This window comes from Pelobates fuscus, chromosome 3 (assembly GCF_036172605.1).
Source record: "Pelobates fuscus isolate aPelFus1 chromosome 3, aPelFus1.pri, whole genome shotgun sequence".
NCBI lineage: Eukaryota > Metazoa > Chordata > Amphibia > Anura > Pelobatidae > Pelobates > Pelobates fuscus.
This window is the reverse complement of record NC_086319.1, coordinates 294,840,110-294,984,288: the sequence shown is the minus strand read 5'-3', so window position 1 is coordinate 294,984,288 and position 144,179 is coordinate 294,840,110. Positions and strand designations below refer to the sequence as shown.

At 43.2% G+C, this 144,179-nt stretch overlaps 1 protein-coding gene across 3 annotated transcripts; it reads left to right on the top strand.

Moving 5' to 3' along the window:
- The first annotated feature begins 24,382 nt into the window (after positions 1–24,382).
- On the top strand, positions 24,383–141,996 carry MINAR1 (membrane integral NOTCH2 associated receptor 1). 3 transcript variants are annotated; one of them, XM_063448691.1, is made up of 4 exons: positions 24,383–24,651; positions 97,079–99,245; positions 136,794–137,045; positions 140,722–141,996. In XM_063448691.1, the coding sequence occupies exons 2-4, from the start codon at positions 97,101–97,103 to the stop codon at positions 140,917–140,919; spliced, it is 2,595 nt and encodes an 864-aa protein (XP_063304761.1). In that variant the 5' UTR covers positions 24,383–24,651; positions 97,079–97,100; the 3' UTR covers positions 140,920–141,996. The 3 variants fall into 3 exon arrangements, with proteins under 3 accessions (XP_063304761.1, XP_063304763.1, XP_063304762.1); XM_063448693.1 differs by having other exon boundaries at positions 140,593–140,801; XM_063448692.1 differs by lacking the exon at positions 24,383–24,651 and adding an exon at positions 25,286–25,339.
- Positions 141,997–144,179: the final 2,183 nt, after the last annotated feature.

Sequence of the window (144,179 nt, the reverse complement as noted above, 5' to 3'; positions counted from 1 at the left end):
ATTCTGTTGAGATGGTATACCACACCAGTTAAACTTTTCAGAATGGGAAAAATCTCCACAACCGTTGTTGGTAGGGTATGTGGACATGAAGATACTTGTGATTGACTTGTCCAGTGGTGTCTAACTTTTGCAAACAAATTCATAATCTACTGAGACAGATCTTGCTGCAACCTTTTTGGTCCATTCTTGCTGTCCAGTACACAGATAGGTTCCCCTGACAATTACAGAGAATTGTTTTACAAAATCACTCTTCCTCCGAGACACACTGTGGCTGCACATTAGCTTAAACCACTTGTTCGGTTTATGATTTACATGAAGATTGTAGATAATTGTCTCATGGACCAGCTTACTATTTCAGTCTGTGATATGATGTCCAACTTCCACAAAATGTAGTCTACATGGGATGATGTGACCACTCACGTTTAGTTAAGTTTTTTGCTGGTTGGTTTCTTTTGAACCATTATTTGGTATATATATATATGTATATATATAAACCACAATATCCTTGCACACATAGGCTCTATATTGTATTATCTGGGTGCTTGTAGTCCGGGGGAAATCTTATACATAAAATTACGACCAGCACTCACGGTTTAGTGAAAGTTAAAAGTTGTGGGCTTTAATGAAGATTCATAGTTAAAAGTAGATCGACGTTTCTGTCCACATCTGGAACTTTTCATGATGAAAGTCCCAGACGTGGACAGAAACGTCGATCTACTTTTAACTATGAGTCTTAATTAAAGCTTACAACTTTTAACTTTCACTAAACCGTGAGTGCTGATCATCTCTACAATTTGTGTGTATATATATATTTCTCCACCCCCTTCTTTTCTCCCTTCCCTCAGAGAAAAAGGAACATTTAATTTGAATACACTGCGACATAACATACAGTTTAGCTGTAGTCAGTAAAGAATGTATTAACAAAATACAGTGCAAGGTAACAGCAATAATATCCAAGAGGCAAAAGTGGGACTCAGGCATTATCACATTATCTGATTGCTGGCATTCGAAAGCTATCTAAACAGAGATGAATCTTCTTTCTCAATGTCTCTTAATAGAACACTGTCATCAAATGTTCTTAAGGGGCTCTGTCACTGTCTGGGGTCTTTGCATAATTTGACTGCGGGTTCCTCCACAGACAGAGCCTTTTTTCCTCTCAGCTGTCACTAGTGACATCTGGGGAGTTGACAAGGCTTGACAAAAGGTAGCAAAAATACTAAGACAAAGTACTTCCTACTTTGTCATAGCAAGTCAATGAAATGCCAACACAGGCTGTGTAATTATTTCATAAAGAATTTATCTTATGAAATACTTATTTCGGAGGAAAGGTTGAGTGTGGGAGGGGGGAAAGGGGGTTACAGTGCCGCTTTAATATTTAATTTTAATATTATAATATACCATCTCATTATTTTTAAATTCATGTATATTGAATTTTTTTCTGAAGGTCTGTTAGTATTATGACAGAAAATGCTGCAGGTAGAAAGAAAACATTTGAAAAGCAACAGAGGTTTCCAAAGCCAGAATAGTGAGCAGTGAGTCGGTTAAGTAACAATATATCTAAAACTGTATGCTGATTATTAGCATGCTGTTAGGAAGAATGAGTGAGAAAGGTAAGTGATTTTTTTGAAACTTCAATACATGAATTAAGATTATATTAAGATATTAACAAAATTGATGTGTCCTTTAATTAAGGTGTAAAGAATATAAAAGCTGTTGGCATTAATATAATAATGTATGTGAATGGAAGTATGAAGTAATACATGTATACACTTGTCATGTCATTCATAAATAACTCTGGAAGAATCCTGTGAAGTCACAGGTAAAATAACAGCTAGGTTGTCCAGGTAGCTAGAGTACCCACAGATATCGTGAAACTAAGTACACCAAATGCTCAAAAGGAAAATGGTGACTGTATGCAGAATAACAGCATCAGGGTCAGTAAATGAACCAAAGGGAGGGATAATCTAATTTATTTTTCCAATAAATGCTCTATGAAGTTATCTGGAAGCTCTTATATAAAGAAATAAAGGGTCAGGGAGGCAAAACATTATAAAATGATTCCTTGTAGGAAAGTACCCTAAAATTGGTTCTGGTTTTGAAAACTCTGAACTCAAGCAAAAATAGCTCTCAGGAAGAATGCTCAATATGTTCAGGGTTAGGATAATGTGAGAAAAAGTAGATCACTTTATCTTGGCAAGAATGCTGTAATGAGAGCACTTCTATGAAGAGTAAGGTACTTTAAAATTGGAATCTTCACACAGATTCAGAAATGGAGGGATGGCACAAGATATTTTGAAGCATTTCTCTTTCTAGGCAGCTTTATAAAAATTAGGCCTGAAGACAAAAGGAGTAATCCAAATATGTGGGTAGATCTGTGCTGGCAGTGTTCAAGAATAGTCCATGTAAACAATGTCATCTAAAAAATATACCAAAATCAGAATTAAGGCCATATACAGAGTGAAAGACCAATGCAAGAGCCTTGGGTTCTGAACCATGATGATATTTATCATGAAGGGAGTGCAATGTTTGGCTGGTTCCTGATTAAAAATAAGAATTATTTTCAGTTGTGACTCCTTAAACCATGGGTCCTCCAACTCCGCCCCCCCCCCCCCCCCCCCCAGATGTTGCTGAACTACAACTCCCATGATTCTCTGGCTATCTATGTAATTTAAAGAATAATGGGAGTTTTAGTTCAGCAACATCTGGGGGGCCAGAGTTTGAGGACCCATGCCCTAAACTCTAGTAACAGCCCACTATGGACCATATTGGAAATGGGATAGAGAGAATTTGGATATGTTGCACTGAAACCGTTATGTGTATTCTCCACAGATTTGCTCAATCAATATTATTTTTGAACTGGCCCTTTTTCTGACTTCCATTTGTTTGCCTGGGAACCCTGACCATGGACTGAAACTGGCAATTTTGAAATCTGGCATTCGACTTTCACTCTGTCTTAGTTTACGCTGTGTGTATGATGTGTGATGTGTCCTTGAAAAACTGCCAAGCGTTCTATTTGTTAAGGCAAAAAAAAAAAGCATAGGATGCGTCTCTGAGGTAAAATGGTTGCTATACGCAGAGATTTGTCCTAGTACCTACCTATGCATCTGGACACTACATGAATTCTCTTTCTTTTGTTTTAAAAACTGTTAGCATAATAATTACAGGATGCATTGTACAATAAAAAAGCAATTGTGTGCATGGATTGCAACTCGGCTATACACAGAGTTTTAATCATGTAAATTTACATTTAATTTAATATTTAATTTTATTTTCAATTGTTACAGAATGGAAACATTGAGGGGTTAAAATGTTAGCCACAATGCCATACCCAACAATTTTCAGTATGACTGCCAAGGACTATAGCCTTTCCACCACCAAGCAATACCATAGCCAAATAAAAAACAGACGCTCTAAGTGTGGGCCGAAGGCTTTGCCCACAGCTTTTTGGAGAACCAACCCAACATAACATAGAATAAACAGAATAAAACTACCAGCTGCTGTACAGTACGGGCATGGACAGGCCTTTATCTTTTTTTTTTTTTTTTAAATCTGTAAGGATGGTGCCTCTCTGAATGAGCACAGTAAAGAGTTCCAGAAAGTTGGGGCAGCATTTCGGAATGTCCAGGAACCTGACTTTGTCTTTATTCTGGGCACCGACAGAAGGGATTTGTTAGACGACCGAAGTGAGCAGGATTAATATACGGTGTCAGGAGATCTCAGGTATTGTGGGTCTTAATTGTTTAAGATTTCGACAGTCAGAAGGCCAATTTTAAAATATGTTTGCCATTTAATTGGAAGCCAATGCAATCAGTGGAGAACTGGTGTTATGTGACATGATCGAGTTTGGTTGGTCAGTAGTCTGGCTGCTGCATTTTGTACTGTCTGTAGGTGAGGGGGTTCTTTTCCTGGGAATCCAAGTAGAGTACATTACAGTAATCTAGACGAGAGGGCACAAATGCATGATCATCCTGTGGGATTGGCATATCATCCGGTGGGATAACGTGTTAAATCCAGGCTTCTTAGATCTGTTAATGCAGGGCAGCACCGGCCCAAAAAGGTCTCTCCATTCATTGGCTAATCATAGCATTGCTGTGGATTACCATGTTTGCAAGCAGAGGCATAACTAGAAACCACAGGGCCCCCGGTGCGAAAATTACCCTGGCGCACTCGCTCCTGCATGTGTATAATATAACACATACAGATACATACACGGACACACATGCTGATACACAGACACACAGAATGACACATTCAGATGCACAGAATGACACTTCTACAGATATAAACACTGACACACATACAGATACACTGACACACACTAACACACATGCAGATACACAGAAACACATACAGATAGATACACATATAGCGTGAGGTCCCCACACCCCAGATTATTATTATTATTATTATTACTGGTATTTATATAGCGCCAGCATATTCCGTAGCGCTTTCCAATATTATCAAAAGGGGAGATTTAACAATAAATGAGACAATTACAAAAACTTACAGGAACAATAGGCTGATGAGGGCCCTGTTCAAACGAGCTTACAGTCTATAGGAGGTGGGGTGTAAAACCCAACAAGACAGGAGGTAGCAATCAAACAAGGTGGAGTGAAGCAGAGCTGGAGGAGAGAAGAGAGTGCTGCCCTTTAGGAGAGAGCAAGGGACAAGTATGTGAGGCAGAGGTTACTCTGGGAGGCCATAAGCTTTCCTAAAGAGGCACTTTTTAAATGATTGAAGACTAGGGGGAAGCTTGATGGTCATAAGCAGGCCACGAGAAGTCCTGCAAGTGTGAGTTGGCTGTACAGGTGCGAGCAGCAGACAGGAGAAGATCACGGGCAGAGCGGAGAGACCGAGAAGGGGCATACCTGCGTATCAGTGAAAAAATATAGAAGGGGATAGAATTGGTCAGTGCTTTATAGGTGTGGATTAGTACCTTGAATTGACTCCTATAGGATACAGGAAGCCAATGTAAGGACTGACAGAGGGGAGAGGTGTGAGAGGAGCGACAGGAGAGGAAAATCAGTCTAGCTGCAGCATTCATTACAGACTGTAGCAGGGCAATACGACTTGTGGGAAGACCTATTAGGAGAGAGTTACAATAATCAATGCTAGAGATTACTAGAGCATGGACAAGCTTCTTAGTAGCATCTTGTGTAAGAAAGGGGCAGATTCGGTCTATGTTTTTAAGGTGGAATCTACAGGATTTGGTAACAGACTGGATGTGAGGTTGAAATGTGAGGCTAGAATCAAGTATAATGCCAAGACAGTTCGCTGGCTAGGATTGACTGATGTGGGTATCACTCACGTGAAGGGAGATCGAAAGAGGGGATCAGTATTGGGAGGAGGAAAGACAAGGAGTTCAGTTTTAGAGAGATGTAGTTTCATAAAGCGGGAGGACATCCAATCAGAGATGGAAGAAAGGCAACAGTGACACGTTGCAGGACAGCAGGGGAGCAGTTGAAGATGTGTGTTAAGGGATGCACAAGAGAAGAGGAGAGAGATCTGATAAAGTGAGATGGGACAGGATCAAGTGGGCAAGTTGTGGGTCGAGAGGAAAGGAGAAGCACAGCCACCTCTTGTTTAGTAGCCGGGGAGAAAGTCTGAAGGGTGGGAAAGGCATGACCTATATGTAGTTGAGAAAAAGAAGGGCAAGGTGGGGAGAATTATTTCCTTAGCTGTTCAATCTTGTCGGTAAAGTGTAAAGTAGCATGCAAAGCAATCGCGCCGCGTCTTCTTCCTCCACGGAGACACCGCACTGAAACGTGACTCACTGTGCAGGGTGGCCTGCCTGACCACCCACGCCAGCCTCTTACCATCCTCCAGACACTACCGCCTCCCGAACACAGCTACACTGAATCCGGAGCTTTGTGGGACTCCTATGTCTCACGTACGTCGAAGCAAAGTCTCTTAAAGAGACAGGAGGCAGGAACCAAAGAAAGGTGGTTGGAATGAAGTAGGAGCTATATTAAATGGCCCCTCTCCTTATTTAAACTCCACTAACCCTTGACTCTTTGCTCAGTTATACTGTGCTCCTGTTGCATTAATACCTTCAGTGCTTGTCCTGTTTGATTCCCTGATATTTGATTCCTGTTTGACTCCTGACTACAATCCTGTGCCACCTATCCTGATCTTTGGCTTTCCTGACCATTCTTCGTTTTGACCATTTTGTACTGCTTTCCTGATCGACTTACGCCCTTTTCTGCATCTTGGACTTCGTCCCCTTAACAGTGTCCTGAGCTGAAGCTCACAGAAGTAGCCGAGACGCTCAACTCGTTGACGAGATTAGTCACCAACTTGACTTAAGCAGCACAAGAACTACAAGCCCAGGCTATGCCTGCTGTACCCCAACCACGATGGCTGCCCATTTGATTCATCTTCCTTGGGCACCTGAACCACAGATTACTTTGCCGGATAAATTTACTGGTGATATATCAAAATACAGGTCTTTCATTATGGCCTGTGGATTGATGTTCGACCTGAAGCCACGTACGTTCTAATCTGATTCTGTCAAAGTTCGTACAGTCATTATGCTCCTTTCTGGTCCTCCTTCAGGAGTGGGAACACAAACTACTCCATGCCAATGATCCCTGCATTCAACATTATGATTCCTTTGTGGCCATTATATCTTCCATTTATGATGACCCACACAGACAGGAGACTGCTCAAACCACCATACGTGCTTTGCGCCAAGGATGCAGACCTGTCTAGGACTATATCACTGATTTCAAGTGGTATGCCACTGAAACCCGATGGAATGAGATAGGACTGATTAATCAATTCCATTTGGGCTTATCAAAGTCTCTCAAGGATGACTTTGCACACTTTGGCATCCCATAAACACTGGAGGCCTTCATGCAACAGTCGATTCAACTGGACAGATGTCTACGAGAGAGATGTCAAGAGAAGGCTTCTTCCCTATACTTTTCTGCAAGAACGTCAATGCCTCTTCCTGGTTATCAGGCTTCTTCCTACACTGCTCAACCTGAGGAACCTATGCAGGTGGGACTGGTCCAAGGTTGATTACCCCCTGATTAGCAGATTACCCCCTGATTATTAACAGCCATGTGAAATTCGCGGCCCACATGCAGCCCACAACTAATATTTATGCGGCCCGCGGCGAGGTAGCGCTGAGTGTAAGCTCTCCCTGCTCAGCTCCCCGCACTGATGCCGGGAGCCGGAATATGACATCACTCTGGCTCCCGGTATCACTGCAGCGTGCGAGGGAGCTGAGCAGGGAGAGCTAACACTCAGCGCTCCCTCACTGCCTGTCTGCCCCCCTGCCTGCCTGCCTCCCCAGCAGCCCCATTAGACCCCAGGTAAGAAACCAACCCAGTATGTGTGTGTGTGTTTCTGTTTGTGTATATGGCTGTTTGTGTGTATAGGTGTATGGCTGTCTGTATGTATGGCTGTCTGTGTGTATAGGTGTATGGCTGTCTGTGTGTATAGCTGTCTGTGTGTGTGGGTGTATGGCTGTCTGTATGTATGGCTGTCTGTGTGTATAGGTGTATGGCTGTTTGCATGTCTGGCTGGCTGTATGTATGGTTGTCTGTATGTATGGCTGTCTGTGTGTATAGGTGTATGGCTGTCTGTGTGTATGACTGTCTGTGTGCATGTCTGTCTGTCTGTGTGTGTGTGTGTGTGTGTGTCTGTGAGGGAGCCTGTGTATTTGTCAGTGAATGTGTGTGTCTGTGAGTGTATTTGTGTGTCAGAGTGATTCTGTGTGTGTGTGTCTGTCAGTGTGTGTGTATGTCTGTCAGTGAGTATGTCTCAATGAGTGTGTGTGAGGGTTTCAGGGAGTAACGAGAGGAACTGCTTTTTTAAGGTACGGTGGGGCCATTGGGGGTATGCTAGAGGCTGGACTCTGGACACTGCTTGTTGGGCATGGGTTTAGTAGACGGGGGGGACTGGGAGTTTGTATCTGTATGTATGTGTGTGTCTGTATGTATGTTAGTATGTGTCTGTATGTGTGTGTATGTCTGTTACAGTATGTGTGCCTGTTAGTATGTATGTGTGTGTGTGCCAGTATGTGTGTATCTGTGTGTCAGTGTGTGTGTGTGTGTGTCAGGAATGTCTGTATATCTGTGTGTCAGTGTATGTGTGTGTCAGGAATCTCTATGTGTATCTCTGTGTCAGTGTATGTCTGTGTCAGGAATGTCTGTGTGTATCTGTGTGCCAGTGTGTGTGTATCTCTGTGTCCCTTTGTGTCAGTGTGTGTATTTGTGTCTGTGTGTCTATTCTGTGTCAATGTTCGAGTGTCTGTGTGTGTTTGTGTGTGTGTCAGTGTGGGTATATGTGTGTCTGTGTATTTTCATGTGTGTCAGTGTGTGTGTCTGAGCATCAGTGTGTGTGGAAGTGTATACACTACATACAAATGTACACCTGCATTTAAACGCCAACATTCACACACATACACCATACAAAACATGCTTACATTCAAACACAATTTGTGTGTGTGTATATATATAAATATATGTATATATATTTATATATATACACACACACACACACACTGCATCCACTACACATGCACTAACACACACCGTGTCCACTTTACACACCCTGCAGCCAATACACAAACACTCACTGCATCTGCAAAACACACACCTTGTATGCACTGCACAAACACTGCTTCCTTGTGGGCAGATTTAGAGGCAGGTGTTGTGGGCGGGATTTGGATGTGGGCCCTGAGGGTGGGCTTAGAGGCGGATCCCCGGAAGGCCAAGACCTTCATCTGTGGTAGGGGCCCCAAAATTCTGATGGCCACCCTGCCATACCTATCCAGGTCTCAATAGGAAGACATGTAGAAATAGAAATGATCACATTTGATCTGGTTCCCTAGCCCCTGTTTCCTGTAATTCTCGATATCCCTTGGTTACGCACCCATGGCCCAGTCATTAACTCGGCTACAGGAGGTGTATCCTTCTCATCTTCTCACTGCTCCTCTCAATGCCTTATGAATAGTTCCCAAAAATGATGTTTACATTCCATCCTGGATGTTAATATGAACAAAAGCCATGAAGTATGTTCATACTTTCTCCGTATCACGCATACATGGATGTTTTCTACAAGAAAACCTTACCTCCACACAGGTATTATGATTGTTCTATTGACTTATTACCTGGGGCTCCTATACCCCATGGTAGAATCTACCCTCTAGCAGAGAAGGAGTTAAGTATCCTAAACGAATACATACATGAGAACTTTTATACAGCCTTCCACTTCCCCCGCAGGAGCCAGTATCTTCTTTGTGGGAAAAAAGGATGGTGGTCTACGACACTGTGGGGACTACAGGGAATTAAACCAGATCACCATACAGAACAAATATCTGCTTCCCCTTGTTTCTGAATTAATAGAAAGACTACAGACAGCAACCATATACACCATGTTGGACTTAAGAGGTGCCTACAACCTCCTCAGTGTCAGACAAGGCAATGAATGGAAAACAGCCTTTCAGTCCCGTTACGGACATTTTGAATACACAGTTATGCCATATGGACTCTATAATGCTTCTGCCTCTTTCCAACACTTCCTCAATGACATCTTCAGAGACCTCATTGATCGATATGTGGTTATATAATGGATGATATCCTGGTCTTTTCCCCCGACCTGCAGATGCAATGTCACTACATGTTGGAGGTCCGGAAACGTCTTCAGCAATGCAGGTTATATGCAGACAGGGAGAAATGTATCTTTGAGACAACCTGTGTTGAGTTCCTTGGGTTTATCATTCGACCTGGCAAAGTGGGAATGGATTCAAGTAAAGTGAAAGAACTGTTTCTGTGGAACTCGCTTCCCTCCTCCGTTAGATGCTCACCCAGTCTCCACTCCTTCAAAAAATCGTTAAAAACCCACTTCTTTATAAAAGCATATCACTTAAACTGTTAATAGCTCCCGACTGATTCCTCTTCTGTAACTGTCACTCGTCTAATACTATCCGTACCTTTTGTGTTATTTTACCCCACTCCCTCTAGCATATAAGCTCAATGAGCAGGGCCCTCAACCCCTCTGTTCCTGTGTGTCCAACTAGTCTGGTTACAACTACATGTGTGTTTGTCCACCCATTGTAAAGCGCTGCGGAATTTGATGGTGCTATATACATAACATAATAATAATAAAAATAATAACGCAATGGCCAGAACCTCAGACAAAGAAACAAGTACAGAGATTTGTGGGTTTCGCTAATTTCTATAGATGCTTTATAAGAAACATTTTCAAAGTTATCCAAACTCTTACCCATCTCACAAAGAAAGATGTGAAGTGGTGCTGGGATCACCAGACACAAACAGCCTTTGACAAACTCAAGCTGATGTTCACCACAGCACCTATACTTCACATACCGGAATTACACAAGCCGTTCTTCCTTGAGGTCGACGCCTCCGATACAGCTACTAGTGTAATCCTGTCACAAAGAAAAAATGACACAGATTCACAGAATTACAGGTCAAAAAGATCTTTTGAAGAATGGCATCTTCTGGAGGGAACATTTCATCCCATAACTGTCTACACTGATCAGAAAAATCTGGAATATCTCCACACCGCCAAACGGCTCAATCCACGTCAAGCTCGTTGGGCCTTATTCTTTTCCCGATTCCTGTTTCACATTACATATCGTCCTGGATCAAGAAATCAAAAAGTTGATGCATTATCCAGAATATTCACCACAGATGAAACCATACCCAAAAGAGAAGAAACCATACTCAACATTTCCTGGGTGTCATGGCACTTGAATATCCTCATAACCACACTCTCCTGCAAACCCAAACGACTATTTCACACATTTAACTCTCTTCTTCGCCCTATTGTTCCTCATCCACCTACTAACTTGAGCGCCTCATACTTTGCAACTCAATTCACTGACAAGATCTCTACAATCAGGGAAGAGATCTCTCATCTTTCTTCTTCCCCTTACAATACTTCCCCTAACCTCACTCCTTCTGCTGTTCTATGTTCATTCGCACCCGCTACAGCGGTAGAGGTTTCTGCTCTGCTCCAGTCCTCCCGCCCCACCACCTGCTCCCTAAATCCAATTCCCTCGCATCTCATCTGCACTCTGTCTTCTTCTCCTTCTCTACCTCTCACTAAAATTCTCAATCTCTCTCTCTCCTCTGGCATATTTCCATCGCCCTTCAAACATGCAACTATAACCCCAATTCTAAAGAAGTCCAATCTTGACCCTAACTCCCCGTCCAACTACCGTCCTATCTCGCTACTGCCTTTTGCGTCCAAGAACCTTGAAAGAGTTGTGTATGCGAGATTGACAGACTTGCTTGAGTCCAACTCTCTGCTAGACCCACTTCAGTCTGGTTTCCGCGCTTAGCACTCTGTGGAAACGGCACTGACCAAAGTATCCAATGATCTACTCGCTGCAAAATCTCGTGGTCACTACTCTATCCTAATTCTCCTTGACCTTTCTGCGGCTTTTGACACTGTTGATCATCAACAGCTTCTTCTCATCCTCCGCAATATCGGTCTACAAGATATTGCTCTCTCCTGGTGCTCCTTCCACCTCTCCCAGCTTTCAGTGTTTCTTTCTCTGGCTCAGCATCTCTGACTGCCTCTCTGCTTTTTCTAGCTTAAACTCAACTTGACCAAAATGAAATTCTGGTCTTTCCTCCTTCAAGTGTTGCTACTCCTGTGTCTGTCTCCCTCCATGTCAACGGTGCTAACATCAGCTCCACCACGCAGGCTCGCTGCCTAGGTGTTCTTTTTTACTCCGACCTCTCCTTCACCCCTCATGTTCAGTCTATTGCCAAATCCTGCCACTTCCTCTCAAAAACATTGCGCGCATCCAACCCTACTTAACGCCAGATGCGACTAAGGTGCTGTTCCATTCCACTGTCCTTTCTCGCCTTGACTACTGTAATCCGCCTCTCAGTGGTCTTACGTGCTCCCAACTTGCGCCGTTACCGTCCATAATAAATGAGACGAGGCTCATCTTCCTGTCTGCCCACACCTCCCACACCTCACCCTTCTGTCAGTCCCTACACTGGCTTCCTGTAAGATATAGAGCTCAATTTAAAATTCTGGTTCTTGCTTTCAAATCTCTACATAATGCTGCTCCCACCTATCTATCCTCCCTAATACACAAGTATGTCCCGTCTAGGCCCTTGCACTCTGCTGCAGACTTACGTCTGTCTTTTGTCCGTACATGGGCATCCACAGGGGGGGGTAAGGGGGATTTTTCAGCTTGTTCTACTATTTTTCGTGTGAAATTGAAAATACACTGAAATACCGGCGCCGGCCAATAGTGTGTGTGGAGAGAGACAGGGATAGGAAGCTACATATTATCCCAGCTTCTCTCTACTGACTGAATCCACAGAAGAGCAGCAAATGCAGCCAGAGACAAGTGAGGCATGGGGGGGGGAGTTTGGGGGGGGCAGAGAGAGCCTATAGATCAGGGAAGTGAGGCATGAGGGGGGCAGAGAGAGCCTACAGATCAGGGAAGTGAGGCAGGAGGGGTAGAGAGAGCCTACAGATCAGGTAAGTGGGGCATGGGGGGGAGCCATGGGGGGGCAGAGAGAGCCTACAGATCAGGGAAGTGAGGCATGGGGGGGGGGGGCAGAGAGAGCCTATAGATCAGGGAAGTGCTTTCAGCTTGTTCTACAATTTTTTGTGTGAAATTGAAAATACACTGCAATACCGGTGCCGGCCAGTAGTGTGTGTGGAGAGAGACAGGGATAGGAAGCTACATATTATCCCAGCTTCTCTCTACTGACTGAATCCGCAGAGGAGCAGCACATGCAGCCAGAGACAGCCTACAGATCACGTAAGTGAGGCATGGGGGGGCAGAGAGAGTCTATAGATCAGGGAAGTGAGGCATGAGGTTGGCAGAGAGAGCCTACAGATCAGGGAAGTGAGGCAGGGGGGGCAGAGAGAGCCTATAGATCAGGGAAGTGAGGCGGGGGGGCAGAGAGAGCCTATAGATCCGGGAAGTGGGATATGGGGGGATCCACCTACATATCAGGTAAGTGAGAGAGAGCTGCCCTTTCCAGCAAGGAGCTGGAAAGGGCAGCACAAACGGTAAAGTAGGAGAAGGAGCACAAAGGAACAGAAATGAGCAGCAAGGAGCAGGAAGGGACAGAAAGGGTCAGCAAGGAGCAGGAAGGGTCAGCAAGGAGCAGGAAGGGTCAGCAAGAAGCCGGAAGGGGCAGAAAGGGGCAGCAAGGAGCTGGAAAGGGCAGCACAAAAGGTAAAGTAGGAGAAGGAGCACAAAGGAACAGAAATGAGCAGCAAGGAGCAGGAAGGGTAAGCAAGGAGCAGGAAGGGTCATCAAGGAGCTGGAAATGGCAGCAAGGAGCAGGAAGGGACAGAAGGAGCACAAACATAAAGTAGAAGAAGGAACAGAAATGAGCAGGAAGGGTCAGCAATGAGCTGGAAGGGGCAGCAAGGAGCAGGAAGGGTCTGCAAGGAGAAGATAGGGTCAGCAAAGAGGAGAAAGGAACATAAGGAGCACAAAGGTAAAGGAGCAGAAATAATCAGAAGGAGCACAAAGGTGAAGTAGGAGAAGGAGCAGAAAAGGGTAGCAAGGAGCAGAAATGGTCTGCAAGGAGCAGAAATGGTCTGCAAGGAGCAGAAAGGGATCAGAAAGAGAAAGGAGCAGAAGGGGGAGCACAATAAGCAGAAAGTCGCAGAAAGGTAAAGGAGCAAAAGGAGCCAAGGAGGAGAGAAGACAGTGTCAGAAGAAAAAGAAGACTGTGTCAAATGAAGGAGAAGAAAAGGAGATTGGAGCAGGAAGGACAAGTGAAGTGAACCCTCCACTTTATTCTGGACACCATATAATAAGGCTTTGGTACCTGGGCCTGGCAGGGAAACTTTGGACCTTCTCATCTCCCCAGGTAAAAAAAAAAACATCAGTGTTAATGTGTTGACTTTTATTTACTGAGTGTCAGGAAGCACAGAGTGCCGCTGGGTAGTGTTGTCACTGATTGGCTAGAGCAGTCAGCTGGCACTCTAAGTCAATCAATAGCTCCCCATTCATAAAAAAGCAAAGCATTTTTATGAACCGGGAACTAGCGATTGGCTATGAGCCGAATACCACTGAGCGACCTGGAGATCTGGAGCTGGAGGAAGCCTTTGGGGTTAAACCATCTGAGAGCGGTTTAACCCCTTAAAGTAAAGAGAGCACCCAGGGGCTTCCTGGCATCATAGCATTTTCATTTAGATGAAGTTGTTATGGTGACCAGAATGTTCCTTTAATTTGCTTAAAAGAACACTATAGTGTCAGGAATACAAACATGTATTCCTGACACCATAGTTGTGAAAACAATATTCACCCTGGCTTTATGTGATAATGACTACGCCCCTTCCCTTTCATGACACTGTCAAAAAGGGACCAAGCATGGATGTCATTACAATTATGCCCCCCTCCCCCCCCCTCCCCCACTCTGGAAAAATTACTGCAGACGCCCATGCCCCTACACACATACACTCCACTCCCTGTGAGTGAACTCAGGTGTAGGCCATGTAGGTGGACATATGGGTGGGCCTTGCCGCATACTCACAGTCAGGCCCTGGGGGCCCAGACCTTGAGCTGTGAATCAAAAAATGGAGCTGCTTCCTGTTCATTCATTTTTGTGAGCAGAGTTACAAACAGCCTCCAGAGAGCCTGTTCTACACCTGACCAGTGGAGCCAGATTGCAGCCTGAGCCCAACATCAACCTCTTGTCCTCATCTGGAGGTAAGTAGTCTCACTAATCTCTCATTTACATTAAAGGGACACTATAGTCACCAGAACCACTACAGCTTGATGTAAGTAGGGAGCTATCTACGTAGGAAAAATACATAAGACAAAATAGTCCCTAATTTGTCTTATATTTTAAAGAAAACTAGAACAGAGCGGAAGAAATGAAGAACAGATCCTTAGAGAGGGAGAGAAAAGGAAGCGATAAGGGAAAAGGAAGTTCGGCATGACAGTGCCGCTTTAAACGAAAGAACTGAAACGAAAAGGTAATGCAGTCGGTATTTGCCCTTTTGTTTCGTATATAATTCGTATGTAGGACTTTTGTTTATGTTATAGTAAACGAATACGAAAAAGTCTGAAAATTTGGACGAAATTATATTCGTCCGATAACGAATGCACATGTCTAGCAGCAACCTATATTGAATCCTGATATAAAAATTTCCAGAAACAAGTAAATCTAATATATAGGTGCGCAATCAAAATTTAAACCCAACAATGAGAGTGTAGATTAAAAGTCAATACTTATAAGTGACTAAATGTTTCCAACTAAAAAGGAAACAATCTTACTATGAGTGTCACAGTATGAAATATACTTGCACAGAAATTGTTATGATGATCTTAATGATCTAGAATACATAAAAAAAGAGAAATCTAGTGCAGCATTGTAGTACACAAAAATTATATATAAAACTCTGTTGAAAGTAAACTCACAAATGTTGAGTGGTTGAAGTACCACTCCAAACTACTGAGCATAGGGGTGATCAAACCCTCGTGTGCGCTGGATTCAAATGATGAAATTAGATGGACTCACCACCAGCTGAACGATAATACGATACTTTATTCCAATTGTATAAAAAAGGGCATGGAAGTTAGGCTCACTGTACTGTGGTGTATACAGTCTCTGGCTCTGTATGATGCCATCCGAGTGCGCTCTCTCGTCACTGCATCAGCAAGGATATCTGCGACTCCACCATGATGTGTCTCCAAGTGTACTTCCGTATTCAGGATGCTGAACCCGGAACACGGAACACGGAAGTAAACTTGGAGACACATTTATGTCCCATTTTTGGAGAGCATTTTGACAGTCTCTGAAAATATATCAGCGGATCTCTCCACTGCCTTTCATCCCTATACCAATGGGCAAACTGAGAGAATGAACCAGACTTATCTTTGTTGCTACACCACCCACTTACAATCCAACTGGAAAAACCTGCTTACCACCGCTACATTTGCCTACAACTCATGAATCCATGACTCAACTCACTCTTCACCTTTCCTTCTGAATTACGGATTTCAACCCACTTCACTCCCAGGACTGCCTACCTTCACCACTGTACCTGACGCATCTGCTCTTGTTACACACCTGTCACAAGGATTTTTCCTGCCCAGAAAACATTGCAAGAGAGTCAAGCTCTCTACAAATCCTATGCCGATCGCCACAGAAAACCTCCTTTCTACCAGATAGACCACGTGTCACGGCTTACCTTAGTGGGAGTCTGGTATGCAGAGATATGTGCTCACCCTTGCAATTAAACACAGGCCAAGGTGGTCAGGTAAGAACTCACCTGGCCTGTGAGTCTGTGCACGGGGGCTGTGCAAAATAATGCTCCAAGTCGCAGTACAGGTACGGAAAAGAGCAGGAGAATCATCATGGGTAACAAGGTCAGAGGTTGCCAGAAGTCAGGATAAACCGAAGTCAGGGTAAGCCGAAGTCAGAGGATGCCAGAAGTCAGGATACACGAATAACAAGCCAAGGTTCAGGAGCCAACTGGAGAACACTGGAACACAAACACCAATACAGGAACCAGAGTCAATAAACTGACACTGCCCTCAGGGAGAGGCAGTGTCTTATACCTGGCTAATCAGTGATCAGCTACAGGTGAACCCAGGGCCGGTGCAAGGATTTTTGACTACACAGGCGAAGATGAATTTTGCCACCCCCCTCCCCGTCGAAAAAAAGTATCTTCACCTGTGTGTCTTTTACCCCCCTTTTGACTAACTTACCCGCTTTAGTGTTTTATATCCCATTTTGTATGTCTTGCCCCCCCTTTATCCTTTGTGTATTTTATCTCTCCTGTGTCTCTTACAACCCTCCTTGTGTATTTTTTTACTTCCCCCAGCCCCTTTGCCTTTCTCTTTCTTCCCCCCAGCCCTTTTGTGTGTCTTTCGTCCCGCTGCCCTTTTGTGTGGCTCTTTCTCCCCAACATATTTGTGCATCTTTTTATCCCAGTACCTTTGTGCATCTCTTTCTCCCCCAGCCCCTTTGTGCTTCGTTCTCCCCCACAGCCCCTCTGTGCTTCATTCTCCCCCACAGCCCCTCTGTGCTTCATTCTCCCCCACAGCCCCTCTGTGCTTCATTCTCCCCCACAGCCCCTCTGTGCTTCATTCTCCCCCACAGCCCCTCTGTGCATCTTTCCCCCCAGCCCCTCACCCTTCTGTGCGACTCTTTCTCCCCCCAGCCCCTTTGTATTTGTCCCCCCTCAACCCCACTGTATGTTTCTTTGTGCCCCCCAGCCCTCCTGTGTCTTTTAATATTCTCCCGTACCTTTTATTGCCCCCCCTCCGCTCCTGTAACTTTTATTGTCCCTCCTGTACCTTTTATTGTCTCACCTCCTCCCCTCCTGAACCTTTCATAGTTGACCTTTCCCTCCTGTGTCTTTCAATGCTCTCGTACCTTTTAATGTCCCCCCTCCCGTCCTATTTATTGTCCCCCCTTCTTCTTCTGTACCTTTCATTGTCGCCCCTCCTGTATCTTTCATAATCCTCCTAATGTTACTTTTACTGTCTCCCCTCCTGAACCTTTCATAGTCCCCCCTCCCTACCTGTGCCTTTTCTTGTCCCCCCATCCTGTACCTTTTATTGTACCCCTACCCTCCTATACCCTTTCTCCCCTCCTGTTCTGTATCTTTTATTGTCCCCCTCCCCTCTTGTACATTTTATTGTTGTCCCCTGTATCTTTTATTGTCCCCCACTCCCATATTCTACCTTTTATTATTGTTCCCCCTCCTGTCCCTTTTATTGTCTTCCCTCTTGAACCTTTCATAGTCCCCCCCTTCCTGTACCTTTTATTGTCCCCTTACACTCCTGTTCCTTTTATTGTCCCCCCTCCTCTCATGTCTCTTTTATTGCCCCCCCTTCCTGTACCTTTTACTATTGTTCTCCCTTCTGTATCTTTTATTGCCCCCCTCCCAACTGTACCTATCCCCTCGTACCTTTCACTGACCCCTCCGCACCTCCATCCATGTGACTGAGCTTGAGGTCCGCGGCGAAGGATCCGGTTTCCTGTTCTGGTCTGACAGGAAGCATTTCCTGTCAGACTGGGTAAGTAGCGTTCCGCCCGCTCAGCCACGCACCACGTGACCATGTGACAGACAGGAGGGGAGCGATGCGAATGGCGCTCTCCTCCTTCTGTTCACCGGAGATTGCGCCCCCTGGACCCGCGCGCCCTAAGGCGGCCGCCTTGGCCGCCTTACAGTAGCGCCGGCCCTGGGTGAACCATGAGTGACAGGAGCAGTCTCAGGTAAATCCAGCCCCCGGTGCTGGAGACATGGCAAGGATAAGTTTCAGGCCAAGCCAAGAACTGAAGTGGCTCAGAGGCAGGAAGGAGAACCATAAAGCGCCCAGGTTAAAATCCCTTGTTGGGCATCGTCTGGCAGTCTGGATGTCACGGCGAGAAGCGTGACACCACCAGGTTTGGCTATCCACTAAACATTTGAAACTCCTTTGCCCTTCCAAGAAATTGGGTCTTAAATACATCTGTGTCATGAACATCATCTCTCCTGTAGTTGTTCAACTGGATCTGCCTTCTCACTAGAGCTTCCATCCTTCCTTCCATGTGTCGCTCCTCAAGCCTTTTAATGACAATACTTTCCCTGACCGTATTATTCCTCCTCCTGCTCCTGTGGTTGTCGCTGGGGAACCTGAGAATGAAGTACAAGACATCCTGGACTCCCATATTCAAAGAGATATTGTTGAATACCTGATACATTGGAAAGGTTATGGCCCAGAGGACAGGTCCTGGGAACAAGTGAGGAACATCAATGCTCCACGTCTTCTCAGAAGATTCCGTTTCCAACACCCTTCTCATCCTGACCCTAGTAGTCTCCGGTGGCAACTCCATAGAGGGGGGGTACTGTTAGGTCCCAACTCCCCGGCTTACCTACCTTGCGCTCTCGTGCCGCGTCTCTTTCTCCCTCCATGGAGACGCCACGACTCACTGTGCAGCGCGGCCGGCCTGACCACCCATGCCGGCTGCTTACCATCCTCCAGACACTACCGCCTTCCGAACACAGCTACACTGAATCCAGAGCTTCAGGGGAATACTATGGTGCACGCGCCGAAGAAAGGTCTCTTAAAGAGACAGAAGGCGGAAACCAGAGTAGGGGGTGTGAATGAAGATGGAGCTACGGTAACTAAACTCAGGCACCCCTAATCTAATTTAATCTAATCTAATGTACCCCACCCCTTCCTGTCAAGGACACACCTCTTCCTGTTTAAGACCAACACACACTTTAACTAAGATACACACCCTCACTCATACATGCACTGATATACATACACACACGCACCAACAGAAACACACTGACAGACACACATTCATTGATAGACAAATACTCACTGACTTACACACAAACACTCACTGACAGACACACACATTCACTGACACACTCACTGACAGACAACAAATACTTAATGACAGACACACACACTCACTGATAGTGACACACGCACATTATTTCACACACTCACAAATTCTTTTTTTAAATTTATGTCTACCCAGCCACTCTACCTAACTCTCATGTACACATACACTGACATACACTCATTGACAGACACACACTAACATACAACCACACTCACTGATTTGACACTCGCTGACAGGCACATATTCAGTCACTCTTAAATCCTTACAGGCACACACATTCACTAACACACACACTCGCAGACACACACATTCACTGACACACACACTCACTGACAGGCACATATTCTCTGACAATGACTCACTTACAGAAACACACTCACTGACTTAACTCACAAATTCACTGACAGACACACACACACTCACTGACAGACAGACAGACACACACACACATTCACTGGCAGACACACACACGCGCACACACTGATACTGACACACTCACACATATCTCACACACTCACAAATGATATATTTATTAGTTGTTTTTTTTTAAATTCAAATTTATGTCCCCTCAGCCTCCCTACCTTTGGGAGAGCTAAAGTGGATTCTTTCCCTGGGGTCCAGGTTGGCTGCTGTCCCTGGGGTCCAGTGTGGCTGCTGGGCGGGCTGCTTGGCTGTTGGCAGGCAGGCGGGCGCACAATAGAGAGGGCGACGGAGCTGTAATCTTATTGTTCTGCTCCCTTGCATGCCATTTAGTGATGCAAAAAGCAAATATGAACACTAACTTAGCCCAGGGTTTGTGACTAAGTGGCTACTAAAAAGACTGGACATACCCCATTTTGAATTCCCTGGGTTGTCTACTTTTGCAAATGGTATGCCATGAGGGGGGTAATTCGCATTCCTGGGCTGCTATACGGTCTCAAAGGCAACATAGGCCCACCAAACAAATCTGGTAAATTTCAATGTGCATAAACTGAAAAAAGGAAAGCCCTATATTTGACCTTTTAACTTTCCAAAACCGCATAAAACCTGTTCATAGGGGTACTGTTGGACTTGTGAGATATCATTGAACACAAATATGTGTATATTATTGCAGTAAAAGCTAACAATTTTATGGCATTCGGAGTTAAAATGCCATGTAGAACAAAATATCTTAATTTTTCAATTGTTGATGTGACACAAAGGTCCTGTTTCTCCTGAACAAAACTATATTTAACCCCTTAACGCCGTTACGACGTGCTATGCCATCACGGGTTAAGTGGGCTTTAAAGCCGTTATGACGGCATAGCACGCCGTAACGGCTTCCAGCCCCTGGAGGTAAGATGTACTTACCTCCGCCGCGATCCGCTTCGGGAGGACTGCCTCACAGCCCAGGCAGCCCTCCCACGGCAAATCAGGCCCCCCGGGGCCATGTGATCGCTCTCAAAGAGCGATCACATGGCCCTCTATAGCTGGCTGTGGATCTGCCAGCAGGGGGACTGTTTGAAATATCAGACAGTCCCCCTGCTGGTGGGAAGTATAAAAAAATAAATAAAAGACAAGTGTAAAAATAAATTAAATATATTTTTATATATATATAATATGTATATATATTATATATATATAATATATATACATATTATATATATGTAACGTCATACAAAGTGTATTTTAATATTAATATAAGTATATATATTAATATTAAAATACACTTAGAATGACGTTACATATATATAATATGTATATATATTATATATATAATAGATGTACATATATATATTATATATAAATACGTATAATTAAAATAATAAATAAATAAAATAATAAAATAAATAAATAAAATATTGAAACAAAATTTAATATAAATTATATATGCATATGTAATTTCATTCTAACTGTATTTTGTTATTAATATATATATATATCAGTAACAAAATACACTTAGAATGACATTCTATATATATCTATCTATATATAAAATACAAATAACCGCAAATATATATATATATATAGATAAATACATATAATTACATAAAAGATTACATTAGTATACACGTAGAATTTAAATACCTATAAATGCATATATATTAAAATTCTACATGTATATTTAAATAATCTTTTAACGTAATTATGTGATTTGATTAATATAGACCATAAAAGTGCAGTTCGCTTGTAAAAAATGCAAAAAACGTCACTTTTACTTAAAATATCATCGTTGTAATACAATTTACCAGTTTGAAACACGAATATTTGAGTTCAGCGAAGTCTCCCGAGAATAACAGTACCCCCCATGTACAGGTTTTATGGTGTTTTGGAAAGTTAGAGAGTCACATATAAGGCTTGCATTTCATTTTTTTCACATTGAAATTTGCCAGATTGGTTATGTTGCCTTTGAGAGCGTATGGTAGCCCAGGAATGAGAATTACCCCCATGATGGCATACCATTTGCAAAAGTAGACAACCCGAGGTATTGCAAGTGGGGTATGTCCAGTCTTTCTTAGTAGCCACTTAGTCACAAACACTGGGCAAATATTAGTTTTTTGCTTTTTTCACACAAAAACAAATATGAACGCTAACTTTGGCCAGTGTTTGTGACTAAGTGGCTACTAAAAAAGACTAAACATACCCCACTTTCAATACCTTGGCTTGTCTACTTTTTCAAATGGTATGCCATTATGGGGGTAATTCTCATTCCTGGGCTACCACACCGTCTCAAAGGTAACATTACCAATCTGGCAAATTTCAATTTGAAAATGGAATGTTCTATATTTGACCCTGTAACTTTCCAAAACAACATAAAACCTGTTAATGGGGGGTACTGTTGTACTCGTGAGACATCGCTGATTACAAATATGTGCATTTTTTTGCAGTAAAACCTAACAGTATTATGACATTCACAGTTAAAATGTCAGATGGACTTTTTGCTGCTCAATAAAACTTGATTAACAAAAAAAAAATGTCAGATGGAAATGCAAATTTAAAAAAAAATCTTATTTTCTCACTTTTTTTTAACTTTTATTCATAATAAATGATGTTCCATATATGAATAGTTAATGATAGATTAAAGCCCTGTTTCTTCTGAACAAAATGATATATAATAAGTGTGGGTGCATATAATTTGAAAGAGGGGAACTACGGGTGAACATACATATAGCGCAAATTCCAGTTTTTGTTTACGTTTTGTTTTGATCAGAACGTGCACTATTGACTCCGTCCTGAAGGGGTTAATAAGTGCAAGTGCACATAATATGAAAGAGGTAAATTATGGTTGAACAGACATAGCTCAAAATCCAGGTTTTGTTTTGATCAGAACTTGTACAATTGCCTCCATCTTCCCTAACTAGTCCAGGGGTTCTCTTTACTGTCCCATACAGTACATTTAGCAAAAATAGATCTAGAGATTACTTTGATTGCTAATATATTTTTTCCAAGCCAGACTGCATTATGAGCATGGTGACAAAAAAAAAAAAAGCATTTACCATATCCACTCTGATAATATGGGCATCCAGTGGACTGCTGACACTTTTAAGATATTTTTAATTTGGTGTTCTGGGTTTTAGTGTAGAGAACTTCAATATGTTGCTTTGGAATGCTGCACTTAAAAAAAAAAGTAATTCAAGGTCAGCTGGTACATAGTGATAGAGCTATAAGTTTCACCAAAGGTAGGCATTATATATGAGCCAAGTTACATTTTGTATTATTATTTGAGCCAAGTTACATTTTGTGTGGCTGTGTTAAATTACAACGTTAAGTTTCTATGAATAGGGAGAAATACGGTGAAATAATTAGTCAATGAATACAGTTGTTTGGGGCTGTGTTTTGCTCTACTGCATACACTGAAGACTTAGCTTCTGGATTTTTCTGGTAATTTCACAGTTTGCATTTGTCCCTAGACGAGAATGCGTCATGTTTAGTGTTAGAACATCTATCTCTGTTAATTAAATTCTGTACATGATTCTGTGCATCCGAGTGTGTTATAAAAAAATATTTCCTGTGCTGATTGTGAGTATCTGGCCAAGGCTGATTTCTTATACCTTAAATGTAATATTCCCAATTACGAAGACCAGGTTTCAGTAAAGAAGGTTAAAGCAAATATGAAGCCTCCTGTGTTGCCATAAATTGGATCTATCAGGTGCAAACAATAGTTTTAGAATTTTCACCTCAGTGTGTTTACAACGGGTTAAGCAGTTCCTGTGTATTTAAGGGTTAACATCAGTTTGGGAGCAGTGAGTCACAGGCTCTGCAATTGAGGACAAGAGCTGCTTTAAGTTGACATCAGTTCTTGTACTGGGCATGGGGGACAGTAGTCCACAGGGGCTGCTGGGCTGCCACTGGTTGCCTCTTTCAGCCTAAGGAAGGGTTTTCATCCCAGTAATTGATACAGGACCAATTAGCTACAATAGCTTTTTGGTTATTAACCTTTATTTCACAGCTCACCCCCCTCCATAGCGAATAATGATCAGACTATAGAGCTTCCCTGTAAACCTGACCTGCAAGCTAACTAGCAAATCCCAGTGTGTCCTGCCAATCCCAGCTCGTGTTACTGTGCAATTCTCCAAAGCCAAGTAGCAAAGCAGAGCGCTACAAGCACAGGGGTGTCCGTGTTTTAGTTTTTAGGGCGGGAGCTGCATGGCTACAATTCTATCTCCCGCATCTTTATGGAACGTTGTGTAATTCATCACATACTGTGCGAGCTTGAAATGGATGACTGGCTCTACTCCACCGTCACATAGCAAGTGCAGGTGCATGGCCTCAGCAATACATCTCATGGGAATTAGGATAAGCTCCACCATTTAACATTACCACAGAAAAAAGGGCTGGACCACCAGGCAGACCCCCCATTCCAGGGTGGTTTATAATATTATTTTTTGTAATGCTGTTGAAATAAATAAATAACAAAAAGTGGTATATAATATCGCTGAAGGAGATGGTTGGGAAGTTACACAAACATAAATCCCCCCAACAAATCACAGTGCAGGAGAGTAAGACAGAGACTAATGCAAGCATTGAAAAAAGGGGGGATGGTAATGTGTACCAGGGAGAATGAGCAGGAAGCTGCTCTGCAGAGGTGACTAGTGCAGAGCTGGACTGGAGATGTGCAGAGCTGGGCTTGGGGTGTGCAGAGCTGAGCTAGGGGTGTGCAGAGCTGGGCAGGGGATGTGCAGAGCTGGGCTTGGGGTGTGCAGAGCTGAGCTAGGGATGTGCAGAGCTGGGCTGAGTATTGTGTCTGCTTCTGGTGACTGGACCCTTCATTGCTGCTGCTGAGGACATGACAGCAGACACTGCAACCAAGACTGAAGAGATCTGTCACTAAAAGGGGGACCAAAGACAAGTGCCAAGAGCAAGGGTATGGCATCAGCATGAACACATTACACAGTAACACAGACACACACAACTAGACTGTAGGAAATGGCAAAACAGCAAGCCACAGGGCTAACCGACCACAAGAGAATCTGCATATCACATGAAATATTCAATATAAAAATGCACAATTGTCAGAGCATCACAGCCAGAGACAGCAGATCTTCAATCCCACCACAAGTAGCTCCATGAACACTGGCACACGAACTGTAGGGAAATATACACGAATCCGTTCATTAACTGCACATAGAGTCATTATGGTTACTTGTATTTATTATGTCTCTGTCAGTAGTTATTTACCCAGGAATTTATATCAGTGAACACATAGCCAGCCAGCACAACCAAGATCTACTGCAGAAAAACACATATATTAGACTACTAAAGATCGGTTAATTTATATGGGTACTGTGTACAGGACCAGCATTCCAACATATCCACTCTAGAATTCTAACGATAACCTGCATTAGGTGAATGCTAACACCTGCATTCACTTCAAACAGTTATTCCCTTACTAATGACCATATAAGCTTCATATCAGTCACAGTACAGATATCATATATTGGATTCGGTAGACACATTGCAGAATATGCCACATAAACAATAGACACAAAACCCCCCTGCTTTGTCCATCCAGTTACTTGTTCCTGTTATCTGTGTCCGGTTGTAAGCTACAGGTAAGTGATGAGAGGGGAGTCCAACTGACTGAAGCTGTATGTCCTGGGAGGGGTGGCATTAGTGATAAAAGACACACGTACAGTGAACACATTTACATGATGCCAATAATGTTTTGCATGTTACCTACATCCCCTCAGCGGTGTTTCTGATCCATTGTATATGTGTTCATACCAGTACAGGTTTCTGCATGGGTAATAGGTAATTCCACTGATAATATTTGCAGATTTGTGTGTGAATCTGTTTCTAACTACCAACCAAAAAAAGTATATGTTGTGTATGTGTGTGTGTTTCTAATGTGTGCTTGTGTACAGAAGTGTTTGCCGTGTGGTGTGTATATGTATTTAGAGATGTACATGGCAAAAAACATTTCTCTAATGTTATATGCCCATTTGTTGTTGCCTAAAATTGGCTATTTTCTTGTCCATTTGTGATGATCCCAGTGTGGCTAACAGCCCTGTATATGTATACAATATTGTATAAATGACACACATGCATATACATGTAGTATTGTTGTATGTATTTGCAGGCTAATTCCATTAGGTGTTTTTTTGATATGTTTACCACTAATAAAAAGTGTGTCTGATTGTGTCTGTAAATGTGAATGTCTCTGTAAGTGTTTGCAATTATTTATTTATTAATATTTAATTTTTATGTGTATAATCAGGGGTGTTGCACACAGGCAGTAGATGAGTTTCATATTTAAATTATGTGTCATTACTATTGCAGCTGTATACAATGTTTAAGTTTTGTCAAAATATTAGTACTATTGGCCACGCATGCATTCATTACTTTAATTACAGTACCTTGCTTTACCCATACTTCTATTTATACAGTTATTTTATATTACAAGTGGAACTCTCTCTTTTTAAATATATGGAACTGAATTATTTTAGTAGAGTAAGTTTTTTTTTGTTTGTTTGTTTATTGAAGAGCAATTCCTTTTTTGAAGTCTATGGGGAAATTGATGTAAGTGGAGTAAATCCTTACTCTGCTATGAGAATTTAGCTCACAGTCTGTGTATGTTTGACTTAAAATGCATTTTATTTATTAAAGGACCACTATAGGCACCCAGACCACTTCAGCTCAATTAAGTGGTCTGGGTGCCAGGTCCATCTAGGATTAACTCTGCCTGCTGTAAACATAGCAGTTTTTAGAGAAACTGCTATGTTTACTTTAGGGTTAATCCAGCCTCTAGTGGCTCTCTCATTGACAGCCGCTAGAGGCGCTTCTCACAGTGATTTTCACAGTGAGAAGACGCCAGCGCCATAGGAAAGCATTGAGAATGCTTTCCTATGGACTGGCTGAAGTGCGCGCGGCTCTTGCCACGCATGCGCATTCAGCCGATGACATCAGAAGAGGGAGGAGAGTCCCCAGCGCCAAGGGAGCCCGGCGCTGGAGAAAGGTGAGTGCTTAACCCCCTTCCTCCCCCTTCAGCCCGGCGGGAGTGGGACCCTGACGGTGGGGGCACCCTCAGGGCACTATAGTGCCAGGAAAACAAGTTTGTTTTCCTGGCACTATAGTGGTCCTTTAACCCCTTAAGGACACATGACATGTGTGACATGTCATGATTACCTTTTATTCCAGAAGTTTGGTCCTTAAGGGGTTAAAGGAATACCTAACCCTTTCTAAGTAATCTTTTTTTTTTCTTATGTATAATGCACTATAGTGAATTACTATTAGGTCTCTCCTCCTCCCTGTAAAATAAAGCATCTGATTGGAGGGAATGGAGTAAACAGAAAGAGGAGATATTAAAAAAAACGTTAAGGATATAGGGAGGTGAGGGATGAGTGCACTGACGACAGATGTAATTTTTGCACAGAATTAATATTAGGAATCGCAGAACATAGTTCTGGGGTGCCAAAGTCACATGTGCCACTGGTGCAAGTAGCCCCCCACCACAAAAGTGAATATATCTTTGTATGTACAGTATTTCAAGCAGAAATGCTCCACATACAGATTCCTACCATCATGACCACTTCTAAAAGTAGAATTGGTCATGGTGGCTGGATTATGTCTTTAACATTCCTTTACAGCGTTACTCAGTATGTATGGGGTACAGGAACAAAGTACTCAATAATTAGACATACTGATACAAAAGGAATTGTGGGCCCATGGCACAAGATACTGCCATTCTGGGGTAAAGAATAATTTTTTCCTAGTTTGTGCAAAATTGGAAGTGCTTCAAACTGGGTTTTTTGCCTTCTTTTGGATCAACAGCAAAAATCAGATGTGAGAAAGGCTGAATCTGATCATTTCAGCCTATGTAACTATATACTAAAACTGTGCATTATTAGTCTTTGATGGAGCTAACCCAGCTTCTTCTACTGATAGTTATCATGTTCCTCTTTTCTCCATAAAAAACAATTTCCTCCCTTCTTCACACTCCCTGCCCACAATTCTGGCAGCATTTTCTCTTTCCATATCCAGAATTATCATCCCCTTCTCATTCGTCTTGCCCAGAATGTATTTTGTTTCCTCTTGCTCCACACAGATTTTGGAATTTTTTTCAAGATTCTTTCTCATATGTATTTGGACAAGATGGGGTTGGTCAATCTCCCTTAAAGGAACACTATAGCGTTAGGAATACCAATATGTATTCCTAATGCTATAGAGCCCTAGTCACTGTTTAGGTGACTAGGGCTCCGTTCCGCGGCAAATATATAGTTTATTAACCATTTATTTGCTTACCTTAATCCAGCGCCGTGCTCCCTTGGCACTGGTGACCTCTCCTCCTCCATCAACGTCAGCTTCCAAGTGGAGCCGAATGCGCATGAGCGGCCAGAGGCGTGCGCACATTCAAACCCGCCCATAGGACAGCATTACTCAATGCTTTCCTATAGGGATCTTTTTTGATGCTGGACTCCGTGAGGATGTCCAGCGTCAAATAAGTGCGAGTTACTCTGTGTAAATCACAGAAGGGGCCTCTAGTGGCTGTCGGGCAAACAGCCACTAGAGGCTGGATTAACACTGCAGTGGAAACTGCTATGTTTTCAGCTGCAAGGTTAAAACTAGGGGGACCTGGCACCCAGACCACTTTATTGAGCTGAAGTGGTCTGACTGGGTGCCTATAGTGGTCCTTTAAGTGCTGTTTTCACTTTTAATTGGGCCCCTAACTAATTAAATAGAAGTAAAATCATGATTAATGATGTAATATGTGGATCAGAGCCATTTAAACGTTCAGTATTCTTATACATCTTTCTCACCTTTATGTTGAAAAATGACACAATAGGACAGAGACATCTAAGGGTAAGGGATTTAGGATTTAAATAATTTAATAAAATAGAAAAATAAATAACATTTAAAAATACCATTACATAAAGGAGCTCACCGTACGAACTGTAGTGATTATGGTGCCAGGAATGTCCTGGTGCCCCAAGCATTGTAAAGAGTCAAACAATTTTGGAATGGTTTGACCTTATTATTTGGGGTCCATTGTTGCCAAAAAATGACATCTCCCTGTGGCACAACCAATCAGTGTCCTCTCCGCCAGAAGTTTCACAGCAACAGTGTAAGGACGTTATCACAACAAATTCCATCCAATCAGGACCCTAGTTGTAGCTGCGTAGAGAACGCACAGCTTCAGAAAAAAATGGCCAGAAAGTTCGGCCACCAATTATTAAAGTGCGAAAGCTTTGCTCTAAAAATATGAACTTTCACTGTTCACATACTGCTTTGTGCTCATCGGCACGCTGCAGTACAATCAAATTACAACAATCATAGATAAAGAACTTTGGCTTAGAATCCTTTGTCTGCATTATATCCAAATGCTGCTGTTCTCTCTTGCAATCTTTCCATTGTGATAAAGGAAAAAAGGAATAGCTACAAATCATGTTACCAATGCCAGCATGCATACAATGGGTTTCCCCTTGTTGCCCCAAACACTGGGCTATTTAGCCCTTCACATAAAAAAGGACAAAGAAATAAATTGGCAATCTTCTATTACTATTTTTTTTTTTCAAGTACCTAGTGTAACATTTCTGACTTATAGTGAAGTGCCATTCAGACACAAAATGTGTCATGTTTCTGGTTTTTCCCTCACTTTCAATATATTGCTGTGATTGTTGAAATTCTATACTGAACACTTGAATAAAAATACAGAGAGTAGATTGAAGTCCTGATACAGCCCCAAAACAGCCTGGTCTTTTACAGTACCGTGTGCACAAGATGGTTTATTTCTTTATATAATATTATCTTTTTGCAGGGACATGGAAATATGACAGACCTATTTCGTCACCTGGTTGGACTGGGTTTTTATAATTACAGCTATTTACAAAACCATTAAGGAGGGCCATCACACTCTGAATGTGGATATGGACTTTAGCTCCTTAAGGGTGGAGGCAATTGTCCGAATGCTGAACCAAAAAAAAACGTAGAATCTGTGCTAAGTGTTTGTCCTGCCATAATTTGAGGGTTAATCTTAAAGTGCACCTGTACACAGGGTCGGCCCAATACACTGTGCTGCCTGGGTCCAAAGATAAAAGGCTGCTCCCCCCCACCACCAAAACCACACTCACCAAAACACGCCCACATCCATTATGTCAAATCAGGAGTTCCACGAGACCCAGATTATATTGCCCCAACCAAGATGAGAAGATCGCAAGCAAAAAATCAAATCCTGGAATAAACTGGCCAGGTTGTTTGATTACAGAAGGGTCCACAAATAAGTCTTGGTGGTGTCTATTGAATGTCTATTATTAAGGGGCTTGGAAGGTTATATATTCATAGATACATTCCAAAACTCATTATATCCAACATGTACAGATAAGATTATTTCAGAACCTTATTTTATGCTTATGGAATATCTTCATTGGTATTAAAATATTAGCTAAGGGGCCTGGGAGCGAAGCTGAACAGACGCCATCTCATTCGGCTCCCAATCTGCAAATATCCCGAACATCATACACCTCTCAGCTAAACTAAGCCCACTAAGTGACTGAGGGAGCCGAGCAGAACTGACCGATGCCTTTCTTTCAACCACCAAAGACAGGGTAGGCGAAAAGGAAAAACCGGGCCTACCTCAAGACTCTCCTAGACGGCATCGGGGCATACTACCACCCAGATTCGGAGGAGATAGAACCCCCAACACCTAGCGACACCTCCGCAACCATGAGGCGCCGCATGCAGAAGCTGCAGCCGGTCTCGGCCGCTGACCAGCCAGATATCAGGGTGATGTTGCAGCGACAAGCACCATCCAAGATGGCCGCCACCGAGGCCTCCCCTGCTTCATCACCGAAAGCCGACTCACCGGAGCTGGGAGCAGAGGGCACGCAAAACAACACACTCCCAGCCCGCAAAACAAGACCTGCAGCAATACATTGGAGGAAATACAGGCTTTGCTGGCCGGCCGCGGATATCGGAGCCCTCAAGGCAGATGTGCCCCAAACTACTGAGCGGGTGAGTGCTATGGAAGGGGACATTCAAACACTTCAGTGGGGTGACGAATCTTACGGATGCCCTACATTCCCTGCAAACAGCCCATCAAGCACAAGCGATACAGGTGGCCTCCCAAGAGGACCGCCTGTGCCGCAATTATATCAAGCTCAGAGAAGTGCAGACAGGGATCACCCCAGAGGAGTTGCCTCATTTCATAAGAAGACTTATGGCAACTATCCTGCCCCCATCAACTGCCCGGAAAATTACACTGGAGGGCATATATCGCTTACTGGCAGGGCACAACTCACCTTCCACATAGGCAAGAGACGTCATCTTGCGATCTGCTACCTCTCAAGATAAACAATAATGTCAGCGGTGAGAGGCAAGACCCCCTTACCTTTTGAAAGCTCCCATCTACTTTTCTTCCAGGACTTAACTAGGGCAACGCTACACTTGTGGAGATCATTGCAACACCTAACAGGCCGCCTGAGGACTGCAGGCATACAGTACAGATTGGGAATGGCGAGGGTCCTCCTGATCACCCATAACATACTCTCAATCTCCACCCTCCTGGGACTCCCGGAGACATCCAAGACCAATTCTACGACGGGACTATCCCAGATAGGAAACCCAGCCACTGCAAGGCCATTTACCCCTCGAACCCCATGCACAGACTCGGAGACCTGACTACGGTCAGGACAGAACCAACCACTCCTGCATACTGTTTTGTTAAAGCTTTCGTTCTAACTTTTGTTTATCAGTGCCTTAGTATGTATACAGACACACTCTGCATGGTCCTGATTAACACCATGACCAGACCCAGGGATAACCACGCAGAACCACATGAACATGAAGGTGCCCCAAATTAACTCCCCCCCCCCCCCCCCCCACTGTTTAGAGGCACTCATAACCCTAGCAGCGGCCGAGACATAGAATACATACTCTACCCCCTCTTTCAGAGTGAATAAGACGGCCGGCTAGTGCACAGCGGAATACATTATACCTCGAACAAAACCACTGACACCACTAATCCCAAACACTCATGATAAACACAATCTAGTGCAATTGCCCATAGCAGCCCACAGTCTTAAAAGCGCATGAGGCGGCCCATAAGGCACCAAATGCCCACACAGCACCACCCAGAGCGGCCCAGACACACCACACATACACAGAGGTGACTTGTGCCCATGAGGGCGATCACCGGAGGCAAAAGGGAAGTCTCAAATCGCACACCTCCCATTACTACACCCGACATGTATCTTACCTTACATTACTTCAAAATGGTGCAGCTGTTTCAACATGAGACCTCAACTTAAATGTGTGTAAATATTGGCTGGTACTACTCCACGAGGGGCCATAAGCCCAGGAGCAAGCGATTGCACTACTGTTGATACTTGTCACGTGACATGGATAAAAATGTAAAAATTGTGTGCTGTTTAACTTGACAAATACTGAGATTTGATACCTCTCTTATATGTCAATATCAACCGAGAAGTTTCATAATGCACCTTCAAAATAAAGAATTTTAAAAAATATATATATGTATTAGCTAAGTACAATACTCAATCACTAACAATAACCAAAAAGTTAAATTGTCATGTGGGATGTATGCCATTAGATAAGGATGTTTTTCTGTACCAAGTCCATCTATATTATTTTATATGGGTTGTCTTTTATAGGGAAGCTCATGGACATTGTATAATGCAGAGCTGTATAGGATTCGATGCTTCTCTGCATAAGGCATATTGTAATATTGCTGTGTGAAGTAATGCAGTGTGTCTGTGTGTGACTGTGGATGAAGTGTGTCTGTGTGTGTGTGTGCTGGGGATGACGTGTGTCCTGGGTATGAAGTGTGTGTCTTTGTGTGTGCTGGAAACGCGGTGTGTGTGTACTGGGGATGGAGTGTGTGTGCGTACTGTGGATGGAGTATGTCTGTGTACTGGAGTTCAGTGTGTGTCTGTGTGTGTGTGTGCGCTGAAGATGAAGTGTGTGTGTGGGCTGGGGATGCAGTGAGTGTCTGTGTGTGTACTTGGGATGGAGTGTGTGTATCTGTGTGTGCTGGGGATGAAGTGTGTGTCTGCTTGTGTGCTGGGAATGAAATGTGTGTCTATGTGTGTACTGGAGATGCAGTGTGTCTGTGTGTGTGCTGGGGATGAAGTGTGTCATTGTGTGGATGCTGGGGATGCAGTTTTTCTGCGTGTGCTGGGGATGAAGTGTGTCTATGTGTGGATGCTGGGGATGCAGTTTTTTTTTTTTTTTTTGTAAATCTTTCTTTTATTAAGGCATATGCGTCATGGGGTACAGAAGAGAAAGAGGAGGCATTGTGGGGTTACATGAGTTAATAATATCAAAATGGTGTACAATGCACCTCAAAGAAAGATTGCCATGGGTTTTTTTTTTTTTTTTTTTGAGAAACAATCATGTAAACAGAATGATACAAGCTTTGTTGAAAAACACAAGTAATAAAAGTAGTAAAGACAGGCATCATATACAGGTCTGGTGTTCATAGCTAAACAAGATATGATAAATTGGTCTAAAGTGTGATAATGCTTATGCCTATGCTTTAAATTAAAGACTAGGTAGACAAGGCTATGGCATAGTATTCGATCTATACGTAGATACCGTCAGCAATAATGTAAAAGTAACCAGGGTAAAACTAATAAGCAGCATCTGACGTACAATTTAAGCTTAACTTGGCATGAAAATAACATAGAAATAAACCGGCTATGAGACATGCAACCTGGTCAACAGTTATTCTGAGCTAGTGTCAGGCTAAACAGGCTTAGGACGTTGCTACATAATTTGCATACATTATCGCTGTAATAAACGAGGCCTAGACCTTCTAGCTGGGCAAGTAGAGAGAGATTACCCAGAGTTGTTTAAACCAAGGTAAGGGAGAAAACTAAACAAGTTTTGCAGAGATACTCAGGGTGCACAGTGCTAACGGTAAATAGAGCTTGGATGCCAGACCTGCCACGCCGTTGCGTCTTAATTACCAAGAGGCGCACATCAATGGGAGTTAGACCTAATAGGTACGATTGAAATTACTAAGGCAGGCTGGCAACATAGTATGTATCTATCTGCTAGCTGGCAATCATAAAGTATTAACTGTAAACTTACTAGGTTGCCATAGGCCAATAGATGGGGGTAGCCCTTGGGGCCGTGTTCCTACATTTATATCTGTGTTGTCCATGGAATGGAAAGACACTATCACGTTAAATCCTGGGTATGGTCATTTTGGGAGTATAAAGCCAAAAGTACCTAAGCATTAAGACTCTGAGTTAAGAGAATAAAGGTGTACTGGCTGATGCTTATGGGTGTCTGCTTGTTGATTACTAGGCCATTTCTAGCATTTATTCAAATGATGTTGCTTGCAGGTAGTATGGTGTGCTCAGGTGTAGACATCGTTTAGGTGTACTCATCGCAGTGAGCCTAGTGTGTTGCGTTTGCATATAAAAATTTTCAGCAGTGCAGATATCTGATGCGGAATACAAGGCCTTTACACAGTATAACAACATTTAGCAGGAATAAACTATTTACAAATTAAAGCATAGGGTAATACTCTCATAGCTATTGGTATAGCAATTTTTTGACTAATCGCCAGTGCATACTGTAGGTTATAATGTTAAGAACGTAAAGCCAGAAGTACCTAAGCATTAAGACTCTGAGTTAAGAGAATAAAGGTGCACTGGTTGATGCTTATGGGTGTCTGCTTGTTGATTACTAAGCCTTTTCTAGCATTTATTCACATTATGTTGTTTGCGGGTAATATGGTGTACTCAGGTGTAGACATCGTTTAGGTGTACTCATCGCAGTGAGCCCAGTGTGTGGCGTTTGCTTATAAAAATTTTCAGCAGTGCAGATACCTGATGCGGAATACTAGGCCTTTACACAGTATAACAACATTTAGCAGGAATAAACTATTTACAAATTAAAGCATAGAGTAATACTCTCATAGCTATTGGTATAGCAAGTTTTTTTTTTTTTGACTAATTGCCAGTACAAACTGTAGATTATAATGTTAAGAACATAAAGCCAAAAGTACCTACGCAGTAAGACTCTGAGTTAAGAGAATAAAGGTGTACTGGCTGATGCTTATGGGTGTCTGCTTGTTGATTACTAAGCCATTTCTAGCATTTATTCAAATTATGTTGCTTGCAGGTGATATGGTGTGCTCAGGTGTAGACCTCGTTTAGGTGTACTCATCGCAGTGAGCCCAGTGTGTGGCGTTTGCATATACAATTTTCAGCAGTGCAGATACCTGATGCGGAATACAAGGCCTTTACACAGTATAACAACATTTAGCAGGAATAAACTATTTACAAGTTAAAGCATAGGGTAATACTCTCGTAGCTATTGGTAGAGCAATTATTTTTGTTTTGACTAATCGCCAGGGCATACTGTAGGTTATAATGTTAAGAGGGATAAATAGTGAAAAGTTTAGGCATGTTAGAAGGGACAGGATCATCTTACAGTCTGTTGTCATCTGTAGCCAGCGCTTAGGAGCCTGTGGAGGCTGTTAGGGAGCGGTGGAGATCCACCTGTCTAATATCTACTGGAATCAAAAGTTTGTCTGTAAGCGTTGGTTACTAGGGTAGGGTCCCCCTCCGGTTGTCGCTGAGCTCAGGTATTGTCCCCTGAGCCGGAGGCCCATTGTTGTCCCCTGGGTGCAAATGGTTTTGCTGTAGAGGGGTTCCATCTATGGTGTATTCGTTCTGCCCTGCTCTGTCCATTGGTGGCCAGCGAGTCCTGCGGCAAACCCAGTGTGGCTAGCAGTCCTGCAGCTTCCGTAATGTCTTTAACGTCTCGTGTGACATTATCCTTCAGGACCTGTAGGCTGTGTGCCCTTCTCCAGCGGTACATTATCTTGTGTTGTCGAAGTATGGTAGTAAACGGTGCCATGGATTTTCTCCACGCTAGAGTGTATCCTGATAAATCCGCAAAGAAGGTGAGGTGCATGCCTTCGAAAGCATATGGCGTGCGGTCTCTGACCGCGGACATCACTGCAGCTCTGTCTTTCCCGGTTAGGAAGCGGGCCACCAGGTCCCTGGGGGTCCCGTTTGGCGCTTTGGGGGACTTGGGGATTCGGAAGGATTCGTCGAGGCCTACTGTTCGGCCTTGTCTCGTGGGTAGCAGCTCTGTAAATAGTCGCCGCAAGAGGTGAGGTAACTCATCGTTCGGTATGTCTTCCTTGATTCCCCTTATTTTCACATTGTTTTGGCGCCTCGTGTCTTCCATTGTGGCCAGGCGTCGGTCGTATGTTTCGTGCTGCTGATGAAGTTGGGCTATCTCCTGTTGTAGGGAGGAGATTTGTTTGGTGTGTTCCCCGGAGGTTCCTTCTAGGGTGCCCAGCCTGCCCGACAGGCCCCTTATGTCCTCGCGGATCTTAGCTGTGTCCGCCAGTATAGTATTCTGGAGGGTCGCTAATAGCGTTGTGAGGACCTCGGTGGTGACCGGTGAGGAGTCAGATTCTTTGGGGACCGTTTTGGTGGGTTGCTGTATGGACATTTCGTCTTCCTCACCCTCCAGGTAGAAATCATCCGATGCATCCGAGAAGGTCTCGGGGTAGTCAGCCATCTTGGGCATAGCCATGCTGTTAGCCCGGCGCAGAAGGTCGCCGATATTCTGGCTCGGATGCGGTTTGTCAGACTTTAATTTTTTCATTTTACGTCCCATCCCTGTTTCCGATGGTTAGGGGACTCCACTGAGGTAAGTATTGGGGTTTTTTCGACCCAGATGGGGTGTAATATTCTTCGATTGCAGGGAGCTCTCATGAAGTATGTCTGCACGGTTCAGTGGCTTGGCTCCGCCTCTGGGATGCAGTTTTTCTGCGTGTGCTGGGGATTCAGTGTGTGTCTGTGTGTACTGGGGATGCAGGGTGTGTGCTTGGGATGAAGTGTGGGTGCTGGGGATGCAGTGTGTGTCTGTGTGTGTGCTAGGGATGCAGTGTGTGTCTGTGTGTGTACTGTGGATGAAGTATGTGTATCTGTGTGAGCTGGGGATGTAGTGTGTGTGTGTCTGTGTGTGCTTGGGATGAAGTGTGGGTGCTGGGGATGCAGTGTGTGTATGTGTGTGTGCTGGGGATGTAGTGTGTGTGTCTGTGTGTGCTTGGGATGAAGTGTGTGTGTGTGTAGGTGCTGGGGGTGCAGTGTGTTTGTGTGCATGCTAGGGATTGGCTTCCTATGGGCAGCACACTGTGTGTGCACTGCAGCCAATCATGACACTTACCCTTGCTGCATCTGCAGTGTTGTCTCTTCTGGATGGAGTGGGGTCTGACCTGTCTTCTAGTGGCTCCAGCTCCGCTCCTTAAGACCCCACTGCTGCTGGCCTGCTTGTGACTCCTCTTGCCCTGTGAGTCCTGGCTGCCAACCGCCTTTGCTACTCTGTAGGTTTTCTAATATGGAGGGCAATCTGACACTGTGGCCTGTTCGATAGCCTAGCCAATCCATGACAACAACCACAGCATTGTTGCAAAATATTTCAAGTAAATCACTGAAGTTCTGGCAGCACAGCAAGAGATGTCAAAGCGCCGGAACTTCATTGAGCATAACCCTGAGAGCCCTGCCCGTACATATATATTGGTTTTTAAAGGACAACAAGAGCTTTCTTTTAATAATATCCTATAAGTATACCTAACACAATACTAAGTGTGAATAGAATGTAAAAATGGAAGAAAATGCATTTTTTTTTTACAATTTTGTTTTTAATTATTTCTACACATTCAGTGCAACTAAATAAAAGTAACTCAAAATAGATTCACGTATAAGTCCTGATTGTTAAATGTCTAACATGTCCTGGATCTATATACATTTTGTATGTTAATCCTATACCAGGCCCCCACGCATGTGCTCTGTCCCTAACTAAAGATGGCCCCAGCTGACAGAGGAGATACTCAGGTATCGACTACTACATGGGACTCTCAGGTGTGAGCAGGGATTTAACCATCTCCACTAAGTAATTCTTAAGCATCTAGGACCTCTATATACCACCAGCCTTTGTAAATTCTTATGTCACACCAATTCCTTTTTAAACCTTCAACAACTGTGACTGTCATGAGACAGAACTATACTTTGTACTTCTCTTCCCATAATATTATTAGATTTTTTTCATTCTGTAGTTTCTTTTCTTTTTCTGTTATGACTTTTTATCACCTTTTATATATTTTGGTTTGTAATATTCACAAAACCTTTGCTAAGACGCGTGTTGCATTATACACTTATCAGCCACAACATAAAAAATACCTGCCTAATATCGTGTAGGCCCCCCTCGTGCAGCCAAAACAGCTCTGATGCATCGAGGCATGGACTCCATTCTAAACATGTCCTGAGTTATCTGGCACCAAGACATTAGCAGCAGAGCCTTTCATTCCTGTAAGTTGCGAGGTGGGGCCTCCGTGGATCGTATTTGTTGTTCCAGCACATCCCACAGATGCTCAATTGGATTGAGATCTGGGGAATTTGGAGGCCAATGAAACACCTTGAACTCTATGTCATGTTCCTCAAACCATTTCTGAACAATTTTTGCAATGTGGCAGGGTGCATTATCCTGCAGAAAGAGGCCACTGCCATCAGGAAACACCATTGTCTTGTAGGGGTGTGCGTGGTCTGCAACAATCTCTAGGCGGGTGTTACGTGTCAAAGAAAAATCAACATGAATGGCAGAATCCAAGGTTACCCAGCAGAACATTGTCCACCAGCCTTCCTTCTTCCAATAAAGGCATCATTCGACAAACACGCACCCGGCCATCCACCTGTTCTAAATGAAAACGTGATTCATAAGACCAGGCAACCTTTTTCCATTACTCTAAGGTCAAGTTCTGATGCTCATGTCCCCATTGAAGGCACTTTTGATGGTGAATAGGGGTCATCATGGGCATGCAGCCCCATATGCAGCAAACTGTGCACTGTGTGTTCTGAAACCTTTCTGTCATGGCCAGCATTACGTTTTTCAGCAATTTGAGCTACAATGGCTCTTCTGAGTGATTGGACCAGGCCTTGATGCCCATGATCCAGACACCGGTTCACAGGTTGTCTTCATTGCACCACTTTTGGTAGGTACTAACCACTGCATACCGGGAACCCACAAGACTTTGCTTTTTGGAGATGCTCTGACCCGGTCATCTAGCCATCACTATTTAGCCCTCTTCAAAGTCACTCAGACCTTTTCACTTACCCATTTTTCCTGCTTTCAACACATGAAATTCAAGAACTGGCTGTTCACTTGCTGTCTAATATATCCCCCCTGGAATGGTGCCTTTGTAACAATATAATCAATGTTATACCGGTCAGTGGTTTTAATGTTTGGCTGATGAGTGTATGGGTGGGTATTCCTCTATTCTCTGATTTAAATTCAGGATCTCTCAATAAACTTGAAATTAAAAATAAAATAAATTATATAAAAAAAAAGGAAATATCAGTCTGTTTTAATAGCTACAGCCAGTGGCGTACTAAGGGGGGGGGGGGGGGGCGGTCCGCCCCGGGTGCCATCAGGCAGGGAGGTAGGGGAAACTAAGTAATGGAGAAGGCCTTATGCAAAGTAACACAAGGCAAAACTACTGAACTGTGATTAAATCGTATACAGCTAGAGAATTGTCAGCTAAAATTGCAGTGTATTGCCAAGTCTAATCATAATTAAAATTGACAAGAGATAATTGCGCTGCTTCAAGAAAGAAGGATAAAGAGCTGCTTATCTGCTTATGCTGCATGGTTGCATATGTTATAATCTTTTTGTGTATTGATATAGCTGATCTAAGATGGTGATTATAGCCCTGATTTAATATTTTTGAAATTATTTTACATTTTTGGATACACTTTTTAAATGATTTATCAACAGAAGTCACCATTAAAGTCTATGGGGATTTTTGTAGATAACTCATTTAAAAAGCTTATTAAAAATATTAGATGAAGGCCTTGACTACATGGCTACATTTACTCTTCTTTGTTCTATTTATGCTTCTATGGTACTATTGTTATTTGTAACATTTATATTTTTTTTCAATGGTTATTTCTATGATTCTATGAAAACTGAAAAAAATATTTTCACAAAAAAGAAAACATTAAAAGCACACAGAGCGATTACCGTGACTTTTTACCCTGCATTACAGGACTAATAAAGTGTACTGCAGAAAGAACAAATGTATCAATAATAAGAAACCTGTAGTATATGTTAAAGTGTCCTGGTGTTTAAACAAACCAAACAAAATATAGTTTAATAATAAAAATAATGCAAAAATGTAATCTTCAAGAGCGTACTGTAAAAAGTTAAAGGGTACCTTTAACTTGCTCTGCGATTGCTATGTCTGACGTCACTCTGTTTAGGAGCTGGCATGTTGGCAACGAAGCCTTCGCAAGCAGGGCAAATTAAAGAAGACCACAGGAAGATCAAGGGCCGGATCGGAGGTGGGTGTTACAAAAAAGTAACACCTACAAACCTCAGAACATGGCAGCGACGGAACGGAGGAAAGGTGAGTAAATCTCAATATTTTAAATTGAATACATCAAGTACCTCTATGATATCTGATGTATTGAATGCATTTGGAGGGGTGCTTTAGATAAAGTTGTAAAAGGCATAACATTTTTACTTTAAAGAAGAGATTGAACTGAGTGAATTTATCCACTCAGCTTTATAAAGCACACCATAAAATGCATCGACACTAGTAGAGCCAGTAAACTACAAAAATAAATTGTCTGGAATTAAATATAATTAACCTGGAAGGTTAGTCCACTGGGAATTACTTAAGAAATTGGAAGGTAAATTGTAATATTCACTCCAACAAGGTTCAATGACCTACTTAAAAAATCACCTTGAGATATCAGGAGGACATAAAAAGTCACATCCCAAAACCCAGGCATAATAATCAGGATCTTTCAAAGATATGTCTACAGAATTCATTGTGTGTATTTCATAAACATAAAATACTTACTGTGTTAAAAGTTCATTGAAATTCCAACACAGTCAAAAGAGATTGTAAGCAAAGTATTTATTATTAGGGCAGGTGTGAAAAAAACACTAGTGTATCTCAAGACTTAGTGTATGATGGATCCTGCAGTTTTACAGCTCCATAGACATCGGGGTTGTATTCTCGCATATCCATGAATGGATAGGCAACCCAACGCACAGAATAAGGTCACACAAGTACAGGAAAAACAGTAGACAGCAGTACGTATTACAGGACCATAGCGTGGCCAGGCTTAATGTGCAAAGAACAAGAAATATAAATATCAAATAATAGGCCACGGTCAATAGAGATATACTAAATAGATAAACAAGATAAGGTCAGGGATACAGGGAACAGAGTAGTCGTGACAACCCAAGATCAATAACCAGAAGTCAGAGTGTAGAAAAAATGCACTCTCGGATAAACAAACCGGAATCTACAACAGGGCACTGAATATATATAAAGCTCAAGTATTTATAGGCCTGGGGTGTTTCAATGATAGCCACACCCCAAAACATTAGTGGGGCCGTCATAACGATGTGAAGTAGGTGTGGTTTAATGGCATCATAAAGGGTGGGGTTACAGCATCTGGCATCAGAAAAGCTGGAAAATGTGACTGGGGGTGTGAAACTGATGTCGTTAGTTATGAGCGGCTTATATTTTCCTGATCCCTCTCTCCTTAGACACTAACTCTCCTACTCATCAGGCTAGTAAACCAATTGGCATCTTCTCTATTTTTTTCCTCTAACTTATTTATGACCCTTAACCAGCAATATCAATGTGCCATTTAATATATTTATATTTATATACCTAAACTAGCTTGGCCTATTAGAAAACTTTGGTCTCTGACATTAAACAGATTTCCCTTCTCTCCATTCACCCACATTGATTGTCTTCTGTACTGGTCAAGAATCTTCTATCCTCTATCTTTCAACTGCCCTGAGAAAGAAGGGCAGACACAAATAAAAACATCTCTATGTTGCTATCATCAATCACACCAAGGATCCCGTAACCTCCAAAGGTGCTGAAAAGTCAATCTGCTTGTGGGTATAAATGTATGTATAGCTATAAACTTTAGCCCTCAGTTTTTCACATTGACTTCACCTTCCTCATAATCACATTCTATCACAACTCCAACCTTCTCTTGAAAACCTTTAATAAATTAAATGTACTACTTGGTCCTAACTCAAAAAAATCTGTGATTTTTTTTTAGTTAATTAAATCTAATGTCCGGTGCTGAAATACTTACCTCACACAGAAGTCTGTAGTAAGTGCCCATGGAGACATATATGTGGGGGGCATACCTCTCAATTAATATAGGTATTTCCCCTTTTTTTAATATTACACCATTGAAATAAAAAAAAAACATTAAAAATCACCTATAGATTATATTAAGATGTTGATTGGTTTTAATTTAAATTTATATTAAGACTTTGCAAATCACAATCAAGTTGAGTCCAGGCACAGTAGGGCACACATTGCATATTATGAAGGGACATAGAAACACTGTTGCAAAGGACAGAGTTTATAACAATAATTGACAGGGAGCTAAGATGGACAGTTGCTCACAATCGCTGTATTAAAACCACACCATGTTATATCAGCACTGCAAGAGCAGCATTAACTTCAATCTTGTAATATTAAATATCTACTTTCACAGTAATACCCCCACACTGTGCTGTATAATTAACTCCAAATGTATGGTGCATTATAGTGGCACTGTCACAAATGATTTAATTGGAGATGTTGTGTAAGGTCATCAATGAAAGAATGCCAAAATCAAACCTGGGTCTTTTCAGGACCCTACTCAAGGCTCTATCAAAGGTTAACTTCCCCACACCATCTTTTCCGATCGGTACTCAGCATTTACCTTTGTGCTGTTTAACTTGATCTAGTACAATATCCATTGTGACCGTATCTCTTTCTAATTTATTACTGGTTAAGTGTAGCTAGCTTAGAGTGGTTTAAAACCATTGTACAAATGCAGTATGCACCCTCCCTTAATCTGTCTCCAAGGGGATGCAAGTTCTACATAATATTCTGTAACTGAAGCAGTAGAAATATTACCTAATGAGTTCTTTCCTAGTCTCATGAGACACAGTGTCTAAATAAACAGCAAAACGAATAACATCCTTGTGAAATATAAATTTTCTTTTCTTTTTTTTTTTTTTTTTGTGTATTGACAGAAAACTCTGTAGTGTGATAAACAGGATCTTGGACCCTTAATATCTAGAAGGTTACCACTTGGCTCAGGAGACCGAGAGCAAATCCATATCCATGTCCACTTAAAGGGACACTATAGTCATCAAAACAACTTTAGGTTAATGGAGCAGTTTTGGTGTATAGATCATGAATCTGCTGTATCCCTGCTCACTTCTCTGCCATTTAGGAGTTAAATAACTTTTTTTATACAGTCACACTACCCTGCATGTGACTTGCACTAAACACTTCCTGTAAAGAGATGTCTAATGTTTATACTTCCTTTCTTACACAGTCTGTTTAATTTACAATTTCTTATCTCATTCACTGTTAAAATTCAATTTACAGAGCAGGAGATAAAAGCTTTTAAAGTAAGTTAACATCTGATTGAAAGTAAAAGCATTTTGTTTTCATGCAGGCTGTGTGAGTCACAGCCAGAGGAGGTGTGACTAGGGTTGCATAAACAGAAACAAAAGGGATTTAATTCCTAAATGGCAGATAACTGAGCATTGATACTTCAGAAGCATGATCTATACACAAACATTGCTTTATGAAGCTAAAGTTGTTTTAGTGACTATAGTCTCCCTTTAAGTTTAAACATACTTCTTCCTTGTTCCAAAAATCTACGAATTAGCCCACCAGTGTTTACTGGTCTCTTATTTTCTGGGAGATCAACCAGAGATGCTCATGGGGTGTGTACTAGCTTCAAATGTACTGTTATTCTATTTTTTATGTGTTTCTGATAAACTAGTATAAATCTTATATAGAATACAAAAATTGTAGGTCGTGCCACAATAGAAACAAATGATATGATATAATAAAACCAATAGTGTACTTACATGCTAAAAGACAAAATATTTAAAAGGAATAGTACTGGTAGTAAGATACAGTTAAAATAAAAACAGGTCACGTCACAGTAGACAATAAAATAATATGATTACAGTAGTGTACTTACATAAATAAGACAAAACAAAATATACAATAGTCCTGATTTTAGGAAACAAACGTGACTTGCAGAGCTTGAGTGTGATATAGATCTGTTTGTAGTGCAGATCTTGAAGTAGTCGGACTCTCTTAGGTCAGTTTAGAATATGCAAATGAAAAGAAGAACTCCAATAGTGTACACTGTATCAAACAGTAGAGCGGAAAGGAAACTTCACAGCAATGGTATTCCTGCTCACCTATTCAAGAGCTAGTCCAAGCTCAGGTGTGGATAGCATTCAGTGGTGTTGATCCCCCACTGGTAGGATGTAGGTGGTGGTTGATGATGTGTAGCTTGAAGTGAAGGTTGTTTCGATGTGAGGAAAAAATACAACAAAAAATAGTGGTCTCTGTATATAACAAATAAAAAGATAATAATCAAAAGGTATTATAGTCACATTTGAGTGAGCAGGGTATACTGCTCACTATAATAGCGTGGGTGGTATAATCCCCACCTTAGGAGGTGTCCAGGTTAAAAAATAAAATAATAAATAAAAGGATTTGTAAAAAAAGGTGTATGGCACACACAAAGTATAGGGGTCAATTTTCCTTTAATAGTACAAATTTAAAAAGCAATAAAAACAGCCAAAACGTGTTTCTCCAACACAGGACTTCATCAACTGGCAATAAAATTGTCAGTTAATGAAGCCCTGTGTTGGCAAAACGTGTTTTGGCTGTTTTTATTGCTTTTTAAATAAAATTGCCACAGGACAGAGACAATGTTCAATATGTGAACCAAAACAAAACCTAGAATTTGTGCTATGTGTTTGTTTCACTGTCATTTAAGGGTTTCTCTTTAAGTGCATACATACATACACTGATCAGCCACAACATTAAAATCACCTGCCTAATATCATGTAAGTCCCCTTGTGCTGCCATAACAGCTATGATGCATCAAAGCATGGACTCCACAAGACCTCTGAACGTGTCTTGTGGTATCGTACAAAGACGTTAGCAGCAGATCATTTAAGTGAGGTGGGGCCTCCATGGATTGGATTTGTTCTTCCAGCAAATCCCACATATGCTCAATTTGGAAGTGAAAACAACACAAATCATTCTTGAAGAATTTTTCAGTGCGTTATGGTGCATTATCCTGCTGAAAATGGAACATCATCAGGGAACACCATTGCCATGAATGGGTGTACGAGGTCTGCAACAATCTCTAGATAGGTGGTACATAGGTGGCCAAAGAAGCATCTACATGACCCAAGGTTTCCCAGCAGAACATTGCCTAGAGCATAACACTGCCTTCTTCAGATAGTACACCCTGCTGCTATTTCTTCCCCGGGTAAATTATGCACTTGCACCAGGCCATCCATCAGACCTAAAAGAAAAAGTGATTCATCAGACCTGGCAGAAGTTCTTCCATTGCTCCATGGCGCAATTCTGACACTCACACCCGATTTCTATGGAACTGCAATGTTTTACATTGCACCCAGACCACTTGAATTAGCTGAAGTGGTCTGGGTGCCTATAGTGTCCCTTTAAAGAGTTACGCCATCCCCCATGCTGGTAGAAGTCGTCATCGAGTACATTTGTTCTTGAAACGTGGCACATACAGATATATATTTGTGCGGCACACGTGTACTCTGTTCCATGCTGCCTAATGTCAGTTCTGTGCAAAAATTACATTTGCCGTCATTGTCCTGGCAACAGATGTAATTAATTTCTTCCTTGCACTCAGTGCGCCTGAAGCTTCAGTGTCCCCTCTCTTGCTTTTCTTATTTTGTCCACCACTCTCTCCCTCCTTCCTCTTCTAGGCTCTGTGTGCGCTTTTAGCCAGAACATTCCAATCAATTGCTTCTCTATGAGAAGTATTAGATTAAACCATGGAGCAGAAGGGAGTAACATCAGACGGGGAATGGATGACCCCCGCCTGGTGCTGGATTCAAGGTTTTATATCTAACTCATAGCGATTATAACAGAAAAGGGGGGCCCTAGTTACTAGTGCCCAGTAGAGCACTGTAAAAAAAATTACACCAAGGCTAATAAATAGTTGGAGTAACCTTTTACATAGAATTCAAATGTTAAAAATGTGGGGTATTTCTATACCCAAAGGCGTACTAAAAGGGGGTGGGGCGATCCACCCTCATAGTGGGCAGCAGGAGGAGGAATGTGGAGGCGCGCAATGCCGTGCTGTCCACATGCTCCACCCTCACGGTGTTTTGAGCTGAAGCGCTCTGACACTCTGTGCGGGAGACCCTGGAGACGAATCAGCAGGGAGCAGCGAGCAGGCTTAGGATCAGGGTTAGTGCTTGCTAATATTGTTGATTTTTTTTGTTTAATAGTGTTTTTTGTGCAGGGGTCTTGTAGAGGTAGGTGGGCAGGGGTGTTTGTGAATGGGGGATGCATTGGGCTGTAGGGGGGGCATGGGTATTGTAGAGGGGGATGCAGGAGTTTTTGTAGAGAGGGGGCAGGGATTTTTTTAAATGGGGGTGCAGTTTTTGTAAAGGGGGGCATGGTTTTTCTAGAGGCAGCAGGGGATATGAAAAAGTGGGACTGGGCAGGGGGTTTGTAGAAGGGGGGCTGGGCAGGGGATTTGTAGAAGGGGGAATAGGCAGGGTTTTTTGTAGAGTAGAGGGGGCAGGGGTTTTGTAGAAATGGAAGTTAGTATTGCACAGACAGTTAGTATTGTTTTTGTGTACACTTATGTGGCATGTGTGTTATTATGAAAAATATTTTTTATACAAACTACAAACATATCCCAGCAAAATAGAACATTGAAATTATTATTAAGTTAAGAAAACTTTGACTGGATCAGCAATAACACTAATGCAACAATTGAAAGAACACAATAATATAAGGTTGAGGGAGGGTAGTAATGGTAGAATGGGAAGGTTCTAGAATTGTATTGAGGTGGAAAGGTTAATGCTGAATTTTGTTACACCATTACGTAGTAATCTGGGTTGAAGAAATACTCAAGTCCACGAAGTTCAACCTGTATAACCTTTAAAACCCATTCCTTTATGTTGTTGATCCAAAAGAAGAGAAAAGGGCATATTTAGAAAGAGCTGAAATGTTCCTTATCTGCCAACAATGGACACTTCTGAACTCCATCTGCTAAATGCCTGTGTGCCTGAGCAGAATGCTTAGCTTGTTTAAAAAAGCAGAAGGCAGACGAAGGAACGGTAGTATTTATAGCGACTGCGTTCATAATTGGGTTGCGTGGTGATGATAAAAACACATGCTGATAATATATACATCTAATTGTTTCTCACAGTCAAATGTTTGGAGACAGATGTCAGACATAAGCATGAACAATCACACAAATCATTAACATCATGTAAAAACAGATGCTGCTAACCCAGCTGCATTGACTTTTACATGTTTTAAAATATGTACACTGTACATCCATGCTGTTTGGATTCTATAGTCCATCTTTAGACCTAAGTCCTTGTGACGGTCTGAATATGTGTTACCATCTGTCATTCCATTATTCCCATAAAATAATATCGCCAATAATCCACAGGGTAAAATATTGCTGTTATCGCATAATAATCCACACATGAACCAAAGCTTAATGCTGGAACAAGACTGGTTTAATGGCAGGCAAAGGCATTCAATTTATACAGCATCAAACTCCTCCTCTGAGCCAGCAAGATAATTGAGTTTTGGAAACATACTAAACTCAATTATCTGCTGGCCAGAAAAGTCTTGCAATTTCACATTTTCCAGAAATATCATAAACAGACATAAAACCCCACAAAAATCATATCCCTGGGTAACTGAGCTTGATGGGAGTAACATATGAAAAATTCTGACATCCGTTCGGTAGTTTTCGAATGGCACCGTGTGAAAGTTTGACCGGTTTGCCACGAGGGTGAATCCGACAAAGAGTTCCATAGAATTGGTAGCAAGAGCCAGTCTCCGTTCGCGTGGATTTGTACGAAAGCCGCCATAGATGGAGTAAAGCTGATTTGTGTAGAATGCTTCTCTTGTTCGTCTGATTGAAACTCCCAAACGCTGTTCGTCTACCGTATCGGGAAGTAGTACGTATGGGACTTCAATAAAGATCGGGGGTTCGTGCGAGTGCCATGCCCAAAACAGTTTCAGGCACTCGACGACCAAGTCTCGCTGGCCGCGTTCGAGAGACAAGACTGACGGCGTCCATTGTTCTCACCACGTGCGTTCGTATGCACGAAATGGCGGCCACCTAGGAGCATTCAATTACTCTGCGGTTTTCGTATAGTTACATAGTGTTCCACGTTCTAATTAGTACCCAGGGTGGTCTCCGTTCGGTAAAACAAATGATTTACCGAACAATGAAAAATAAAACGAATAAACAAGGGAATTAGGTAGCAGGGAGGGGAAATAACGGTTACTGGGAAATCCTTCACAGTCCTCAAGTAGGCTGCCTGTGGAATTTCTTCTCTAATGATAACTATATGTATACACAGTTAGCATACCTACCAACAGCCCAGGTTCCAGTTCGTGCTCCTGTCCTGCTGTCCCAGGTTGGTTCCCTGTTGTTCCCTGATATCTTCAGAAAAAACACAATGCAAGTGCATCAGCAGAAACATGCTGTGCTGTATGGACACACACGCATAGTCATTAGCCCTAAGACTAGGCACAGATCGCTTCAGCAGTTCACTGTCTATCTTGAGTGTGGCTTGATAGGGAGGTGGTCAGTCAGCCTGGGGTCCATTCACCGATGCTCCCCTCTTTGGATGGCCCCACTCCTTTTCCAAAAAGGACTGTTTCAGGTCCTGAAACATGTGGCATTACTGGAATATTTCCATAGGCTTGTCCACCTCCCTTCTTGACTTCATATCTTCAAATGTTGGGAAGTATAAAATGGCCATGCTTTTGTAGGTTAAAGGGGCATATATACCTATATATCTTTCAGCATTGTTCTGCCAAAGGCATGATGATTGGGCTCAGTGCTTCTCTATGAGAGGCATCCAGGTGGTTGAGCATAGTGATTGGTTCACATGCCTAGTAGGTCCCCAGTGCTTGTTTCTAAAACGCATTGGATTAGATCATCTGGACAGAGTAGGAATGATTGCAGCAGAGAGACTGCCTGGTGTTGATAAATAGATGAGTAAAACAAGGCTTTTTATATTTGAAAAATATAAGTCTAGTAAGATGTTTATTTTTGATGTTAGTGTTACTTTAACCAAGGCCATACATGGCTCAGCAGGAGACAGTGAGGCCAAATCGACTCTCATTACAGTGGGCCAGGGCACACACCGCATATCCCTTTTACATTGCCATGACTTTGTTGACGTTGACGTGAATTTCATTCAAGGGGTTCATTAGTTAGTGAACTGCAGTCAATTGAAAACATAATTACCAAATGTAGGGTAAAATATCTAATCTATGACTATAGCTGAGTTGGCAAATATTTCACAATTAATACATTTTGCCAATATTTGCTTGGTTTTCAATTCACTACAATATGGCGTTTAGTGAATTTATTTTATAATTTATTAAAATATTTTGGGATCACAGGTAGTTTAATTATCCGTGACTTCTTTTAGTTTTCTCTATGAGTAAAATGTTGTGTTTTTAATTTGTACAAGCATTGTAATTAAATATAAAAGAACACTACAGTGTTGGACTACATGTTTGGGACACCGGGCCTTATCAGTAAGGAGTAAAAATTAACTTTACTTACCTTTTCTCCATCACCGCTCTGGTCTCGCTGTGGCATTAGGAAGCTGTTGTGTAAAAGCTATTTTGGAACCTATTGTGTAAAGGGCTATAGTGTCCTTTTAACTTTGATATCCAGTGTCAAACTTTATTTTAGTTCATCACCTTACTATTAGCTGCAATATGCTTTTGAAAGAAAAAAAAAATACAAAGCTACAACTACATCCCACAATTCACTTAATTTACAATCATAGATGGAAATATCTACGCCTATTTTTTTATTACTTTGGTAAAATAGTATAATAAATTATTTTTGTCGATGGTGATAAAATTGCAGGTTGTACAGCCTTCAGTAGTAAGCTAAAAAGTGAATTACAACTCCCCAAAAGCCTGTTGTGCCATAAACCCTTGTGGTAAGGTGGTGGTTTAGAAAGCTGTGACAATACTAGCTTAACTTTAGTCACCACCTGGTGTGATGATCACTCCAGACCGTTAAACAACTTTAGTTTCCTGAAAAGCTTTATGTGTGAAGAGTGTGTCCTCTTTTTTTCATATTGCAAAAAGTGCAGATTTCGATAGAATTTTACACTTTTATAAATCAACCTGGTTTTAAGCAGAAAGACAGTAATGTTACTTCCTGGTTTGGTTAGCTCAATAAAGCTAAACTCAAGTGGCAGCAATTGCTCAGAGCACCTGCCTTGCAAAGACTTCTCATTGAGCTGCATTGGGAAGTCTGTGATTGGACAGCAACAGAAAGTCTGGGCGAGGTTAGAAGATGAACAGTGATTTGTATTTTGTTATAGTTGGGTAGTGAAGTACCCCTTTAAAGCTACATTGTTGTTAATTTGTTGAAAAATGCAATACCTTTAATGTAAGTACTTTTTTTTTTGCCTGATCATAACAGCCCAGGTTTTTTGTCTTGCGTTCAGCCCACTAACATGGCGGACAGGTGATTAGATGTTTGCCTGCAACTTGGAGTGCTAACCTGCACTTTATTCATTATATTCAGATTTTTTTTAAATGTATTTACTTGCTGTTTCAATTCATCTTGTACATCCTCCAATAGCTTGTTCGTAAGTCTTTTGCCCCTGTGATTTCCATGTCCACAGTCATTGGTTGTGTCTTCCAGTGTTTCCAATATCACATTGTGACTGCTGTCTCCTCTTGTTAATGAATTGATTATGCTGAAGATCATATTCAGATAGGTTGTAGGTATATCCCTGGACTACCGATGATACAGACGTTCCAGGAATTTACATAAATCAACCTAATTAGCTATGGGAGACCAAGCTGGGAGTGATAGGAATTGTTTTGAAGACGATTTGTGGTGTCAGATCAGTCAAAATTCATTCTGATGCTAGTGCCCTGAAAATATTGTATAAAGTACTCTCATAGCTGTCACCGCATGTCAGTATTAGTACAATGTCTAGTTAAAAAAAATAACTAGAATCTTTTACCTAAATAAAAAAAAACACTTTTTAACGTGTGCATTAAATATTGTTCTGTTCATTTGCTGTTTTGATACACTGTGGCAGCATGTCCACGCAACACAGAGATAAGGTTAATTGCCTTCTGTGCATTTTGCATGTTTTATTAAAATCTGATTATACAGCGATCCTTGGATCTTTCAGTTGGTTGAGATTTCTTCAAGGTCGGTGCGCACTAAGAATATTAAACAGTCAATTTAGCTTGCAGTTTATATAAGTACTCTGCTTCAGTCCTTGTTACTCTACAGCAGACCACATTTACAGGAGATCCCAAAACACTTAAGGTTAAGCATCACTGCTATTCTAGCGTAAAATAGGTTCCTGGTACAGATAACTACTGGAATACAGCTCCCAGCTTCCTCTGGCAGTCTTTTGGCTTAAAAGCTCCAGTGATAACATGTCACTCGTAATATTAGAGCTTAGTCCTCGTCTAGGCAAGGGCATTGTTAGTTATGACCATCCATTCAAAACAATATAGAGTGTACCTGAGATCCCAGAGTGGAATTGCAATGTAAATATTAGCATTATTAGAGAACTGGGCCTCTGTGTTTTATATTAGTTCACCCGACATCGCTTGAGTATTATCTTTCCTTAAAATACTAACTAAAAATATGTAATATTTGCATTAGTTATGTTTTGAGGTTATTTATGGCAGTTTGAATGTTATTCCATTTACTTTTTATTGCTTACTTAACATTACAATTAGGAGGCGCCCCAAATCTCCATTCTTCTGCTCCACATTGATGAGTTTTTCAGGGCAAGCCAGGACACCCCTCTAATGCTAAGAGCAGGATTCATTGAGATTCACGTTGAGATGAGCCATTGCACACCATAAAATATAAATCTGAATTTTGGCAGAGATCTTGTTTTTTTTTTGCCAATGTGCACGCCATTGCACAAAGCCTCCTGGCTTTTTCCCAGGTCTGTGGCAGCCGGCACTGCCAAGCAGAACAGATTTTAGAAGATTTAAATCCTTTATGTTTCAGATGATTTAGCTAAACATTTCACTTCTGTCCACTGGAAACAAGCAGGCTGAAGATACACAGACATTAAACAATACATTGAAAGAATTAGTCTGCATAGCACTGGTGGAACCACAGCCTACATATTGAGAGATTGGATTTTTTTCCTTGGTTTTAGATGGAAATTGGGTAACATGAGGCCATCAACATCCATTTCTCTACAGGACAATCTTGGTTTATACGCAGAAGAAAATAACTGTCTAATTTATTTTCCAAGGAGGATAAGCTATAAAGCCAAGATCTGTTTTACAGACCTCTAATTCACAAGGCTTATTGTAAATGTTTCTAACATTAGATAGCAGATACTATACCATACAATAACATACGTACTCTAACATACCATTGAGAATGAGACCTGGTTAGTAAGAAGGGTTAGTTGTGACAATTCCTTCACCTATTGTTTTAAAAGAATTGTAAAGTTTGAAGTTAATTAAGCGATTCTGTTGGTAATTATAAGGATTGTTCCTGTATATAGTTAAAGGGACACTATAGTCACCTGAACAACTTTAGCTTAATGAAGCAGTTTTGGTGTATAGAACTTGCTCCTGCAGCCTCACTGCTCAATCCTCTGCCATTTAGGAGTTAAATCCCTTTGTTTATGAACCCTAGTCACACCTCCCTGTATGTGACTTGCACAGCCTTCCATAAACACTTCCTGTAAAGAGAGCCCTATTTAGGCTTTCTTTATTGCAAGTTCTGTTTAATTAAGATTTTCTTATCCCCTGCTATGTTAATAGCTTGCTAGACCCTGTAAGAGCCTCCTGTATGTGATTAAAGTTCAATTTAGAGATTGAGATACAATTTTATTAAAGACATGGAGGCTCATATTATGCATAACTCTTTCTTTATTTCCTCAGCAGCAAAGATAGAGGAATATAAATATTATCAAAATGAAAGAAAAAATGGTATAGGTACACAGGCAACCAATCACATAACAGAGGAAGTGACTATATAAGGCCTGTGTCTCCCACAATCCCCCTCTTTCTTTGCTGCTTCCTCAGACAGCTAAGTATTTTGTTTGTGCTCTCTTACTCATTGCATTTTTATCTGTAATATTGTTGTTCTGATTATTATTTTCATTATTGTATATCTGTACTTTGACCTCTACCTCGTTGGTGTACTTGGGTAATCCCTGGGACTTTGCCCTGGATCGTTGGCTCTTTTCCCTCCCTCTACATCCCTGTTTCTGCCGCACGGTACCCGGCGCTGCCCCTCTGCCGCAGAGGCTTTCTTCTTCTCGCGTCCGCGGCTGGGTGCACTCACTTCTCCCCTCTCGCGGGCTGCCTGCGCGGGTAGGTATATATTGTGAGTGACCCATTACCGTTTCTTACATCTTTTATATTATCCACAGTTTTACACTATGTATGGACTTTTATATTTTGCAGATTAAGCCCAAGGAACGGCTACTACTAAGTATATACTCTGCATTTCTTACTTTTATGTTGCACCCCCCACCTTATTATATTGTTTTATCTCCATAATCTAGCCTTTTTAGCCCGGCCAGGGGTAACACAAGAGCCCCTGGCCGGGCTAAAAAGGCTAGATTATGGACAGTTTCGACAGTTCGTCTTTTTCAAGTGTATAAAGTCTTCTCCTTTCGGCGTTCTTTTAAATCCCTATTTCCGGAAATCGAATCTCCCACCGATTTTCACTTCCGGTATGACGTCATGACGCACGTTCCGTCATTGCGTCATGACGCACGGACCGTCATTACATCATTCATCATGCGTCCATGAGATGATCGAGAGTGAAGGAGAAAGTTCCATTTTGTAGAAGGGCAAAGAAAACGTTCATCCAATTGAAAAACAACTTATTGTATTGTGAACATTCTTCTAGCTAAGAAATAACTCATTACACTATAATCACACAATAAGTATATATATTTTATGCAATAAATAATATAGATTATGGAAACGGGCTAGAGCCCTGGATGATGGGTCGGATACCGACCGGAGTGTGGAGGATGATTCCGATATTATGGAGTACGACTCCTTTGTTGAGGGTGAGTCGGGGGAGGACCTACCCCCTATGGGTATAACCCCTTCTGGGTCCTCCGCCAACGCCCGGGGTAAGGTGATGGGCCCCACTGGGGATGGTAAGGCGCTTTTTGATCCACAGGGTAACCCCCTGTTCGACCCGGACAACCTCCGTCACCCGCGGTCTGCTGAATGGGTCCCTCCGTATCATATCGCCCAATATGTGGCTAAACGTATGCGCACACCCCTTTCCAAAGAGGGCCGCAATAAGTTGCGCGCCGATTGCCCAAGGCCTTCCCTCCCAGGCGCAGCCTGTAAGACCCCGGACATTGACCCCCAGATTGCCCAGTTCCTGAATAAGTCGGGCTGGAAACCCAAGGAGGGTCTTGACCACTCCCTGAAGGGATGCCAGGACAAGATCCTGGATACACTGGGCCCTCTGTCGAAGCTGTATGAGCTTCTTGACGCCGCCAGAACTGGGGACTCAGTTTTGGATGTCGATGTGGCCATTGGATGGGTCCAACGAGCTATCTGCCTTTTGGGGAACGCTAATACGGCTATGTCTTCAGAGAGACGTAGAAGATAGACCCTAAATTGGCTGCTATGACAGTGGCGGAACCTGATCCGGCTGATGAGGGGATGTTGTTCGGCTCCTCCTTCATGAAAGACATGGGATCTTATGTCAAGACCTTTACGGCAATTGACAAGGCGCAGGCGAACATGAAGCGCGTGTTCGCACCCAAGGTTTTCCGAGGGGCCGGGCGTAGCAGGAACCGTCCACCCGGCTGTGGTTTCCGAGGCTCGTTCCGTGCCACCAGAGGTTCCTTCTTTCCTTCCCGAGGATTTCAGGATCCAAGAACACCTCCCTTCTTTCCGGCCAGAGGGAGATCATGGGGTCCCAGATACCCCCGTGGTGGCGCTTCGGGCAGACGTCCTTACGGTGAGTACCCTTTCTTCCCCTCTCGCTCATGTTCGGGTGGCGGGGAGGCTAGCCTTATTCTACCAAGGGTGGGCAGATATAACCTCCGATGCTTGGGTGCTGCAATGCGTAAGGGGTTATCACCTAGAGTTTGTTTCCCTGCCTGTCCAGTTTTCTATCCCCAGGGAGCTATCTCTCCCACCAGATCAGGACGAGATGATTTCCGCGGAAGTTGAGGAGATGTTATCCAAAGGCGCCATTGAAGAGTTGCCGTTAGCCGCTCCAGGCTTTACGAGCAATCTTTTCCAAGTGCCCAAGAAAGGGGGCGGAGTCCACCCGGTGATAAATCTCCATCCTCTCAACGCATTCTTACATTACCAACATTTTCAGATGGAAGGTATACATTTCCTCAAAGATCTTCTGCGACAGTCAGACTGGTTGGCCAAGTTGGATCTGAAGGACGCGTACTTCACGGTTCCCATCGCGGTGGAGTACAGGGACTACCTTCACTTCACCTGGCATGGACGGCGTTGGCTTTTACATGCCTGCCATTCGGTCTCTCCTCGGCCCCTTGGTGCTTCACCAAGATCATGAAGCCGGTGATGGCGTTGCTCCGTACCCGGGGGGTACGCCTGATTATTTACCTGGACGACATCTTGATCATGTCGCAATTGAAGGAATGTCTGCTGATGCATTTGGACTGGACAATCAGCCTTTTACAAAACTTGGGTTTTCTGATCAACTGGGACAAGTCGGTCCTGACCTCCGCCCAGTCGATAGAGTTTTTGGGCTTCCAAGTGGATTCCGTCCAACAATTCCTGTACTTGCCGGAATCCAAGATAAGGCCATCAAAAAGGGACTTCGACGGCTCTTTGAACTTCGGACTTGTCAATCAGGCAATTGGCAAGGATCATCGGACCTCTTGCAGCCTCCATTCAAGCGATATTCACGGGCCCACTACACTACCGGGCCCTCCAACGGCTCAAGGGGTCGCACCTCCGATCGGGTCACTCCTACGAATCACGGATACGTTTAGACGAGGAATCCAGAGACGAGTTGGTGTGGTGGCTGGCGCACATGGAAGCTTGGAACGGAAGGGCGATTTTCAGTTCCGTTCCCGACGTGGTGATAGAGTCCGATGCCTGCTTGCACGGCTGGGGTGCTCGTTGTGGCGACGTTTCCACAGGAGGCAGATGGTCCGACACAGAGAAGTCGTTACACATCAACTGTCTGGAACTCTTGGCAGGTACCTTTGCGATTCGCAGCCTTACCCCTGGGCGGGCAAACTGTTGCGTTCTCCTCAAGATGGACAACGTATCGGCTGTCCGCTACATAAATCACCTGGGGGGAACCAAATCCAGGATGTTGGCGCTATTGGCAAAAGATTTTTTGGCAATTCTGCCTTTACAACAACGTCTCGGGCACGGCAGAACACATTCCAGGTCTGGACAATTCGGGGGCAGATTGGAATTCCAGACATTTAAGAGACTTGGAAGATTGGCATTTGCACGCCTCGGTGTTCCAAAGCCTGACCAGATTGTGGGGACGATTCGAGATGGACCTGTTCGCCTCTCGCCTGAACACTCAATTACTGGAGTTCTACAGTTGGAGACCGGACCCAGCGGCAGGAATGGCTGCTGGGCCACCTATATGCCTTTCCCCCATTCAACATGACTGCTCGCACAATCTCGAAATTGGTTTGTCACGATTGTGGAGATCCCGACCATGGTTCCCTCGCCTGATGGAGTTGTCGATAGACTACCCACGACTGATACCGAGCTTCCGGGACCTCCTTCTGGATCCGGATGGGAACTCTCATGGACTGGTGTTGCAACATCAATTGCCCCTGGTAGCGTGGCTCCTTTCAGGGGACCCTGGGTTGTCCCGGACGTTCCACAAACAACTTTCCTGCTCTTCGATAACGCCTGGGCTCCGGGTACACGAGCAGCTTACCGTGTTGCATGGAAGTCGTGGTCTGGTTGGTGCATGGAATGGACAATGGATCCCGTATCTGCTCCTCTCCATCTGATCCTGGAGTTCCTCACGTTCCTATTTGATTCAGGTAAGGCGTATCGCACGATCAACCTTTTCCGCTCGGCTATTTCAGCCGGGCACGGTGGTTTGGAAGGTTCGCCGTCGGCAGACATCCTTTCGTATGTCACCTTCTCAAGGGTATTCGCCTCGCTCGTCCTCCTCGGTCGCGTCTTTCTGCCTTTTGGGACGTCAACGTTATGTTGCAGTTCCTATCGTCCTGGTACCCTAACCAAGGACTGACTCTCAAGCAATTGTCCTCCAAACTAGTGATGTTACTTTGTTTGATTTCTTGTAAGAGGGTCTCCGATGTCAGGGCCCTTGATTGGGGCGCCATTGTGTTCACTCCTGAAGGTGTTGCTTTCAACATATCCAAGTCAGCATCCAAGTCCTTCGTGTACCCCAGTTTCTCGGGGTGTCCAGCACTCTGTCCGGTGGATTGTCTGAAGGCCTATCTGGATGCTACACAACAGCTTCGTTCGTCAGATCTACATCCTCTATTCATTTCCTTTAGAGCACCTCATCGGCCTGTTTCGACACCGACTCTGGCACGTTGGGTGCGTGGGCTATTATCTTTAGCGGGAATAGACACCTCTATCTTTACACCTCATTCTGTACGGGATGCTATGGCTTCGAAGGCATCTACAGTCGGCTGTCGTCTAGAGGACATCATGCGAGCAGCGGACTGGTCTCGGGAGTCGACCTTCCGTAATTTCTATTTCAGACCAATTGAACACATCGCATCTCAGGTGATAGCACAGCTTTAAACTTGCATAATATGAGCCTCAGTGTCTTTAATAAAATTCCCAGATTTTACCAGTAACATGACGTAAAGTCATGATTTTATTAAAGACACGGAGGCGAGTATTATTCCCTCCCACCCTCCCGGTGTGGGGTCTACGGGTGAGATGCGTTTGGACTCTTCAGGTACGTTGCACCTTGGTCCATTTTATGTTTAATGGCGTATGCTGTTTATATTATTTTATACTAATCATATTTTGTATTTTCAGATTTCAGTTTTTCCTATGAACGACCGACAGTTTGGCTTGGTAAGTCCACAGTTTGGAGTTTGGTTATTACCATATTTCTCTCTCTTTTTTTAGCTTGAAGTTATCGGATTGATCCCGTTTCCTGTTATGGCCAAGTGGGATATCGTTTGTCTTACCTGGTCTTTGGTTTTCTCAAGAAAGAGGCAGATTGTGGGAGACACAGGCCTTTTATAGTCACTTCCTCTGTTATGTGATTGGTTGCCTGTGTACCCATACCGTTTTTTCTTTCATTTTGATAATATTTATATTCCTCTATCTTTGCTGCTGAGGAAATAAAGAAAGAGTTATGCATAATATGAGCCTCCGTGTCTTTAATAAAATCATGACTTTACGTCATGTTACTAGTAAAATCTGGGAATTATTTAAGGAAAATTACATCTGTTTGAAAGTGAAACCAGTTTTTTTTTTTTTCATGCAGGCTCTGTCAATCATAGCCAGGGGAGGTGTGGCTAGGGCTGCATAAACAGAAACAAAGTGATTTAACTCCTAAATGGCAGTGAATTGAGCAGTGAAATTGCAGGGGAAGGATCTATACATTAAAACTGCTTTATTTAGCTAAAGTAATTTAGGTGACTATGATGTAGATTAATTTAGAAATAAACAAATATGTTTAAATATCTATCTGTTCCTGTCCAAATCTGAGATGATTAAATTGCGTATACGCAGAAGCAAATTCACACTGACACACGGAGTTCAGGTTAAAATAACTTCGAGAAAATTTATTAGCATCTGATTAAAAGCGGGCTCGCAGACCCTTATAAGAGCAAAATTACATCATCATTGCATATCAAGATATCAGTAAATAAACATCATTAATTGGATTAAATGTTAAGTGGCTATGTCAATGTCCACCCATCAATATTATTAATTGGCTCAAGAATTAAGTGGTTAGCTAGGTGTCCTCCCACCGGGAGGTGGTATTGTTCTGGACACGGGTGTGGACAGATGGCTCAAGCGCCATCTTACCCAGCACGAGGCTTACTCGGTGGGAAGGGGGGCTTGGGCGTCATTTTGCGTAGTTAGTGATGTCAGACTAGTGGTCAGGTTCAGGGTTCTTTTTATGAATAGAACATTTCATTAGGCCAGCTTCCCATGGCCTTGGCTATACTTTGTTGCATGTTACAGGAGATTCAATAATTCCGGGGTTAGTCATGTCTTTATAGAAAATACAGTCTCTATTCATTACACTAAATGCTGTTAGGAAATTCTGTCATGTAATGTAGTTTAAAATGGAGGATCTGTCAGGTAATGTGGGTTAAAATGGAGTTAGTGCAAAAATTCAACACAGGTTCAATACAGGTTTTTAATAATTCTACATCAGTCCCCCCTATGAAATGTTAGATTCTAAAAAGATAAACTTTATTTGTTAATACCAGAAGACGTGTTAGCCCAAAGGCACAGAAACCCCGTGGCCGCTAGCTAGGTGTTAATGCAAAGTGCAATTCTGTCCCTTAATCTGACCCTAGTAGGCTAACTCATCCGTCAGCATGGCTCTCGAACGCTTCACTCCCATGGGTGGCCCACGGTGGCTTGCCCACCACTTCTCCACACGGGAGACTTTACCCATTACAGACGGATGCTGTCCCTAAGCTGGTCCCTACCTAGAACTCTTGCACTTTATCAATAAAAGGGATAGTTTGCAGCGGTATACAGGGTGAGTTGAGATCTTGGAAATCTTGGTCATCAACTGCCAGATGTGCAAAAGTTGGTGTTGCTTGGTCTACAGTCTTCTGTAGGAATTTTCTCAAGGGAGGACACAACAAACGAGAAGAGCAAAGATAAAAAGAGAAATTAGTATTGCCATACCAATATGCATTAAAACTTTTTGCCATCCTGTCATCCAACCAAACCATCTTTCCCAGGGATCTTTTATCCCAGAATTCCTTTTTAACTCTTCAGAGAGCTCATTTAATTTTTCTATGGCTAAGGTGACTTTACCATTAGGGCCTGTGTTTTCTGGGATGTAAGTACAACATGTCATGGTGTCGGGCAAAATTTTACATACACCCCCTTTTTCAGCTAGGATCATGTCTAAGGCCATTCTATTCTGGAAGGACATTTGGGATGTAGCCTGTAGCTGTTCGGCTAATCCCTGGAGGGCATCCCTGGTATAGTTAACAAAGCGTTGTTGGTTGTAATAAATGTAATTTATCCAATTCAAATTCTTGTTTGCAGTAACTATGGTAAAAAGTGATTCAAATCCTGCAGCAACTTCATCTCTTGCTTTAAATTCATTGGGCACCCCCCTAGGCACCCCAATGGCATCAATGTAAATGTGAGGGTCAAAACTGCCTTTTACTGGGGCTTCACGCTTAACCTTGGTTGGTGTGTGTTTGGACTCATGTGTGTCAGGGTGTGTGTCAGAGATAATATGTATAGGCATGATGGCTTTAGCCAGAGTACACTCCCCCCACCATTCCTTGTCCATCCTGGATCTTAGCTGTAAATCCCCACACAACCAGTAAATATCCCCCAATGACCTAGTATGGAATTGCAGTAGGTTCATGGAGACAGTTCTGTAGGTGGCACAATACCCTTTGGAGAAGTTACCCAAGAATTTACCAATTCCATCATAATTAGCATAACAAGTGTAATTACCTTTATAAACTAACGCCATCTGGGGGTTTGACATCCTTGGCTAAGAGAGGATATTCCACTGTCCATGCTTTGCAGAGGGATCTATTGAAATTGTAGTGGTAGGCAAAAAGACTCAAAACACATTCTTCTATATCTACTGGCAAGGTTAAAGGTACGGTGCCGAGGTGAGGCCGGGCACCACCACACACATAGCATGCGGTTCTGTTATGTTTGTTGGCATTATATTTCATCCATTCCAACCATAGATTAACATCATTAAAACCTGTTTCAGCGGCCATAGTATCTTCAAAGGTGGGGTTTGCAATGGCCATCATGTCTTTAAAGGACTGGATGTGTGGTTTTAATGGATTTGAGACCATATGGGTGGCCCCTTGCCACTCTGGAGAGTGGCACATATCTTTAAGGTAGAAGTGCCCTAGCTTGTTATAGGAACCTTGCTTCCAATACATTCCCATTACATACTGATCTGCATCTGTTGGACTGGGATGCTCAATATTTAGGATTAATTTCATGGGTGTGCCTCCGCCAGGCTTCCTTAGGGTCATTCTTTGGAGGAGGGATATACCATGATCATCTACTTTAGATAAGGCACTTTTTGGTTTGTAACCCCAGGCAGGCCCGGCATCCCATCCCGCCGCCCCCCAATGGTTACAATTATGCCCCCATTGTTTGTCAACTACACAAACATAGGGGTCCTTTGAATGAGGGATATCTCTATAGATATTTTGAATTTGTGATGTAGGGAATGGGCAATCTACAATGTCACAGTAATCAAAAGTGTAAGTAGCCACACGGGTACATGAAGAATTGTACCAGAAGGTGTACCCACTGGCATCTTTGGTAATGGCTACTTGCTGGGCCTTAATTAAGCTAATTAAGGAGATGATGTACCAGAGGTACATGGTTGTGCGGTATCTGCTTCCTCCAGGGCAGGAGTTTTCTTGCAATGGGAAGCGTGGATCCAATGCGGCCTACCGGCCAACTTGACGGAGGTTGAAGTGATCAGGAGAACTTGGAATGGTCCGTCAAATCTTGGTTCCAGGGTGTGTTTCCACACAAATTTCTTGACTAGAACCCAATCTCCGGGAAGCAGGTTGTGGGTATCCGTATCAGATTCAGGATCTGGAATTGAAGAGAAAACTTGGGCATGTATTTTGTTCAAGGCATTTGCAAGTTCAGTTACATAGTCTACTAAAACATCAGTTTGAAGCTGCAACTGTTGCGGGTAATAACAACCTAGTCTGGGTGCAGTCCCAAATAGAATCTCATATGGGGATAGTGAGTGCTTCCCTCTAGGTGTGTGCCTAACACTGAATAAAGCTATTGACAAGCTTTCTGGCCAGGGCATCTTTGTTTCTTGTGACATTTTAAGCATTCTGGCTTTTAGGGTGCCATTCATGCGTTCCACTTTGCCACTACTTTGTGGGTGGTAAGGGGTGTGAAAAGCTAGGGTCACTCCCAGAGCATTCCAAATTTCTTTAGTCACTGTTGCTGTAAAGGCTGGGCCCTGGTCACTTTCAATGACTTCTGGAAGTCCAAACCTACATACAATATCTGCAAGTAGACGTTTTGCCGTTGTCTTGGCAGTGATATTGGCCACTGGGTAGGCTTCTGGCCAGCCTGAAAACATGTCCACTATTACTAGTGCATATTCATGAGGCCCACTCTTGGGCATTTGTATGTGATCAATCTGAATTATTTGGAATGGGTACATGGGCTTAGCCAGGTGTTTCAAAGGCACTTTGGTTGGCTTTCCTGGGTTGCATTTTGCACAAATGACACAGGCCCTACAGAAGCTGTTGATCAATGTTGTGATTCCAGGTGCTTCATAATACTTTTGTATGAGGGCAGCCATTAAGTCTTTTGACAGATGTGCAGGTCCATGTGCCCATTGGACAACTGCTGGATATAAATTCTTAGGAAGGCAGAATCTAAAGTTGTTGTAATATACTCCATCCTTTAGGACTGCTCCTTTCTTCTTCCACTTCTGTATTTCTTCGGGGGTAGTTGTAGCTTGCTGTTCCCGTAAGATTCTTAGGTCAGTAGGAAGAGTCTGCAAGGTAAAAATAGGAAGTTCTTCGTGTCCGGACACTTCTTCATCCACTTCCTGCAATTTTCTTGCTGCTTGCTTAGCAGCCTGATCAGCTAAATGGTTGCCCCTTGCTTCATCTGTATCCAACTTCCCATGTGCCTTCACTTTCAAGATGGCCACTTCTTCAGGGAGTAGGAGGGCATCCATTAGTTCCTTGATTGCAGAGCTGTGTTTGACTGGTGTACCGGCAGTGGTAAGAAATCCTCTTGTTTTCCAAATTAGGCCGAAGTCATGTGCCACACCCAGAGCGTATCTTGAATCTGTGTAGATGTTGGCACGTTTTCCTTCGGAGATTTTGCATGCTGAAGTCAGGGCTTGCAATTCAGCTTCTTGTGCAGACATTGCTGGTGGTAAAGATGATGATTTGATAACTTCATCTGTTGTGGTTACGGCATATCCTGTGTGGTATTTTCCTTCTTCATCAGCATACCTTGAACCGTCCACAAACAGAGTGAAATCAGGATTTGTTAATGGATTCTCATGTACAGTTGGTAAGTGTATTGTCTCCATTTTCATCTGTTCAAAACAGTCATGAGGTGTCTCTGGGTCATAATAATTCACTATGACCAGATCTTGAAATTCATTTTCCAGGAAGTGGCGTGGCCATGCTTCAAGATGGTCAGTTGTTGGGTATTTGACAATGCCATTTTCCTGTAGCTGTGATTCATCCATGGTGGCCCATAATTTTGCCATGGGCCCAAGATCATTCCATGATTTTGTTTTCAACTTGGTGACAGGGACATGTGGAATGGCAGTATCCCAATGACGGTACAAGTATTTGAGTTCTGAAGGTAATTGAATCAAGGCCATGCTGTTGCCTTCAGAGTCACAGTAGAAGTCTTGAGCAGTGAGTTTCACCTCCACCAGGTGATAAAGCTCATCTTCGTAGCAAGGCTCAGGAGTGCTGTTTGGCTTATACCACATGGTACAGAAGGCATATCCTGGTCCCTCGCAGAGAGGAGCTTGTCCATCATGAAAGGATAAATCAGGATGCATTTTCTTAATGGTACCAGTAAGAAGGTAGATGTAGGTTTCATCCATGATAAACCCATAGTGGATACCTCCCTCAGGAAGTGGGAGAAGAGTGGACGGATTGAGAACTTGACATCTTTGTATGGTAATGTTGTCAGGTAACAAGAGATGACATTGGAGGCGTAGGTGTCTTGCAGGAGACACATGCTTGAGTTGTACTTGGTTGATGATGGCAGAAATGTCATGAGCGGCCAAGACAACTAGAGGGTGGCCAAGGACCAGGTCTGCAGTTCTTTCAATGAGTTCTCTTGCTGCAAAAACGGCCCTAAGGCAAGAAGGGGTCCCTCTGGCCACGATATCCAGCTGGCAGGAGAAAAATCCAATAGGCCTTTGACGGCCTCTTAAGTCATTTGTTTGGGTAAGGACTCCTGTAGCATGGCCTTGTCTTTCAGAGACAAACAATTTGAAGGGTTTGGTATAGTCTGGTAGGCCTAGAGCAGGAGCAGATGCAATGGCATGTTTTAGTGTATTGAAATTATCCAGTGCTTCATTGGTCAGGCAGAATGGGTCTGACTTGAGTGCATCATAGAGTGGTTGCATGAGCAGAGAGGCTTCTGGGATCCATGCTCGGCAGTAGGAAATGAGGCCTAAGAAGGCATGTAGAGATTTTGAAGTCCTTGGAGGTGGAATATCCAGTACTGCTCTAACTCGGTCACGAGTGAGATGTCTGGTGCCTTGAGATAGACAATGTCCAAGGAAGATTACTGTAGGTTGACAGAATTGCAGCTTGAGAAGTGAAGCTTTGCATCCTTGTTCTGCTAAATAGCAAAGGAGACTAATTGAACATTCTTCAGTTGTTGGTATGTCATCTCCACAGAGCAGTAAATCATCCACATACTGGAGCAGGACAACTTTTGGGTGGTCTGCTTGCCATGGATCAAGGATAGAGAACATGGCCTTTGCAAACTGACTTGGAGAGTTTTGTGCCCCTTGGGGCATGACAGTCCATGTGTACTGTTGCATTTCATGTGTGAAAGCGAACAGGTATTGGCAAATTGGATCCAGTGGTACACTGAAGAAGGCATTGGCCAAATCAATGACTGTGAAGTATTTTGCAGAAGGTGGGACCCCAGAGAGCAGAGTGTGTGGGTTTGGCACAATAGGGGTGTCCAGGACTGTTGCTTCATTCACTGCACGGAGATCCTGAACCATTCTATACTTCTCTGGTTCACCTTTTGGAGTTTTCTTCTTCACAGGAAATAATGGGGTGTTACATTTTGATTCACATTTCACCAGAGCACCCTTCTCCAAGAGTGCTTTGATTTGAATTGAAATAGCTGCGGCTTGAGCTGGTTTTAAAGGATATTGTGGTTTTCTTGGTAACTTAGCTCCTGGAATGAGCTTTACCACCACAGGTGGAACTTTTAGGTGACCTATGTCCTCTGGGCCTGAGGACCATAGTTTTGCAGGTACCCTTGTCTTTAGGGCATCTGGAAAATTGGACCTCTGTTCCTTTGCTTCCCCTTGGAGTTCTTCTAAATGCAGCATCAGAGGCAGGGAGCACAAGGCAGAGGTGTCTGATACAGATAGAGGGGTAGATAGTTCTACCTGTCCATCTGGAGTGAAGATGATAGATGCCTGCAGGCGTGAGAGGACATCAGCGCCTAACAGGTTAATTGGGCATGTAGAGGATACCACAAAACGAGCAAGCAAGCTAGGGTAGTTGCCAACTCGTAATGGAGTTGTTAAGGGATTGTGTCTTGGTTGGCGATCCACTCCTACACAAGAGATATCGATATTTGACAGAAATGATGGGTCTGGCAGGTCTTGTTCTCGTAGAACACTTCGGGCTGCACCTGTGTCAACAAGAAATGTAGTAGGTTGTCCTTCAATGGGTAGAGTCACAGTGGCAAGTGGCCCCCCCTTATCCCCTGAAGACACTGCCATGACAGGGGTTAATGACACAGGCTTGCCAATTTCCTAATCATCTGGTTCCTCAACAATTGGAACTGTTTTTGGGGGTTTAGGGACATGTGCAGCCTTTGTCACTTTCTTGGGCTCTTTCTTGGGCTCTGGGCATTCACCTCTGAAATGTCCTTTAGCACCACAATTAAAGCAATGTCCATCCTCGGGTTTGGTGCCTTTTGGGACAGGTCCGGTGCGGGAAACCATGAGGGGAGCTGAATTGGGCCTTCTAGGAGTCTGGGCAGATTCCAGACCCCTAGCAACTAAGAGTAAGGTATCCAGAGGGACTACCTTATATTCAGGGCGTGCAGCAATGATTCCCTTGCGTATGGAGTCTTTAACACCTTGGACAAATGCACCAGACAGCATTTGAGAATGGATCTTGTCTGTAAGATCAAATCCCAAATCTGTAAACATTTGAAACAGTCTTGCATGAAACCTTTCCACTGATTCTCCTTTGTCTTGCACAATATCAGTAAGGCCAGCAGCCTGATCTGCAAGTTTGTCCTTAGCCCATTCTTTTAGTTGGTTGCAAAAAGTTACTCCGGAGGGGTAATCAATGTCACTTATAAGCAGATCTGTACTGAGGTGGCGGGCCATGCTAGGCCAGTATGCATCCCCGGCCTTAATAGCACAAATGCTCAGTAAATCACGCCATGCTGCGGAATAAGTCTTTTGAATCTGAACTATTCCTCGGTAAAAAGGCATAGGTTGTTTTTCTGGGTCAGGGAGGGATTTCATCAGGGCACTAGCCTGGGTAGGGTTAAAAGCCACATATTTAGGAGGGGCCCGATCCCCCCGGCCCGTATGTCCGAAAGGATCATCGAGGGAACGGCGGGGCGGGGGCCCCGTGGCATCCTGTGAGCCCTGGGATCCCTCCTCAGACTCATCTTCATCTGTGACCTGGACCCCTCTGAGTAATGGGGCCATTTGAGGTGTCAGAACCGGGGGAAATGAGGGAATCCCAGAAGCTGGAGTGGCCAGTGGATTATGAGCTTGGGGTGAGTAATCACCGGGAAGTACCGGCATTAGGGGTGCTGGATGACTGGGGGCCGCCATATTGGAGGCGTGAAAGGAAGCTGCGTTAGGGTTAAGGGAAGAAGTGGCGGCCATGTTGGATGTGGGCACATCCGGGGCAGACTGTGCCGGACTGGGCATGACCGGGGTCTGGGGAGTGGCTTGGGGAAGGAAGTAGGCTTGGTTTGGATAGGGCAGGGCCAAGGGGTAAGGGAAGGGGTAGGGCCAAGACAACTGGGTAGGGTTTTGGGTGGAACCTGGGGAGGGTGGGTTAGTTGGGCAGGGATTAGGGAAGGAGGTGGGACATCCGGGATACGGATATGAAACTGAAGGGGTGGGAACCTGGGCTGTGGGAGGAGTGGGAAGGGAAGAGAACGGAGAGGGATTAGCAGAGGCAGGTGTAGTAGGAGGAGCCGGAGCGGGTGTAGTAGGATTGACAGTAGCAAGGGAGGAGGGGTTAGTGAACTGGGTGGATGCAGATGGGAGGGTAGGATTACTGACGGAGAGAGAGCGTAGAGAAGGAATGGCGGATGAAATGCTTGGATTAGGCAGAGAAGGTAGTGCAGGGATGGATGAGGATGATGGGAATGTTAGGAATGATGATGGGGAAAATAATGATCCATCAGAATTCAGGACCGGACAAACAGGGGAAATGACGGGATGGGTGATGGGAGGATTGGGAGTGGGGAACATGGTCAGCTGGCTGTCACTTATTGCTGACTGAACCTTGGGGATGGACATCCCCTGGGCGCCATTTTGGGGCGCTGGCTGAGGGAATGCCCCAGCAACACAATTATTATGATACACAAACAATTTTACACCTTTGTGATCTATTTCTTCCTCAACCCAACCTTCCTGCTGAATAGCCTTCGCTACTCTGTACCATGCTTCAGCAGTACGCAATAAATCATTATCTTTAAACTTGCCTTTCTTCTCTGTCAGTAATCTACGCCAGCTTTCTGGCTGCAATCTACCACATGAAGGTACAGCAATTTTACACACTTTAGCAATCTTTGCAACTCCTTTAACCATCTCTTCACCCTCTCTATCCTCAACTAGATCACACGCTAGCCAGCCCTTACCGGGCTTACTCAATCCCTGTCCTATATCCCCCTTTAAAAGGCGTCCCAGATATAGGGAAAGGAAAATGAAACAGAACGTCTACAATGCTCGACTGCCACTCGGGAGGGTGGGTCCCCCCAAGTGCGTCTTCCCAAAACGTGGACTAGTCACTAAATCCGCCTACCCGAGGTGGTAGTCACGGATTGGAGCGGGGTGAGAAGTGTGTGACCAATCACTTCTCTCACAAGAGAAATAGGAGTGGAAAGTGTAAATAACACAGGAAGTGGAGTAAAAGTAAAAGTAAAGTGAAATTTAGAGACAGACACAGGAGTTTGAATGACTCCCAATTAAACAAAAAACAACAACAATTCAATTGAAATACAGTGCATGCATCACAGTTCAAATAAAATCAACATTAATCCCTTTCCTTTACTCATGTGACCAAAGTCACCTCCCTCAACCTCGTAGTGTCCCCGCTCGGAGAACAACTTTCGTAAGTTTCACTACCAGCGGCCACAGGAAACAGCAACCATCTCCGACCCGAATCCTGTATAGCCTCCCTTGTTACAGCAGTCCACTAAGTGTGGCCACCACTATCCTCACCCCCGTAGCGCCCCTACGGACCCACCCGTAAGTCTCACTACCACGTGGTGCTGGAGACAGCAATGCCTGCTTGAATCCACCCGCCACAAATAAAATTGGAATTCCACCAGCCTCAGCGCTCGAAGCTGGAGGGTACCACCTCTCTGCAAGCAGAGTTATGTGCACAATGAGGCTAGCTAGGCTATCAAAGTGACACCATGGGGAATCCCCAGGAAGTAATGAGTCTACACCCCTCCACAGATTCCCCCCTCCTCTTTTTCCTTACTGCTGCAGCTACCCAGCACCTAAAAGAGGTAAACAGGCAAAGAAGACCCCCAGGAAAACTTCCACAGGTCCACCCCCCTTTTTCCCTACAGCCACAGCCACGTGGCTCCTAAAAGGAGTAAACAGGCAACAGAGGACCCCAGGCACACACCCCCAGGTCCACCCCCTTTATCCCAAAAGGGGTAAACAGACAAACAGAGGACCCCCAGGCAAACTACCACAGGTCCACCCCCCTTTAACCCAAAAAGGGGTACACAGATAAACACTCTACCCGGGCACTTAAGCTAAAGACAGACCAATACCAACACACCCAGGCAACAGATAGACTAAATGCAGGTAAACAGGTGGGTAACAACAAGACACCGGGCAAGATATTACCTGTCTTTGATGTCCTCCCGGTAGCAGTCACAGACACGTGGACGGGTCAATCAAAGGGGCTGGAATCATACCGGATAGGCTCTGCAGTAGTCTCTACCGTGTACAGGGAGGTGATCAATCTCCTTTCCTTCCCGCCGGATTCCTCCATCCAACAGCGTCTTCCTTAGGACGGCTTACCGGCCAGAGGCCATAGCCCGGTGCCCCACGTTGGATGCGCCAAATTGATGTAGATTAATTTAGAAATAAACAAATATGTTTAAATATCTATCTGTTCCTGTCCAAATCTGAGATGATTAAATTGCGTATACACAGAAGCAAATTCACACTGACACACGGAGTTCAGGTTAAAATAACTTCGAGAAAATGTATTAGCATCTGATTAAAAGCGGGCTCGCAGACCCTTATAAGAGCAAAATTACATCATCATTGCATATCAAGATATCAGTAAATGAACATCATTAATTGGATTAAATGTTAAGTGGCTATGTCAATGTCCACCCATCAATATTATTAATTGGCTCAAGAATTAAGTGGTTAGCTAGGTGTCCTCCCACCGGGAGGTGGTATTGTTTTGGACACGGGTGTGGACAGATGGCTCAAGCGCCATCTTACCCAGCACGAGGCTTACTCGGTGGGAAGGGGGGCTTGGGCGTCATTTTGCGTAGTTAGTGATGTCAGACTCGTGGTCAGGTTCAGGGTTCTTTTTATGAATAGAACATTTCATTAGGCCAGCTTCCCATGGCCTTGGCTATACTTTGTTGCATGTTACAGGAGATTCAATAATTCCGGGGTTAGTCATGTCTTTCTAGAAAATACAGTCTCTATTCATTACACTAAATGCTGTTAGGAAATTCTGTCATGTAATGTAGTTTAAAATGGAGGATCTGTCAGGTAATGTGGGTTAAAATGGAGTTAGTGCAAAAATTCAACACAGGTTCAATACAGGTTTTTAATAATTCTACATCAGTTATAGTGTTCCTTTAAGACCCCATGTTCTAGATATTTTCTTGAAGGTTCTCCAGACCTCTATGGGAAATATTTATGAAACTATTCTGAAAAGTGGCGGTTAAATTACATCAATATATTTTTATTGTATTTATTAAAGTAATCTAAAAAGTGACATCTCTTTTCATAGTAAATCCCAATAGTTTTTGCTGAAATTTCCATTTAAGAAGACTGACAAATTTATAATGACAGAAAAATTCTGTCACCTTTCTTTTTGAAAAAGTGGCAAATCTATTTATAAATCTATTGTGTTAGCAAAACAATGTTGCATATTCAAAAATGAGAGGGAGTAAAAAAAAGCAACAAGCGTAAAAATCGTAAAACATTTAAAGGGACACTATAGCGTCAGGAACACGAACATGTATTCCTGATCCTCTAGTGTTAAAACCACCATCTGGCCCCCCTGGCCACCTCTTGCCTCCTTGAATATAGTAAAATCTTACTTGTATTCAAATCTGCAGTTGCTGGCTCTGCCCCTATCGTCCTCTTAAACTGCCTACTGTCTGCTGACATCATCAATGCTTTCCCATAGGATTGGCTGAGACTGTTAAGGAGGCAGATCAGGGGCGTAGCCAGCACAAGTCAAATACAGCTCTGTCCAGTCAGCATTTCCTCATAGAGATGCATTGAATCAATGCATCTCTATGAGGGAAGTTTAGTGTCTGTATGCAGCGGGTGGAGACACTAAATGACAGTGCTGCTCACTGTGGAGCCCTGCCCCAGGAAGCACTTCTAGCAGCCATCTGAGCAATGGCCAATGGAGTTATTACTAGGCTGTAATGTTAACACTGCATTTTCTCTGAAAAGACAGTGTTTACAGCAAAAACCCTGAAGGGATTGATTCTACTCATCAGAACAAATTCAATAAGCTGTAGTTGTTCCGGTGACTATAGTGTCCCTTTAATTAATTGTGCTTTGTTGATAATTACACATGTAAGTGTCGCCAACACCTTAATAAATCACACCTATGGCTCAAGTGGCGAAGCCCCAGGTGCAATATAAGAAAGGTATTTCCTCTGCCCCGTTTAAGGTTTAGGACATTGCACCTGTCACAGACCCTTTTTTGTATGGAAAAATCTTGTTATGCATTAGACTAAAAAGGTGTTACGTAATTGACATAAAGATTATCACAGCACAAATAGATATTGCATAACACAGCTGCTGTTCCTGATCAATAATAACCTGTAGGCACCAGTAGATACACGTAAACATAGATGCACACTCACACACACACACACAAAAAAACACATACTCACACACACATAGACACTTACTCACATACTTTGCAACTTGATTGGGATGCTGGACAGCCTATAAGTGATCATTAGGGAGAGAGAGAAAAGCACCCTCATCTGTTTGTGGTGTCTAATGTTTGGGAACAGGAAAGCTGTGCATTGTTAGCACAGTCTTCCTTGCTGTTCCCATTCAATGCATTGTACTTCCAACCTGCAGTAGGTGTTGTGTTGTGATGTGACCTCCTATCCCAGCACTGGCTGCCTGTCTCTGTGTAAACATGCAATTGCAGTTAATGACATTAAAGGGACACTCCACTGCCAAAATACAAAATAAATAAAAAATCAGTGTTTAACCCCTTAAAACTGGAGGGCGTATTATTACGCCCTATTCTAAGCGTCTCTAAATACCGCAGGGCATAATAGTACGCCCTCAGTTATATTTTTTACTTACCCGGTCGCCGGCGATCCCACGCCGGTGATCCCACGCGGGTGATCGCGGTTGGGGGGACTCCAAGGGAGTCCCGCGCGGCAGATCCGTGCTCCTGCAGCCCCCCGGCCATGTGAGAGTGAGGTCCTTGCCAGTGGCGGATCCAGAGCCTGATCTCGGGAGGGGCACTTGTAGATTATTTTAAAAAAATAATCCTAGCACAATAACCACTACAGCTCAGTGTAGTAGTTATGGTGCCAGTAGTGCCAGGATCCCACCCCGGAGTAAGTAGTCATACCGTTTAAGAACAGTTTGACAACTTACCTGGGGTCTGCTGGGATATAGGGCATAGGAGAAGTGGTGTGTGTTAGGGGTGAAGTGTGTGTGAAAGGTGCAGTGTGTGTGTGAGCGGTGAAGTGAGTGTGAGTGCGTAAGGGTGGCAGTGTGTGTGTTAGGGGGCAGTGTGTGTATGGGGGCACTGTATGTCTGTGTGGGGCAGTGTGTGTATGGGGGGGCACTGTATGTCTGTGTGGGGCAGTGTGTGTATGGGGGGCACTGTGTGTATGGGGGGGTCGTGTGTGTGTGTTTGGGGCAATGTGTGTATGGGGGGGGCAGCAGGGTGTGTAGGGCACTGTGTGTGTATAGGTGTGCAGTGTGTGCGGGGCAGTATGTGTATGGGGCAGTGTTTGTGGGGCAGTGTGTATGGGGACAGTGTTTGTGGGACAGTGTTGTATGGGGACAGTGTTTGTGGGGCAGTGTGTGTATGGAGGCAGTGTTTGTGGGGGCAGTGTGTGTATGGGGTCAGTGTGTGTAGTGTTTGTATGTGGGGCAGTGTTTGTGGGTCAGTGTGTGTATGGGGTCAGTGTGTGTAAGGGGGAAGTGTGTGTATGGGGCAGTGTTTGTGGGGCAGTGTTTGTGTGTATGGGGCAGTGTTTGTGTGTATGGGGGCAGTGTTTGTGTGTATGGGGGCAGTGTGTGTGTGTATGGGGGCAGTGTGTGTGGGGTCAGTGTGTGTAGTGTGTGTATGGGGTCAGTGTGTGTATGGGGTCAGTGTGTGTATGGGGTCAGTGTGTGTATGGGGTCAATGTGTGTAGTGTGTGTATGGGGTCAGTGTGTGTATGGGGTCAGTGTGTGTAGTGTGTATGGGGACAGTGTGTATATGGGGACAGTGTGTATATAGGGACAGTGTGTGTATGGGGACAGTGTGTGTATGGGGGCAGTGTTTGTGTGTATGGGGCAGTGTTTGTGTGTATGGGGGCAGTGTTTGTGTGTATGGGGGCAGTGTTTGTGTGTATGGGGGCAGTGTGTGTATGTATGGGGTCAGTGTGTGTAGTGTGTATGGGGTCAGTGTGTGTATGGGGTCAGTGTGTGTATGGGGTCAGTGTGTGTATGGGGTCAGTGTGTGTAGTGTGTGTATGGGGTCAGTGTGTGTATGGGGTCAGTGTGTGTATGGGGGCAGTGTATGTTGGGCAGTGTGTATGGGGGCAGTGTGTATGGGGTCAGTGTGTGTATGGGGGCAGTGTATGTTGGGCAGTGTGTATGGGGGAGGGGAGGAGGGAAAGGAGGCTTTTTAATAAAAAAATAAAAATAAAAATGTATTTAATAAAATATATTACGTCCCCCCTCCCTTCTTACCTTTATTGAGGAGGAGGGGGGACATTTCTGGATCCCTGGTGGTCCCAGTGGGGAATCCCTGGTGGTCCAGTGGTTCCAGTGAACTCTAGCCCGCGCTCCAGGGCTAGAGTTCACTCTCGCGAGATTTGGAGCGTTGCCGTGGTAACCGCGGCAACGCTCCAAATCTCGCGAGAGGAGGACCCGGAGGAGCTGCCGGTAACAGCTCCCTGGTCCTCTCTCCCTCCCCTGCCGGTCGGCTGTCAGTAATGTGCCTGCGGACCGGGGAGGGAGATCACTGATCTCCCTCCCGGTCTGCAGGCACAATGCAGGGCTGGCACTTGGGCAATGTCAGCCCTGCACTAGCCGGCAGGGGAGAATCTCGGGGGGGGCAATTGCCCCGTTGCCCCCCCCCTGGATCCGCCAATGGTCCTTGCGAGGACCTCACAATCACATGGCCAGGTTAGCTGCCTGCTGCATTGCCAGCAGGGGGACTGCCTGTAATGACAGTTAGTCCCCCTGCTGGCTGGAAATAAAATAAATTACATTGAAATCAGTGTAAAAAAAAATATATATATATACTTAGATCATATATATATATATTTTATATATATATATATGATCTAAGTATATATATACACATATACACATGCACACATACACTGTCTAGGTGTATTTTACAATTAATATATATAATATATATAATATATTTAATATCAAATTACCCGTAGACTGATACTGATTAAATATATATATAAAATTATTGTTGTATATATATTTATATATAATATAAAAAAATATGTAAATACGTTAAAAAATAAAATTAAAAAAATAATTAAAAATAAATAATAAAAAAATATATAGATGTGTGTTATTTCATTCTAACTGTATTGTGTTATTAATATATATATATATATATATATATATATATTTATATCAAAATACATGTAGAACGAAATAATATATATATCTATATACATAAATATATACGTATATATTTTTCAAAAATATTTTAAAAAATTATATATATTTATATACACATACATTCTACATATATATTTATGTAATATTTTTACATAATTAATTACAATTAGCGGGACCTGCCTGACAACCCATGCCCAAAGTATAGGGAATTTGCTAGCCCTATATTTAACCCTATAACTTTCCAAGACACCATAAAACCTGTACATGGGGGGTACTGTTTTACTCGGGAGACTTCGCTGAACACAAATATTTGTGTTTCAAAACAGTAAAATGTATTACAATGATGATATCACCAGTAAAAGTGAAGTTTTTTGCATTTTTCACGCACAAACAGCACTTACACGGACAATATTATTGCTGTGATACTTTTTACTGTTTTGAAACACAAATATTTGTGTTCAGCGAAGTCTCCCGAGTACAACAGTATCCCTCATGTACAGGTTTTATGGTGTTTTCAAAAGTTCCAGCGTCAAATATAAGGCTTGTGTTTCATTTTTTTCACATTGAAATTCGCCATATTGGTTACGTTGCCTTTGAGACCCTATGGTAGCCCAAGAATGAAAATGACCCCTATGTTGGCATACCATTTGCAATAGTAGACAACCCAGGGTATTGCAAATGGGGTATGTCCAGTCTTTTTTAGTAGCCACTTAGTCACAAACACTAGCCAAAATTGGCGTTTTTTGCATTTTTCACACACAAACAAATACTAACGCTAACTTTGGCCAGTGTTTGTGACCAAATGGCTACTAAGAAAGACTGGACATACCCCTTTCGCAATACCTTGGGTTGTCTACTATTGCAAATGGTATGCCATTATGGGTGTAAATTTAATTCCTGGGCTACTATACAGTCTCAAAGGCAACATAACCAATCTGGCGAATTTCAATTTCAAATGTAATGTGCTATATTTGACCCTGTAACTTCCCAAAACCCCATAAAACCTGTACATAGGGGGTACTGTTTTACACATGAGACTTTTCTGAATACAAATATGTGTATTTTATTGCAGTAAAAGCAAACAGTATTATGACATTGACAGTTAAAATGTCATGTAGAACTAAACAAATAACAACATTTCTTATTTTCTCCCATTTTTTTCATATTAAATTATGTTTCATAGATAAATTTGATATTAAATGAAAGCCCTGTTTCCCCTGAATAAAATGATATATTATAAGGGTGGGTGCATTTAATATGAAAGAGGTGAATTACGGTTGGACAGACATATAGCGCAAATGCCAGGTTTTGTTTACGTTTTGTTGTACATTTGGCTCAGTCCTTAAGGGGTTAATAGATATATCCCAAATTAAGATATGCATGCATATGGATTTCCTTACTGCTAATTAATTCATGATCTGTCAATCTGCAGCACACCCATGCGTATGTCTACGTATGCTATAGATCACTTTAATAAACACGTTGACAAGGAAAATATAGAACAAGTGCGATTCAACACTCTGCAGCAACTATCTTAACACTTCGTACAGCACAAATGTGACCTATTCCTAGCATGTGTTACCAGCGTAAATTAGAGCTTATAAATTTGTGCCAAATGTTTATCTCTCATTGAATGATTCTGCCTACCGTCATGTGCAGTACTGTACAGTTCCATACCGTGGTCTACAAAGGCTGAGTAGAAGGTTACAATAAAGTGCAGAGAAGTTCTTTAGGTATTTATTAAGTTGTGATAATTTCTGATTTCAGATACATAACAGACCTTAAAATTCTAGCATGCGCAGGCCTTCCTATGCCTTCAGCGCTTTCATTGTAATGTGTGACATATTGCTACCTGAACAAATGGCAGAAACAATAAGCGGTAACATAATCTCATCCACGAAATGACTAACATCTGCTGCCTTTCACTTTTCTGCACAATTTTACAAATCCCAGATTGTCATTCAAGAACTCACAATTTTGTTTTTATTGTGATAGCAGAGTCTTTCTCTCTTCAAACCTTGTAAAATAACCTATTGGACAGTGCTGCGCAAATTGCTGCCACCTTACAAATAATAAACCATCCCTGCCTGCTTGCTTGTATCGTTTGGGTCCAATTATTGCACTGAAGACGTGGTTAAAGGACCCATAACTGTCTGATTTGTTGAGCGTGATTCAGGATAGAGGGATTTCGTCTGTGCTGCTGTCAAACTGGTGGTCACACATGTGTAGCTATTTTTTTTTTTTTTTAAATGAAACATGATTTAATAACTCTATATTTGTGTGCATTAATGAACAGTAGCAAAATTCCTGTATCCTCTGTATCCTTTAGTATCGGCTGTTGAATTTGTGGACCAGGGGATTTTGTTCAGGTTGTGAGGCTTGCTGTTATTATGTTGTCATGGATCCTTTCTTCCTCTCTGGGCTTCCCAGGGAGACCTGACATTTGTTGCTTTATTAATTTGTTTGTGTGTTGTCGCTCTCTCTCTCACAGCACATAAAGGTTTCGGTTATTTGATGCTAAGCAAATTGTTTGGTGCTGGGCAGGTTAGTTAGGTATCTTAGCTATTTGTGCTGAATACTACAACTTCTGGTTATTTTATTGTTAGTAGCTTTGGGTTTTAACCCCTTAACCCCTTAAGGACACATGACATGTGTGGCATGTCATGATTCCCTTTTATTCCAGAAGTTTGGTCCTTAAGGGGTTAAGGACACATGACATGTGTGACATGTCATGATTCCCTTTTATTCCAGAAGTTTGGTCCTTAAGGGGTTAATTTCAGGACAGCACTAAATGCTTTTTGACATTTACACTACCAAGATTATAACAATCCACTGTTTACCACCTGCGTGATAAACGACACTATCCTGGCAATAGGCAAGCATACAGAGTCATAAATCTGTAAGCTCATTACAGTATAGGAGAATAATTTAATTTAGAAAATGTAAATGTGTAGATGCTAGTATTGGTGTGTCAAACCATTCAGAGAAAAGGCTGTGTTTACATTACTGTCTAGAAACAACTCTAGTGGCAGTCACTCAGCCACTAGAGGTGTCTTCTGGTTCTGGGTCAGGGTTGCACAATGTGCAGCACTGACGTTCAGCGTCTCCACGCTCTGCATGGAAGTGCTAAACACTCCTCATAGAGATACATTGATTCAATGCATATTTATGAGGAGATGCTGATTGCGCATGCACAATAGCCTGTCAGTGCTTTCCTATGGGAAAGAATTGAATTGCCTGAGATCATCATTAATTTGATGATCTCAACCAAGGAGGCTGGGCGTGTCCAGCTGTGACGGACCCACGCATGCTGGAAAAACGGTGACGGAAACCACCTTTTTAATGGTGGTAAGACAGGGCCAGGAGCTAAACGGCGCATTTAGACCTCTAGTGTCAGGAATAGATGTTTGTATTCCTGACACTAAAATGCTACTTCAATATTAGGTGCCCAGTTAGGGGCTGAAAGAGTAGGAGGCTTCTCAAAAAATTGAGGAAGAGAAAGCTCCGTTCTGTGATCCATTGATTCGATAGGAATAAGTGAGGTTTTTAGCTGGTATTATAGCATATGAATTATATCTGCACTGGAAATTTATCTTAGGGTAAAAATAATTAACCAACAAACATTAATATTCAATCATGTCAATGTTGACGTTATACAGGAAAGGTCTCTGGGTAAGTGTCGGAGTGAGCAAACGTTGATAGGAGACTTGTCACGGCGCATGCTGCAGCTACTATCTACATCAAATTATAGATGGAGGAGACTCTATGTGTTGAATGACAGGAACAGGGCGTCTGGTCCCAGGTTTAAGATCCAGACCTTGTGAATCTGTTCTCAGCACAAGGAAACACGATTACAAGCTTGTATTCCACGGACTATCTTTTTAAAAGACAGGCTTTCATCAGCAACAGTTATTCTGGGAACTAGCAAGCCATGTAGTCTGTCCCGTGTAGTTGACAGGTTAGGTAGGTTGAGTAGGGTATTTTTCTTGGGAAGCACAGCACATAAGGAGTTGCAGGGAGCTTCTGTCCCACATAGCATGTTACTAGCACAGAAAGTGGGCAAACTGAACAGGGGTATTAGTGTGGATGGCTCCTTCTATCTATAGTGTGTGAAGTGCATATATATTTTACTTTGAAATTACATTTTAAACAGTTCTCCTCAAGCATTGAAATTAATTATTTTGATGTGATATTACAAATAAATAAAAAAAAACACTGTTTCATATATTAACCATGCTTTTACTTTGTGTCTTTTTTAAGACATTATTATAACTATATGGCTTAACTAATCCATTTAATAATCCATAGAATATTTGGTTGGAAAATGTTTTTTACTTTTACTTTTATCCATAATGATATTCAAAGATATCCACTCTCCCAAGGACCTCGCACTTTCATAATGATCTTGCAAAAAAAACAACAACAAAACAGCATGAGAACTCTGAGATAGCCTAAAAGTTTAGAGAAACCCAATAGCTTGCCCTTCGGTTATTCCCCGCTCAGGTCTCAAACTAGTTTTTCTCACTTGTGCCATTTTAGAGTGAACCTATACCATTTGCAGATCAGGCTGATCCCACCTACAAGGGCAGATCTGATGCAAAATGCCAGCACGTTCCCTCTGCACAAGAGAAACACAACAATCGTTTCAGCCTTCTCTGAGCCTCATCAGCAAGGTGTAGCTGATACCCCTCTAGGCACTGTGAGCATGGGGTCTGGATTATTCTTTTAATTTAGGGAGAGACAAGTTAATGCATTGCAACAAAAACTAAGGATATGAGAACTCTGAAACAAAAGTTTAGAATGCCAGCAAGTTCCCTCTTCGCGAGAGAGCACTTCGGATCTGTACTGCCATTTGTGGTTTGATCTTAACATGCTCCTCATACCTAAAACAAATGTGCTGATAACACATATGCCATGTTATTGGTTACTTCGGGATATTTATGATGGCTTGTTCCTGCTATTGTGGCATTACAAGCATGTTGTTATTCTGAACACAGGAAAATAAAGATTGACAAAAAAAATATCAGGCTGGTAGAAATATGTACCACAAGTTACAAAATATGTAAAAATAAATCTTCAGAATCTCTGTAGTAGTTATGGTGCCAGATGTGCCCTGGCATCCCCAATTATATGGAGTCAGACTGCTTTTGAATGGTTTGATTATGCGGGAACATAAAGGGACACTATAGTCACCAGAACAACTACAGCTTAATGTAGTTGTTCTGGTGAGTATAATCATTATATGCAGGCATTTTCATGCAAACACTGCCTTTTCAGAGAAAAGGCAGTATTTACATTGCCCCTAGGGACACCTCCAAGTGGCCACTCCTCAGATAGCCACTGGAGGTGCTTCCTGGCTCAGTGCAGCACTGCTGTTCAGAATCCCCATGCTCTGCATAGAGACACTGAATTTTCCTCATAGAGATGCATTGATTCAATGCATCTCTATAAGGAGGTGCTGATTGGCCAAAACGGGAAAAAGTGGGAAAACATTGGATTGGCTAAAATCTGATGATGTCACCAAGGGGATGGGGCCAGTGCCAGCGGACCCGCACGGCGCTGGAAATAAGGTGCGTTTGCACTATATTGCACTATAGTGTTCCTTTGATTTAGCTCTCCTGAGCTAAGCCCTGCAATGCAGATCTTAGCTCATTGTCTGAGAGCATTCAGCTTACGTTCTCATGCAAGGAGGTAAACTCTGCATTGCAAGGCTTAGCTCAGGAGCGCTAATTGAAATTCCTGCTTAGGCATTCCGACTCTATTGTGTTGATAGTGGTGACAGGGAGCCGAATCGGCAGAACCCAGGTAAGAAGTAAAACTGTTTTTAAATGTGTGTCCGGGGGGTCAAAGCACTCCTGGCACCATAACCAGTACAGCGAGCTGTAGTGGTTATGGTTCTTGGAGTGTTGTTTTAAAACCTGCCTTTATTTGTTCTTCTTAGATGACAAAAAAAATCTAAGGTAACATAGATCAACGGGCAGGAGCTATACAGAGTTGGACACCAATGCTTATTAGGGTGAAAAAGGAAGACAAACTCAGAAAGGAACAATATAATGTCAGGAATACAAACATGAATATAAATCTTCTATGATTTTACTAACCTTTTCTCCCTGCGGCGCCTGGCTCCACCTCCGTGACTGAGATAATCAGTTTTGCTGATCTCAGCCAATCCAATGCTTTTCCATAGGAAAGCATTGGGAGGCTATAGTGCGTGCGCGACAAAACACTATGCTGCGCCAATCAGCATCTCCTGAATTGAATCACTGCAGCTCTATAGGGAATGTAGGTGCTGCATTGGACTAGGAAGCACCTCTAGTGGCTGTCTGAGTGATTGCCACTATAGGTGTTACTAGCCAGCAATGTAAGCACAGTGCTAGGACTGCAGAGACTGGTGTAGGCCCCAGAACCCACGACATTAAGCTGGTGACTATAGTGTCCCTTCAAGTCGGTTTTTCTTTTGTTTGCCGTTAACCTTGCTATATGTCAGCTTATGTATTGTCCTTATTACATTAATGCCATTACACACAGTAATAAGCTGACTCCCATGAAGAATATGTAAAAATTCAAATGCAGCATTACACTAGCACATGGATCGATAAAACTATCAATATAATGATCCTATGGGCTCTGCGGAGAAACGAGCAGTTGTACAGACAAATTTAATATATTAACTGAACTAAATGTACTGAAATAATTTAGAACAATAGCAACTATTGGCCATTCTGCGTATATAGCCTACGTCCTGATAGAAACTGTGAGGAGGCATGTAGATTAACAGATGGATTGATGCGGTGTACTTGGTTTTAAATGGCATGTGTCTCACCCTTCCTGGTGTCATAATCGTGGAAAGAAAACACATGTTAAATTCTTACCTTTTGATGTTGCATTCCAAAGGGGAATTGCTTGATATAAATGTATACAGCGGCGTAGAACAACTGCATATAAATAGTGATTAACTTACAAAAATTGTTAAAGTCATACAAGGAGTATTTTTTTCTGGATTGTGAAGGTCAGATATTTGGCATATAGGCTATCTTTGAAAGGTAAGTTATTTTCCCCTGTAGGGATGCATAAATAATTTACTACTTTAGAGTGTGTTTACCGTTGATTTGTTGACGTGTTAAATTGTGCATTGTATAGTAATATCTGCTATCTGAGCTGATTATATTTCCATATTGGATGGCTCTACTCTCTGCACATACTCTGTACGTGGAGTGCCCTCTTTTATGGGAAAGTAGTCAAAAAGTTTAAGGTCTGCTAAGAGCACGCCGCCAGTTTCTACACAGAGCTTCCATTAGCTCCACTGAGCTTGCCCTGCCATGTAGTACAGGCTTATTGCCTGAGAGTGTCAGCTGAGTGCTCTTAGCCAATGAGCGCCTTCCTCCGGATCCCAGGTAAGTTGTCAAACTGTTCGCAAACATTTTGGCTACTTACCCTGGGAGTTTGTAATGGCACTCCTGGCAACATAATCACTGCAACTGGCTGTAGGTATAATACTTTCTTCAACATTTGGAGCTAAAACCAGGCATTTTTTTGTTTTGGCGTTTAGTAAGGCAGACTTCCCTGTCTAAAATGATACATTTCTTTAAAATGTAGAAATGTAATTAAAAATAAATACCAAGATAAAGTTTGCTAAGTAATGATGCTGCATGTTACAGGTATCCTATAGTGCCAGGAAAACAAACCTGTTTTTCTGGCACTATAGGCTCTTGGTGTGCCCCCCTCCCTCGGGGGCCACCCTCCCTCGGTGCTGAAGGGGTTAAAACCCCCTCAGCCACTTACCTTAATCCAGCGCCGGGCTCCCTCGGCACTGGTGACCTATCCTCCCCTGCCGACATCAGCTCCCGAGTGGGGCCGAATGCACATGCGCGGCCAGAGACGCGTGCATTTAAACCCACCCATAGGAAAGCATTACTCAATGCTTTCATATGGGGATCTTATTTGACGCTGGACTCCGTGAGTGCGATTTACTGTAAATCGCGGAAGCGGCCTCTAGTGGCTGTCAGGGAGACTGCCATTAGAGGCTGGATTAACCCTGCAGTTTAAACATAGCAGTTTCTCTGAAACTTTTATGTTTACAGCTGCAGGGTTAAAACTAGGGGGACCTGACACCCAAACCACTTAATTGAGCTGAAGTGGTCTAGGTGCCTAGAATGGTCCTTTAAAAAAAAAAAAAACAACTCTGTGTGTTTATGTAGATAGATAGATAGATAGATAGATAGATATGATAGCAATACATACAAAATTATGCAATGAGAAAGAATAACTTGATGAGCTATGTGTATTCTTGCTAGAAGAAGAGCTTGTTTTCAGCATTTCAGTCTATTACTAGAAAGTATGGACCCATAGTGAGTTCTCCCGTCGTTATTGAGTAATTGTTTTGAATGTTCTTTGATTGCAGTTTACCATTGCCTGCTGTTAAGCTTTGTGTGTTTTATATGGTCCAGCATAATCCTATTGTATTTGTTTAATTGCTAAATGCTGTGCTTCTACACCCCATCATTTCCCCTTCCCTTTACTATACTATAGGCAATTATTATTTCACTTTAGTTTAATACAATTCTAATCATTTCTATACTATACGCATAAATGGCCATCTCAATCAAACATTAAAATAATTAAAAAAAAAAAGAAAATGAATCTTAACTTTATTAAGAATATGTGTTCAAGCCGTCCACTACCAAAATCATGTTTGTGTTACTTTTATTTTATGGCTTCAAAGCAATGCTTTATATGATTTAGTCTATACAAAGCCTTAAGGGACACTGTAAGCACCCAGACCACTTCAGCTCATTGAAGTGGTCTGGGTGCAATGTCCCATGCCCCTTAACCATTCAGTGGTAATTATTGCAGTTTCTGAGAAGCTGCAATATTTACCAATGAGGGTTAACTTCACTTTTAGTGTCTGTCTACCAGAAACAGTACAGAACATGAATTGTCTGTAAGATGACATACAGTGTCTTGCATACATTTGGACAATGTAACAGTGCATTGTAACTGTATTGATGTAGATAGGCATTTGCCTACATGCAATCTTGTAACATTCTGTTGGCATGCTGTACTTGCCTCCAGGTTCCTTACTAATACAAATAAAAAGAATATTCAACTATTTTTATCGTTTTTTTTCCTCACATTTTCAATGTGTTCTTAGACAGTCAGATGCTGGATGCAGATCTAAATTTGTGCTCACTGAACTGTGTGTCAAATGTGTATCCACACCATCTAGTATCACCAAAACAGTGCAGATTGATGTCCTCATTTACTAAGACTATTTAACCCCTTAAGGACACATGACATGTGTGACATGTCATGATTCCCTTTTATTCCAGAAGTTTGGTCCTTAAGGGGTTAAACCCTCTATACCAGCTATAGTGTTCTTTTGAGGTTTCTACACCCGCATGTGGGTTCTTGTTGATTTCTTATTTTCACTTGGCTTATTTATTTGAGGATCCTAATTTCTGTTATCCTGACCTAGGTAGTTTACTTGTTTTGTTGTATCTCCATATCCCTGACCTTATGGGCTTAGGCTTGTTACTGACTGTAGCTTTTCCTTTTCTTTGCCAGCATTAAACCTTGTCACTCTAAGAACCAGTAATAGGCCGTAATCTTTATCTAACGACTGTTTTTAGTTGTTAGAATTAAATCAAAGCCAAAGTTGGAGAACAGTAGAAGCCATGTAATTTGCAGCTACGTCTCCTTAGGGAATTTGTGCAAAATTAAATAAATAACAAACTGGAAACAGACAACACACTGAATTTTTAGAAAGCAGTCAGTAAACTAATACAAAGTGCTTAACATAATCTAAAGAAAATACATTAACAATGTTTTGGGGTTTGGAATTGTGTTTATGGACTACAGCGGAAATTAGAAGGGGTTAAAACTAACCTTATTTCCCCATAGGAAGTCATTGGATTGGCTAAAAATTGTAAGTTGTGATGTCAGCAAAGAGGTGGATCGGGGGCCTCCTTGGTGACATCATCACAATTTACGATTTGTAGTCAATCCATCAGGTGGGATGGGGGTGGGGAAAAATACCGGTTTGACCAATCAGCACCTACTCATAGAGATGCATTGAATCAATGCATCTCTATGAGGAAAATTCAGCGTCTCCATACTGAGCGTGGAGGCGCTGAAAGGCAGTGCTGCCTACTGTGCAGCACTGCCACAGGAAGCACCTCCAGTGGCCATCTAAGGCAGTGTTTCCCAACCCAGTCCTCAAGGCACACCTACCAGTCCAGGATTTAAGGATTACCCAGTTTTGTCTAAGGTGTTTTTAGAAAAAAAAGAAAAAACACCTTGGACAAAACTGGGTAATCCTTAAATCCTGGACTGGTAGGTGTGCCTTGAGGACTGGGTTGGGAAACACTGATCTAAGGAGTGGCCAGTGGAGGTATCCATAGGGGGCAATGTAAACATGAAAATGCCTGAAGGTAATGATTATACTCACCTGAACAAATACATTAAGCTGTAGTTGTTCTGGTCTGGTGACTATAGTGTCCCTTTAATTTATACCAAAATAGCCAAGCAAGAAAACAGCTTCAAAGAATTGATTCATCTCCATTTATTTACAATTACGTGTTTAGTGCACATCTCACAATGCGTGTTTTCTACATGTGTGGTAGGGATGTATAACTCAGATTGTGTGTTCACTAAACAGTGAACTAAGAAACAGATAGTTAAACTTACACAAAAGAAGCCAAATTTATTTTTTTTCAAATCTAGCAAGCATGAGATTTAGCTAATATACTCCTGGGATTTCTTATATACTGCAATGCTCTGCGAGTTTCTACTGCGCCAGAGGGAATTTCTGTACCTGCCTATTCAGAAGTTAACAGCATTGAGCCATAAAAATGGTTAAGAAACGCTGATGAGATTTGTAATTATTGCAGATATAATTATGTTTATTTTTATCTCTGTTTAATGTATTTTACAAATTTGGAACCTTGGCAGGCTGCAACTCCTTTTCTTCTGCAGGAGATTCGTCTTGCCTTTTTATAATCTAAACATGAAGTGAATCCAGATTCCCATGGAAGTAAGACACCTGTATCATCACTGGGAGGTGGCTGTCCCTCACGTTTTCTTCACTAAGTCCCCAGAAATCTCATGAAAGGAACCTGACTCATTAGAACAAAAAAACAATCGATATCAGCTCTCTACAGAGGGGGGTCAGCAAGAGAACTGTAAATAGAAAGACAAATACCCCCAATCTCACACAGAAATAGGTGAGGAAACCTCGTCTACTGCTCCTCATGGTTGCTTTGAACAGATGAAAGAAGAAACAAGACACCTCTCAACAGGGCATGCAGTAGCTTTACCAGATCCTGACTCCACTCTGTTTGCGGATAAAGAGGAAAGGTACCATACTGGATTTGCTGTTGCTACAGAAGATCAGGTACGTCAAGCATCTTCACTTTCCTCACCCACATCTGCTCAAGACGCTGAATTGACAGCCTTCTCAGTGGCATACAAAATGCCTGAAGGAAGACATGCCAACACCTACATTGACTCAAGATATGCCCTGGGTGCGGCACATGATTTTGGATCAATCTGGAAGATAAGAAGCACCACTCAGCTGACTAAGCTGCCAACCAAGCCACAAGTGCACCAAGGGAAGTGGACAGAAGGGTGTCCGCTGAAGAAACTTCTATACTCACCATGTAGATCCTATCCACAGATCTCAAGCTTCTGAAAGAATGACAAGCAGCTGCTGACCCTGTGTAGCGGTACTTACCTTATCCGGGGGCCGGACGCGGTCCTCTCTTCAAGCCGCGCGCGGTCCTGCGGCTGCACGAGCCGCGCGCGGCTCGTCCGACTGTTCTGACAGGAAGGCGGGCAGTGACCGCGAGAAGCGGTCACGTGTCCCGCCTGCAGCTAAGAGCGCGCCGCGAATCTCGGGCGCGCTCTTAAAGAGACAGTGGGAGCCTAAATTGCAAAAAGGCTCCCATTGGCTCCTGTCATGCCAATCACCCCATACACTTACCTGTTGGGGGAGTGGAAGTGACAGGAGCCAATCACATTAGTTTGAAGGCTACTTATACTTACCCTTTTCCCTTAGTTCCTTGCCCTATCGTGGTTTCTGCTACAGTTCCCTTTAGTGCTTGTTGTGTTCAGTTGTGTTTCTCCGTATTTGACCTTGGCTTTGTATTCTGACTTCGTTTTCGCTTTATCCTATTCTGTACTGTTTGCCGGCTTGCTGATTCCTGTGTACCAGTCCCTGGCTAGTTTTCGTTTACGCTGTCTCTTTGTGCCCTTGACCTCGGATCGTTCCTGACTCTGTCTTATCCTATTACGTCGAGTCCGGCCACTCTAAGGTCCGGTAGACGTATCTCTCCTCTGTACTGTCATCTGTTAGGGCTGGATCCTGCGTGTAGGGGTATATACTCGTTACATTACGATAGGGCCATGGACCCCGCAGATTTAGCTCAACAGATGGCGACCCATGAGGCTAGATTTGTAGAGCAGGATCACCGTATGGATCAAATAGCTCAGGCTCTCCAGACGCTCTTAGCTAGAACCATTCCAGCAACCGCACCTAACCCTCCTGCACCCCTGCTTCCTTAAGTATCGACTATGCCTAACGCTACAGCACATTTAACGCCTCCTCCTAGGTATGGAGGGGATTCTAAGACATGCAGAGGGTTCATTAACCAAATAGAGTTTCATTTTGAAATGTATCCACGTTCATTTCCCACAGAGAGGTCTAAAGTTGGGTTCTTTATGCACCAACTTACCGACAAAGCACTTGAATGGGCAAACCCTATTTGGGAGGCTAATGGACCTATGGTGCATAACTTTCACAGTTTCCTAACAGCTTTTCGCAGAACTTTTGATACTATGAAAAGGTCTAAGAATGCCACTAGAGCATTAATGAGGGTTAAACAGGGTTCTAGGTCTGTTGCTGATTACGCTATACAGTTTCGTACCCTTGCCTCACAGGTCGATTGGACCAATAATGGGTTAACTACGGCCTTCATGGAAGGTTTATCAGACTCTATATTGGATGAGGTAGCAGCTAAGGAGCTTCCTATTGCCTTGGAGGACCTTATTGACTACCTCATCGATATAGATAATAGGATTCGTGACAGGCTCTATACTAAGAACAGGAATAGACGTTTTGTTACACCTATTCAACCCAGAGTTAATATACCGGAGAGTGTTAAAGTACCTGAAGAGGAACCTATGCAATTAGGGGTTGCCAAACTCTCAGATACTGAGAAATTACATAGGAGAAGGGAGGGACTCTGCCTATATTGTGGTAAGAGAGACCATATGGTAAAGGAGTGTCCTCTGCTCCCGGAAAACTCTCGCACCTAAGACCTTATAGGGGACTGGCCTTGGGTGTGATTTCTAAGTCTCCTACATTGCCTCCTAACCGACTGCTTCTCCCTGTTTCTTTACATATGGGAGAGAGTTGTATAGTTGAAAACATAGACGCCCTGGTTGATTCTGGGGCAGCCGAGAACTTTATAGACTCTGGTTTTGTAAAGAGAAACAATATTCCCATCAGAGAGAAGGAGATACCCTTGGCCGTTGAGGCCATAGATGGTAGACCATTGATATCTCCTGTTGTTACTCACGAGACTGCACCGCTACACATGTACACAGGGGTTCTACACTATGAAACCATTCGGTTCCAGGTCATCACCTCTCCCTCTTCACAGTTGGTGTTAGGGTATCCTTGGTTACGTGCCCACAATCCCATTTTTGACTGGGAGACAGGGCAGATAAAATCATGGAGTGAAGCCTGCCATGAGTCATGTACTATTGAAGTCACGCCTGTGAATTCTATTAACGTTCCTACTGTTCCTCCTTTATCTACGACTATACCCTCTCAGTATTTAACTTTAAAGACTGTCTTTGATAAAAGAGAGGCTGACAAATTACCGCCTCACAGACCCTACGATTGTGCTATTGATTTGTTGCCTGGTACTATACCTCCTAAGGGCAGGGTGTACCCCCTATCGGTTCAAGAAAACCGTGTCATGGAGGAGTACATTAAAGAGTCATTAGACAAGGGATTTATTAGAAGATCCTCTTCTCCGGCTGGAGCGGGGTTCTTCTTTGTATCAAAGAAAGAAGGCGATTTAAGACCTTGCATTGATTATAGAGGTCTTAACAAGATCACCATCAAAAATGCTTACCCTATACCTCTAATAACAGAATTGTTTGACAGGCTCAAACATGCTACGGTATTCACCAAATTAGATCTTAGAGGAGCATACAATTTGATACGTATTAAAAAGGACCACGAATGGAAGACAGCCTTTAACACTCGGTCAGGTCATTATGAGTATACCGTCATGCCATTTGGGCTTTGCAATGCCCCAGCAGTGTTCCAAGAATTTATTAATGATGTCTTAAGGGATTTTATTCACTCATTTGTTATTGTGTACTTGGATGACATTTTAATATATTCTACAGACATTCACGCTCATCACAGACATGTTACAACAGTTCTGAAGACCCTTCTTGCTAATGGTCTTTATTGCAAATTAGAAAAATGTCTATTCGACCAGTCCGAGGTCCAGTTTTTAGGGTATTTGATTTCCGCCGAGGGTTTTCGGATGGATCCCCAGAAGCTCGCTGCAGTCATAGAATGGCCTCTGCCGCAAGGTCTGAAAGCCATCCAGCGTTTTCTGGGGTTCTCTAATTATTATAGACGTTTTATCAAAGGTTTTTCGTCTATAGTAGCGCCTATAACTCGTATGACTAAAAAGGAAGGCAATACACGTGTCTGGTCTACTGAGGCACTTCAGGCTTTTGACTTTCTTAAGACTACGTTCGCCTCTGCCCCTATTTTACAGCATCCTGTCCCCTCATTGCCATATATACTTGAGGTTGATGCTTCCGATATAGGGGTAGGTGCTGTCTTATCCCAAAGAGAGTCTCCTGACAAGCCATTGCATCCTTGTGGCTTCTTTTCTAAACAAATGTCCAAGGCAGAGAGGAATTATGATGTGGGTAATCGCGAACTCCTTGCTATCATTTTAGCACTCAAAGAATGGAGACATTTGCTAGAAGGAACTAAGGATCCTATTCTCATATTTACAGATCATAAGAACCTATCCTACCTTAGCGAAGCTAAAAGATTGTCTTCAAGGCAGGCTAGGTGGTCACTGTTCTTGTCTCATTTTAATTATATAATCACCTATAGGCCAGGTGACCGGAACACTAAAGCGGACGCTCTGTCCAGACAATTCGAGACTATTGACAAACAGGAGATTGATGTCACTCCTGTCATTCCCCCAGACAGGATAATAGCAACTACTATACTGTCTATTTCCTCGTCCCTCTTGCAGGCCATACAAGCGAAACAAGGCATGGCACCCAGCGAGAGGCCTAATGATAAATTGTTCGTTGACATTCCCGAGAGACGGGATATTCTGTCACTTTATCACGATACTAAGACTGCTGGACATCCTGGTATTTCCAAAACAGTGTCAGCCGTTTCTCGGTATTTCTGGTGGGATACCTTACGTAAGGATGTTACTGACTATATAAGTGCTTGTACTACTTGTGCTTGTATGAAAACCTCTCGTAGAGTTCCTTGTGGGCTGTTGCATCCGTTGCCCGTTCCCGAGAGACCTTGGTCTAATCTATCAATGGATTTTATTGTTGAATTACCCCCTTCGAATGGTAACACAGTCATCCTAATGATAGTAGATCGGTTTTCCAAAATGGCTCACTTTGTGTCTCTTCGCAAGTTGCCCACTTCCAAGGAATTGGCTCTTATCTTCGCTAGAGAAGTGTTTCGATTACATGGTATTCCCTTATCTATTGTATCCGATAGGGGTAGCCAATTTATTTCCAGGTTCTGGAAAGCCTTTTGTTCGGAGATGGGTATTTCCCTCTCATTTTCTTCCGCTTACCATCCCCAGTCTAATGGAGCTGCTGAACGTGCCAACCAGTCTCTAGAGCAGTACCTCCGTTGTTTTGTGTCTCACCATCAGGACAATTGGTCTGACCTGCTTCCTTGGGCTGAATTTGCTCGGAATAATGCCACTCATGATTCTTCCGGCAAAAGCCCTTTTTACGTTGTCTATGGCCAGCATCCCGTTGTTCTTCCGGCTGCATTCTCCTCTCAGGGCATGCCAGTTCTGGATGAGCATTTGGCTGGTTTGCGTAATACTTGGGAGCAGGTTCAGCGTTCTTTGGTGGACTCTGCTGCCCGCCAGAAGGCTCAGGCTGACAAGCATCGCAGAGCGGCTCCTTCCTATGTTGTGGGGGACAGGGTTTTGCTTTCCACACGGAATATTCGCCTCCGGGTGCCTTCTATGAAATTGGCTCCCCGCTTCATTGGTCCTTATCGCATTATACATAAGGTTAATCCCGTTTCTTATGCCTTGGGTCTGCCTAAGAATCTGCGTATACCCAATGTATTTCACACCTCTTTGTTGAAGCCTTACGTACACAACCGCTATACCCGGCATACTCCCCCTCCCCCTCCTGTCTCTGTGGAGGGTCATGAGGAGTTCGAAGTATCTGCTGTTATTGACTCTCGTTTTCTTAGGGGTCGGCTTCAGTACTTGGTACATTGGAAGGGTTATGGGCCTGAGGAGCGCAGTTGGATTTCTGCGGATGCTGTTCATGCTCCCCGCCTTGTACGTTCTTTCCATTCGCGTTTTCCTGCCAGGCCTGGTCCTGCCCGCCCGGAGGGCGTGTCCTCAGGGGGGGGTACTGTAGCGGTACTTACCTTATCCGGGGGCCGGACGCGGTCCTCTCTTCAAGCCGCGCGCGGTCCTGCGGCTGCACGAGCCGCGTGCGGCTCGTCCGACTGTTCTGACAGGAAGGCGGGCAGTGACCGCGAGAAGCGGTCACGTGTCCCGCCTGCAGCTAAGAGCGCGCCGCGAATCTCGGGCGCGCTCTTAAAGAGACAGTGGGAGCCTAAATTGCAAAAAGGCTCCCATTGGCTCCTGTCATGCCAATCACCCCATACACTTACCTGTTGGGGGAGTGGAAGTGACAGGAGCCAATCACATTAGTTTGAAGGCTACTTATACTTACCCTTTTCCCTTAGTTCCTTGCCCTATCGTGGTTTCTGCTACAGTTCCCTTTAGTGCTTGTTGTGTTCAGTTGTGTTTCTCCGTATTTGACCTTGGCTTTGTATTCTGACTTCGTTTTCGCTTTATCCTATTCTGTACTGTTTGCCGGCTTGCTGATTCCTGTGTACCAGTCCCTGGCTAGTTTTCGTTTACGCTGTCTCTTTGTGCCCTTGACCTCGGATCGTTCCTGACTCTGTCTTATCCTATTACGTCGAGTCCGGCCACTCTAAGGTCCGGTAGACGTATCTCTCCTCTGTACTGTCATCTGTTAGGGCTGGATCCTGCGTGTAGGGGTATATACTCGTTACACCCTGAAGAAATACAAAGCTGGAAAACAGAAAGGGGCAACCCTTGAAGACGGGCTGTACTCCAACACTCTCAAGTTCTGTTTACCCAAAAACATGTACTGGGCAGGGGGCCCATGGGACTTTATACCTATCCAAGACCCTCATGAACTCTTTGATCTGTAAATACTCTGAAGCACCTAGAATTACTCCTCTAATCATCAGTTACTGCTGATCCTGTGTCATTTGTGCCAAGGACAGCTCCGGCAGAAGAGGAGGAGAATCCTAAGCACCTAGCTAACTCTCACTATCCCTTTCAAGAATCCAAGTGACTATATCCAGGTGCCAAAGAGCTGCTGGGTCAAATATGCACTAGTTATAATAGACATTTTGTCAGGATGGCCAGAAGCCTAGCCGGTCATCAATGTGACAACCAAGACCATATACCCAATAGTGCATTGTGAAAGTTGCAGAGATCACTCAGTGGATTCACTGTTCCAGATTCAAGACTCTCTCTGCAACATGGGAAGTAACATTTGTTGATTTTGACAAACTTTTGACTCTAAAGGAAAAATGACTTGTTAAAAAAAAAAAAAAAAAAAGATACCAACAAGTAGGTGTTTGATGGCCATAATAATGCCTGACCACCTGCCATCGATGGAAAGCCGAGGACCCCAAAAGGAGACCTCGTGAAGCTAAAGAGATCCAAACACCAAGCTTCCTCAGGATTATTTGCCCATCCTGAGTTTGTGGTGATATTAATATTGACTAAATGATCCGAGTCCACCTACACTGATGTAGCGTGGGACAGGTTTAATACTATGATGAATAAGCAAATGTGCCCTAGTCAAGGTTATTATGTCCATACACATAAAACATGACAAGGTACTCTTGACACACCACATTCATGCTTCAGAACACAAAGAGGAGCACCCCTCTAAAGGGAAGTTTGACACATATATACATATATATTGATGCCATAGGTGTGCCTAGGGGGGTACCAGATGATTTTGCAGTTAAAGAAAAGTTTGAGTCCATTTTCCCAACCGTCACTGATAATAATATTTTGATTTGCATTTATTATATCTATTGCAACCAACAACGTTTACCTGTCACCATGACTTGTTGTGCCTATACTCCAGATAACACAGGTCCATATGGTAATATAAGCTTGTCTATTTTATGATGTCCCTCTGAAGAACTAAGAAGACTTTAAGAACCGTTACTTCATAGGGTTTTGTGCCTTTGGGCTAACATGTCTTCTGGAACTAACCAATAAAGTTTATCTTTTTTTTTTCGAATCTAACATTTCATAGGGGGGACTGATGTAGAATTATTAAAAATCTTTATTGAACCTGTATTGAATTATTGTACTAACTCCATTTTAACTTCATATTATGACAAATCCTCCATTTTAACTACATTACATGACAGAATTTCCTAACAGCATTTAGTATAATGAATAGAGACTGTATTTTCTAGAAAGACATGACTAACCCCGGAATTATTGAATCTCCTGTAACATGCAACAAAGTATAACCAAGGCCATGGGAAGCTGGCCTAATGAAATGTTCTATTCATAAAAAGAACACTGAATCTGACCACGAGTCTGACATCACTAACTACCCAAAAACGGTGCCAAGTACTCAAAATGGCTAGCTGCCAGATTCCCCCTCCCATCGAGTAAAGCCTCGTGCTAAAGAGCAATGGCGACTGAATCCTGGTCAGAAATTACGACATCCCATGATGGGAGGATGCCCCACTAGTCACTCAAATCCCTGAGCCAATTACTAATACAGATGGGAGGGCATTTAACCTACCACTTGACATTTAATCCAATTAATGATGTTTATTTACTGATATCTTGATATGCAATGATGATGTAATTTTGCTGTTATAAGGGTCTGCAAGCCCGTTTTTAATCAGATGCCATTAAATTTTCTCGAAGTGCTTTTAACCTGAACTCCATTTGTCATTGTGAATTTGCTTCTGCGTATACGCAATTTAATTATCTCAGATTTGGACAGGAACAGATAGTCATTCAAACATATTTGTTTGCTTAAAATAATCTACATCACTGTGACATATCGTGTACTGTTAAAGATCATTTATTGACATCTTGAGATCTGTAGAAAAAAGTTTTGGTTTTTTTTTGTTTGTTTTTTACAGTCTCAGCCTTGTCTCACTGCTTTCACATGCAAGCATTGCAGTCTATATATTGATAGTTGCTGGGAAGATGGTCAATCACTGACCCCCATACCCAGAGACTGTCAGTAACACTGCCTGTTGAATAATAACATTGGGAGACAGTGGGAGCTGAGATATGAGGTTATATCATAGCTGCTTGTCTAAGGTGCAGCTGCAGACCAATGGGTTTAGTAGCAAAGCATGTGATGTTGGTTCACAGCCCTACAGTTCTCCCATCACTATGGACACAGTGAACTAGTCTCTCTCCTTTCCATCACCAAGAAAGGTTAAAAAGGAGGGAGCCAGGAGGATAATATTTCCAAACTAAGAGTGTCTATGAGAGTGATTTATCAAAAAGGAGAAACACTATGTAAACCAGTGGAACCAGCAGGAAGATTCAATTGGCACCTCCTCCCCTTTTACATGTTTACAGTACTTTTTACATAGTTACATAGCTGACAAGAGTTGTGTCATCAAGTTCAGCCTTTCTCACATCAATTTTTGCTGTTGATCCAAAAGAAGGCAAAAAGCCGAGTTTGAAGCGTTTTCATATTTTACAAACTTGGAAAAAACTCCTTCTTTTCCCCACAAAGGCAGTCAGATCAAGAAGCTGTTACCCCACATATTAAAAATATATCCCTGAATATGATGTTTTTGCAAATATTCATCCAGTTGCTGTTTAAACATCTGTACAGACTCTGTGAATTCCATATCCTTATTGTTCTTATAATAAAAAAAACCTTTTGTTTGCCTTAGAGCAGGGCTGTCCAACTTGCGGCCCCCTAGATGTTGCTTAACTACAACTCCCATGATTCTTTCAATGAAACAGATGGGCAGGGAATCATGGGAGTTGTAGTTCAGCAACATCTGGGGGGCCGCAGGTTGGACAGCCCTGCCTTAGAGGCTTAGACTATAGTAAAAAAAAACTTCCCTTTTATTAATTTTGTAGCCAGCCAGCCTCTGCACTTTTCTAATGCCATGATATCGTTCTTTAGAACAAGTGCCCAAAATCGCACAGCATATTCAAGGTGTCATGGCAGCTGGCAGTCTCTTACCTGCCCAGGGTGCCCTTCACCTCCAGGGCTCCTGCAGCCTTCTCTGGTCCATCCACTGATGGGCGACCAAGGGCGGCTACTTCTTCCTAGGATCATGGCCACCTGGCAGGAAAGTGGGCTGGTAGGGCCACGAACATGGTGGGTGGACCTTAGGGCAGAGTTAGAACAATGATGCATCCCTTGGTCATGTTTATAGGGTCATGTGACTCTGACTGCAGGGAGGAGAGGCCAATGATGTCACAGTTCATCTATTTAAATTCCGCTCTCTCCCTCCTGTCATTGCTCAGTTGTTTTGTAGCCTAGTCTCAGATACCTTTGCTCATCTTGTGTCTATTAGAGTGTTTGTGTGATTTACAGGTCACCAGGAATTAGGTCCCCTATCTGCTCAAGTCGGCAGCTGGAATCAGGTAAGTGTTTGAAGGGGTTTTTAACCCTTAACTTGCCACTGGTAGGGGGCGAGGGATTTAGTGTTAGGGAATGTGTGTATTCCTGACAATATAGTGTTCCTTTAAGTTATCTGCCCAGTCATGTGTCTCATCCCACCATGTTTCCGTTATGCCTTTTATGACATATTGCTTAGTGTAGTCTATTGCCTCTAGTTCCTCCATTTTGTTATTTAGGCTGATTGCCGCCGGCCTGTTGTTAATGCACATGCTCTGCAGACACAAGGACAATGTCCTTTGTACGTGCTGGCCCTTAGTGGGTCTTGCCCACTTCTTTGGGCAGCTCCACCCCCTTTGCAGTTTGGACCATTATAGGCATTATGAGTGATACAAATGGCAAAACCCACCCTGATTTTATACCTTACAAGTGCCCACCCAGGGATTTACTTCTATAAAGCAAATGTTATTCAATCATAATTTTCTCTGTCAAACCTAAAATGTCTGTTTTTTTAAATTTGCTTTTAAATCATCAAACTAAATGCAAAAAATAAAAACTGTTTGTTCCAGTGATAACCTGGCGTATATAAAGTTATGCAAGTTTTGTGATCTTATGCATAATATTGAATTGATCCATATATTTCCTATAAGGCCGTATAGGAAATAAGTTGGTTGTGGTGTGCGGGAACCGACGTCGAGGTAGGCCTGTAATAAAAGAGGGCCCACCCATGAGGTGTAATGAAAAGTATAGAGGGCGTGGAGGGTGGGACATGGGAGTCGCTAAACTACGTACGGGACAGAGGAAGGTGAGTAGGGGGTTTAAGTAGGGTAACATGCCCCTCCCACAACTGCAGGCCAAGCCTTTACATTTATGGAAAAGATCAGATAGGGACCTACATGGGCGCTAGTGGGAGACATTGCTACTGCATTTGGCACACCCTGCACCCCTGTGCACACGCCTGTGGTTTGCTCTGTTTCTTTGCTGTGTCACATGCTGGGCATGGAATATATGTTTCTATCTGTTTTTAAAGATTTTGATTCTACCACTGCCCAGCAACTTATGTCTCATTATCCTTCTCTACTGTAGAGAAATGTTACTCTAAGAAATTTATGTCACTTACAATTGAATAAATCTCCATCAAAATTCCCCCCCCCCCCCAAAAAAATCTGAATTACTTCAGCCTTCTCTCCTGTTTATTGGTAGAGACCCAGCCAAGCTTTTGCAAAAAAAACATGTATCTGGCATCACAAGACTTGCTCTTTTTTGCCAGGTCATCATATCAGGTAAACAAGGGAGTGGGCATGTCTTTGATGTCGTCAGACAGACAATGTATAAAAAGTGGGAGAGAGGATTAAATCACACAGGGTCCTAGGCATGCTACTGGGTTGGGGCTCCCTCCTTCATTCTTTACACAGGGATAGTAAATTCATGCAAATTACTGGTTCTGGGAATTCTCTCTAACCTCTGGGCCCTGGGATAATCCTATTCTGAAAGCAGGTCAAACCAAATGACAGGGTGAGCACTCTGTTATAGCATGTCCTAACCCCACCAGTGAGGTTAAATAGGTGCTTGTGGTGTACGTTCCCTCAGTCCTTGAAACAAAGAATGAGAATGCCTGGCTGTCATGAGATCGGAAGGAATGAGGGAAAATAATGAGTCACACAGGGAGACCGTGTGGCATGGTAGGCATGTATCATGTACACTAAGCAAAGCCGCAAAGTTGGAAAACCCTTACCTATATTATTAGATTCTACTGATCTTCTACAGCACCCTGCTCAAAGAACTACCATAGACTATGAGTAATCTATGACTTTGTGTAATAATTTATCAACAAATGATTTCATTGTTTAAAATATTGTACTTTTGACTTTCTGTGTTACTCACTAAAATGAGAATTGACTTGAATTCAAAGTGAATACAAAAAAATGTAAGACTAAAATAGCTGCAATGGAAAAATTCAAGTCAGTTTAAATATTTTCACATAAAATGTAATATTCCCTTTGAATTCATTTATGTGAATTACCAGTTATCTTGATACTTTAGTGACTGCTTTCTTATTTTTGTTTATAGGGAATTTGCTCACTTTGCCAACATGACTGAAGCACAGGACTCATCTTTCCTTCTTGTGAAGATTCTAGAAGACTTGGACTCCAAGCAAAACTCGGTATCTTATCAAGAACTTTGCAAGTCTTTATGCTCACGCTATGATCTACCCGAACTTGCCAAGCTGCGTAGCCTCCTGTATTATACAGCTTGCCAGGATCCTAGTTTCCCTTCAAGCCTTTTCAGAGATAAGATGAGAAATGCTGCGGAGAACCAGCAGTCTAAAAAAATAATTGCAGCTGCAGATATAGTCACTATATTTAACCTAATACAGATGAATGATGGAGTTGCCAAAGAAAAACTTCCAATGCAACAGCAATCTAAGCAGAAGGAGTCAGAGTCAGATACAGATGTTTATAGTGGGACAGATATGGCTCCACACAAGGAAACACAGAAGCGAGATACTGGAAGGACTTATTCCATAACTAGGTCCTCCAGCTGCCACAAAGAAGAGTGCGAAGGTCGGCATACTTTCCTCCCTGAACCAAACTTTCTTCTTGGAGTTAAACAGGAAGGAACTGTCCGAGCTGGTTCGTTAGACAGATTGCAAGCACTAGATTCGTATCCTATGGTAACACCTCAGTCTTGTGAAATGCAAAGTACTTATTTCCCCAGTCAGCCAATGTCTGAGACAGAATCATTGCCACCCACACCTAACGAAGTACCATTTCGCCTTTCAGCTTCCACAGGGCAGAGGAGGAACGTTTTCAAAGATGATTTTCACAGTGTTCTGAGAGTTTCTCCAGATGTGACCCTGAAAAAGAATGAAGGTAAAATCAGCCCGAAAACAGTTTTCTTTAATCACAGTTTTGAGATGCCCTACAGCTCACATTATCTGAACACTGCTTACTCTTCTTCGGAGGACTTTAGAAGAGCAAAGCATGAAAGCTTAGATGATCTTCAGGCTTCCACATATTTTGGGCCAACCACTGGGCTTGGATCTCAAGATCAGAAAAGGTTTACCAGCAAACAGAAGCAAAACTTAACCAAACCAGTGAAAAGCTGGAGCCTGAATACTGAAGAGGTACCTGATTTTGAACGCTCATTTTTTAACAGAAAGGAGGAAAACCTATGTTATCCGAGCACTGGATTAGTACAGACTGCAAACTTTGTATCAGTCCCTGAGAGGCACCATTCTTATTTACCTGATATGGCAATAAAGTCTAATGGTAAGAAATTTTGTGAGCCTCAAGACGTAGAGAAGCAAGAGGCGATGAGGAGGTTCAGAGACAAGAACACAAAAATTGCTTCCTGCCAATTCAGCATTGAAAAAACAGAAAGTGTTGGCACTCAAACTGAGCAAAAAGAGACGAAAAAGGGAAAAGAGTCAAATACTCCTTCTGGATGCAGCCGTTTTGTAGAAGGAAGGGCTCGCAATCAGTCTGAGGCAGACTCTGAAATCATTAGTGACGATATAAGTGATATATTTCGTTTCTTAGATGACATGAGCCTTTGCGGTTCCTCTGGAATCCCTCAATCATCTTGCTACAACAGCAGTGGTTCTTTGGTGCAAACTCCACGAGCAGATCTTGAAAGCTCTCCAGAGCATGGAGCAAACAGAACAAATAGCAAACCTACCAAAGGCCCACGGACAGAGACTGGAGAGGAAGAGGAGCTTAAAAGCAGCGTTAGGAAATTAGTTCGGAGAATAGGAGAAATTGAGAGGAAACTGGAATCACTGTCTGGTGTACGTGACGAAGTGTCTCAGGTGTTGGCTAAACTGAATAAGCTTGATGAGAGAATACAGTCACCCCCAGAGAAAGGGAAGTTGGAAATTGAAGGACAGGCTCATAGCAGCGATGCTGGTTCCAGTGCAAGAGTATCCCCCAATCCGTTTCCTGACCAAAACACATCACACAGTGGTAATGTGGATAGTAAGCCAGAGTGCTGTTGTTCTGATGTAAATAATAGTATCAGTGAAAGCCTTCGAGTCAAAGCATTGAAGAAGAATCTTTTTACTCAGAGATCAGTGCGTTCATTGACAGAGGATATAACAATAAATGACTCTAAAATTAGTAATTCACCCCATGAAGGTAGGCCGTGGGGATTCTCCAAGCAGGCTAGTATAACTGAAGAAGAAAAAAAAGATAAAGGAGGATCAAACAGCAGAGATTGGCACCGCAAGTCTAAAGAGGTAATTATGAAAATAAAATCAATGTTTAAATATACATTGAGAAATGGAACTCAGAACAGATACACAGGTGCAGACAAGGCCATGCTTAGCAGAACCACTATCACCACATTTACACATATGAAGGGAAAACTTACTAAATTTCTGATTTAATTCTCTTTATAAACAAATAATGTAACCCACCTACAATATACTGAAAAAAGTAGATGATCGCATTTGTCTATAAAGGCAGTGTCATAGTACTATAAATAACTACTTAGCTACAACTGGGACACTAAAGCACATAAATACTATGAGAGACACATTTACAGTCTGAGACAAATTCATCTTAAAAAAACACAGGCTCATACTGGCTGACAGACCGTGACACAAAGACATACTCACACAAAGTGACAGACAGGCTCACACAGACTTAGACTTTCTCAAAGACTGAGACAGATGCAAGGAATCAAATCACATTTAAAGGAATACCCCGGGCACCATAACAACCTAATCAAAATAAACTTGTTATGGTGTCAGGAGGACAACAGGTGCTTTCTTATCTTATCGCAAACTGTTTATCAATAGCTCACATTCATTAAAAAGGTACGTACCTTTTTTTTATGAAAGAGGAACAACTGATTGGTTTAGAGCAGGGGTAGTCAACCTTTTAATACCTACCGCCCACGTTTGTATCTTTGTTGATGGTAAAATTTCCTTACCGCTCACCAGTGCTACAGTAACTAATTTTGTAGTGAACGTGCAATGTTTTTATTTTATTTATTTTTTTAGAAAGGAGGATATTTTGTTTTAAATATGTCCTTAATTGTATCTATTATTTTTCTATTTTGTATTCTCCTTTTTTTTTCTGTGTGTGTCTGTGAGGTGCTGTGTCTGTGAGGTGCTGTGTGTGTGTGTAAAGGGTGTGAAGGGTGTAGTGTGTGTGAAGGGGTAGTTGTGTGAGGGGGCAGTGTGTGTGAATGGTGCAGTGTGTGAGGGGTGCTATGCGTATGTGAGGGGCAGAGTGTGTGTGAGGGGGCAGTGTGTGTGAAGGGGTAGTGTGTGTGAGGGGGCAGTGTGTGTGAAGGGTGCTGTGTGTGAGGGGTGCTGTGCGTATGTGAGGGGCAGAGTGTGTGTGAGGGGGCAGTGTGTGTGTGTGAGGGGACAGTCTGTGTAAAGGGGGGCAATGTGTGTGTGTGAGGCGGGCAGTCTGTGTGTTAGGGTGCAGTGTGTGTGTATGAGGGGTGTAGTGTTTGTGAGGGGGCAGTCTGTGTGTGTGAGGAGGGCAGTGTATGTGAGGGGGTAGTGTGTGTTTGTGTGTGAAGGGTGCATAGGGTCCATGCTTTGTGTAGGTTGGTGAGATGGGAAAATCATAATATCTCCCCCTCCCTTATTCTTACCTTTTACCAGGGAGGGGGGACATAATGCTGCAAGCCCTCGTGGTCCAGTGGTGGCATGTTCACTTTAGGTCGCAGCTCCTCTGGCTGCAGGCCTGACTCTCCTGTCCTCCTGCGAGCACAGCATTGTATCGGAGTGTTGCCTGGGCAACACTCCGACCAGCCCGCTCGCGGGAGGAACACAGAGCCTCCCAGGCCCTTCCCTCCCTCTGCTCAAACTAAGTGCCAGCGGGACGGTGAGGGAGATGTTTGATCTCCTCAGCAGCCTGAGAGGGCTTACAGCAAGGCTGGCTCTGCATGAAATGATCTCCCCTGCCAGCCTCGGCCCACAGCCATTGAGGCCCACTGGGAAATTTTCTGCAGAACTCACCACTGCCCACCTGAAATCCCAAACTGCCCACTAGAGGGCAGTAGAGACCAGGTTGACTACACCTGGTTTAGAGAGTAAACTGTATAAAGAATTCAGTTATGCTAGATACAAACTGATGGAGAGTCAAATACATAGGTTGCAGCAGCAGAACATCATACCACCCAATTGCCCCTGTTTAGGAGTAACAGTCCCTATTTTGAACCAAAATCCCTCTGTCTCTCTTTTTATCCTAATGTCCCTCTTTTCTAAGAGCTCCACATTGTTGGTGTCTAAGTGTACAATAGAGCAATAATGCTTATAGTCTTGTGTATTTAACCCCTTAAGGACCAAACTTCTGGAATAAAAGGGAATCATGACGTGTCACACATGTCATGTGTCCTTAAGGGCTTAAACTTCCATAAATGTCTTTAGAAATCAGTCTGTGAATAAGGTACATTGTTCTTGTTCTGAATTACATTTTAGTTGTATAAATTATATAATTATTACAAAATTTGTAAACAGCCGCACCTCTGGCTATACCCCCATTTACACCCCTAAAATTAAAGTGTCACCCTTTGTGAAGTTGAAATGTTGGGGGGTATGCAACATGTTTGCCAAATACACAGTTCTGAATGTCACTGTAAGCATTATTTAAACTAAAAAAAAAACAAACCTCAGCTTCACATTGTCTCCAAATTTACATCATTTTTAACCCCTTTTTGTTATACTACCTAAAAGTAGGACTTATCAGCTTTACCATCTTCCTAATCACACACCTATTTCTCATCTCTTTGCTTATACTTCATAAATTACTTTTCAAGAGAAATTTCCCTTTGCAGTGTTATAGACGGATCAATGGTCCATGTGGGTCAGTACAGAAAAAGCAGACTACAACTCAACGTTTTGAGATAGTTTTGACTTGTCACGCGATTCACACATAAATTCACACAACTAATATGTTTTGCAGGATTTAAGGGACATTTTATCAGCAACTGTACAGTTACATTCTGAAAGTATATATGTCTACAGGAAAGCATCGATAGCCATTAACATTTACAGGAGCAACGTTATTTAATATAAAGCCTATGAACCTCTATTAAATGCTTTTAAATGTTCACTAAAGAGAGTCTCATGAAAAAGGATCACGGGTATATGAACTAATAAGTTATTTATGGATGAAATTGTATTGCCTAGTGCTACCATCATAGCTCTATAATGATGTTTATGCTTGTTAATGTATTTTTGTTTCATTAATACCATGATGCCTGGGGGGCTATTAAGGTATATTACACACAGTTAAATAGTGTTAATGGCACAAATTGGATAATAATTAAAACTCCATCCCTAAGGACATTCACCCACAACAGATATTAAATTATTCCCACTCAGATGACCATTAACCCTTCCGGAGCATCCCTTGCTGCATCTGTACCAAATTATTGCTTTATAATTGCTAATGGAGTTGAGGGACATGTTAACAGAATTTTTTTTTAAATCATGACATATTTTAACTTCAGTATAATACAGTGTGAATAGCTACATGGAATAATGACCAGAAAACCATCATTGGGTAGAATTATCAAAGCAAACCTGGGGGCAAAAAGCTAAGTAAAGCGCAATCACTATAGAAACCAATACTGTACTTTGTCTTCCAACATTTAGCACTGTGTATCTGTTTTGCTTGATAGATTCTCCCTTCCCCATATGTATAAAAGACTGTTAAAGGATATGTGAAATATATAGGGGTAAATAAATGGATATAGACTATTCTGCATTTGTTTTACAACCCATCCAATAGGCTCCAAATTAATAGGGCTGGGGCGCTTAGCTACGGAGGAGATCGGTCGCATGCCGGCTAAACTCCGAGCAAACAAACGAGAAAATCCCACAAATAACCCCCCTTCAAGGGTTGAAACTGATACCGGAGAAACTGACGGAAGCAAAGCACAGAGAGATGGACACAGGTTTCTTCAGGAAGGAAGAGATTCTTTATTGGATCACCGATCGGGACTCAGAGGGACTAGCGTCACCAAAATACCACAAGTTCTGAGCCCCGGACAATAGTGCAGGCTCCTTATATAGGCACATAACTCCTCCCATATTAAGCTCCACCCGCACATTCTCTTGACCAATCAATACAAATAAGAATTAACTTCCTGCTTGACCGCATGGCTTGTCCAGCACAATGGAGGAGGGGAATACTACATCCTGTATTCTTGCACATGCTCCGTACACTACTGATCGTATCTTGCCTCGTGCAACCAACTGATCGATACGTCAGCATATGCACGTACACATGCCACGTGGTAATCTCGGCCTACTAAATTTATTTTTACCGAGATTCCACCACATTCCCCCCTTTGATGCCTCTTGATATTTCACAATTACTTGAGGCATCACTTAACCTTAGTTTGCATACACCGCAAGTTACCTTGAACCAAACCAGACTTATCTTATGATGTGAATCTTCAACACTCATCTTCCTGCATTGGTTCTCCCTGATCTAGAGCCTTATACTTATAAATTGCCATTATCTGTGCAGCAGCCTTCCTTTCTGCCATATTTTCTATCAGGCTTTGCACAGACCTAACTACTAAGGGTATAAGACACGGCAGGAGTAGACACAACATTAAAATCAGTAGGACTCCACCTACCACTGCCTTAACCCCTCCAAACCACTCATACCAGCTACCAAACCAACTACTTGGATTATACCCTTTCCATACCTGAGTAGGCACATGCGCTAGTTTAACCATATGGCTAGTAAGCTCAGCTATTGCTTGCCCTTCGTCATCTATTTGAAGACAGCAATTGCTCAGGTTAAACTTCCCACATACACCTCCCTCTACTGCCAAAAGGTAATCCAAGGCTAATCTATTTTGGTAGACTGCTGTCCTCATCCTGGTATTATGCTTCGCTAGAAGATTGAGCGCTTGTGATGTTTCGTTAGTAATAATCTCAACCACCGCCTGTAATCTTATAATACGGTTGAGCATATAAATAGGGGTTCTATAACCAAAGGTACCATCTTCTGCCCACGTGGCTGGCCCATAATAATCTATGATACGCTGGGGAGGCCATTCATCATCTTCCCAGGCGCCTATCTCTATGGGTCCCCTTTTCTTCCTATGATTCACATCATACACTTTAACACCTAAAGTCTCACCTGTTTCAATCGGTAACAAGAAGAAGGATGGTTTGAGCATACCCAACACACATGCCCCTTCCCAGTCCTGTGGCAACTCCGAATAGGCTTTCTTACCACAGATCCAGTACAAATTTGCTGGGGCTCTCCAGGTAGATGTGATGGATAAATCAAACCACACATCCTTTAAATTGGCGTATCTAGCAAACGGGTTAGATGGTTCTGAGACATTTGAAGCCGACCACCAAGTTGTATTCTTTGTATCATCATCATAAGCTTTTTGCCCTAGACAAGTTAATTCTCCTACAGAAGTGTTATACATTATTCCTTTCCTTGCTATGCAAACATAACCTATGATGGAGGTCTTTAATCTCCACTCAGATTTACCTCTAACACTCATATGATAATCGGCTTGTGTAGATATTAGTTGGTCAACTGCCTCAGAACCGGACATTACCTCCTTTGCTTCCCAAGGCCATTGGTCTCCCATGTTAGTACCTCCACACACATAGCAGTTGGTAACATTAAGACTACCGGCAATACTTTCAGCTAAGTCAATGAACAGGTTTTTAGCATTATGGGGGATCTTATTATCTATACTCATCTCTTCATAAAAGGAATGGTATACTTGATGAGTTTGGGAGGATACCGTATCAGTCTCTATCCCTATAAACAATACTGTCCCAGGATCTAAACCCGTCCCGTATATTTGAAACCCAAATAAATTGCCATATTTGTCTAAGAACTTATCGGGGTTGTTTATAAGTATATGGATGGGATTGCATTCCATAGACTTACAATATGGGCTGGTAGGCAACTTAGTCACTATCATGTCTTTGTCTACTGTCTGTCCCCAAGTCGCCCACCCCACACAAGACCAATATGGGCAAAAGTTATAGTCTTTATTTGGGCATCTAGGACTCACATATTTATTTTTACTACTGGGACAAATATATTTATCATTAGACCCATACGTCCTCTCCCATCTAAGATCCCCACATACATTCCACGGCTTTCTACCACTTGATATTGCTTTACACGCATCAAATAGCAGAACACCCGAAGAATGTACGGATTCTAATACTGTCTTATTAATTAGGGTCCCCTGAGGATCTCCATTCCTGAGAGTCAACCAAATTGTACGGGGTTGATACTCTGGACTGAAGCACTTAGGTTCTCCTACTCCTAAATGGCACACACTATAGTCTATATTTAGGTATCTACATCTCGATACATCTCCTTTACACTCGTATTGTGAATGCCAAATTAGGGTTTGGGAAATATGGTTACCTGTTCTTGTAGTCTTAATGCATACCTCACAGCTAGGAGTGTCGGTACCTCTACCTTCCTGAATATAAAAATACACATAAATAAACACTATCATCAACACATCTTTCGCCGTCATCCTCAGTCTTCGTCCGTGCGAAGGCACCTCAGCTTCCAGGATGTAAGGGCTGCAGGGAATGGAGTTCTGCTCGTCTTCACAGGAGTCCCTTCGAGACTTTCCCTGGCTTATACACTATATGTCGGTGAGCGGACAGGCTTTATTATGGCCGTCTAAAACACTCACTTCACCAAATCCCTGTAACAATAAAATTTGTAATCCACAAAAGTTCCTCGTTACTCCGACTGAGTAGTGCGTTTTAACTGGATCTTGCAGGGATTCTCTGGATCTGCTGTAACTTGCCAAGAATCGACTGCTGCTGGTTTAACCCTGGAGTGATGTATCCACGGAGTCACTTCGGCTACTTTTATTGCTGTAGGGGTAGACAAAAGAACAACATAAGGACCTCTCCACTTGGGCCCTAACGGTACATTATTCCACTCTTTAATCCACACTTGATCTCCTGGATGATAACTATGAACAGGGGGATAAATATTCACAGGTAATCTATCTTGTACCCATTTCTGTACCTCCTCCATAGTCTTACCCAACTCTACAACCTGCTGCCGGGTAATTCCTTCTCCCAACTGACTCAAGTCCCCCCTTAAGTTACCAAGTACGGGAGGTGGTCGCCCATACATGATTTCAAAAGGAGAGAGGCCCATCCTTCTGGTAGGGGTACTGCGGATTCGCAATAAAGCTATGGGTAAGAGAACGTTCCACTTAAGTTGGGTTTCCTGACACATTTTAGCCAACTGATTCTTAATAGTTCTATTCATTCTCTCTACCTTACCAGAACTCTGGGGTCTATATGCTGTATGAAGCCTCCACTTTATACCGAGCATATGAGTCAGTTGTTGTAGGCACTGATGAACAAAAGCTGGACCATTGTCCGATCCTATAGAACAGGGTAGTCCATATCGGGGTATTATTTCTCGTAGCAGGAATCTCACGACTTCTCCTGCTTTCTCTGTACGAGTAGGACATGCTTCTACCCAGCCTGAATAGGTACACACAATTACCAGCAGGTAACGATGTCCACCCGATTTAGGCATCACTGTAAAGTCAATTTGTAAATCGGACATGGGGAGTCCCCCCATAAACTGGACTCCTGGTGGCTTTACTGGTCCTTGTCTTGCATTATTTTTAGCACACGTTACACATCTTCGTACAATGGCCTGAGTCAAGTTGGACAATCTTGGTATGTAGAAATGTTTTCTGAGAGATTCTTCTGTGCTGTCTCTCCCAGAATGTGTCCCGTTGTGATAATTTTGGACAATTTCTACCGCTAGTGATGCTGGTATGACTATTCTTCCATCTTCTAGCTGATACCACTTGTTCTCCAAATACTTTCCTGGTTCGGTCTTTAACCACTCCTCTTCTTGAGCTGTATAAACTGGAGTCCATTGGGACAGTGGAGTTGGTATAAGAGCAGCTATATGCCCCACATATTCCTGTCTTCCTGATTCAGCAGCACGCTTAGCTGCACTATCTGCCATCCGATTTCCTTTGGTTACATCACCATCTCCTCTCAGATGCGCTCGACAATGTATGATACCGACTTCTTTCGGCTCCCACACTGCTTCCAATAGTTGTAGGATTTCAGCTGCGTACTTGATTTCTTTGCCTTCTGAATTCAGTAGTCCTCTTTCTTTATACAAAGCTCCGTGGGCATGAGTGGTTAAAAACGCATATTTGGAGTCCGTGTAGATGTTCACTCTTAAACCTTCAGCCAATTGTAACGCTCGTGTCAGTGCTATCAATTCTGCCTTTTGTGCTGATGTTCCTTTCGCCAGTGGCCGAGCTTCTATCACCTTGTCTATTGTTGTCACTGCATATCCTGCATAGCGGATCCCTTCTTTCACATAACTACTGCCGTCGGTATAATATTGAACATCGGGGTTCTGGATGGGAAAATCACGAAGATCTGGTCTACTTGAGAATACTTCATCCATTACTTCCAAACAATCATGTTGACTTTCAGTAGGTTGTGGCAAAAGGGTAGCTGGATTTAAGGTGTTTACAGTCTCTAAATGCACTCTTGGGTTTTCACACAACATTGCTTGATACTTGGTCATACGGCTGTTACTAAACCAATGATTTCCTTTGTAATCCAACAACGTCTGTACTGCATGTGGGACTCGTACATAAAGTTCTTGACCCAGAGTGAGTTTATCGGCTTCAGCTACTAGCAGGGCGGCTGCAGCTACGGCTCTTAGACAAGGTGGAAGTCCGCTGGCCACTGCATCCAATTGCTTAGACATGTAGGCAACAGGTCTTTGCCATGATCCCAAGTACTGTGTCAATACTCCCACAGCCATTCTTCTTTGCTCATGTACATACAGGTAGAATGGTCGTGTGTGATCAGGTAGACCTAATGCTGGGGCACTCATCAAAGCCTTCTTCACATCTTCAAATGCCGTTTGCTGTTCTTGGGTCCATAAGAAGGGGTCGTGCTCTGTACCTTTGATAGCTGCGTACAGAGGTTTTGCCAGTATCGCGTAGCTGGGAATCCATATCCTACAGAAGCCTGCTGCCCCCAAGAATTCTCGCACTTGTCTTCTATTCTTGGGTATCGGTATTTGGCATACAGCTTCTTTTCTCTCTGGCCCCATAATTCTTTGACCTTCAGAGATATGGAATCCCAGATATTTGACAGTTGGCAAACACAACTGAGCCTTCTTTCTAGACACCTTGTATCCTGCCTTCCATAGAATGTGTAGTAGATCGTGCGTTGCTTGCTGACAGATTTCTTTTGTAACTGCTGCTATCAACAAGTCATCTACATACTGTAACAATACACACTCTCCTGGGATGGACTCGAAATCCAGTAGATCTTGACTTAGAGCTGAACCAAATAGGGTAGGTGAATTTTTAAACCCTTGGGGCAGTCTTGTCCAAGTCATTTGGCGTTTTGAGCCCGTTACAGCGTTCTCCCATTGGAAAGCGAAAATACATTGACTTTCTGCGGCAATTCGGAGGCAAAAGAAGGCATCTTTGAGGTCTAAGACTGTAAAGTAAGTAGCCCCGCCCGGAATTAAGGCAAGCAGGTTATATGGATTGGGCACAACTGGATGTATACTAACAACCGCATCATTGACTGCTCTCAAGTCCTGCACAGGTCGATACTCATCTGTACCGGGCTTTTGAACAGGCAGCAATGGGGTGTTCCAGGGGGAAGTACAGAATTTTAGGATACCATACCGTATGAACTTATCCAGATAAGATTGGATGTTCTTCTTAGCCTTCTGCGGGATGTGGTATTGTCTTAGGCTTACTGGATAAACCCCAAGTTTTAGTTCAATTTTAATAGGTGGAATATTGCGGGCCAGTCCTGGTGGGTTGTTCTCTGCCCAAACTCCTGGTATGTTGAATAATGACTCATCACTCCTATGGTTTTGGCTAGTCAACGCTGTATAAAGTCGCCACTCTTCTTCCTTTGGTACGGATAATGTCATGATACCTGAAGGTCCATTAAACTTTAAGGATGTTGTTCCATTTGGTAGGAACGTAATCTGCGCTTGTAATTTTGATAGCATATCACGTCCCAGCAATTGGACTGGACATTCAGGCATATAAAGGAATTGATGTTTTACTACGTGGCCTCCCAATGTACAGAGTCGACTTTTAAGAACCGGTTTTTCACCACTTCTTCCAGTTGCTCCTATTACAGTAATAGTCCTTCCAGATGGAGGAGCAACTAGATTAGTCACCACTGAATGTTCAGCACCAGTGTCGATCATGAACGCACTCCTTTTTCCCCCTATTGATACATCGACCATAGGCTCCGCTCGACCAAGGGGGATGGAGCCCGGTCGGTATCAATAGTCCTCCATGACCGTGTCAGCCAATCCTACAAAGTCCCTGCCTTCTCTATCGCGGGACCTTTGCGCTGCTGGGATATATCTATCTTCCCTAACACTTCCTCTGTTCCCATTGCTCCCTCTATTACCATTACTCCCTCCGGGGCCTCCTCTACCTCTCGCTCTGCCTCTAAAGTTTCCGTAACCTGCCCTGGGTTGGTCTCTCTCGTACTGCTCTCTTTGTGGACATTCATTCCTCCAATGCCCTTCTTCCTTGCAATACGCGCACTGATTCCTACTCAAGGGCTCCCTATTCCATCTACTATCGCCTCTATCTGGGCCCCGTCTATCTACGCCTGCGATCGCTACCGCTAGCATGTCTGCCTTTCTACGCATCTTGCGCTCTTCCTCTTTCTTACTTTCTGTTTCCCTATTCATGTATACCTTATTCGCTACCTCCATTAGTTGGGTGATAGACATACCTGCAAACCCTTCTAACTTTTGTAGCTTGCTTTTAATATCTCCGTAAGCTTGGCTGACAAAGGCGGAGTTCACCATTCGGGAATTATCTGCGTCTTCCGGATTAAAGGGGGTATACAAGCGGTATGCCTCCAATAATCGGTCATAAAAGACACTGGGCGCTTCATCACTTTTCTGAATCACCTCAACTGTCTTCGACATATTAATGGCTTTCTTTCCTCCTGCTTTCATGCCAGCAATTATAGCGTCTCTATAGGCTCTGAGTTGAACCATATCAGCACCATTTACATTCCAATCGGGATCGGTGTTGGGATAATGTGTTGCGGCCCATGCTGATGGATTGGCTTGGTTTAAAGTACGGGCTTTATCCTCTAGTGCTTTAATGGCCGCTTGATTAATTCTTGTCCTTTCCTCATTGTTGAATAAAGTCATTAATAACTGCTGGCAATCAGCCCATGTCGGGTTATGTGTCTGTACTATTGAGGTGAACAGATCAGTCATAGCTTGTGGTTTCTCAGTATACGAGGAATTGTGGGTCTTCCAATTTAAGAGATCGGTTGTCGTGAATGGGACATATACAAAGACCGGGTCAGCATGTGCCATTTGGCCTGCGGCATCGATATAGGCTGACCCAGGATTCAGACGAAGAGGCATCTGATAGTGTTTTAATTGTTGGGCACCGGTCAATTGTCGGGTTTGTATGGGGCTACGTGGAGGGGCGTCAGTCATAGGTTCCAGTCGGGGAGAAATAGGGTATGGGGATATGGGAGCTTGGTTTTGGGAAAAGGTTGTAAATAAAACACTTCGAGCCGAGCTAGAAGAAGCTTGACCGGAAGTCTGAAGTGGCGCCAAATCAGGATATTCGGTTTTAATGGGGGTTGGTTCTGATTCCGGAAGGGGAGATTTAGTACGAGGGGAGGTGGATTCTTTACTGGAGGAGGAAGCGGAAGTGGATGAGGGTAATGAGGGGAGGGTTGCAGGACTTCCTGCATTTGCGTCACTTCCTCTTAACGGAAAGTAAGGGGGCGGCAAAGGGATCTCGGACTCAGGGGGCGTGTCCAAAATGGGCCTAACACCAGTCCTAGTGGACAAACAAGTCCTAGCTACCATGAGGCGACATTGCTCCTCGTGGCATGTCTGGAGCCATTTTGGCGAGTCATTTACGGCCTGTCTCCAACAATCAATATAAGGAAACTGGCCGTAAAGTTCAGGCCTACCCGATACAGCCACGTGTAAGCGCTGTACCAGAGTTGGATCCAAACTGCCACGTGGCGGCCATGCCGTAACCAAAGTAGGCCACTCCCTAGTACACAAAGTGACCAAACGTACAGGAGACATTTTAACCCCAAAATCACATGTCTTGAATCCCTTTTTAAAATTCTTCACCATACAACCTAAGGGATCCGGAATCGTTGACTGCGACGCACCCATACTTAACAATGGAACGTCGTCGACAACGAATACTATACACGCGTACTATTCAACAGTCACACCCGTTTCCTCTGGCAACAGCACCACGTGGTACAGTTACCAAGTGAAACGTATACAATAACACAATAAACACTCAGGGAATTCCCGTACACACACAGCTGTTACACCAGTCACTAAATAATCAATATTATGCCCTTTGGCGTAACTATACAGTCACCCACGCTATAATTCTCTATATACGAATTACCCGTATTACGAATTACCCGAATTACCCGTCTATAACACACCCCAGTAACATCGTCTTTTACAAATAGCGGTTACAGTACGGTTAGCATAGGTCAAAGCACAAGTTAAGATCACAATACAATTATTAGTGGTTATGGTGTTAAACATGCAATGGACGACAATGATTAGTACTTATATACAGTGTCAGTAAATATACAGGGTTATGGTACCGTGCACTATAATACAGCAACACACTATTAACACTCTCGCTAGACGGCTGAGCTCGCGCTATCTAACAAGATATACACTTTACTAAACAATCTTTATCACATTTACAATTCCCAACTAAACTATTGGCCAGTACCTTGATGGACTACCTAAAACTATATACACCCGTTTTGGTTAGCCACACTGCCCAAGCACCACATATAGCGAGCTAGAGGACCGAATTTACACAGGCGCCTCTTAGTCGATTACTATCAAAAATCTAGTGGGTTCCAAATTTACACGCCTTCCCACTTAGCCAAGATAGGTTGAGAGCTAGCGAACCGAATTTACACAGGCGCCGCTTAGTCTCCCGGTCCCTCCGACCTAGCGAACGTAATATACACCCTAGAACGCTAGTCTAGACAAGACACCGGTGTCCGGCTAGGGCTATTTACACAGGACCCCGCCTGACTAACCAAATCAAACGGTCTGACTAAAGAGCGTTCGATTGAGCGGTGCGCCTTCGCTCCTTCCCTCCGACAGAGGGGGCAGATTCCATACACAAATAACCCCTTATGGGCCTACCGCACAATCGGTATACCCCTAGTGGGTCTGCCGTCTAAAACAGCAGTTGTCTTACCTCCTCGTTCCTGAACCTGAGTTCACACTCATCGACGGGGACACCCCAGCACTTCTCACGTAGAGGCCGATGATCTCCTGGACAACAGACCAGTGGCGCCGAGACGAAGGGAGGTCCACGCAGAAGTTCAGGGGTGCAGCCGTAGAGAACGTGGGCAAAGATAGACCGTCTCACGCCTCTGCCTCTCAGCTACCGTTGAACGATGAGCTTCCCGGCCAATGCACCAAATGATACCGGAGAAACTGACGGAAGCAAAGCACAGAGAGATGGACACAGGTTTCTTCAGGAAGGAAGAGATTCTTTATTGGATCACCGATCGGGACTCAGAGGGACTAGCGTCACCAAAATACCACAAGTTCTGAGCCCCGGACAATAGTGCAGGCTCCTTATATAGGCACATAACTCCTCCCATATTAAGCTCCACCCGCACATTCTCTTGACCAATCAATACAAATAAGAATTAACTTCCTGCTTGACCGCATGGCTTGTCCAGCACAATGGAGGAGGGGAATACTACATCCTGTATTCTTGCACATGCTCCGTACACTACTGATCGTATCTTGCCTCGTGCAACCAACTGATCGATACGTCAGCATATGCACGTACACATGCCACGTGGTAATCTCGGCCTACTAAATTTATTTTTACCGAGATTCCACCACAAAACCACCCGTGGGAGATTACAACAGCACTATAAGCCCGATAGGGAGGAAAAGTAAAAAACTCACGCCCGAAAAGCCCACGATGGGCATGAACATCGATGAAATGTGGCGGCAGGCCCGAGGAGCCTCGAGCGCCAATATGGCGTCTTTACACGGCGGCTGCTCTGACTTCTATGCCGAGACGTCGGACGAAGATGGAGAGAGCCTTTACCCGGCAAGACATAACTCACTGCCAGCACAATCACAACAGCCGCCAACACCCGCGGCCCCCACACCCACCACAATAAGATCTTGGTGGAGGTTGCCTCAATTAAGGACACGCTGCGAGGCCTAACAGGGCGACTAGGAGCAGTGGAAAACACCTCCAGCACACACACCAGCCAAATCCAAAGGCTGCAAAAAGAGGCGCAAGAGATAAAACAGCGATTCATTCAAAACGACCTAAAAATGGCTGAGCTTGAAGACAAACGCCGCCTAACACACCTCAAGGTAAGAGGCATTGCCGACAACCTACCTGACACTGAGCTCCCTCATGTCACACGGCGGCTCCTCACGGCCCTATTGACTCCTAAGATAGCCAAAGCCATAACACTCGACGGCATTTTCCGGGTACCTAAGCCCCTTAAAGCCCCTACCGCAGCCACAAGGGACGTGATCATACAATTCCAGACCCTAAAGGACAGATCCGCAGTACTAGCGGCCGCTAGAAACCACCCGAATTACCTCTTTGAGGAGATGACTATCTCCTTTTATGCAGATCTCTCTGGGGCAACGCTGGCATGGAGACGATCCCTGCACCAATTAACATCCCTCCTGCGGGCTCAACACATTCAGTACCGCTGGGCCTCTGCCCATACCTTGCTGATCACTAAAGGCGGCACCACGATCACAGCGCGACACATGCATGAGGCAACGGCGATCCTAGGACAGCTGGGTCTCCCCACGGACTCGTTAACACAGCAAGGACCATCAGAACGTACCGGAAACCCACCGAACTGGGACACAGCCAGCGCAGCGGAATTTATCCCCAGAAGATTGACCGGAGCAGCCAGAGGTACAGGTGACTCCTGAATGATCCGCCAGGGGTGTTTCTTTCATCTCATCTACTGGAACATCGCCCCCCACCTACGAAGCCCACTTCGGCCTCACACTCTCTAGACCGAGACTTTCTAGTACCACATTTATAAAGGTCACCCCCAAGCTGGATGGGCCTTCCCACCCGGTGGGCATAGGCTGCAAGAGCCGACAAGTAAAACACACGGTGCAGGGCCCCAGCCTCTGCATTGTACACCTGCCGGGACACTGTTACCGCTGGCTACAACCTACAGCCCAGAACATTAACTACCGAACCAACTAGTACCTATGTGTACCCAACAACACAGTATAACGTTTCTAAACATAATGGACAAAAATGTACTCGGAACTTCTTACACTGCTCTCGTCTTACAGAATACTGTATGGGTACTTTGTCCCAGCATGTTCTGTGAATGTTATTTTATTTCTCATTTTCTCTTGTTCCTTTAATTTAGTCTCCAGCGGTATTAATGGCGTGCATTACAGCTTGAAGTCAGTATAATACAACTTATTATTGGCGCATGACATTTTCATACATAAATTAGGCAACATACCATGCGCAATGTTAATTCGGCCCATAACCACCCACTATGTGCATGGTACACATCACTCACAGTTCATAGAGACGGCATAGCACATGGCGTAACCCTAAACTTAATCTGTACTATGTAAACATTCTATTTTACATTATAAACTGCATTGAATTGCCTCTTAATTGTTCTACATTATTCTACAGTTTAGCCTGTAGTTGCTAGTTTGACTGGCATGTTCACTACGCGTAAAAATAAGACAGGCTATCCTGGAGTATACCTACCATTATCACCTATAGTCTAAAGTTTTGCAATACGCACTAACTTTCTTTTTATACTTTTTACTCTTGTTGACATTCGGTACCTCATAACACACTGTCTTAATGACAGGTAGATCTACGAAACGACAAAAAACGTATTATTAACCTTAAACGAGACCAACTAATTTTAAGACTGCCTAACGTAACATGTTTAAACTAATTTACCAATGTTATAAATCAGAATGTTTTTCTGTGTTTTCTATACAAAAAAAATGTGCTGTTTACTCTGCCACGCTTTAAAATGCTAAAATGTTATGAAAAAGCCTGCAGCTGCTGTTGTGGCCCTGCATGCCTATTGTCACTTCATGCACAATGAAAATAAAGAATTACAAATTAATAGGGCTAAAGTGGTGCAAAACGAAATATTGAATATAGAACCTAGTGTAGGTGTAACTGTAGAAATCTAAAAAAAAATACTCATACAAATATCATGGACATTTGCAGTGATGGCTTGGTCCAAAACACCCAGTTTTTGTTGCAAAAATAAATAAATCTATTGCATTGTACGTGCTACTGATGAATATGTGGCTGAAAAAACAGGATATGGGTTTGAATGGATAGAACCGAACAAGTTAGGAAAAGAGTGTGGGCAGGGCCCCACCATCTTTAAATTTCACCAGCCACCACGTAATATTTGTAAGGTGTATGCTTGCAGGTGTAGGAATACATATTCCCAGATTGCCAGTAGAATGAAAAAAAATTATGTCTGTATTTTGACATTAAAGGCACACTAATGTGGTGGAATCTCGGTAAAAATAAATTTAGTAGGCCGAGATTACCACGTGGCATGTGTACGTGCATATGCTGACGTATCGATCAGTTGGTTGCACGAGGCAAGATACGATCAGTAGTGTACGGAGCATGTGCAAGAATACAGGATGTAGTATTCCCCCTCCTCCATTGTGCTGGACAAGCCATGCGGTCAAACATGAAGTTAATTCTTATTTGTGTTGATTGGTTAAGAGAATGTGCGGGTGGAGCTTAATATGGGAGGAGTTATGTGCCTATATAAGGAGCCTGCACTATTGTCCGGGGCTCAGAATTTGCTGTATTTTGGTGACGCTAGTCCCTCTGAGTCCCGATCGGTGATCCAATAAAGAATCTCTTCCTTCCTGAAGAAACCTGTGTCCATCTCTCTGTGCTTGGCTTCCGTCAGTTTCTCCGGTATCATTTGGTGCATTGGCCGGGAAGCTCATCGTTCAACGGTAGCTGAGAGGCAGAGGCGTGAGACGGTCTATCTTTGCCCACGTTCTCTACGGCTGCACCCCTGAACTTCTGCGTGGACCTCCCTTCGTCTCGGCGCCACTGGTCTGTTGTCCAGGAGATCATCGGCCTCTACGTGAGAAGTGCTGGGGTGTCCCCGTCGATGAGTGTGAACTCAGGTTCAGGAACGAGGAGGTAAGACAACTGCTGTTTTAGACGGCAGGACCCACTAGGGGTATACCGATTGTGCGGTAGGCCCAAAGGGGTTTGAATCTGTGTATCTGCCCCCTCTGTCGGAGGGAAGGAGCGAAGACGCACCGCTCGATCGAACGCTCTTTAGTCAGACCGTTTGATTTTGTTAGTCAGGCGGGGTCCTGGTGTAAATAGCCCTAGCCGGACACCGGTGTCTTGTCTAGACTAGCGTTCTAGGGTGTATATTACGTTCGCTAGGTCGGAGGGACCGGGAGACTAAGCGGCGCCTGTGTAAATTCGGTTCGCTAGCTCTCAACCTATCTGGGCTAAGTGGGAAGGCGTGTAAATTTGGAACCCACTAGACTTTTGATAGTGCGACTAAGAGGCGCCTGTGTAAATTCGGTTCTCTAGCTCGCTATATGTGGTGATTGGGCAGTGTGGCTAACCAAAACGGGTGTATATAGTTTTAGGTAGTCCATTCAAGGTACTGGCCAATAGTTTAGTTGGGAATTGTAAATGTGTTAACGATTGTTTAGTAAAGTGTATATCTTGTTAGATAGCGCGAGCTCAGCCGTCTAGCGAGAGTGTTAATAGTGTGTTGCTGTATCATAGTGCACGGTACCATAACCCTGTATATTTACTGACACTGTATATAAGTACTAATCATTGTCGTCTATTGCATGTTTAACACCATAACCACTAATAATTGTATTGTGACCTTAACTTGTGCTTTGACCTATGCTAACCGTACTGTAACCGCTATTTGTAAAAGACGATGTTACTGGGGTGTGTTATAGACGGGTAATTCGTATATAGAGAATTATAGCGTGGGTGACTGTATAGTTACGCCAAAGGGCATAATATTGGTTATATAGTGACTGGTGTAACAGCTGTGTGTGTACGGGAATTCCCTGAGTGTTTATTGTTATTGTGTACGTTTCACTTGGTAACCGTACCACGTGGTGCTGTTGCCAGAGGAAACGGGTGTGACTGTTGAATAGTACGCGTGCATAGTATTCGTTGTCGACGACGTTCCATTGTTAAGTATGGGTGCGTCGCAGTCAACGATTCCGGATCCCTTAGGTTGTATGGTGAAGAATTTTAAAAAGGGATTCAAAACTTGTGATTTTGGGGTTAAAATGTCTCCTGTACGTTTGGTCACTTTGTGTACTAGGGAGTGGCCTACTTTGGTTGCGGCATGGCCGCCACGTGGCAGTTTGGATCCAACTCTGGTACAGCGCTTACACGTGGCTGTATCAGGTAGGCCTGAACTTTACGGCCAGTTTCCTTATATTGATTGTTGGAGACAGGCCGTAAATGACTCGCCAAAATGGCTCCGGACATGCCACGAGGAGCAATGTCGCCTCATGGTAGCTAGGACTTGTTCGTCCACTAGGACTGGTGTTAGGCCCATTTTGGACACGCCCCCTGAGTCCGAGATCCCTTTGCCGCCCCCTTACTTTCCGTTAAGAGGAAGTGACGCAAACGCAGGAAGTCCTGCAACCCTCCCCTCATTACCCCCATCCACTTCCGCTTCCTCCTCCAGTACAGGATCCACCCCCCCTCGTACTAAATCTCCCCTTCCGGAATCAGAACCAACCCCCATTAAAAACGAATATCCTGATTTGGCGCCACTTCAGACTTCCGGTCAAGCTTCATCTAGCTCGGCTCGAAGTGTTTTATTTACAACCTTTTCCCAAAACCAAGCTCCCATATCCCCATACCCTATTTCTCCCCGACTGGAACCTATGACTGACGCCCCTCCACGTAGCCCCATACAGACCCGACAGTTGACCGGTGCCCAACAATTAAGACACTATCAGATGCCTCTTCGTCTGAATCCTGGGTCAGCCTATATCGATGCCGCAGGCCAAATGGCACATGCTGACCCAGTCTTTGTATATGTCCCGTTCACGACAACCGATCTTTTAAACTGGAAGACCCACAATTCCTCGTATACTGAGAAACCACAAGCTATGACTGATCTGTTCACCTCAATAGTACAGACACATAACCCGACATGGGCTGATTGCCAGCAGTTATTAATGACTTTGTTTAACAATGAGGAAAGGACAAGAATTAACCAAGCAGCCATTAAAGCACTAGAGGATAGAGCCCGTGCTTTGAACCAAGCTAATCCAGCAGCATGGGCCGCAACACATTATCCCAACACCGATCCCGATTGGAACGTAAATGGTGCTGATATGGTCCAACTCAGAGCCTATAGAGACGCTATAATTGCTGGCATGAAAGCAGGAGGAAAGAAAGCTATTAACATGTCGAAGACAGTTGAGGTGATTCAGAAAAGCGATGAAGCGCCCAGTGTCTTTTATGACCGATTATTGGAGGCATACCGCTTGTATACCCCCTTTAATCCGGAAGACGCAGATAATTCCCGAATGGTGAACTCCGCCTTTGTCAGCCAAGCTTACGGAGATATTAAGCGCAAGCTACAAAAGTTAGAAGGGTTTGCAGGTATGTCAATCACCCAACTAATGGAGGTAGCGAATAAGGTTTATATGAATAGGGAAACAGAAAGTAAGAAAGAGGAAGAGCGCAAGATGCGTAAAAAGGCTGATATGCTAGCGGTAGCGATCGCAGGCGTAGATAGACGGGGCCCAGATAGAGGCGATAGTAGATGGAGTAGGGAGCCTTTGAGTAGGAATCAGTGCGCGTATTGCAAGGAAGAAGGGCATTGGAGGAACGAATGTCCGCAAAGAGAGCAGTACGAGAGAGACCTACCCAGGGCAGGCTACGGAAACTTTAGAGGCAGAGCGAGAGGTAGAGGAGGCCCCGGAGGGAGTAATGGTAATAGAGGGAGTAATGGGAACAGAGGAAGTGTTAGGGAAGACAGGTATATTCCAGCAGCGCAAAGGTCCCGCGATAGAGAAGGTAGGGACTTTGTAGGATTGGCTGACACGGTCATGGAGGACTATTGATACCGACCGGGCTCCATCCCCCTTGGTCGAGCGGAGCCTATGGTCGATGTATCAATAGGGGGGATAAGGAGTGCGTTCATGATCGACACTGGTGCTGAACATTCAGTGGTGACTAATCTAGTTGCTCCTCCATCTGGAAGGACTATTACTGTGATAGGAGCAACTGGAAGAAGTGCTGAAAAACCGGTTCTTAAAAGTCGACTCTGTACATTGGGAGGCCACGTAGTAAAACATCAATTCCTTTATATGCCTGCATGTCCAGTCCAATTGCTGGGACGTGATATGCTATCAAAATTACAAGCGCAGATTACGTTCCTACCAAATGGAACAACATCCTTAAAGTTTAATGGACCTTCAGGTATCATGACATTATCCGTACCAAAGGAAGAAGAGTGGCGACTTTATACAGTGTTGACTAGCCAAAACCCTAGGAGTGATGAGACATTATTTAACATACCAGGAGTTTGGGCAGAGAACAACCCACCAGGACTGGCCCGCAATATTCCACCTATAAAAATTGAACTAAAACTTGGGGTTTATCCAGTGAGCCTAAGACAATACCACATCCCGCAGAAGGCTAAGAAGAACATCCAATCCTATCTGGATAAGTTCATACGGTATGGTATCCTAAAATTCTGTACTTCCCCCTGGAACACCCCATTGCTGCCTGTTCAAAAGCCCGGTACAGATGAGTATCGACCTGTGCAGGACTTGAGAGCAGTCAATGATGCGGTTGTTAGTATACATCCAGTTGTACCCAATCCATATAACCTGCTTGCTTTAATTCCGGGCGGGGCTACTTACTTCACAGTCTTAGATCTCAAAGATGCCTTCTTTTGCCTCCGAATTGCCGCAGAAAGTCAATGTATTTTCGCTTTCCAATGGGAGAACGCTGTAACGGGCTCAAAACGCCAAATGACTTGGACAAGACTGCCCCAAGGGTTTAAAAATTCACCTACCCTATTTGGTTCAGCCCTAAGTCAAGATCTACTGGATTTCGAGTCCATCCCAGGAGAGTGTGTATTGTTACAATATGTAGATGACTTGTTGATAGCAGCAGTTACAAAAGAGATCTGTCAGCAAGCAACGCACGATCTACTACACATTCTCTGGAAGGCAGGATACAAGGTGTCTAGAAAGAAGGCTCAGTTGTGTTTGCCAACTGTCAAATATCTGGGATTCCATATCTCTGAAGGTCAAAGAATTATGGGGCCAGAGAGAAAAGAAGCTGTCTGCCAAATACCAATACCCAAGAATAGAAGACAAGTGCGAGAATTCTTGGGGGCAGCAGGCTTCTGTAGGATATGGATTCCCAGCTATGCGATACTGGCAAAACCTCTGTACGCAGCTATCAAAGGTACAGAGCACGACCCCTTCTTATGGACCCAAGAACAGCAAACGGCATTTGAAGATGTGAAGAAGGCTTTGATGAGTGCCCCAGCATTAGGTCTACCTGATCACACACGACCATTCTACTTATATGTACACGAGCAAAGAAGAATGGCTGTGGGAGTATTGACACAGTACTTGGGATCATGGCAAAGACCTGTTGCCTATATGTCTAAGCAATTGGATGCAGTGGCCAGCGGACTTCCACCTTGTCTAAGAGCCGTAGCTGCAGCCGCCCTGCTAGTAGCTGAAGCCGATAAACTCACTCTGGGTCAAGAACTTTATGTACGAGTCCCACATGCAGTACAGACGTTGTTGGATTACAAAGGAAATCATTGGTTTAGTAACAGCCGTATGACCAAGTATCAAGCAATGTTGTGTGAAAACCCAAGAGTGCATTTAGAGACTGTAAACACCTTAAATCCAGCTACCCTTTTGCCACAACCTACTGAGAGTCAACATGATTGTTTGGAAGTAATGGATGAAGTATTCTCAAGTAGACCAGATCTTCGTGATTTTCCCATCCAGAACCCCGATGTTCAATATTATACCGACGGCAGTAGTTATGTGAAAGAAGGGATCCGCTATGCAGGATATGCAGTAACAACAATAGACAAGGTGATAGAAGCTCGGCCACTGGCGAAAGGAACATCAGCACAAAAGGCAGAATTAATAGCACTAACACGAGCGTTACAATTGGCTGAAGGTTTAAGAGTGAACATCTATACGGACTCCAAATATGCGTTTTTAACCACTCATGCCCACGGAGCTTTGTATAAAGAAAGAGGACTACTGAATTCAGAAGGCAAAGAAATCAAATACGCAGCTGAAATCCTACAACTATTGGAAGCAGTGTGGGAGCCGAAAGAAGTCGGTATCATACATTGTCGAGCGCATCTGAGAGGAGATGGTGATGTAACCAAGGGAAATCGGATGGCAGATAGTGCAGCTAAGCGTGCTGCTGAATCAGGAAGACAGGAGTATGTGGGGCATATAGCTGCTCTTATACCAACTCCACTGTCCCAATGGACTCCAGTTTATACAGCTCAAGAAGAGGAGTGGTTAAAGACTGAACCAGGAAAGTATTTGGAGAACAAGTGGTATCAGCTAGAAGATGGAAGAATAGTCATACCAGCATCACTAGCGGTAGAAATTGTCCAAAATTATCATAACGGGACACATTCTGGGAGAGATAGTACTGAAGAATCTCTTAGAAAACATTTCTACATACCAAGATTGTCCAACTTGACTCAGGCCATTGTACGAAGATGTGTAACGTGTGCTAAAAATAATGCAAGACAAGGACCAGTAAAGCCACCAGGAGTCCAGTTTATGGGGGGACTCCCCATGTCCGATCTACAAATAGACTTTACAGTGATGCCTAAATCGGGTGGACATCGTTACCTGCTGGTAATTGTGTGCACCTATTCAGGCTGGGTAGAAGCATGTCCTACTCGTACAGAGAAAGCAGGAGAAGTTGTAAGATTCCTGCTACGAGAAATAATACCCCGATATGGACTACCCTGTTCTATAGGATCGGACAATGGTCCAGCTTTTGTTCATCAGTGCCTACAACAACTGACTCATATGCTTGGTATAAAGTGGAGGCTTCATACTGCATATAGACCCCAGAGTTCTGGTAAGGTAGAGAGAATGAATAGAACTATTAAGAACCAGTTGGCTAAAATGTGTCAGGAAACCCAACTTAAGTGGAACGTTCTCTTACCCATAGCTCTATTGCGAATCCGCAGTACCCCTACCAGAAGGATGGGCCTCTCTCCTTTTGAAATCATGTATGGGCGACCATCTCCCGTACTTGGTAACTTAAGGGGGGATTTGAGTCAGTTGGGAGAAGGAATTACCCGGCAGCAGGTTGTAGAGTTGGGTAAGACTATGGAGGAGGTACAGAAATGGGTACAAGATAGATTACCTGTGAATATTTATCCCCCTGTTCATAGTTATCATCCAGGAGATCAAGTGTGGATTAAAGAGTGGAATAATGTACCGTTAGGGCCTAAGTGGAGAGGTCCTTATGTTGTTCTTTTGTCTACCCCTACAGCGATAAAAGTAGCCGAAGTGACTCCGTGGATACATCACTCCAGGGTTAAACCAGCAGCAGTCGATTCTTGGCAAGTTACAGCAGATCCAGAGAATCCCTGCAAGATCCGGTTAAAACGCACTACTCAGTCGGAGTAACGAGGAATCGTGTGGATTACAAATTTTATTGTTACAGGGATTTGGTGCGTGAGTGAGAAGGCCATAATAAAGCCTGTCCGCTTACCAACACATAGTATATAAGCCAGGAAAGTCTCGAAGGGACACCTGTGAAGACGAGCAGAACTCCATTCCCTGCAGCCCTCACATCCTGGAAGCTGAGGCGCCTTCGCACGGACGAAGACTGAGGATGACGGCGAAAGATGTGCTTTTGATAGTGTTTATTTATATGTGTTTTTATATTCAGGAAGGTAGAGGTACCGACACTCCTAGCTGTGAGGTATGCATTAAGACTACGAGAACAGGTAACCATATTTCCCAAACCCTAATTTGGCATTCACAATACGAGTGTAAAGGAGATGTATCGAGATGTAGATACTTAAATATAGACTATAGTGTGTGCAATTTAGGAGTAGGAGAACCTAAGTGCTTCAGTCCGGAGTATCAACCTCGTACAATTTGGTTGACTCTCAGGAATGGAGATCCTCAGGGGACCCTAATTAATAAGACGGTGTTAGAATCCGTACATTCTTCGGGTGTTCTGCTATTTGATGCGTGTAAAGCGATATCGAGTGGTAGAAAGCCGTGGAATGTATGTGGGGATCTTAGATGGGAGAGGACGTATGGGTCTAATGATAAATATATTTGTCCCAGTAGTAAAAATAAATATGTGAGTCCTAGATGCCCAAATAAAGATTATAACTTTTGCCCATATTGGTCTTGTGTGGGGTGGGCGACTTGGGGACAGACAGTAGACAAAGACATGATAGTGACTAAGTTGCCGACTAGCCCATATTGTAAGTCTATGGAATGTAATCCCATCCATATACTTATAAATAACCCCGATAAGTTCTTAGACAAATATGGCAATTTATTTGGGTTTCAGATATACGGGACGGGTTTAGATCCTGGGACATTATTGTTTATAGGGATAGAGACTGATACGGTATCCTCCCAAACTCATCAAGTATACCATTCCTTTTATGAAGAGATGAGTATAGATAATAAGATCCCCCATAATGCTAAAAACCTGTTCATCGATTTAGCCGAAAGTATTGCCGGTAGTCTTAATGTTACCAACTGCTATGTGTGTGGAGGTACTAACATGGGAGACCAATGGCCTTGGGAAGCAAAGGAGGTAATGTCCGGTTCTGAGGCAGTTGACCAACTGATATCTACACAAGCCGATTATCATATGAGTGTTAGAAGTAAATCTGAGTGGAGATTAAAGACCTCCATCATAGGTTATGTTTGCATAGCAAGGAAAGGAATAATGTATAATACTTCTGTAGGAGAATTAACTTGTCTAGGGCAAAAAGCTTATGATGATGATACAAAGAATACAACTTGGTGGTCGGCTTCAAATGTCTCAGAACCATCTAACCCGTTTGCTAGATACGCCAATTTAAAGGATGTGTGGTTTGATTTATCCATCACATCTACCTGGAGAGCCCCAGCAAATTTGTACTGGATCTGTGGTAAGAAAGCCTATTCGGAGTTGCCACAGGACTGGGAAGGGGCATGTGTGTTGGGTATGCTCAAACCATCCTTCTTCTTGTTACCAATTGAAACAGGTGAGACTTTAGGTGTTAAAGTGTATGATGTGAATCATAGGAAGAAAAGGGGACCCATAGAGATAGGCGCCTGGGAAGATGATGAATGGCCTCCCCAGCGTATCATAGATTATTATGGGCCAGCCACGTGGGCTGAGGACGGTACCTTTGGTTACAGAACCCCTATTTATATGCTCAACCGAATTATAAGATTACAGGCGGTGGTTGAGATTATCACTAACGAAACATCACAAGCGCTCAATCTTCTAGCGAAGCATAACACCAGGATGAGGACGGCAGTCTACCAAAATAGATTAGCCTTGGATTACCTTTTGGCAGTAGAGGGAGGTGTATGTGGGAAGTTTAACCTGAGCAATTGCTGTCTTCAAATAGATGACGAAGGGCAAGCAATAGCTGAGCTTACTAGCCATATGGTTAAACTAGCGCATGTGCCTACTCAGGTATGGAAAGGGTATAATCCAAGTAGTTGGTTTGGTAGCTGGTATGAGTGGTTTGGAGGGCTTAAGGCAGTGGTAGGTGGAGTCCTACTGATTTTAATGTTGTGTCTACTCCTGCCGTGTCTTATACCCTTAGTAGTTAGGTCTGTGCAATGCCTGATAGAAAATATAGCAGAGAGGAAGGCTGCTGCACAGATAATGGCGATTTATAAGTATAAGGCTCTAAATCAGGGAGAACCAATGCAAGAAGATGAGTGTTGAAGATTCACATCATAAGATAAGTCTGGTCTGGTTCAAGGTAACTTGCGGTGTATGCAAACCAAGGTTAGGTGATGCCTCAAGTAATTGTGAAATATCAAGAGGCATCAAAGGGGGGAATGTGGTGGAATCTTGGTAAAAATAAATTTAGTAGGCCGAGATTACCACGTGGCATGTGTACGTGCATATGCTGACGTATCGATCAGTTGGTTGCACGAGGCAAGATACGATCAGTAGTGTACGGAGCATGTGCAAGAATACAGGATGTAGTATTCCCCCTCCTCCATTGTGCTGGACAAGCCATGCGGTCAAACAGGAAGTTAATTCTTATTTGTGTTGATTGGTTAAGAGAATGTGCGGGTGGAGCTTAATATGGGAGGAGTTATGTGCCTATATAAGGAGCCTGCACTATTGTCCGGGGCTCAGAATTTGCTGTATTTTGGTGACGCTAGTCCCTCTGAGTCCCGATCGGTGATCCAATAAAGAATCTCTTCCTTCCTGAAGAAACCTGTGTCCATCTCTCTGTGCTTGGCTTCCGTCAGTTTCTCCGGTATCACTATAGTCACCAGAACACCTACAGCCTAATGTAGTTTTCCTGGTGTATATAGCATGCCCCTGCAGGCTTTTTAATGTAAATTCTGTCTTTTCATAGAAAAGTCAGTGTTTACATTACTGCCTAGGATTACCATTTAGTGGTAGTCACTGAGAAGGTCACTAGAGGTGCTTCCTGGGACAGTTCTGAACAGTGTACAGCACTGACGGTCACCGTCTTCATGCACTGCATGGAGGCGCTCAACGTTACTCATAGAGATGCATCGATTCAATGTAGCTTTGTAAGGAAATGCTGATTGTCGCAGTGTGGCGTTTTGCCATGCATGCCCAATAGCCCGAAAGCATTGGATTTGCTGAGATCTTAGCCAAGGAGGCATGTGGGGCTGAACTATTTGTATTCCTGACACTATAGTGTTCCTTTAACACATACTGTACTGTAAATACAGGTACTAATACAAAAATATACTACAAATTAAGCCTCACTGGCCCTATATGAACTTTGTATACCCTGGTAGGACAGGGTTTTAAGGTATATATATACATTTACATTTCTTTTTTTTTTTTTTTTTTTTTATTCTTTATTTTTTATGTGCTTTTGATAGAATCCAAGTATGCTCACAATGTCACAACAACATTAGTAAGCCTTCAGTGTGAAACACGATAACAAGCATTGGTATGACATTTGCAGAAATAGCACATTTTTGAGAGTGTAAAACACGCAAGGTTGAAGCTAGGCAGTCATGTCCGAGTTAGTATATATCGACATTGTCTAGAAGAACAAAGCAGGACATTCGATTTAACCTTACAATTACTGTTAGGAGTGCACATATTAGGTATGGGAGTCTGCTAAATTGTAGGCTTAGGTGGCATAGCAGGCTAGGCTTGCTATGTTTGGTGTCGCCAAGGCTGACAGCGTGAGGTGTTAGGTTGTGTAGGCTGTGCTAGCTGATAAACGCTGACATGTTATGCCATGATATGCTACCTCTGTGCAGGGGACATTCATCTATATTTATATTTAAATGAAGACAAGCAGTTGGAGTACAGGAGTGGCATTATAACATGAGTGAAAACATATTTTTCTAATACAACTTTGTTGTGGCACTAATCATTATATAAGCATCCAGTGAGAACAAGTTTGGAAACCTTGTACAATGTCGCACTGTCAGGTGTCCCGTCGTGGCGTCAGGTTCGTCGCCTTTGCGGTCAGGTAAGGGCATTCCCGGAAGTGGTCAGTCTTATTTAGAGCCGCCAGCAGGGACATTTGGGTGGACGTAAGCGAGATCAGTCAAGCCCTGTGCTGTATGTGGGTGAGCTGTCGGTGGGGTCGGTGGAGCACCTTGCCCAATGCAATGTATATGTATGTGATGGTTCTGTTCCGTTGTACAATAGGTGGTCCCTTCAGGCTGGGTGGGCTGTCTGGGGTTTCAGTGGGGTGTAGGGCTGTAGGCCTGTGTGACAGGTTGTTCGGGAGCATTGGGTCCTCGGGTGCATGGTCGGTACGTCGCCCCCTTGCCTATCGGATGCCATTAGGGTAAACCCACCGAGGCCCCCCCTTACTTTAGTCGGTGCCTGTCCCTCTTGCTAACCGTCTCTGTGGGTGGAAGATGAGAGAATGACCGGGAAAACCTGAAGTAAACGGTTAGCGTGTAGCTGCCTGTATGACAATAAGGGGCCGTGATTCCCCTGTGTGGTGCTATGGTCGTATAGCGCTTTCAACACTTTTTCTTTTTTTCTCAGCGGGAGAGGAGCGGTGTTTGGTGTCATGAACAATAAAAACTGATAACATATAACAGAGCTAGGTTAAGTATCTACCTCGCGTAAATTGCGGGCACCTGAATGCAGCTCCACCTTGAGTGGTGGTTGTTATTTATAATGGTGGAGCCGTGCTATTGTACTCATTGAGGAGGAGGCAGGTAGGTCCAGATAACCTGCTCTCGTCAGACCTTCTCTAGAGAACATTATAAACTAAATATCTCCCCGGTCCCCAAATAAACCTGCAGAGGTCTGTCTGTTAACAAGTGCCCTCTTAGACCGTCTCTATTGCATGCTGTTCGTACTTGGCCTGGAGCGGTCCCTAGTGTGGGGTTGTTGGGCCAAGGTCAATAATAAAGTTTGTGCCGTGGTGAGGTCCGTCTCCCGGAGGGCCCAGGAGGGCACACTGCTGGGTCCAGGTTCATGTGGTGGTCGTTGCATACGAGTCTGTAGGCTGTCTCCTGGGCACGAACTCCGGGGCACCTACGGCGTGTCTTCCTAGCAGGCGTGTGGGTCCTGCCGGGCGCGTCTCTTGAGCTGTAGGGTCTGAGGGCAGGTTCAGTAGCCCCAATATCTCAGCGGCCTCCTGGGGGTTATGGACAGTGTGCTTGGCGTCACCTGTGTCGATGGTGAGAGTGCGGCTCGGGCCCCAGCGGTAGCGGATTTGGTGGAGGCGCAGGAGGGCCGTAAATGAGCTCAGGGATCTCCTCCACGCCAGTGTCCCGGCCGACAAGTCCGCATAAAGAGAGAGGGTCATCCCCTCAAAGGGGTAAGCCGACTGACCTTTGGTGGCCTCCATGACCTTCTTCTTGTCTTTGGCTGACTGGAACTTCAAAATTACGTCCCCCGTGGTGGCAGGTGGGGCCGTTGCTGGTCGTGGGATGCGAAATAAATCCTCCATGGTAATCGTTTTCGCCACCTTTGGGGTCAGTAGTTCTGTGAGGAGACGCCTGACGAAGTGTGGTATTTCCGCCTCTGGTATGGAGTCAGCGACTCCCCTGAGCTTAAGATTGTTTTGATGGTACCTGTCTTCTTGTGTGGCAATTAATTGTTCATGTTGCAAGGTTTTGTGTTGCAGGTCCTTGATCACTGCTTGTAGGTCTGAGATCTGGTTAGTGTGGTTGGTAGTGGAGACTTCCACGTTTCCCAATCTCTCATTAATGCCTTTGATGTCTTCCCTGATTAGGGCTACGTCGGCCGCAATTTTCCTGTGGTGGTCTGCCATTAATTCCCCGATGGCCTCCATTGTCACAGGAGTAGGTGCCTTTGTGTGTGATGACACCCTAGGTTGAGGTGGGATTGTCATGTTCATTGTGGGGCCTCCCTCATCATCCTCTGATGACCCCTCTGTAAAATCCGAGCAGCCTCCATGCAAGGCCGCCATGTTGGCGCCTCCTGCCTCGTGCGCCTGCCGCCATAATTCCCCGATATCCATACCCTGGCGGGGCTTGTCGGGTTTCGCTTTTTTAGTTTTCCGTCCCATTCGTGCAGCTGGGTCTTCGGGCTGTCTCTGGGTTTGTATTTTTGCGGGTTCCGTTGCTGAAATTGTCGCTTGTTTTGCTTTCCTATCTGGAGCTCCGCAGCCATGCGACCACTCGCTTCAGATGCTTAGCTCCGCCTCCTTCCACATTTACATTTCAATCAACACTTATATGTTGCAGGTCAGTGTCTTGCTACTCAGTAGTCTTACTTTCCTCAAGATGATGTACAGAATGGTGACAGTGAGTGCACGGTGCATGCTTTATAGATATGCGACCATGCCATCGTATTCTATCTGACTATGCCATCTAACTCAGCATGCCTTATTTAGTTAGCTGGAAACATGGCCAATACCAATAGATTATTGATACACATATTAGAAGAATATAAAATATAACATTTCGTTGCTTGATTTTTTTTATAATTATTATTATTATAAGGTTTTCTTTTTCTTTTTTTCTTGGCTTTTATGTGAAAAATGCTACATGTAGAAGCTATACTAATCACTCAGTAACCTGAGCAGCAATGTAAATAGCCCTTAAATCAGAGATATGTACTCACTAAGAATGTATTTGAAACTATCAACAACTATATATATATATGCAGTCATCAATACTGTACAATGGAACACTGGACTCCTTACAAATATATATGACGGAGGGAGAGAAAGATAGTTTGTGTACATGTTCAGGGCCGGCGCTACCTGTAAGGCGGACTAGGCAGCCGCCTAGGGCGCCCCTTGGGAAGGGGCGCCGCCAGGAGCGCCGGCCCCCCTAATGCTGCAGCCGCCCGAGCGCTCTGTAGAGAGCCTCAGGCGGCTGCAGCTTTGCCCGGGCTGGTGCGTCCATGAGGGCGCACCGCCCGGGCGCAGCATGAGGAGAGGGAGGGGGCTGACAGGAGGGAAGCGCTCAGCGCTCCCTCCTGTCACTCCCTCTCTGTAGCGTGACCGAGCGCAGTATAGTCCGCCGGTACAGGGAGCATCTGTCTCCTGTACTCGGACGGACTAACAGGAAGTGAACACTGGTGTTCACTTCCTGTTAGTCCGCCGGGTACAGGAAACAAAAGCTCCCTGTACCCGCGGACCATGATACAGAGCTCGGCCACGCTACTATACAGGTAGGGGAGGGTGGGGGGGAATAAATAGAGGGGGGGGGAGATAAATAAATGGAGAGGGAGGGGAGGAGGAGAAATCAATGAAGAGGGAGGGGGGGAGAAATAAATGGAGAGGGGGGGAGGAGAAATAAATGGAGAGGGAGGGGAGGAGGAGAAATCAATGAAGAGGGGGGCGGGGGGGGAGAAATAAATTGACAGGGAAGGGGGAGAAATAAATGGACAGGGAGGGGGAGAAATAATTGGACAGGGAGGGGAGGAGGAGAAATCAATGAAGAGGGAGGGGGGGGAGAAATAAATGGACAGGGAGGGGGGAGAAATAAATGGACAGGGAGGGGGGGGAATAAATGGACAGGGAGGGGGGGGAATAAATGGACAGGGAGGGGGGGGAATAAATGGACAGGGAGGGGGGGAATAAATGGACAGGGAGGGGGGGAAATAAATGGACAGGGAGGGGGGGAAATAAATGGACAGGGAGGGGGGGAGGACAGGGAGGGGGGAATAAATGGACAGGCAGGGTGGGGGGAATAAATAGAGAGGGGGGGAGATAAATAAATGGAGAGGGGGGGAGGAGAAATAAATGGAGAGGGAGGGGAGGAGGAGAAATCAATGAAGAGGGGGGCGGGGGGGGAGAAATAAATTGACAGGGAAGGGGGAGAAATAAATGGACAGGGAGGGGGAGAAATAATTGGACAGGGAGGGGAGGAGGAGAAATCAATGAAGAGGGAGGGGGGGGAGAAATAAATGGACAGGGAGGGGGGAGAAATAAATGGACAGGGAGGGGGGGTTATAAATGGACAGGGAGGGGGGGGGAATAAATGGACAGGGAGGGGGGGAATAAATGGACAGGGAGGGGGGGAAATAAATGGACAGGGAGGGGGGAAATAAATGGACAGGGAGGGGGGGAGGACAGGGAGGGGGGAATAAATGGACAGGCAGGGTGGGGGGAATAAATGGACAGACAGGGAGGGGGGAATAAATGGACAGGGAGGGGGGGATAAATGGACAGGGGGGGGAAATAAATGGACAGGGAGGGGGGTAAATAAATGGACAGGGAGGGGGTAAATAAATGGACAGGGAGGGGGAGGGAATAAATGGACAGGAGGGGGAGGGAATAAATGGACAGGGAGGGGGGGGATAAATGGACAGGCAGGGTGGGGGGAATAAATTGAAAGGGGGGGGATAAATTGACAGGGAGGGGAATTGACGGGATTAGGAGGGGGAATGAGAGTGGGGAGGGGAGAAGAGAGTGACAACGGGGGAGACGAGAGTGACAAGGGAGGGGGAGAAGAGAGGGACACGCAGGGGAGAAGAGAGTGACAAGGGAGGAGGGGGGAGAAGAGAGGGACAAGAGGGGGGAGAAGAGAGGGACAAGAGGGGGGAGAAGAGAGGGACAAGGGGGGTTGAGAAGAGAGTGACGAGGGAGGGAGCGGGGGAGAAGAGAGTGACAAGGGAGGGGGGAGAGATTGACATCCATCACACACACACTTGCACACAGAAAAACACACAATGCATTACACACACAGACACACACACACAAGCAATTCAACCCTTACACACAATGCATCCCTTACACACACAGAAACACACAATGCATTCCTTACACACACTCAATGCACCCCTTACAGACGCACACACTGCATCCCGTACATACACAGAAACACTCATTGCAGCCCTTACACATACAAACACAGATTCACACAATGCATTCCTTACACACATATCAGGACATCCCCTACTCCTGTGAACAAACTAATTGGTGGAACATGAAGGTGGACCCTGGGGCCCAGACCTTGAGCTGTGCAAAGGGCCTTAAAAAAAATGGAGCCTTCTTCCTGTTCTCCCAGAACACAAACAGCCTCCAGAGAGCCTGTTCTACACCAGACCAGTGGAGCCAGACTGCAGGTAGAGCCCATCACCATCCTCATCTGATTGTAAGTAGGCAATCTAGTATATTATTTGTGGCACTAATCTCTAATTTACCTCACATTAAAGGGACACTTTAGTCCACAGAACCACTGCAGCTTAATGTAGTGGTTCTGGTGTCTAAAGCCTGTCCCTGCAGGCCTTTTAATGTAAACACGGTGGCACTGCAGCACTTGCGTTAGTTAACATGGGGCATTGTGATGTCATATCGGGGGGGGGATGGGGGGCGGCAAACTTTACTTTTGCCTAGGGCGGCAAAAATCCTTGCACCGGCCCTGTACATGTTGCAAAGGTAAACTTGTCACTCTCCTGACACAAAGTAACAAAATAATGTAGCCTAGGCGCAAACCCGCAAAAAACATATATCATAAAAGTAAAGGGTGCACTCAATGTCTTCTAAGGTAAAGGTGGGTTTAATGTTTAAAGAAGCAAAATTACAGAAATGTGAACGGTCAATGTTTCGACCCTACGCATCTTTTTCAAGATCTTGAAAAAGGCCGGTAGGGTCGAAACGTCAATCGTCCACATTTATGAAATTTTGCTTGTTTAAACATTAAACCCACCTTTAACTTAGAAGACATTGAGTGCACTCTTTACTTTTATTTTATATATATATATATATATATATATATATATATGTGTGTGTAAACAAATAAATTAAAAATCAAAATGCACTCACAGGTCTTTGTGTTAGTAGAAAAATTGGTGCTTTATTTGTTCATCAATGGTGTACAGAAATCAATCAACGTTTCGACCCTGCCGGGTCTTTTTCATGATCTTGAAAAAGACCCGGCAGGGTCGAAACGTCGATTGATTTCTGTACACCATTGATGAACAAATAAAGCACCAATTTTTCTACTAACACAAAGACCTGTGAGTGCATTTTGATTTTTCATTTATTTGTTTATATATTTGACGCCAGCAATTTGCACCCAGGCATATGAGATACAATTAATTAGCTTTGGAGGAGAGTGCCAAGCTTCCACTTGTATATATATGTACAGGGAGTGGAGAATTATTAGGCAAGTTGTATTTTTGAGGATTAATTTTATTATTGAACAACAACCATGTTCTCAATGAACCCAAAAAACTCATTAATATCAAAGCTGAATATTTTTGGAAGTAGTTTTTAGTTTGTTTTTAGTTATAGCTATTTTAGGGGGATATCTGTGTGTACAGGTGACTATTACTGTGCATAATTATTAGGCAACTTAACAAAAAACAAATATATACCCATTTCAATTATTTATTTTTACCAGTGAAACCAATATAACATCTCAACATTCACAAATATACATTTCTGACATTCAAAAACATAACAAAAACAAATCAGTGACCAATATAGCCACCTTTCTTTGCAAGGACACTCAAAAGCCTGCCATCCATGGATTCTGTCAGTGTTTTGATCTGTTCACCATCAACATTGCGTGCAGCAGCAACCACAGCCTCCCAGACACTGTTCAGAGAGGTGTACTGTTTTCCCTCCTTGTAAATCTCACATTTGATGATGGACCACAGGTTCTCAATGGGGTTCAGATCAGGTGAACAAGGAGGCCATGTCATTAGATTTTCTTCTTTTATACCCTTTCTTGCCAGCCACGCTGTGGAGTACTTGGACGCGTGTGATGGAGCATTGTCCTGCATGAAAATCATGTTTTCTTGAAGGATGCAGACTTCTTCCTGTACCACTGCTTGAAGAAGGTGTCTTCCAGAAACTGGCAGTAGGACTGGGAGTTAAGCTTGACTCCATCCTCAACCCGAAAAGGCCCCACAAGCTCATCTTTGATGATACCAGCCCAAACCAGTACTCCACCTCCACCTTGCTGGCGTCTGAGTCGGACTGGAGCTCTCTGCCCTTTACCAATCCATCCATCTGGCCCATCAAGACTCACTCTCATTTCATCAGTCCATAAAACCTTAGAAAAATCAGTCTTGAGATATTTCTTGGCCCAGTCTTGACGTTTCAGCTTGTGTGTCTTGTTCAGTGGTGGTCGTCTTTCAGCCTTTCTTACCTTGGCCATGTCTCTGAGTATTGCACACCTTGTGCTTTTGGGCACTCCAGTGATGTTGCAGCTCTGAAATATGGCCAAACTGGTGGCAAGTGGCATCTTGGCAGCTGCACGCTTGACTTTTCTCAGTTCATGGGCAGTTATGTTGCGCCTTGGTTTCTCCACACGCTTCTTGCGACCCTGTTGAGTATTTTGAATGAAACGCTTGATTGTTCGATGATCACGCTTCAGAAGCTTTGCAATTTTAAGAGTGCTGCATCCCTCTGCAAGATGTCTCACTATTTTTGACTTTTCTGAGCCTGTCAAGTCCTTCTTTTGACCCATTTTGCCAAAGGAAAGGAAGTTGCCTAATAATTATGCACACCTGATATAGGGTGTTGATGTCATTAGACCACACCCCTTTACATTACAGAGATGCACATCACCTAACATGCTTAATTGGTAGTAGGCTTTCGAGCCTATACAGCTTGGAGTAAGACAACATGCATAAAGAGGATGATGTGGTCAAAATACTCATTTGCCTAATAATTCTGCACTCCCTGTATGTATGTATGTAATACACAAGATCCAGCGCACTCACTCATCCACTAAACAGCAAGTTTAAAGCCCACAGATTTTATTAGTTTTTTTAAAAACAATTAATCTAGGCAAAAATAGTGGTGGTTTAGTTACAGTATATGATCATACATTGCATAAACCTGCCAAAATGTCAATGTACCCCATCTTTGGCAGGTCCTACTCTAACAGCCTAATATCTGCTCTTAAGATTAACCCACTTACTTGGGGAAATATTCCATCTGGGGCTCTCTGCAGTACGAGGCTAAATAGGGCCCTATAATGAGGCACCTGTGACATTGCCAACATCTACACCTTCCCAGCAGAATGGAGACTGCCAATCTATTAATGGGAACCCCAAACCTTCCCAGAGTAACAATGAGTTGTTATCACTGGAGATTTGACCTGTTAATTCTCTGCTGTGTTGATGGCTTTTAAATGTAACATTCCAATATTATAGGTGTCAAATAAGGCAGTGATATATCAGGGTATTACAAAGGTTGATATGAAATAAATAGGAGCTAATCAAAGAGTCCCAAAAAGTCTGGGGGCTAGTCGGTTAGCTCCAACAAAAAACCCACTATTATTCTCCTAGATGTGGGAATAACCCACTAATAACAGAAAATGTAGGGAAAATGGACTAAAAGTCCTGATTAGGAGAGTAACACATAGAGGAAGCCCTACCTTTATTAATCCTAAGGGGAAACAAAAATAGTAACCAAATGGGGAAGGGAGAGGCAAAGGAGTATATGTGATATATATACACAACCATGTACATAGACACATATACACAGAAGAAAGAAAATCTGTGTATAAAATCTGCTGGATGAGCTAAGGTACACAAAGCTTAAAAGGATCTAAGGTTAGATATTCCAGCTTACCTACAAAGCTCAGGTAAATACAGGGATAAGGGAAAAGGAAGGGAGTATAAATGAGGGGGTTAGACCCCCCAAAAAGCCACCCACAGCAGGGTATTACCCAATGTGCTTGTCTCTGCCTTCACTTAACAAGTGATATCTTATAACTGCACACTGAACATACTGGGAGACCGGAGCTAGCCTAGCATAGTAAGAAGATTATGTGACTACTCTATAAATGGAAAACAGGACTTCTATTCAAGAACAGCTTTGTCTTGCTGTGTCAAAGGAATACGTTATTGCATCTAAACGAAAGATGCTCTATTTAAGTTTTTTGTTTTTCATTTCATGAAAAATCTTTTCAGCTTTAACTCATTAATGATATTCTTACTTGAAATGTTTTTTTTAAAAGTGCGTGATTCACTGAAGGCTGCAAATGTAGGTATTTTATCCTCTTTATTTTAGTTTAGAGTTGTCATTAATTTTGATAAATGGCTGTGTATCTACCAAAGAAAAAAACATGCTGAATCATAACACAAACGACCAGCCAAAGTTAGCTCAGAAGCTTTCTGACCAATTCTCATTACTGAAAAATGAACAAAAAGAAATCAGTCTTTCAAATGAGCTTTGTAGCCTTCATGTGATGTTTCAGAGTGCATAGCATGACAATATTGGATTTTGCGGCTATTAGGCTTAGGGTAACCAGAAAGACAGAGAATTCCATGATTGTCCTAGGCAGTAGAAATTACTTTAGGTACGAAAGATTAAGATGTGTCGTCTTTAGGTGTCAATCATGTCAAATCGAAATCCCAGGCCATTCTTTATGAATTTCACAAAATATACAAATATTTGCTAATCAGTGTATAAATATACATAACCAGGCTTTTACCATCTACTAACCCAAAGCTTCTAGATCTGGGGGGAAAGATATTGAGTATCCTCAGCGGTAAGCTCTGGGACTAACATGCCTACCACTCAATATTGGTATTAAGAAGTCCTGCAAATTTGGCATGACATCAATATAAATGGTTACATTTTTAATTAATGCTGACCAGACACTTATAAGCAGAAGCACTAGTATTAGCCATCCCTTCATCTTTCCAGAAGACCGGACATCAGGCATTAGACAGATTGGATTTGTCTGCTTCACTGCTGCCGGTGTTCCACAATAGGCTTGCTGAGATTCTTGCTGATATCTGAGTATATATAAGAATGGGATATATTTGTAGCATTTACTATGGAATTTCGTATTCACTCTTCTTGGTACCTGATCTGTCTTACTTAAACTGTATAATAACCATGAAGAAAGTAATTATTTTTAGTTAAGAGCACTTTTACTAAACGCCCAGCTGCAGTTGTCAGTAGTTGGCTTACAGTTTTATGACAATGTTAGAGTAAAGTAATTGCACAATTATATTACACCCAATCACATGACCATGAAATTATGGTGTTTTTTTTTAATGTTCTCACTTCTTATAGGTGGAACGCCAGCAAGACCTTCCCCATATGCATAGGATGGCCAAACACAAGGATACTTACATGGTGGAGCAGGTTTTTAGCCCACATCCATACCCAGCTTCCCTGAAGTCCCACATGAAGAGTAATCCAATCTATACAGACATGCGTCTCACAGAAATGGCAGAGCTAAAACGCACCCAGCCTTCGTGGACCATAGAAGAATATGCACATAACTCAGGAGAGAAAGGAAGGCTGACTGCTCTAGACCTGCAAGTAAGTGGCAATAGAAATATACAGTCGTTCTGTATATTTACCCATTTCTCGCTCATGTTGAGATGTGATGTAAAAACGCATTAATCTCATGTATGATGTCTGTGATACATGACCTTGTCGCATTATCACCCACACGCTAAAGCAGTCATTTACCAATGTCGCATACAATGTGTGCATAACTTTGCCATCATACATAAATCTTACATGCACCAGTCATCCTGACACACTTACATATGTAAACAGATCAGTCACTGTCACCAAAAAGACACAATTTATTCTAGAACAATAATTTGGACTTGAGCACATTTAGTTGCCTTTTTTTCATTTTTTTAATATTATGGTGACAGCAGATCAATCTAAAAAGCATTTGTTTTTTTAAATTAGGTCTATAAAATATGTGGTTCTGTATAATGTTACCCTATAGCAGTCAGTATACATTTTTCTACGCCACTGGTAGGTGAAGAGTCAAGACAGGGGCACAATCATCACATATATCAAGAATGCTGGCTCTGGAATCTAGTGAATCACATATAGTACAATAGAAAATAAGCAGAGCTATTGAGAAAGGACAAATATTGATTAACTAAACATCTGGTTGCACTATGATTCCAATGATTATCTGGTAATACAGATAGAACAGTCCTCTTACAATATGTAACAAAATGCTGTTAAAGCTCCTAATTCAATTCTTTATATTGTATATACCATAGGAAAAACCATCTCCACCTGCATGATCTTGTTGCCTTACAGCTTGCACAAGGATCACCTAGTACTCTTTATTTAACCGTTTACCATAAATGTTGCTTTATCAGACAACTCACTTTATATTTAAAACAACTTTGTCCAGCCATGTTACTCTATGGAAATGTAAGTGTACACACGCATTCCATGCAGTATCCAAAAAAGATCTTTGTGATCCAAACAGAAGCCAGCTATCATTCCCCTTGCATTTACAACCCCTATGTACACACTTTAATAAACATCTACCACCCATTCTTTCAACCCCATTACCTAGAAAATGAGGCCTAACCTATAGAATTGCAGCTGTTATTTATCATGAAATTAGACAGTCATTAACATTTTAGCTAACGATGACCTAGGAGTAGAGATGGTGTGTGTGTGTGTGTGTGTGTGTATGGGATATGTTTTAGTGAAACACCCAATAGAAATTATCTTCCATGATTAAGATTACCTCCTAAAATCTGAAAATGACAAGAAAGTGGGGACTTATATGTATCTACGTTATCCTACGTATACCAGAAGGATAAACACTGAAATGCTCTCTGCACCACACAATGCAAAGGGTAATACCTAAAGAATAGTTATTTAAAATTTCAATACCAGAAGTCTCCTTTGAAAATGGTATCCTATAGGTCCCCACTCTCAGCCCGTAAAGGAACACCATAGCGCTATATTATGCCCCTATCCCTAACTGTAGGTCCGTCTCTTCCCCCTACCTCCATGCGAATGAAAGGGTTCAAAACCATTTAACATTCACCTTAATTCCATTGCCAAGGTCCTTCAATGCTGTTTCAATCTCCTCCTCCAGAGGTCCTTCAGACATCTATTTTAAGGGTTTAGTCAATAAAATGTGAATAGGACAAGAACAATTTGATAATTTAGGTCAGAATTAAAAATTAAAAAACAAACAAAAAAAAAACTTACAGCTTCCAGGCTAAGTGTCTCAGTTATATCAAACACCCACATTAAATCATGCACACACAGTCACCCACACAAAGTCACAGGCATATCCTGAAGAAAGGGTGTGTGTGTGCTATACATTTTAAAGCAGATAAATTAATTAAACTTGTTTTATTCATGTGTTTTGACATCTGCTTTTCAGAGGAATAAAGTCATGTCATGTTAAATTAATATAAGGTTGAAATAGCTGTTTTTGACATGATATTTCGTTCCTGTTTAACAAGCTACAAATCTAAAATGTCTCCTATCAGAGTGCATTACAAATCGCAGGAGTAATAGCTCTTACAAATAAAGATGTCTATTTTTTCTATTACAATGTCTGCATGACTCCCATATTTTACCATTACTTAGTAGAAAAAAACAACAAAAAAAGACAATATAATTTGTCCAAGTAAATAGCACCTGGCAAAATACTAGTTTGTGACACTCCAAACAACATAACTACTTATGTTCTCACATAGACTTCACTCCAGTCCTTTGTTCTTTTCATTAGTCCGGCAGCAAGGATTTTTGGGATATGCTCAACAATTGTTTTGACGTATAGCAAATAAGGGACAATTGAGGGTGACTATATTCTATTATTATGAAACTAAAATTTAATATAGGGGAGCGTAACAGACCCTGGGAGTGTCACTTTAAATGATTTAATAAGATTGACCCCATGAGCTCGGTAGAATATTTTTACAATGAGCTTAAAATGAATAAAAAATGTTTTCACTTAAAAAGCAATATTATTTACAAATAAAAATACACGGCCTTTTGGAGGAAAAGAGTTATTATTTCACGAAAAAGTCAGCTTTCACTGTTAATTCTAATGTATAGATTGGTAGCTTTTTAAATGATGTTCCATTGCTTGTTTTGCATTTATTGCTGTTTCCTAAATTATTGTAGAATTCTTGAAATAATGGTGGCATTCCAGAATATGCTGGAATGGACAGGGTATCTATGTAATGGAGAAAGTCTAAATCGCATAATTGTATTATTAAAAAAATTACACACCATGAATAGGTAAATGTTATTATAAGGTATATACTAATTTAACGCCAGATAATTTAAAGTATATTTGTGTTATACACACCTAAACCCCAGATTACTTAAGCTATTGTCATAAAAAACGTATTCCAAATGGGTGATGTAAAAGCATAAACGCCTCCCCCCACACTAAATATTTGCTGGAACATTCGCTAGGAACAATTGGGGATAAGGGACCTTGTTAATATGTGCTCTTAATGTAAAAAGTAGGATTGCATAGAAACGGTTACACTTGCATATTCAAAAAAGATGGATTTCCAGTTGGTCAATCAATATTTCATGCTACATTTTATTATATAAATGGCCAAGTCAATGATGGTGTAGTAGGGTTAACCAAGTGTGAAGGCAAGTTGAAGATAAGGGTAAGACAACTCTCTGATAGCGAATTAATTAATTGACACATTGCTGAAAAATAATTATAATAACAAAGTATTTAACCAGGAAAGGTACATTCAGATTACTCTTATGGCAGTCCATAAAAATCTTTCAAAAGGTCTGACATGAAAGCCAAGGACAGCTGAAGGTCATCAGAATAGTGGTTAGCTCTAGTTAGGCTGTACATGAAGCATGGGGTAAAATTAGAGTTACATACATTATACCCTAAAGCAATATAGATATAGAGATATATAATAAACATATAATAACTATAGACATATAATAAATAAAGTTCCTTGGTTGATTAAATAGTTTTTGGAAATTGCTTAGGCTAAAGGATAACAGTAGAAACAGTGTTATCTTAACAATTAACCAGGACTACACCAAGGAAGCAATCAGGATGCAATGTCTTACTGGTGGTGTGTGTATCTGATTGCAGACAGGTGGGGCAGGAACCAACTGGCCAGGTAGAATTCAGAAGTGTACAAAGACAATGGCGTTATCCAGCAGCTGATTCAGCTCACTGGTAATCTTAAACTGCTGTGGTCTACTATACCTCTCCTTACAGACTCAAGAATCCCTGAACCCCAATAATCTTGAGTTTTGGATGGAAGACATTTACACTCCAGGTTATGACTCCCTACTGAAGAGAAAGGAGGCCGAGTTCCGTCGAGCCAAGGTCTGCAAGATGGCAGCGCTTATCACTGCGGCTGCTTGCACGGTGATTCTGGTGATTGTTGTTCCCATCTGTACCATGAAGTCCTAATCTCCTGCAAAGGACATAAACTTCAAATCACGTTACCCGTGCATTATGCTCGTGGTGATGACTCACATGTCAAAAGAGCTGCATTGATCTTAGACATATACAAGCCATTACAAACCTTTTAAAGAGCTATTGTAAAAATGCAATCCTACTGTACAATACGCCAGGCAACAATAAAAACAGAAGGGGTATATTTACCAAGGACATAAATACTGCTAAAAATCAGTGCTTGATATTTTGTGTCACCTGTTTATTCTCTAAATGCCTATTTGGTAGGTTTTCTATTTCCCAAAAATCTTGACTGCTCTCAAAGGTAGGTAAAGTCTGTTGAAAATGAATAAATAGATTAACATAACATACAAATATCCATTCTGTTCCGGGAGCAGAGCAGTTTAGATGTTTGTTACGTTGCTACGATGGTTACATTTTCAGTTTTAGCTGCAGTAATGTATCAGAAGTGAAACTGCAGACCTTGAGTTTCCTTATCTTGCTGTGAATTCTCCTGTGTCCTGGACCCTGTCACTCTCCATCCCTCTATACAATATTGTGACCTACATTTTACTGAATATTCAATATCTATATACAGATACTATATTTTTTATATGTTGCTGCTTTGGTAGTCACTTAATTTTGGTGGGGTGGTTATAGTGCCTAGAGTCCCCTGCCACTGTCCTTCTATTTCATATTAAATTGTTTTTGAATGTTTGAGAGACACAGCAGCCTGTCCCCGAGACGGTTGCTACCCAACTATAATTTGCACTAAAAAAAGAAAAGAAAAAAAAAAGAAGCTTTTCAGGGGAGTTGTTCAGCAACATTTAGCACACTTTTGAGAGTATGAGTCATGCGTGAAGGTCTACAAAATGCCAAAACCACAGAATATTCAATTAAAATACACCATAGACTATCTATGATTTTTATTTTCTAACGACAAAGCATTAAAACAAACAGCAATGAGCAACGATAATTGACAGTGTCAGCTGACCGTACAGGCTATCACAGCCACCCATTCCTAGTATGAATTGGTTTGGCTAAGGACAAGTGCAGTATCTTCCTTAGACATACCTCCATTGGGTCAGGAATCCTCAGCCAGTGTTAAACATGGAACCAGGAGTCTCCAAGAACTATAACCATTTCAGTTAGAAGTGTCCCTTTAAGTAATGTCAGGAAAGTTTTTGCAGGAACATTCTCAGTTTAAAATTAACTTTTCTATTACTATTTTTGTAAAATAAATAAAATAAAAAAAGAGTTTCATGCCACTCAGTAATTGCAAAAGGGTTGGAATATGGGAACTTATTCATGGATTTTATGATTCATGAGTATAGATAACTTTTACGGTTTCACCCATTTATTTATTTCAACAAAAATAACAGATGCATTTGCCAAATATATTTAGAACCAAAACAGAAATTATTCAGAGTTATCAAATTATTTTAGTTATTGTCGTACCAATAGAGACAAGCAGATGTATTGACTAAACTCTGACTTCCAGTGAATTGAAGTCTGAATTGCAAAATTTAGCCAAGCTGTGACTGTACCAGAGTTAGATAGTGTTTCAAAATCAGCTATTGTACCATACATTTTACAATTTTGATTTCAGTTACTACAGTTCACTATAGTGAATAACGCCCAGCATTTCTAATTTTAGCTTTGTGAAGACCGGATTTTCATAACAAATTTAGTAGATTGGAAGTTTTGTTTTTTTTTTTTTTAACTTGTGATCTAGATCAGTGGTTCCCAAACGTTTTAGGTTCAAGGTGCCCTTAATATTTCAATGTTTTTCCAAGGCACCCCAAGTCAAAACTATTTTCTAGGTTGTATATATGTACAGCTGCAGCATATACTGGGCCCCTACTCTTGGGAGAGGGACTGGTAGATTATTATGAGAAACAATTCAGGCACAATAACCACTACTTTACGTTGTAGTGGTTATGGTGCCAGTAGTGCTGTAGTGCCCTTCCAGGGTAAGTAGTCAAACTGTTTAAGAACAGTTTGACAACTTACCTGGGGCTGCCAGGATAGGGACTGTAGTATGTGTGTGTGTGTGTGTGTGAGGGGTGCAGTGTGCGTGTGTGTGTGAGGGATGCAGTGTGTGTACAGGGGTGCATTGTGTTTGTGAAGGATGTAGTTTGTGTGTGTGGGAGGGGTGCAGTGTGTGTATGTGGGGTAGTTTGTGCATGAGGGGTGCAGTGTGTGTGTGAGGGGTACATTGTGTGTGGGGGAGGTTAAGTGTGTGTGAGGGGTACAGTTTGTGTGAGGGGTACAGTGTGTGTGTATGGGGGCAATGTGTGTGTGTATGGGGTGCAGCGTGTGTGTGTATGGGGGAGCTATTTTGTGGTGTGGAGTCTGTGGGGATAGAAGGGCAAATTAATAAATATACATTTTATTTTATTTTAAATTAAAAATAAAAATGATGTCCCCCCCCCCTCCCTGCTTACATTTGTCTAGGAGGGGGGACATTTCCTGCAATCCCTGGTGGTCCTGGTGGTGACAGTGAACTCTAGCAGCCTCAGGAGCTGCTAGAGCTCACTCTCGCGAGATTCGGAGTGTTGCCGTGATCACCACGCCAACGCTCCAAGCTCACAAGAGGAGAACCCAGCGAAGCTGCAGGTTAGAGCTCCCCGAGTCCTCTCTCCCTCCCTCCCTGCCGGCTGCCAGCAAAGTGCCGGCTGCCAGCAAATCTCTGATCTCCCCTCCGGTCCTGCAGAGCCAGCAGGGGAGAGCATAGTTCCCGCTGATATGATCATAGCACCGGGAAAATAGCTTGCGGCACACAGTTTGGGAACCTCTGATCTAGATGTTAAAATCTCAGTACCCTCCAAAGTTGATCTTATTACTTGCAGTTAAAGGGAAACTGTAATGCTAGGAATACAAAGTTGTCTATAGCGCCCCTCTTGCTTGCAGCCCCCTCCTCTCCCCCTAGTAATGAAAGGGTTAAAAACCCTTTTGTCACTTACCTGAATCCAGCGCCAATCTCACTTGGTGCTGGGTCAGGCTCCGCCTCCGCTTCTCCCCTGCCGACGTCAGCCGGCGGAGGCGACCTAATGCACATGGACGGCGAGCCTAAAGTCGTCTAACCACCCTGAAGTGCCTCTTGTGGTTGTCTGGTAGACAGCCACTAGAGGTAGAGTTAACCCTGCAAGGTAATTATTGCAGTTTCTCAATAACTGTAATAATTACAATTCCAGGGTTAAAAAGACAGGGTCAGTGCACCAAGACCACTTCAATGAGCTGAAGTGGCCTGGGTGCCTATAGTGTCCCTTTAA

What these genes read in the sequence shown, in the direction of transcription:
- MINAR1 (XM_063448691.1), top strand. Translation starts at nt 97,101, where the DNA reads ATGACTGAAGCACAGGACTCATCTTTCCTTCTTGTGAAGATTCTAGAA. An exon ending in GGCACCGCAAGTCTAAAGAG is followed by an intron (nt 99,246 to 136,793) that starts GTAATTATGAAA and finishes CACTTCTTATAG; the next exon opens with GTGGAACGCCAGCAAGACCT. An exon ending in TGACTGCTCTAGACCTGCAA is followed by an intron (nt 137,046 to 140,721) that starts GTAAGTGGCAAT and finishes CTCTCCTTACAG; the next exon opens with ACTCAAGAATCCCTGAACCC.